This window comes from Eschrichtius robustus, chromosome 20, assembly GCF_028021215.1.
Source record: "Eschrichtius robustus isolate mEscRob2 chromosome 20, mEscRob2.pri, whole genome shotgun sequence".
NCBI lineage: Eukaryota > Metazoa > Chordata > Mammalia > Artiodactyla > Eschrichtiidae > Eschrichtius > Eschrichtius robustus.
The window spans coordinates 57786858-57912145 of NC_090843.1; the positions used below are offsets into that span (position 1 = coordinate 57786858).

Consider the following 125288-nt stretch of genomic DNA (forward strand, 5'->3'; position numbering starts at 1 on the left):
GATAGCCTCTTTTAACACCTCGCCCCCCCCCCCCCCCCACACACACCTCCGGCCAATTTCCAAAGATCCCGGTCCCCTTGCAAAGTTCCGCCCCTTTCCCCACAAGCTCCTCCTTTTCAGCTTTAAACCAGACCCACTCCCAAAAAGAGGCGGCCCCACGGATAGCGAAGCCCCACCCACCACCGTCAAATCCCGCCCACTACCCAAATGGCCCCTCCTCCAGAACCGAAGGCTCCGCCTTCATACGATGCACCGCCCCTTAGAGTTCACCCCCCTCCTTCCCCCCCCCCCCCGGACTAACTGCGAGAACCCGGAGGGTGGGAGATAACGGTGTGTGTGGGGGGGTGTCTCCACTCCGCCCTGCTGGCCTGCTTCGTCCATCCGTCGGTCTGTCCACTCCCGTCCCCTTCCACCTTCTCCAATCCCCCCCCCACACTCTGGAGGGCGGGCGGGCAGGCGGGTGCGAGCGAGGGGTGTGCGCCGCTCTCTCGGCAGGGGGCGGGGGAGGCGGCCGCGCGGTGACGCGCGGGGCTGCTGCGGCTGCTCAGCCGGCGGATCATCACTCTCTGGCTGGGATGGACGCGGGGCGGGCGGGCCCTGGCGCGCGAGGCCAGGAGTCCGGGCCTCCCGGCTGCTGAGCGTTCCCCGAAGTCTACCCCTTACCTCCGCTTTCCCTCCTAGGATCTGTGCCGACCCCCGCCCCGGGGCTCCAGACTCGGCTCCCGCCCTCCTCTGACTCCCCGGACCTCCCCCTCCCTCCCGCCCTCGGGATCGACTAGATCCCTCCCCCTCCCTGAGGATTCCGGCTGGATCCCTGCCCCTGCACCGCGGATCCTGCGCTCCCGGGTTTTGGCCCTCTGGGGATTGCCGTGGACTCCTCCTCCCGTACCCGATCCCTTAGGATCCTCCGCCTGTACCGCCTTCTGGTCCCTCGAAGCCAGCCCACGGAGCCAGTGGATCCCCAATCCAGCCCTGTCCCGTTGCCTCCTCCTCCCTCCGCCGTCCCCACTGCGGGGTTCCCTGTTCTTGGGCTCCTCCTGACCCCATCCCCTACCTCTCCTTTCCCCGGGGATCGACTGGATCCCGGCCCCGCCCCCGGGGGCTGGGGCGATCTCCCTCCCCCGCCGGGTGAGGCGCTGCGGGCGGGGGCTGGGCCTGCGGGGCCGCGGGGGCTCAGAGGCCGCCGCCCCCCTCCCGAAGCCCGTCCGCCCCCTACTCAGAGCCCTGGATGGAAGCACCACGGCCCCAGGGCTGAGCCAGGTAGGAGCTAAGCCGGGCCGGGTGGAGGGGGCTGCGTGGCGGTCCATTGGGGTCTCCCTCTCCCCATCTCTCTCCCTGCGCCTGGTTTCCCCCAGCCTGCTCTGTCTGCGTGTCTCCGCCTAGGGATGCTCTCGCCGTGTCTCTGCGTCTCGGTCTCTTTGTCTCTGCCTCTCTCCAGCCCATGAATGATCCTTTGAATGGGCCCACAGACCCCGTGTGTTCCCATCTCCCCCTCCCCCTCCTTCTCCCCTTCCCGGCCAAGCCATTTTCCCCACTGCAGGAAGAAGGGGGGGGGGGCTATGGCCTAAGCCCCCGTCCCTCAACTCTCCCCGACCGGGGGAGTCAGGCCTGGGCAGGAATGGAGCGAATAAGGCAGAGGGATGGGGGGGGGGGGCAAGATGTGGCAGACAGAGATGAGGAGAGCAGCGGAGAGAAAATGGGGGAGACAGAAATAGGCAAAGAGAGAGAGAAATAGAAAGGGCTTGAGAGAGAAATTTGGGGAAGGGATTTGAAGGAGACAGAAAGATGAGAAACACCAAAGAGGGAGGTGTAGAAGAGAGAGATGAGAAAAGACTGAGGGGCGAGAGACTGAAGGCAAGAGCTGGAGCAAGCTGGAAGAGGCCGTGGAAAGATGCTCTGAGGGAGCGCTATGGAGAGGAGAGAGATGGGGGGGGGCTCCAGTGGGAGGGAAGAAGGGAGAGAAGCTGGCAGGGAGGAGGCCAGGGGCCCAAAGTACCTTAAGGGAGGGGGCTGACAGAGGCAGACCTTGTTCGCGGGAGGCGGAGGGGGCGGGTGGGGGAGGGGCGGCAAGGCCATGGAAGCAGAGTCCAGCCTGGCATAGGCAGAGGAGAACCTGGAGGAGCCAGCCCCAAGCCCCCTCCAGGTGATGGGGGAACAGGAGCTTAAGAGGACCTGAAGAAAGGGAGGGCATGACTGGGTGTGTGTGGTAAGGATTCCTGTGTCCTCATCTCTGGAATAAATTGACACCTGCAGAGAGCCAACCGCGGGCTGGTGCCTGGCTCTGAAAACCCCGCGTCAGCAAACAGCTCTGGCAGCTGTGGGGGGGACGGGGGGGTGCTTGCTGAGATGACCTGGGTGTCTGCCCCTTCAGTCCGATCTGTTCCCTTGTCCTGCTCCTGCTGCCCTGAGCACCCAGGCATCAAGGCAGCAACTGTGGGGGCTGGCAAGGGGAAGGGGAGGTGAATAGCTGGGATGGGATGAGAAGAAGCCAAGGTTTGTCCCCAGGGCATGGGTCAAAATGCCATGCATGGAAGAAGAGGTGTCTGGGGTTCAAGGCTGTTCAAGACTGTGGGAGGGGAGCCATTGGTGGGTGCTTCTGATTCCCCCTAAAGCCACCTCAGCACCCCTTCTCCCTAGCCAGAGGCCTGGTCACTAGGGCTAGGTTCTGACTGGCCAACAAGGGGCAAGAGGCAGCTCTTTTAGGGTTCTCTAGGCCCCTAGTCTCCAGCTCCCCTCAACATATATACTTCTCCCTCTATGCAAAGGCTGGGGGAAACTCTAGCATTCTGACTCATGCCTCTGCTCTCCTCCTCATGCCCTGAATGGACCCCATAACCAACCCAGCCCCTTCCCCTCTTCCTCCAGACCCCACCCCCACCCCCACTCCAGGGTTAAAGCTGCAGCCCGTTGCCGAGGTAGCATTGCGGGGCAGCATCCTGTCGCCCGGCAACCGGCTGCAGAATCAGGCATCTGTCCCTGGATTTGCCCCTCCAGCATCCCCTCCCTGTCTAGCCCCTGCCTCAAGGCACCTTAACTTCTGAGGGGAGAAATGGAGAGGGCCTGGGGTGCAGGGGTCTCCCCCACTACACAAATCCTGCTAGAATGAGATGTTGAAGGGAGGGTAAGGTGCTGGGCTTGTGCAGTCCCAAGAAAGACCCAAGTCTGGCCTGGGGTGGGAGTTCAGTGCCATGAAATTACAGCTCGGGAGTGATTAACACGTATAAACAAACTCACCACTTCCTGCTAATTAATGACTTGGTATTTTTATTTTCTCTTCCTTGTCTATCTCATCCCTTCCAGGGAGGTGGGAACTGGGACTTCTGAGTCCCTGAGGAGAACCTGCCTGGGAGGGATAAACAGCTGGAAGGGGAAGTACTGTACTGGGTCTGGGGAGCTGACCCTCCTTCCCCTCTGGCGGTCCTAGACATTTAACACATCTGGACCTCACCCCGGCCTCAGACTTTTCTATCTGGGTCCCTGCTGAGGGGAGGGGTGGCTGGAGTGGGGGGGGGGGGAGGTGCCAAGGGGCCTGAGGATGGAAGGAGGGGGGCGACTTGGTCTGAATTCCGAGCCACTAACCACCTGTCTCTTCTGTTTCCCCATTCTTGTCTGTCTGCCCCGTCCAACTTCCCTTCCCTTCTTGCACCTCTTCTCTGTATTTTTCTGTCCGTCCGTCTGTCTGTCCCTCCTCCCTGCAGGTCGGGCCTGCCTTCACCTTCTCCCACTTCCTTCCCCTTCCCCACCCCTCGCCCCCTCCATGGAGAGGAACAGACCCCTTCTCTGTCCCGTCTAACCCAGGTCCCTCCCCACCCCCCTCCTCCCTCCCTTTCCCCCACCCCCTCCTCCCTCCTGGGGCGAGGGGGGCCTCCCTCCCTCTCCCCCCCCTTCTCTCTCTCTCCGAGGGGGGGGGGTCCCGGGGAGAGGGAGGGGGGGGGTCCCCGATCAGCATGTGGCTCCTGGCGCTGTGTCTGGTGGGGCTGGCGGGGGCTCAGCGCGGGGGAGGGGGTCCCAGCGGCGGCGCCCCGGGCGGCCCGGGCCTGGGTCTCGGCAGCCTCGGGGAGGAGCGCTTCCCAGTGGTGAACACGGCCTACGGGCGAGTGCGCGGCGTGCGGCGCGAGCTCAACAACGAGATCCTGGGCCCGGTCGTGCAGTTCCTGGGCGTGCCCTACGCCACGCCCCCCCTGGGCGCCCGCCGCTTCCAGCCGCCCGAGGCCCCCGCCTCGTGGCCCGGCGTGCGCAACGCCACCACCCTGCCGCCCGCCTGCCCGCAGAACCTGCACGGGGCGCTGCCCGCCATCATGCTACCCGTGTGGTTCACCGACAACCTGGAGGCGGCCGCCACCTACGTGCAGAACCAGAGCGAGGACTGCCTGTACCTCAACCTCTACGTGCCCACCGAGGACGGTAAGGGCGCGGGCACCGGGCCGGGCCCCCGGTGGACACAGCCCACAGACGTCCATGCATACCCTCAGGCGCCGGCACGCCCCGGGCCGGGAGTTGGGCCTTCGCCGGGGCCGTGAGGGGCAGTGCGTCCCTGCGGGCTCTGCGTGCCCTCCCAGGGTGGTACGGGTCCCTGCCAGGCAGTCCCAGGAACGAATCCCACAGGCAGCCCAGAAGCTCTTTGTGCGCCCAGAGAGCCGATGGCGAGGGCAGCAGGCACTAGGCTGGGCCTACCCACCCCCTGCCCACAGAGGCACACACAGAGGGGACACTGAGGGCGATCAGGTGGTGGAGGCACCCATCATCAGCTGCCTAGACAGCCACTCTGGCTCTGCCGCATCTCCTGCGCCCAGGCCTGGGCTTGTCCCCAGCCACTACCCACTTGAGCTGCACCTCCACCTCAAGGACAGCAAAGACTCCTTCTCCCCAGGCCAGCATGGGCAGACGTCCTTCTGTCACATGCAGGGCCCCTCACCTGCACTGAGTGCCTCTTCCCCAGGATGCTCTGTCCCCTGATCCCTATACACTCCTGAAGGATCAGGGAAGCTCCTTGCCAAGGGCCCCTCCACTCACAGCACAGCCCGCCCATCCCCAGCAGAACGCCTTCCGCGGGGCTCTGAGCTGGCTCTTCTTGACAATGAACTCTCTAGTTCACTACAGCACTGCTCATAGTCGCCAGCAGCAGTTCCCCACCAGCCAGCCTTCAGCACATCGAGAACAACCAGAGTCAGTACCTTCCAGCAGCCCACGGCAGAGGGTAATCAGCAGGCCTGCAGCCACCCCGACAGACCATCCTCACAAAGAGCCCCCACGTTATCCTGCCTACTCCCCGTGTCACCACTCCAAAACACCCGACACACACAGAGACCATCCACTCTGATAACACCCGCCACAGGCCATTTTCCAACAACTTTACATATAGGCTTGGTACCCAGGAACCCCACTGTACACCCTACACACCCAACACCCGCACATCATGAACTCAAGTCCCACTACAAGACCAGGAATTTCAAATACTCAACACTCAGGTCATGTACCCAACCGACCGGCACACTGACCTTGTGCTCTAGAATCCCACGTATCAAAATTCCCAGCACTTTCACACAGCATGGACGCCAACACTTGTCTGGAATTGTGTACCCTGTCACCCATATAGACCTGTGCTCCCCAGTATCTCTGGGTATATAGATCATGGACCCTAGTAACACCCATACACAGACCTTTACCCCAGTAAACCTGCAGCTGGATCATGTGCTCCAACAGGCTACTCACACCACAGTCCCCTACGTTCTCAACACCTCTCAGACATCACTTACCCCAACTCCTGCCTAGAGGTCATCAGTATCATACCTCAGGCTGTGACAGCACAGGTGGCAACCCTACACCCTACTCACACATCAAGTACTCCAACACCTCGCTCCCTGCACCCAGAGGACATGCCAATCACAGAACACCTCATGCACCTCAACACCATCACTACCCTTCCCCGTATAAGCCACGCCCCCTAGCCACCCATACACACAATGCACAGAAGTTTCTACTCCAATCCTGTTCAGATTCCAAGCACTCTGATAGACCACTTACCCCAATACATTCCACACATCCTCCCCAATATCCCAACACCCTCTGCCTCAGAGCCGTCCACTCTACCTTCCCTTGCCCTCTCATGGACCACCTACTCCAGCGCCCTCCTACCAGTGAATCATTCACCCCAGTGCCTCCAATAGGCCACCCATCTCAATGCTCTCCACTCGTGGACTCTCCACCCACATCTTCAGGTAGAAAGCTGTCTCGCCTGCAACGCCCCACTCAGTGGGCTATTGGCTCGTCACCCCTCATGTGAAACATTCACCCAGCACTTCCCACTAATGGACTGTCCACCCCAACACCTCCACACAAATTTCCCACCCTGCCCCCACCCCACCCATGCCCACACCTTCTGTATTTTTAACCATCGCTTATTGCAGACCTGCTTGGGGCTTGACACATTCAGGTGATCTCACTGAATCTTCACACTAGCTCTGGGAGGAAGAGGTTGACTCAGGCACACACACACACACACTCATACACACTCACACACCCGCACACTTAATATTCTCACGCGCACATATGCCCTGCTGACTTCATCCCCATCCCCATCCCTATCCTGTCAGAGAAGAACAGGCCCTGATCCTAATGGGTCCCCTTGGGGCCATCACCACCATCTGGGAGAAGCCTCGCAGAGGCTGGCCTCAGCCTTACTGACCCATCCCTCCGCATGCTGGTCCCCAGGCTACTGAGGAGAAATTGATCAGCCTGGGGGAACCCCTCAGGCCTCTGGGTTCCAGCTCTCCCTTGACTAATCCCCCAATCTGAAAGAAGCCTAGAGCCAAACTCTGAGCCCAGTCTGGGGCCTTTCCTTGACAGGGGGCACACTTTGTGCCTCCCTGCACCTCCTGGCACCTTATGTGCCGGGCTGGCTCAGGGCACTGTGTTTCCTATTCCCTATTTGTGGACTGAACCCCCAACTGGGGAGGGGGGCTTTTGGCATTAGAGCAGGGGTTGGTGGGGGCCTGGCGCCCCTGGTGGGGAGTTTACCATTTGTGGGGGAGGAGAGCAGGCCTGGGTAAGGGATGAGGTTGGGGAGGGGGGTCAGAGGGAAGAGGTGGAGTGGAGGGCAAGACCTGATGACCCCTTTCCCTGCTTCACCCCACACTGGGGAGATGGGGTGAGAAGTCAGGCTTGTGAGTGCGGATGGAAGAGAAATGCTGGCTGGTGAGAGGCTGGGATGTGGGCAGGCATCCCTCGCTGACCACCCCCCCGCTGGCCAGTGGAGAGCTGACGGCTTCCAGGGGCTGTGAGCTGTGGGGACGGGCTGCCCCAGCCCCATCCTACCCTCTGCCCGCCAGATTGGTCCAGAGGGAAGCAGAGTCCTTTCTGCTGGGACCCCTCCTCTCTACAGCCTGGGGGAGCGGGCAGGTGCTTGGCTGGTCCTGAAGAGGGCCTGCGTGAGTGGTGGCGCCCCCTGCCCCGGGTGGGGCACAGCTGGCCTTGGGCTCCCAGGCTCCCTGGTTGGCTTCCCCTCCCCTCCCACCCACCCCACCTCTAACACCGTTTCATTTCCAGCAATTAGCAAACACTTGGACAAGCCAAATCCTTTCCAGCCAAATCAATATGTCTTCAGACAGGCCTCAGCCCACTCAGGCACCCCACCCCCCCAAAACCAGCCTTTTCTTTGGGGCATGACTTTTTCCGGGGAGGGGAACAAAATTTGGGTTGTAGAAACGTTTTTCTCTTTTCTTGGTTTCTTTTTCTTGCAAACAAATTTTGCTTTTTTTGGCTTATTTTTTCTGCCCCTCACCCTCCCCTTTTCTGCTTTCTCTCCTCCCCTCCCCATCCACCACCTCCCCTCGACCCCCATCTTTCCCCACAAAATTGTCCTTTTTTCTCTGTTTTGTGTTCCCGGTCTTAGGTCCGCTCACAAAAAAACGTGACGAGGCGACGCTCAATCCGCCAGACACAGGTAGATTTAAAAATCCCGCTGCTGCATGTGGTTGCTGATAAGAGGAAGTTCTCGGCCCTGCCCCTAACTAAATGCCCTCACAGCCCTCAAGGCCCCTCAGTCGTTTTCCCAACTAAAAACGAAAAAGAAAAGAAAAGAAAAATTTGTAATAATTGGAAAAAAGAATTATGAAAACTTCAAACGAAATTTGAACAATGTTGGACCCACTAGAAAACCGGCAAGAAAAGCTTAAACATGGCGAAAATAAAGTGCAAAAAGAAATTGGAATGTCAGAAAAAAAACAAAAACCAAAAACCACCAAAGAATTGGATAAAATGTTTAGCTTGACAGACATTTGGACTGTTTTGAAACTTGTGAAATATAACATTTGAAAAAACAATTTTAATTTGGAGCAAAATAACATTTGAAAAAAACAAATTTAAGTTGGCAAATTGATGACACAATTGAAACAGCAGAAACCTGCTACAGTTTCCAAAAAAAAGCCTGTCCGATGCAGAAAACGCACATTTGAAGCAAATTAAAGAATTTGGACATTTTTGAAAACAGGGCCCAATATCTTGAAGTTTCACCACAAAATTTTGAAAAAGTGCAAAGAACTTTTTTCTTTTTTTCTTTTTTTCCAAAAACGGATCTTTTTGGTTTCTTGTTTTTTTGGTTTTTTTTTTCTTTTCTTGTTGAATCTGCCCCGAGAGCTTCTTGTTTTTTGGTTGTTGTTTTTTCTTTCTTTCTTCTTTCTTGATCCTGTTTTTTGTTGTTGGTTTTGAATTCTTGTCGCCCCAGCCCCCCTTCCTGCTCCTTCCCTTTCTGACTCCCCCTCCCCCCTCGCTGGGAGTGGAGGTGCTGGGTGGGCAGGAGCGGGGAGGAGTGAGGACATTTAGGACAGGACCTCGGAGGGAAGGAGACCAGCCTGAACTGTTGGAAGACCACTGGAGGTTCAGGAACAAAGGGAAGAATAGGATTTGGGGAGGACACAGAGAGGGCACTGCCCACCTAGGAGCTCCTGGCCAAAGTCAGGTGGAAGGAGGTGTCAGAGAAGGTCCTAAGAGACAGGAGGCAGGAAGCTGTCTGGGGGGGTGGAGGGGAGTGTCTCAGTGACCTGTTGGTTGACCTTCTGCCAGGAGGGAAGTCTCTAGCGGGATGAGGGAGGCGGGCAGAGGCACTGGGGACCATCTGTGGAGGCCCAGGCCTGGATCTTATTTGCCGAGTGCCCAGGCTGGTCAGAGATTGCAGGTGTCAAGAAAGAGGAGGGCCTGGAGGCCAGGGGTGATGCCAGCACGGGCACTGTGGCTGCATCGTGGAGGAGCTGCAGGGGTAGGGACCCTGGCAAGCCCTCTCAGACTCCCACCCTCTTCCGGAATTAGTTACCCCTCAGTCCGGTCTGTAGTGCCTCAAGAGCCTTCTACATATGGGAGTGATCATGGGATCCTTTGGGGACATGGCAAGAGAGGGGTCCAGAACTCAGGACTTAGGCCAGTTTGGGGGGTCCGAGACTAGAGCTGCACCCTGGCTTCATTAAGCAGACTCTTTCCCACCCTGCAGCCTCCTGCCACAGTAATTAGGCTGGGGGTTGCCATGGTAACTGGGGAGGTGACCTAGAAAGGAATTAGGGCGGGGAGGAGACCAAGCCCCCAGGGACCCTAGGGCCTGGCACCCCCTCACCCACAGACCAGGCTACCATGTGGAGCTGAGGCCCAAGGCCTGAGTCGAAGGAAACGCCAGGACCCTCCCAGGATCTCTAGCTCTAGTGGCAGCCTTGGGAGCTCGCTCTTCTTAGGAGCAGGAAGGAGATTTGCTGTGTGTGTGTGGGGAGGGGTTCCCCTGGGTCCAGCAGATGCCCTGAGGAGGGCCAGCCCCCACCCCTGCCTCTGCTAGGCTTCTTGGAAGGTCTGCCAGGCATGTGGAGAAGTGCTGTGGGGCACACCGGCAGGAGGTGGGGAGGGATCTTCTGCCAGGGCTAGCTGGGGAGGGAGGGAGGGGAATCCGGTCTTGCCCCCCAGGGATGGGAGTGACATGTCCCCTGAGCTCCGGGCTGGAACTCGGCAGGCCTGGGAGCTGGGCGGTGCTGCTTCTGGTCTGACTGTGTCCTTGTCCCCCATCTCCCGGCCCACCCACCCGCCCCCTCCCCACGCAGATATCCGGGACTCCGGGAAGAAGCCGGTGATGCTGTTTCTGCATGGCGGCTCCTACATGGAGGGCACCGGGAACATGTTCGATGGCTCTGTCCTGGCCGCCTACGGCAACGTCATTGTAGCCACACTCAACTACCGGCTTGGGGTGCTCGGTGAGGGTGGGCAGCCAACTCTAGGGACTGGAGTCTGGGAGGAGGGCCTGCCGGCAGGGTTCCTCTAAACCCAGCAGAAGCAGAATGGCTTCTGGGCTGGACTGAGCTGCCCAGAAAGAGGGCAAGGGTGCTGTGACACCCCCAGGAAGCCCCCTTTCTTCCTCTACCCCCAGGTTTTCTCAGCACTGGGGACCAGGCTGCAAAAGGCAACTATGGGCTCCTGGACCAGATCCAGGCCCTGCGGTGGCTCAGTGAGAACATTGCCCACTTTGGGGGCGACCCCGAGCGCATCACCATCTTCGGATCTGGGGCAGGGGCCTCCTGTGTCAACCTTCTGATCCTCTCCCACCATTCAGAAGGTACCAGCCACCTCCTCAGCCTGTCCCTCCTGTCCCCTTTCCCACACCCCCGACCCCACCAGGTCCCCCTTCTCCTCCCTCAGGCTGATACAGCCCAGCCTAAAGCCTGCCTGTCCCACCAGGGCTGTTCCAGAAGGCCATCGCCCAGAGTGGCACTGCCATTTCTAGCTGGTCTGTCAACTACCAGCCGCTCAAGTACACGCGGCTGCTGGCGGCCAAGGTGGGCTGTGACCGGGAGGACAGCGCCGAGGCCGTGGAGTGTCTGCGCCGGAAGCCTTCTCGGGAGCTGGTGGACCAGGACGTGCAGCCCGCCCGGTATGGGGGTGGGAGAGGGCCAGGTCCAGGCCTCCATTCTCCTTGCTGGTTCCAAGGAGGTTGAGGGTGAGAGGTGCCCGCAGGCCACAGGCATGCCATTTAGCCAGGAGAGGTGGGCTTCAAGCCCCTCCTGGGGCCCTGCCTTCTCCCAGAAGCCTTCCCTAAGCGGAGGTGCCTAAACAGAGCCAGTGTGCACGAAGCTCCGTGAAGTGCTTGAGGGAGGACTTCCCGTGCGGCCAAGTACCCTGAAGGGCTCAGAAGGTTTTAACTAGGGGAGAGGGGTCTTCCGAGCAGAGGACTCAGCAGGCTGTGAGCTGAGAGCAGGCCGGTGAACAGGTGATGCGACCTTGACCCCTTCTCCCCAGCTACCATATCGCCTTTGGGCCCGTGGTGGACGGTGACGTAGTCCCCGATGACCCTGAGATCCTCATGCAGCAGGGAGAATTCCTCAACTACGACATGCTCATCGGTGTCAACCAGGGAGAGGGCCTCAAGTTCGTGGAGGACTCAGCAGAGAGCGAGGACGGCGTGTCCGCCAGCGCCTTCGACTTCACCGTCTCCAACTTTGTGGACAACCTGTATGGCTACCCAGAGGGCAAGGATGTGCTGCGGGAGACCATCAAGTTTATGTACACGGACTGGGCCGACAGGGACAATGGCGAGATGCGGCGCAAGACCCTGCTGGCGCTCTTTACCGACCACCAGTGGGTGGCACCGGCTGTGGCCACCGCCAAGTTGCACGCTGACTACCAGTCCCCTGTCTACTTTTACACCTTCTACCACCACTGCCAGGCTGAGGGCCGGCCCGAGTGGGCAGATGCAGCGCACGGGGACGAGCTACCCTACGTCTTTGGTGTGCCCATGGTGGGCGCCACCGACCTCTTCCCCTGCAACTTCTCCAAGAATGATGTCATGCTCAGTGCCGTGGTCATGACCTACTGGACCAACTTCGCCAAGACTGGGTGAGGGCCAGAGGGGCTGGGTTGGGCATCCCTGCAGGTCAGGGCACACACCCCCTCCATCCTCAGCCCCTTCTCTCCCTCTCCTTCACACGGCCATCATTCCTCCATCAAGGCACTCTTGCCTTCTCGACTCAGACACCTGCCGGACAGCTCCTCTGTGTGTGTTGGAGATTCAGAAGAGTTGGACAGAGAGGTCCCTGTCTTTTCTGGGGGGCGGGCTCACTTGGTGCCTTTGGCTCCGTGTCTGTCTCTCCTTCCCTCCCTTGCCCACCCAGCTCTCTCCTTCTTCTCCCAGAGCTCGGCCCTCTGTCTGAGTGCTCCCATCTGTGTATCTGAGTGTGTGTGAGGGTTTGTGTCTGTCTGTCTATTGCTGTCTCTGCCTCTCTCTCTTGAAATCCATTGATATCTCTGCTTGCTTTGATCTGGTTACCCTGTACTCGCTAGTTTCCCCCTGGCTGTCTCTCATGTCCTTTTGTGTCTCTGTTTCCATATGTCTCTATCTCATTCAGTCTCAGACTCTGCCTCTGTCACTGGTGGTCTGTCTCTGCCCTCTCTGACCCTCTGTCCTCATCTCAGACTGTCTCTGGCAGTCTGGCTTCATCCCTATTTGTCTGTCTGTCCGTCCGTCTCTGGCAATTTCCCTGTCTCTTTGTATCCGTCTCTGTCTCTCTTCCCGTCTCCCCAGCTCTCTGCATCTCTGTCCAGCTCTCTCCCCATTCCTCCCATTGCATCTCTGTCCGTCTCTCTCCCCATTCCTCCCATAGCACGCCCCCACCCCCGCCTTTCATGGGAGCCTCACCCTTACTCCTCCTTTCCCTGCCCCCCTGTGTCCACAGCGACCCCAACCAGCCGGTGCCACAGGACACCAAGTTCATCCACACCAAGCCCAACCGCTTCGAGGAGGTGGTGTGGAGCAAGTTCAACAGCAAGGAGAAGCAGTACCTGCACATCGGCTTGAAGCCGCGCGTGCGCGACAACTACCGCGCCAACAAGGTGGCCTTCTGGCTGGAGCTCGTGCCGCACCTGCACAACCTGCACACGGAGCTCTTCACCACCACCACGCGCCTCCCTCCCTACGCCACGCGCTGGCCGCCGCGCCCGCCCCCTGGTGCCCCAGGCACTCGCCGCCCGCCGCCTCCGGCCACCCTGCCGCCCGAGCCCGAGCCCGAGCCGGGCCCCCGGGCCTACGACCGCTTCCCCGGGGACTCCCGAGACTACTCCACGGAGCTCAGCGTCACCGTGGCCGTGGGCGCCTCCCTCCTCTTCCTCAACATCCTCGCCTTCGCCGCCCTCTACTACAAGCGGGACCGGCGGCAAGAGCTGCGGTGCAGGCGGCTCAGCCCCCCCGGCGGCTCAGGCTCTGGCGTGCCCGGTGGGGGCCCCCTGCTCCCTGCGGCCGGCCGTGAGCTGCCACCCGAGGAGGAGCTGGTGTCGCTGCAGCTGAAGCGGGGTGGGGGTGTCGGGGCGGACCCTGCGGAGGCCCTGCGCCCCGCCTGCCCGCCTGACTACACCCTGGCCCTGCGCCGGGCGCCGGACGATGTGCCTCTCTTGGCCCCCGGGGCCCTGACCCTGCTGCCCAGCGGCCTGGGGCCACCCCCTCCCCCGCCGCCCCCCTCCCTCCATCCCTTTGGGCCCTTCCCCCCGCCTCCCCCCACCGTTACCAGCCACAACAACACACTCCCCCATCCCCACTCCACCACTCGGGTATAGGGGGCAGCTCGGGGAGGCCCCCCTCCCCGGCCCTCCCGGCCCGCTCAGGAGGCAGGGAGGAGGACTTGGCGACAGGCTTTTGTCGTGTGGAGCTGTCACACGTCGAGGAGCTTTAGGCGGACATGGGTTTCCTCGCCGGGATGTGCGCGCTTCTCCCGCGCGGAGTGGCCCGTTCTCTTCTCCGGACCTGGGCCTTTGAACAACTGGGGGGTTGTTTTTTCCCCTCCGTCGTCTGGACACCCGTCTTCGATGTGTGGAGACGTGGAAGTATTTTCCCACGTGGAGGTGTGCTTTCTCACGAGGGGGTGTGTTTTCCCATGTGCAGGGTGAGGTTTTTTTGCCGCCCTGGACACATGTCGGCTCCCTCAAAGAATTTCTGCGGGGATTTGTGCCCCAGAATCCTGTTCCCTCATGCCTTCTCCCACCTCCTCCCTCCTCCCACCCCCTGGAGACCCTGGAAGTGGTGTGTTCACAAACAGCGACCCTTGGCCACCGGACGACGCAGGGTGGTGCCTGGGAAGTAGCGAGGAAATCACAGCCCCCCTGCCCTGCCCCCAGCCCTCCCGCCCCGGCGAAGCATGTGTACCCCCCGTGGCACAAGTGTGGTGAAACACGGTCTCCCCGGGCAGGCCTCGCCTTCCACAGATGACAGACACACATTCCCTGCCGCGGGGAAGGGAGGAGATCCTGCATCCCTGTGCTGCCTGGGAACTTGTCTTCCCCTGGGTCCAGGATGCATTTCTGAGTGGAAACATGTTCTTGCATGTGGATGTATGTTTTCCCATGCAGACGGCCCCTTTCTCTCCAGCACGTCCCTGCATCTTAGGGCCTCAGGCCCAGCACTTAACTTCTCACACAGCCGGTGTGAAAGGACTTCAAACTGACAGAAGCTGAGGGGGAGGGACAAACCCTGAGGAGATGAGCAGACCCTAAGCTCTGCCCTTCCTTCCCCTCGAGTTCGGGGGGTGGGGGGCTGCGTGGCACCTGCCACCTGCCACCCACAGAGGCCGTGCATGTTTGACCACAGCCCTCACCGCGGTCTGAGGGCAGCCCTTCTTCCCTCCGTCCTCAGACCGTCGCTCATCCGTGCCAAACGGGTGAGGTGGGTTTGAGGGGCGAAGACCCCCCGAAACGTGCCAAGGATTCCTCAGTCCTGGGCCAGGGCAGGTAGGATACAGAAGAGGGGGAGGTGGCAGCTAAAGGGGTCCCACCTGTGTCCCTCTTCTCACCATGTCTCATCCCTCCCTCTCTGCCCCTGTTTTCCCTCCCCCCTTCACTGTCCCCCTCTGAAGCCATCCCTTCCTGGTCTCAAACCAGCTTCTCCCCTCAGCTGCCCACCCCCTCCTTTGACCTGCCCCCTCGTCCCTGGGCCACCAGGGCTGAAGGAAAGGAGCAGTGGAGGGGGGAGGGGAGGAGAGCAGGGGAGAAAGACTTTCCCGGACAGGTTGGGGGAGAGAACGGGGTCAGCTGTACTGAGGAACAGATGGAGGGGGCAGTGGGGGACGGCGCTGGGGCAGACACCAGCAGGAAGAATTTGATTTGAAGGGATGTGTGTAAGGTGACTGCCCAAAGAGAAACGGTTTGGGCCTCTGGGGAAAGGAACAATGTCGGGAAGGGTTTCAAGGGACACCAGACGAGAAGGAGCCAATCCTTGTCTGCTGGCATTTTGTGGGTTCATTAGTGCCAAATTTGAACGGGGGGTGGAGTGCTGTCTTCCACTGACACCCAAATCCAGAATCCCTGGTCTTGGCTCCCCAGAACTTTGCCTCCTGACTGTCCCTTCTGCCCCCACCTCCACCCATGGAAACTTAGTTCTTTTCCCACCCCTTCCCCTGCCTGGTCTAGCTCCTTTCCGAACAGCCCTGCCCTCTAAATGCTAGGGACCTGGGCCCTGAACCCTGTAGACAGATGCCCCCCAAACTGGGGCATGGGAGGGGGGCTGGGGGACCCCATGATTCAGCCACGGACTCCAATGCCCAGCCCCTGTCCCCAGAACAACTCCTTGACAATCCCATGTCCCCACCCCAACCCTTCGCGGCTCTGTACACATTTTTAAACCTGGCAAAAGATGAAGAGAATATTGTAAATATAAAAGTTTAACTGTTGGTTTTGCCTGCTGTTATGTTGGGAGGTAGGGGTGGGGCTCTAAAGAAACAAACCTTGGAGAAGTGGCTCTGCCAGTGAGGGAGGAGGAGGGGGTCCGAGCCCACAGCCCTTTCCAGTGAACAGCTCTGAGGTCAGAGAGAAAGGGGGACTGGGTGCTGGGGTGAGGTGGTCATTGGTAATGGGGTTGTTTGGGGAGTTAAGATCAGGACCAGTGTCTGTGCAGAGGTCAGAGCCTGGCGTAGAGGACCAGGCAGGGGCTGATGGGGACAGACACCGAACAGGCCAGAGGGCCTATGGGCTGGTGCAGGTGGCTGGCTACAGGAGAGACACGCAAGGTGAAGGGTTTGGCCTCTGCTAAGCCCTGGCCCAGGCTGGAGGGTCAAACACAGGCCCAGGACTCTCCCTCTTGGCACATTGTGAGGGAGAGCCCCACATCATTGTGACCCGCTTACCCCCAGGAGCCTCTGGGACAGGAAGGCGGCCGGTGGCACTGTGGGCACAGTGGGCTGGGGGCCTAGGGGCTCCGGTGGCCCTAGGGACTCCCATGGCCATGGCTGAGCGGCCCCAGCCCCGGTGGGCCTCGTGTCACAGCCCCAGCACCAACAACTGCCAGGACCTGGGCAACTCCATCCTGTTGCTACTGGGCCTCATCATCTGCGTTCACATTGGCATCAATACGGTGACACTGGTCAGGGTGGGGCCGGGTGGGAGGGTGCTGGCAGGATGGCTGGGGGGCAGGCCGGGTGGCTGGGGCCTGCCTGGGGTCACTGTGTCCTCCCCCACCTAGGTCTGGCGCAGACTCCGTGGCTTCTTACACCACGTGTTTCGTGTTATTTGTGAGAAAGGTAAGTGGAGGATGGGGAGGTTGGGGAATAGGAAAGGCAGAAACCAGGTGTTCTAGCCCTGACCCTAAGCGGGCCCCTTCCCCTCCCGCTCTCCCCGCTCAGACACCATAACTATGCAGCTTCTCTTCCTGCACCCTGCCTCTCCATCCCTGGAGGAGCCAGGCTCCCCACCAGCCTCTCACCTGTCCCCGATCCACAGAAGCTTCTAAGTTATGCTCACCTGGGAAGCAGACCCAGCCCCCGAAGCAGAGCGCCCCTGCCTTCCGCCTTCGGTGCACCATGGACCCTGTGAAAATGACTGTGTCCCCCCCACCCACTCGCCGCCGTCGCCGTCGAGGCTCTTCAGCATGCCGCGCCCACTGCCCTATAGCCTGGGCCCCTGACACTGACAGCGATGACGAGAAGCCCCCGCGTCAGCAGACAACAATCTGCTCCCACAACTGGGATTGCCCCAGGGACTGGGAAGGCCTTCAGTCCACCCAGGGGTTCTGGACTCCCTGGGCCCAGGATGCTGTGGAGCCGCCTACCCAGACCATCCGCTTCCAGCAAACTGTAGAGGGAAGGCCGCTCAAAAGAGAGATGCAGTCAGAGCTGGGCCTAGAGGCCTACGTGTACCCTGTGAACCCCCCGCCCCACAGCCCTCAGGCCCTGAGCCACAAGAACAGTGGAGGGGGGCCCCAGGCAGAACAGGAGCAGTGCTCGCCAGCCCAGCCACCCATCCTGGGCCCGGCCCACGTCCCAGACATCCCCCGGCGCCACTCCTCAGGGCGTGTAGCCTATAATGCCAGAGACGTGAGGCGGCGGCTGCGGGAGCTGACCAGGGAGTTGGAGGCCCTGTCCCACTGTTACCCCCCGGTCTCTGGATCCAGCACGGCTGAGGGGACGGGAAAGGCCTGGGTATACCGTTCCCTGACAGAGAGGTGACTGGGAGAAGAATAAAAAGAAGAGAGGAGGTGGTTTGTGGTGGTGTGGGGGGTGCCAGGGCCCACACAGCACCCAGAAGCCTGGTTGCTAAGGAAATGATCTCCCTGGCAACAGGGCCTAGAGAGCCCTGAGGACCCTCATCAACCTCTTGGCCTCACCAGGCCCTGTCCTCAGCCCTTTCCCAGGCCCTTCTTGGTTCTAAGGCTCCCACCTGCCTCTACTCTGTTCTTTAGTGCCCAGGGAAGCCCCCCAAATCCCATTCCAGATCCCCAGGCAGTACTGCACTTGAGTGGAGACCCTCATCCCCATGGCCTCAGTCTCTCAGAGGTCCGGCTCCGACCAGAGCCCAGGTTTAGGCTGCAACTACAGGTGAGGTGTGGTCCCTCTGAAGCCCTGGTTTCTTTGGGGAGGGATGGCTGAGAGTGAGGGTACCCAGGCCCTCACAGTTCCCCAGTCAGAACCCGAAGCTCCTGTACACTCAAGAAGGCTTGGAGCGGAGGATAAAATATTGAGGACACTCGCAAGGGCTGCCTCCACACAGCCCTCTGTGACCTCACTCCTCTGATTAGCACTTCCATGTCACAAATGAGGAGACTGAGGCTCAGAGACGCCAAGTGACTTATTCGTGGTCACACGGACACCAAGGATCAACTTCATGGCCTCAGACACTCCGTCCCCCTGCTCCCACAGGTAGATTCCCATTGCTACTGAGTCAGCCTGGCCCATCAGAGTCTCTTCCCACCTTCCTCAGTTTCCCATGTAAACTCATCAGAATATTGCATCCACTGGACAGCAGGGAAACCCAGGCCCTACCTACTTCTAGACGGTTGGGATCACACACACGCACACAACTTGGGAACAAGGAGCCAGGTCGAAGGGACTAGACCTCACCTTCCATACCAGATGGGTTCCTGGAATGTGAACAGATAGGCCTTTTATGAATCACCCTGCTTCTCTGTTCATTTTCATTTGACTAACGTTATTGATCATTTTAAGCTGATTCCATTAAGTGGGTCTATATTGAGCACCTGCTATGTGTTTGGAGTCTTGATGGAGAATGCCCACTGGCTGTTTCTATTTCTTTCTTTCTTTTTTTCTTTTTGGCCATGCAGTGTGGTTTGCAGGATCTTAGTTCGCCAACCAGGGATTGAACCGGGGCCCTCAGCAATGAAAGCACGGAGTCCTAATCACTGGACCTCCCGGGAACTCCCTGTTCCTCTATATCTGTTGAGATGTTCATTGTGCAAACAAAATGACTTGAGGTTCCCCCGGTACCACTTTCACAGACCCCAGCAATGAACCCGGTTTATAATAGTAGATTCCTTTTGTCATATCAACAATTACATCTATTTTGTGCTTTGTGACTTTCATGTGGTTTTCTTAAGACAGCAGCTAACCGTTTTTCAACTCGGAGGGTTGGCTCAGTGGGAGGGCAGTTGGTTAGGAAGGAGAGAAACCATGGTTGGGGTTGGTCTCTGGCAAAGGTGGCCAGTGGGCTCAGTGACCACCAACACCTAAGGCTGCAACCCCTGGCCAGGAAGGGGTGGGTACGGTGGGTGCTAGAGGGGTTATGACTGGGAAATGGGCAGGACAAGGAGGGGATGGTGCAGTGGGGCGACCCCAGAGGGGACTCTTACTGTCACTCATCCATCTAGTCACCCTTGCTGCTGGCCCCAAGCAGGCGTCGGTGGGGAATCCCAACAGGCTACATAAGCTGCCATAATGTCTCGAACAATGAAATGGAGGAAATCCTTTATGCATGATTCAGTCCCTATGAAGACTGTCTCTCATCTGTAACAACCATGTTTGCAAATCAAGTTAAGCATGGCCTGGGGACTAAGCTCCATGTAGTGGGAGCCGAGGGCAGAGATGGCCACATAAAGGGCCAGCTGAGTGGATGAAAGATTGGCCACCTCCGCATTGTGACTCCCTGCTACGTGCCTCATTATGACCATGCTCCCTCACCTGTTGGTGGGTGACCCCAGGTCCTGGCATGAGTGCAGTGTGGGTCAGGGCCGGTGGGGGGGGCGGCCCAGGTGGCCCGAGGAGCCCCCCAACATGGAAAACCAGCTCTGGTATGACAACCTGGGGTGCTGCCATCAATACCAAGAAAGTACCCAGAATGTGGAGGACTTCCTACTCCTGCTGCTGGGCCTTGTCATTCTTGTCAACATTGGGATCAACATGGCAGCTATGGTCAGCGATGGTTGGGGACCACCAGTAGGGGTGAAGAGGGCTGAGGGTGGGAACCAGCTGCAGCCTGCACCTCCGTCTGCAGGAACGGTCTTGGCTGGGACGGGGGTGAGGGTAGAGAGCCTGGCCTTCATTTTCACACACCTCCCCCCAGATATGGCATGGGCTCCAGAATGCCTTAGACAAGACCATCTATTGGATTAATCGGAAAAGTAAGTACGGAAGACAGGTAGGGGGCACCCCGCCCCCGCCATTCCCAGGGCCCTAGAAACCCAGGCCCCCAGGTTCCCAACCCTGAACTCTTCTGACAGTTGCCCTGCCCTCACGGACTCTCGCCTCCCCCAGATGAAATCTCGCAGGCTTGTGAAAGTTCCCCCAAATATCCTCCAGCCAAGGCCCGAGACGTCCACATCCACTGCACCCTGGACCCTGTGGAAGTGAAAATGGCCCGGCCCACTTGCTACTCCTCGTCCTCCTACCATCATCTCCACAACCGTAGCCGCAGCTGCAGCCGCCGCCCCTGCAGCCACCAGCGGAGACCGAAGAACCGCACACAATTCCCCTACAGCCGCTCGGTCTTCCATAGGCTGCATCGCAGCCACAGGATGTCACAGCTGCGGCTGATGCCCTCCTTTGATCGGGAGGACCCGGACTCCTACCTGGAGGAGGAGGATGACCTTTCCTTCCCACAACCCAAGTACCCGCGGGGGTGCTGGGGAGGGCTCTACCAGCGGATGGGCCTGCCCTCCAACGTGGGCCTCTGGGGCCGCCAGGGTGGGATCCTGGCCAGCCTGCCACCACCCTGTCTCTACCTGTCGCCCGAGCCACGCCGCATGCCCAAGCGCGTGGAGGCCAAGTCCGAGATAAGGCTGCAGTCCCTCGGGGCCCCCTGCTCACCATCCCGCATCTGGGGCAACGTGGAGGCTGACCAGTGGCCCTCGTCTCCACCACCTCCCCGACGGCTGCCCCCTAACCCCTCGTGGGTCCCTGGGGGGCACAGCACTTACCCCTCAAGGGGCCAGCTCCCGTATGACTCCTGGAATCAGCGGCGGCGTGGTCTGGAAGGCTCTGAGCCTCCATCCGCCCTGGAGCCTCGGGGCTGCCGGCCCGAAGCCCGGCAGCGCAACTCCCCACAGGCCCACGGACGGAGCCTCCCCAGCTGTGCTCACAGCCAGCCCAACGGCAGCCCGCACCCCTCCACGGAACACTTGAACTATTCCCGGGATCCCCACGAGGTACGGCGCCGGGCGGCCGAATGGGCCGAGATGCCGCCCGTGCGGCGCCCTCTGACCACCTCCGCCTCCCTCACGGTGCTGGCCGAGGCCTACCGGCGGGCCCCGGCTCCCAGCTCAGCCCTGCTCGTCCGCTCCTCCCAGCCCCTGCCCGACGTCCAGGCTACCGAGCACCTTCCGCCCCGGCCCACCTTCATGCCACTCAGCCGGAACCCGGGGGGCAATGCCAGCTACCAGGTGTATGACAGCCTGGAACTGAAGCGGCAAGTGCAGGAGAGCCGAGCGCGGGCCAACTCGCTGCCGCCTTCCACCTCGGCCTCGAGGCCCTCTCTGCACGGGAGCCAGACGGGGAAAATGAACTGACCAGCAGCAAACGGGGGCGGGGGCGGGGGGCGGCAGGGCATGGAGAGAGGAATAAAGAGCGCCAGAGTCCAGGAACCATTGGTGGTCTGTGGCTTGGAAGCGCCACTCCTTCTGCCAGCCTGGGTCCCTGCCCTTGGCTTCCTGCAATAAGAAGCCGGTGTCCCCTTCTTGGCCTGAGGGTCCCCTTGGTTTAGTGGCCACAGTCCTGCCAGCAGGCCCCTCCTGGTCCTATACAATGCACTAAGTAGATCTGCAGCTGCAGACTCCAAACCACTGGTCTCTGGGCACCTCCTCTGTGTCTCAGCTGTCCCTGTCCCCAGAGAGCCTCATACAAGAAGCTGCTTCCAAACTGGGAGGTTCCACATCTGGGCAGGTCCAGCTCCACGCCCAGTGAAGGGCATGAAGAAGGCTGAGGCTCTGGACTCCAGCCAGGCCTTCCCCAGGGCTCTGAGGCCAAGGTCTTCCTAGTCTCAGGAGGGGCCAAGAGATGGAATGTGTCATTTGAACAAGTGAGTCAGCGGGCGGTGAGCGAATGATTCACCGCTCGAGGGGAGGTGGGCCGGCCTCCGGGCCCTGTTTGACTGTCCAGGCTCAGCTTACCTGACCCTGGTTACCAGCGAATGCCACCCTGGGCCCTCCTTTTCCTCCCCCTCCCTCATTGTGACCCCAACCACCTGCCCCATTATGACCCAGTCCTTCTCCCCCTCTGGCTCCCAGTGAGTATGTGGAGGCCAGGGGCCCAAGGCAGTCCTGGGACCCGCGGCCATGGGTGAGCAAACCCACTACCGAGCCCAGCCGTGCTCTGGCACCAACCCCAGGAAATGCCAGGAACTAGGAGACTCGATTCTTCTGATCCTGGGCAGCTTCATCTTGCTCAACGTGGGGATCAACGTGGTGACTCTGGTCAGGGCAGGATCTGGGCAGTGGGGTTGGGGGAGCCCTGGGGTCTTGAAGGGGCTGAGGTGGGAGGGCTGCTGGGGTGTGGCCGGACAAGGGTTGGATTTCAGGGCTCACCCTGCTCCCGGCCTCCCCCCTCCCCTGCTTCCCTCAGCTCTGGAGGCATCTGAAGAGCTCCTTGCGGACACTCTTCCGTCATGTTTTCCCCAAAGGTGAGTGGGCGCCAGCGTGGGCTCAGGGGATGTGGGCCTGTCCCCTTTCTTCTATCCCTGCCTCGATTCTCAGCCCCTCAGGAACACAGGCCCTGTCCCATCTCGCCTTTCCCCGCAGACAAGCAAGCCAGCTGTGTAGGCAGCCATCGCATGTGCATGCGCTGCTCCGTGGATCCCAAGAACCTGTGCTCAAGAGTTTCTTCCCGCTTCCGCCATCGCCCAAGCTTCCTGCTCGGGCACCCAAACCACCTTGACTCCTGGATACCAGTCACAAATGATGAGAAGGCTTCTGGGTGCTGCTGGATGCCGCCTCAGTGTGGACGGGCTGGGGCTCCCATGGAGGCTCCACGGGGACTGTGGAAGGAGGGGGTAGTGGGAGCTGGCGAGGCCCCTCCGGTCACAGCCTTAAAGTCCCGAGCCACCTTTTACTCCAGGCAAGAGACATCTTCCAAGCTCCGCAGGATGAGCAAGGTGGACGTGCTTCCACTCCGCCTGCCCCAAGAGAGCAAGAGGAAGACCCCAGACTATGACCCAGCCCAGGCCCCAGGCCGGGCCCAGACCCGCCCCCCAGTTCAGCCCCCTGCGCATGCTCCTGCCAAGGCCCAGACCTTCTCCTCAGCCCACCCCCCTGAGCACACCTCCCCCCAGGCCGAGAGCTGCTCCCGAGGCCACGCCCATGAGCACACTTCCGCCCAGGCCCAGGCCTTCTCCCCAGTGGACCCCACTGGGCGCACACCTGCCAAGGCCCAGAACTTCTCCTCAACCCACCCCTCTGAGCACGCCCCACCTCAGGCCCAGACTTGCTCCACGTTCCACCCCACTGAGCACACCAGCCCCCAGGCCCAGACCCCCTCCCCAGCCCTCACCCCTGAGCACAGCCCTGCCCAGGTCCATGGCCCTGAGCATACCTCAGCCCATACCCCAGCCCAGGCCCCCTCAAATGCCTCAGCCCAGTCCCTGGGCCACACTTCTCTCTGCACCCTGACCCATGCTCATCTGACCTATACCCATGCCAACACTCTGGTCCCTCCCCCACGTTCGGCCCCAGTCCCTCCCCCAACTTCTGCCCCTGCTACTACTCCTGCCCTAGCCCCTACACCAGCCCCTGTCCCGATCTCTGCCACAACCTCTGTCCCAGTGCCGGTCATGGCCCTGACGACCACTCCGGTCCCTTCCACCACCCCTACCCCCATCCTAGCTTCTATTCCCTCTACCTTGTCTGCCTTCAGCCAAGGCCTCTCCTCCGGCCAGGTGGTCTACGATGCCCGCAGGGTAAAGCAGAACGTGGTCCATGTGTGTCCCCCTCAGAACTCTGGGTACTCCAGAAAGGACTTGGGTACCGTCTCCAGGCCCCAAGAGGGGCATGGTCTGGTGAGCTCTGGTACAGCTGAGCAAACACTGAAGCAATGTAGTGGGGACAGTGCCAAGCCCTCCACAGGATCCATACTGGGTTACCTGGAGTTGGGGAATATGGAATGGAAGATCTCAAATGATGCCAAAGACAAATTTGTGCAGTCCAAGACCTTCCCTTACTGCAGCTTCCATCCTTGCAGTTCTGAGAAGAGAAACACGGACCCCCAGGCTCCAGTCTACCCCAAATTCCTGGTGTACTCCAAGGATGCTGCACCTTCTCAACCTTGCTTCCATTCTCCAACCAGTGCCCAGAGCTCACCATGCGCCATGCCTCCACCATGCACTCTTTCTCTGCCTCTTGTTTCTCCCAGATCCTTTGTCCTTCATCAACACAGCAACCACCAGAAGCCCTCCGCCTTAATACAACCCCCCACCTTTCCCCCAACCTCCAAGTCTCCTCCGTCTGTCCTCTCTTCCCAGGGCCCCATCCGTCCCCAGTTATCCACTACGTCCCAAACCCCAAACCAGCCCCAACCCCCTGAACTTCGTGAGAGTCTAGGCCTCAACCAAGGCTCTGTCCTCCAAAGGACCCCAGGCCTTACCCCAATTCCAGGCCTCCACAAGAACCCTCTAGGAACTGACTCTGTCCAAGCTTTGGGCCCACATCAGACCCGAAAGTTATTTAGATCTGAGGCAGTTCCTCGAAAGGAGGATGCAGGGCAGCACATACCATGGACTTCTGTCCCACCCAGTCAGAACGCCTGCTCTCCCAAGGCTCAGTTGACCTACAATGACCTGCAAACCTTCTCAGAGGTACCTGTGCTGATTGAGCTGCAATCATCCTCCCGGCGAGCAGGCAGCCAAGACTGGGTGTACCACCCCATGGATACAGTTCCTCCAGCCTGCCAGAACAATCGCCAGATGTCTACGCCTCCCAAGACCAGCTGGAAGCCCTACTGTCCTGGGTCAGGCACCCGGCTAGGGCATGTGGTCTTTGACGCCCGCCAGAGACAGTTCACAGCGGGCAGGGACAAATGCGAAGCTCTGTCTCCCAGGCGCCTTCACCGAGAGACATCCAACAACTCACCGGAGACCATCAAGGAGTGGGGATATCAGGGGACAGATATGCGTGAGGAATAAAGAGACAAGAGAAGTGTTCTGTGGTTGTGTGAGGACATCCACCCCAGCCCCATCCCACAGGGCCTGATGAGGACCTAAGCTATCCCTGCTTTCCCTCCATCGCTTTCTAGCTAAATCCGTTATCTCCAGGGCCCTAGAGCTGCATTGTCAATTACAGTAGCCACTAGCCAAATATGCCTATTAGCATATAAATTAGTTAAAATTAAGGAAAAGTAATTCTGTTAAAAATTAAGTTAAAAAGTTAAAAATTCTCTTCCTCAGGGAACAGAATTTCCCTGGCCTCCAATTCTGTTCCCTGGTGGTCCAGTTGTTGGGACTTGGCGCTTTCACTGCTGTGGCCGGGGTTCAATCCCTGGTCGGGGAACTCAGACCCTGCAAGCTTCATGGCTTGGCCAAAAAGGAAAAAAATTCTGTTCCTCAGTGTCATGATCTTCTAAGTGCTCAGTAGTCACTTGGAGCTAGCGGATACTGTATTGGACGGCACAGATTTAGAACGTTTCCATCATCATGGAAAATGCTATTGGAGAGCAGTGCTTCAGAGTTTAGAGCAATTTTCCTTTCCCTGTCACCCACCCCCAGCATCTTAAAGCTCCCCCAGAGCCCAGAGAACTTAGTTCTTTTTAGGGTGGCTCAGAAGCCACCCTGTGGGGGGGAGGTAAGATGTAGGCATGGACACCCAACGCCTGATTTCCCCAGACTGTGAGAAAGAGCCCAGGCTTCAGTTTTCCTGTTCTGGTCTCTTGGGTCACGACCAGAGCTTTGGAAACTTGCCTCCCCCGTTCTGGGCTGTGTTTGGGGCTCTTGGTTACTGAGGGAGAAGACCTCGCTTGGTCAGTGACTAGGAAACTTTGTGTTTTAGGCTCCCCAAATTGAGCCTTGGATTCTGACGGTGCCCTCCTTCAGAGGCCTCTAATTTTCTCGAGGTGTCTCCACTTAATTTTCTTGCCCATGGACTTAGGCCTAGTTCACTGTGGAGACAGACCCCTGGGAAAAAGGAATGTCAGAATTCCTGGTCCAGCATGCATTGGTCTAATCTGTGAGCGTGGCTCTGGTGTCCTATCTTTCTGTCCTATTATTCTGGCTCCTAGTTTCAGCCTGGACTTAAGCTGTGTCCATGATAGCACTGGCCGCTGAAAGCAATTTCCTTCCCCTCATAATTCTTCATTGCCCTGCCCTAGCCCAGCTGGAGTTTCCTCTGGACTTGATTTTCAGTCCTGATAACTCTTCTGTATACACACATAAGCTGCGAGATTGCAAAGTGTTTTCCCTGCCACCACTTGTGTGTCTGAGGTGGGCAACACTAATATGTCCCTTCCCTGAGTCAGATGTCCATCCCTGGGTCGCTACAGGCACACTATCGGTGTGTTCTTGTCTAACATTACCACCACCGATTCCAAGGAGATACGTCCCAGCGGGAGAGCCCATTTCCAACACCTCTCTGGTTCAGCTCTGACCTTGGACAAGTCATGTGCAACCTTTCTAGGCTTGCAGTCTCACCTCTAAGATGAAGTTATAATTGCATGCAAGAACCCTTCTAGATTTAAATGACCAGGGCTCCTCTACTCCCAAGTGAGATGTAGAGTCCCCTATTTCTCCGCATGCCCTAGCGTATGTCCCTCATGATTGTTTGCTATTCAGATCCATCCTATTAGGCCTCTGTTCTAACACCAACGAGTGTTTGTGCGGTTGACCTGGCCTTGTAAAGACACAGAATAGCTTATCTCCATATAAACTACAACTTCCATCAGGCACTACTTCAACGGAACCGGAAAGGATGTGGGGGCGTGGTCCCAATGCCCTGGTAGTTTTGAAGACAAACTACAACTCCCAGGATAGCCGCGAGATCTCTGCAGAGCGAAAGGATGGACTGAACTCTGACTAGAGGACGGGCTGGTCCGGAACCACCCCGACAGCCTCCAGAAAGGGGCGTGGTTATAATTTAGGGGCGTGGCCTTGCAGGCAGCAGGAAGAAGTTACCTGTTGAATCTTCCTATCCATTCTCTTCCCAGCCTTTGTAGCTACCCCTAAGAGGGAAGCCGTAAACCACTAGCCTCTTCTGAAAAAGAGGTAAGGGGACGTAGACAAGGGGCAGCGAAGGAGGCTACTGCATTCCTTAGGAGGGGCCAAACAGCTACTTTCTACCTGCTGAGTCAGGTGAACCGTTCCATGGGGGCGGGGACCAGCATATGAGAAAAGGGCAAGGACGGAGGAGGTGTTTATTTGTTCCCTTTCAAGACTAAATTTAGGGTCCTTCGTCTGCAGACCCATTGGCGGACTGTGCCTTGGGAACCCTCTTGGCCTCTGGAAGAGAAAAGAACGGGGGCCAGTTTTCCGCAGCAAAAGGAACGGCCCGTCTGGGCTTCCTCCCGTCTGTGTATTTCCTAGCCCCAAAACGACAGAGCCATATGGCTTCCGCGGTCTGGGGGAGTGCTCCCTGGTGGGGCCCACCGCCCCCAGCCCCAGCCCGGCCGCTCACGGACATCGACTTCTGCTCTGGGGCGCAGCTGCAAGAACTAACCCAGCTGATCCAGGAGCTGGGTGTGCAGGAGAGCTGGAGTGAAGGTCCCAAGCCAGGACCAGATCTCCTCCAGGCCAAGGACTTTGTTTTCTCTTTGCTTGGTAAGTAACCCTCCCAGCCTTCGGGAACTTGCAGCTCTCAGCTCCGCCTCACCCCGCCCCGGCTCTGGATCACGCCTTTATGATCCCTTCTCTTTCCTTAGGTCTCGTTCACCGCCGGGACCCTCGCTTTCCTCCTCAGGCAGAGCTCTTGCTGCTTCGTGGCGGGATTCGCGAGGGCTCCCTGGATCTGGGGCCTGCGCCTCTAGGTCCCTACGCTCGGGGACCTCACTACGACGCCAGCTTCACCCTCCTGGTGCCCGTGCTTTCGCTAGATGGCACTGGGCAGGAGCTGCAACCGGACGTGGGATCCTGTTACGCATGGCTTTTCCTCCCAGAGCAAGTACGCGGAACCTCGGTCCGGGAGGCATGGCAGGATTGCCTAGGACCCCCAGTCCCAGGAGGACGTGATTCGATCCACCCAGCCCAAAGCAAAGAAACTCCCAAGGATCCGCAAATCTCCGTGGACCAGCTGCACGGTGACGTCACTGAGCCTGAGGCACACGACTCTTTGGAAAAATCACCTAGTAATGTTTCAGTGGCAGAATTGCCTCAACAAGACGTAACCGATGTTGACTTTCCCTCACCACTGAAAAAAACGAATGGTGACGTCACCAAAGCAGCCGACGTTAGCCCAGTGCCACAGCCGTCGGCGGCTCGGGAGGCATGGCCCACATTGTGCCCCGCCCAGGTGGCTGCCTGGTTCTTTGCTTCGCTGGCTGCGGTCGCTGAGTCCCTGTTTCCGGTCCCGGGTGCCCCGCGCTTGGTCCACGCAGCCCGCTACGCGGGGGTCACCACCATCCTCCTGGCTACGCCGGGGCCCCCGCGCCGCCTCCTGCTTTTCGACTTGATCCCCGTGGTGTCCGTGGCCGGCTGGCCCCAGGAGGCTCGGAGCCACTCGTGGGCCGGCCCGCTGGCCTCGGAGTCGTCTTCCTTTTACCTGGTGCCCGGCGGCGGCGGCACAGAGCGGCCGGGCGCCTCCGGATGGCAGCTCTGCTTCGCCCGCCAAGAGCTGGCGCTCAAGACGCGCATACCCGTTCCCCTGCTGCAAGCGCACGCGGCGGCCCAGGCGCTGCTGCGCCCGCTGGTGGCCGGGACTAGGGTCGCGGCGCCCTATCTCCTGCGGACGTTGCTCTACTGGGCGTGCGAGCGGCTGCCCGCGCTCTATCTGGCGCGACCCGAGAATGCGGGCGCCTGCTGCCTCGGGCTGCTGGATGAGCTGGGCCGGGTGCTCGAGGCCGGGACTCTGCCCCACTATTTTCTGAGTGGCCAAAAGCTCGGTGCGGGGGACGGCGCCGCTTCGTTGCTCGGGGCGTTGGCCCTGCTTCGCAGGGACCCTGCCCGCGCCCTGCGCGCCGCTGTGGAAGAGGCCAAGGCTGCACGCAAGGGGGGCGGCTTAGCCGGCGTGGGAGGCGGGGCCCATTAAAGACGCTGTTCCTACTAACCTGGAATGTGCTTCTGTTGGCCAGCGGGATGTGGAGGGGACTGCTCTCCCCTCACCTGGGAGACAGCTGAGCGCCTTGGGCCCGAAGAACCCGTTCTAGAAGGCCTCCTCGCCGGTTCCTCCGCTTCCTCCCACCCTCCTCCTGCCGCATCCCTGGCACAGGTCGTTCCATTCTGGCCTCTCCACTTTCCAAATCTGTGGCCAGCACCCCTCCTGCTCCCGTGTAGCCTCTGGCATCCATCTCCCGCCAGTTCTTATGGTCTTTTCTCTTAGGAGTCAATAGGGATGGGGGTAACATATTTGCTGAAAAAACGTGTAAAGGAGAAAGGTATGGAGACCAGGGACTGACCAATTTGTCTCACACAAAAGCAGAGATATTAAGGAGGCCGGATTTCACCCCAGGCTAGACCTCACCACCACCGCTATCTCTTCAGTTATTCCCCCCACCTTCCTCATCCAGTTCTGTCCTCCATCCCGGGCAGTAGGGTCCCTTTCTCCATTCTCGGGGCATCTGCCATTCCATCTATCTAAGCCCAACCTCTCCCCCCATCCAGAGTTCCATTCAGTGGAGTCGCCTCCTTGTCCCTCCTCCTCTGAACCCCGAGACATGCGAGACATGCGGCCTTGTCTCGGCTCCGCCTGTCTCTAAGACCGTCCCCACTCCCTGCCTCCAAGGAACCCCAGGGTTCCGCCCGCCCAGCTTCACCCCCCCCCACCTCTTTCCCGGAGTCTCCGCCCCCTGCCCCGCCCCCGGGCCGGCTCTCGGAGGAGGGGAGAGCTGCTGTCGCCGCCGCCTCAGCTTCCCACAGCCGCTACCGCTGCCGCCGCTGCCGCCGCTCCGCTTGGTCCAGCCGCCAGGCCCAGTGCTCACTTCGCCAGACCAGGGCGCTCTGCGGAGACACCCTCACTCCTTCCTGGGGTCCGGGACGCCTAGCCGGGCGTGGGGGGAAGCTCCGCTTGCGGGGTACAGGGAGGGAGGAGCCTGGAACCGGAGCCAGCGCCAGCCGTCCCCGGATCGACAAGACAGGACAGGTTGAGGGGCGTCGGGGAAGGAAGAGGGGGTGCTATAGGCAGTCCCGGGGAGGACAAGGAAGCCCTGTCGCAGAAAGCTCTGATGCGCTCTGACTTATAGCGGGTCTGTTCACATTTGGGGACCCGTGACAACGTGGGTGCACTCCTCTCTCGGGGGGCTGGTTGGATTGGAGGGCGTGGGATCTAAACAGCACCAGCTGTCCCCGAGGAAATTAGGGGCTGCCAGAAAAAAACAAAAAAGCCCAAAACCTATGCTCCTTATTCCGAGGTGACAGAGGGCCCTCCAGACAACCACCTGGTGTAACCACTAGGAAGGGCGGATTTGGAGGTGACTTCAAAAGGAGTGGAGGGTAACAAGGTGAGGAAAGGGGCTCAGCAGCTGGAACCCTGTGCCACTAGAAATGGGGGTGACTTGGTAAAAACCGGTATCGTCCAGAGACAGGGTCTGGGAACCTCTTCTTGCTGATTGGCGACAGTCTGGATATTTCAAGGCATAGTTTTTTGGGGATTTCAGTGAAAAAAAGTGGGGGATTCTTCACTTAGAGGGTGGCAAAGGAAAAGACACCAAGGTTGGGTTCTTCCTAGACACTGGCAGCACCCCAGCAGGGGTGGGGTGAGCTAATATCCCCAAAGCTAAGGACCCACACCCTTAAAATTACAAGAGTGGCTTTGGCAGGAGTGCAGGGCCCGGAAATAGGGTGGAAAGGTGCCTGGGGATATTGGAACCACATCCTGGAAAATTTGAGGGTCTTGGCTTTGGGATAGTGTTAGTGGGGGACAGGGACACTGGAGATCAGAGAAGGGGGAGTTTTCTGTGGGGGGCAAAGGTCGAGGGTGGGGTCAACTGAGAGGTACATAGGCTGCTGGGTCTGGCGAAGCTAGCACGAGGCCCAAGGGTGGGAGCTGGTGCCTGGGGTGGGGGTCGTCTAGGGCTTATCCTCAGGTCCCGTGGGTGAGGCGGCGAGTCGGACCGGAGAGGCAAGACCATGTCCTGGTGAGCTAGCGGGCTTCTCTGGGGGGGCCCAGCGCGCTCCGGGAGCCTGCCGGTTTTGGGGTGTCTCCTCCCGGGGCGCCATGGCGGCACCGGCCAGCAGCCTGATCCGGCAGAAGCGGGAGGTCCGCGAGCCCGGGGGCAGCCGGCCCGTGTCAGCGCAGCGGCGCGTGTGTCCCCGCGGCACCAAGTCCCTTTGCCAGAAGCAGCTCCTCATCCTGCTGTCCAAGGTGCGACTGTGCGGGGGGCGGCCCGCGCGGCCGGACCGCTGCCCGGGTGAGTGGCTGGGGCGGGGTCTCCGGGCCGGGGGTCTCTCTGCCTGGGAGGATGAGGCCAGGGACTCGGAAGAGCGGGGCCCGACTGACGGCGGCTCCCCGAAAGTGAAAGGGGGTGCGCCTGGACCACAAACTCTCGGCCAGACGATGCCTCAGTTTCCCTTCTCTCTCGCCCATAACCCCGAGTCTCCTTGCTTTCGAGGGCAAGGGGAAGGCTTGAGGGGCTAAGCCTGGTGCCCCGAAGCCTGGCAGCTCCCGCTCGCCCCTCCTCCCAACACACGAGTCCCCACCCCCACCGTCCTCTGCCTACGTGCGGTCTCTCGCGATTCTTTCAATGCCGAGCGGAGGGGCCTGGGGGTTCCGGACGCCTGGGTCACCCCGAGGGTTTCTGCGGCTCCGGCAGCCCCGCCCCCGCCCCGCTTCTCCCGCTCCTCCGAGCCTTGGCTCCGTTCCTCCTCGCCGAGCTTGCCTGGCTCGGTACCAATCTCCCCAGCTCTCCCCGGGGTGTCCTTGCAGCTACCTCGCCAGTCCGCCCCTCTGTGCGCCCTCCTCCCGTGACCCGCACTTCAAGAAGGGAGCTGGGCACTCCCCCATGACCGCCTACGCGACTCCGAAATCGGGTCCCACGGGCTCAGGGGACCCTCTGCCGCGAGGAACTCAGACACACTACACGGCTGGATACCCGCACGGAGACTGGGGGTCGTACCATCTACGAGGGGGTACCGGGAACTCGGCCGCAAGCGCCGGGGGAGGAGAGTTGTGAGGGTTAGCGTGTGGTCCCCGTCCAGGTGCGACAGGCGGGAAGTCCCTCTGGCCTCGCTCCCGCCCGCTCCCAGCTCCCCTAGGGGGAGACCCCCCCGCCCCCCGCTGGCGTCCTCCTCCCCCCGCCGCCGGCCCTCCGCAGTGGTACGGTCCGCAGCCCACCCTTTGAGTGGGACCCAGCCCCCACGTGAGTCAGCCTGCCTCACCAGCTCCCTGGCCCCCTCCCCCATTTCCTTGGTTTGCTACCGAATATCCCCCATCCCAGGCGGGTTACCTGGCTGAAGGGGAGAGGCTGAGCCTCAGGGAGGGCTGGGCCCCCGCGAGCCAGCAGACTGACAGACAGACAGACAGACAGATGGGTCAGTGTCAGACAGGCCGGCGCTGGGCCAAGGCGAGGCCCGCGAGAAGCGAGCGGCAGCCGCAGCAGCAGGTGCTGAGTCAGCGTCAGGCCCAGTCCCACCCCCACTCCTGAGGGGGCGCCCCTACCCTGGGGTCACCTTACTGCCCCCCACATTCGCAAACACACTGCCGCTTCAGCAGCTCTGCCTGTCTCCCTTTGTCCTCTGCCTTTCCATGTATCTCTCCCCTTCCTCTACCTTCTTCTCCCCTCCCCCCATTCTGGTTGAGCTGTAGAGTAGGAATTAAGCCTTTAAATAAATTTCAATCAATTAAACTGAAAGCTGGTTAGAGGAAGCAGAAGGGACCCACACCCCAGCTTCCTCTGGAGTCAAAGAGAGGTGGGAGAGACCTTGCTTAGAGGGTCAGGGAGCTGGGGCCCTGGGACCCTCTTCCTTCCCTCCATCCTCCTTTCTTTCTCTCCTCTGATCCCGCCAAGTGTAGCAATGCTTCTGGGAACAGAGATGTCATGTTCCAAGATGAATGTCTCTTTCTCCAGAGCCTCAGCTCAAAGGCATCGTCACCAAACTGTTCTGCTGCCAGGGTTTCTACCTCCAGGCGAATCCCGACGGGAGTATCCAGGGCACCCCAGAGGACACCAGCTCTTTCAGTGAGAGGGGAAGCCAGCTGCTGGGTGGGAAGGGGGAGAGCAGGCATAGGAGATGACAATCCTATTGTGGCTTCAGGTTCTGTTGTTTTCAGTCTGGCTCTTTGACCCCGCAAAGGAAGAAGTAGAACTGGGACCAGAATTGAGGGGGGGCTCAGATGGGGATTGGAGGCTTGGGGTACTGATACCTCTTCTCTCCACCCCCAGCCCACTTCAACCTGATCCCTGTGGGGCTCCGTGTAGTCACCATCCAGAGTGCCAAGCTGGGTCACTACATGGCCATGAACGCTGAGGGGCTGCTCTACAGCTCGGTGAGACAAGGGGGCAGAGTGGCCTGGAGTCAGGGGACTCCCCTAGCTACAGCCTTCCCAACTGCAGATATTTTGCAGCTCAGGGCTTCCTCTCCCTGCAGCTCTTGCCGACACCCTGTCCTCACTGCCCGCTCCCAAGCACCTCCTCTAGGGTCCCTCCAATCCCTTCTCCTCCAATAGCCTCCTAAACACCCCCAGGCTCTTTGAAGGTCCAACTCTTTCAACCTTTTAGAACCCCTGTGTCTTCTCCAACCTCCTCTAGACCTCATTATTACTCACTTCCCCAGAGTCATTCAGGATACTGGGGAAGGATTCAGGAACTCCTCCAAGCAGAAATTCCCTCCAGGTCCCCTGGATGGTGAGAGGTTGGGAGTAGAGCAGAGAGAAGTTATCTTCTTATTCCAGGCCCCCAGAAGTCTAGTTCCTGGCCCTCGGGGGCCACCAGACTCTTCCTCATCCTCCCTTTCTCCCAGTTCCTGCGTGGGCTCAGAAGTTGGCTCTCCCAGTCTCAAACGTATGGATTATATCCTGCCTTGTTCTTCCCAGGGCTCCCTTCTGTTCAGTGATGTGTCTTTTTGTCTTTCTGTCTGTGTGTGCCTTTCTGGGTCTTTGTCTCCTCAGCCACATTTCACAGCTGAGTGTCGCTTTAAGGAGTGCGTCTCTGAGAACTACTATGTCCTGTACGCCTCTGCTCTCTATCGCCAGCGTCGTTCTGGCCGGTCCTGGTACCTGGGCCTGGACAAGGAGGGCCGAGTCATGAAGGGAAATCGAGTCAAGAAGACCAAGGCAGCCGCCCACTTTGTGCCCAAGCTCCTGGAGGGTGAGTATGGACCCCCAGGGAAGAGGTGGACCACATGGGACGGTATTGACCTTGACATGGACATTTAGTGACACACAGCTAAGGGGCTATAAGTGTTTTAAGAGGACACATGCTATGACAGGTCAAGCCAGGAAGGCTCTGGCCTTTGGAGGTTTGGGAAGCTCTCCTTCTGTGGGTTCCCAGAGGAGGACTGTAGGGGAAGGGAGCCCTTTCAGAGCTCTCTTGGTGCCTAACTCTCCTTCCTGCTCCTCTCTCTCCCCTTCACAGTGGCTGTGTACCGGGAGCCTTCTCTCCACAGTGTCCCTGAGACCTCCCCTTCCAGGCCCCCGGCCCCCGGCCCCCTGCCCCCTGCCATGCAGTCCCCGGACTGGAGGCTCCCTGCCCTCGCCACCACCACAGCCTGTCTCCCAGCCCTGCTTCTGGCCCTGCTCTCACCCCTGCTGCCACGCTCATGCCCTGAGCAGCCAGGTCCCACCAGGTGCTCTACCCAGAGGGAGCCTAGGGGCCGGCCGTGACTTCCGGGGCTGCTGAGACCCTCAGATCCTTGGGCCCGGGAAAGGGGTCAGAGAGGGGGATGTCTGAAAATGGTCCTGGCTGATCACTTCTTTCCTTCCACACTCACACCCTCCAAAGCCTTTTCCCGAGATGGCGCGGGGAGTTCCAAAACTGACAAAACCAGGGCATAAATCTTCCGCACCCCGGGCTCAGCCAGTTCCTGGAGCCCTTTGCCCTTTTCATGGCCACCAAGCCATAGATTTATAGGTCCACTGGCGCTCAGGATTAGTTTCCTTCTTTCCCTACTCCACCTTTTGCCTTGTTCCAGACAGGTTCTGGAACACCAGGCACCCCAGCCAGGGCCATTTCTGCACTCAGGGTCTGTGCTGGAACACAGGCATGCTGCCAGGCTCTGTTCTGGATCCATCAGGCTTCTGTCCTTCACCCAGATGGACCCCTGGTTTCCAAGTGGAGAGAGGCTGGGTTTGGGCCCTGTCCAGCTGTTGGTCTTGGCCTGAATTGAGCCAGTCTCAGATCACCACAGGTTTAACTTTCTTACCCCAGAGACACCCAATTCTAGAGCGTGATGTTCTACACACGTACGGAGCCATACTTCCTTCTGAATCTCAGCTCTAGGACATAGACCACGACTCTCAGCCCTTCCCTCTAGGATGGAACTAGAGCCTATATAGCCATGTTATTGCTCTAGAGTAAGAGTTCTAGACCCACGCTCCCACCTTCTCTAGTGATACCTGTTAAGCAGGAGCTCTGGAAAGGACACAGCTATGATTCACAAAGAACTAAGTTCTGGATGGATCAAGAACCACTTCTTGTTTTCCCTAGACAATTTTCCAAAAATCTTATTCTTCCTATAGAATGCTAACCTTATTTTTTACATGCAGTTTCTAGCTCCTGCAACTCAGCTGGGGTCCTGCCAGGGAACAGAGGCTGAGGAAGGGCAGAGGAATTTTGGAAGGAATCCCTGGCTCATGGAAGAGCAGCTAGGATGGGGAAGGGGCCAGAACTATGGCATGACTGGACCTGTGCCTGGGTTGGGGGGACATGAACACTTAGCTACCTCAGCAGGAATTCCTTCCAGGTCCCCTTTAAAGCTGAGGTCTTTAGGGTAATGGGTCTAGAATAAAAAAGACAAATGGGACATAGCTTTGACCCCCCCAAATGAGGAAACCCCAATTCAGCAATAAGTCCCACCCTTCTCCCCTACAGGTCAGGCCAAGGAGGGTGAGGGCCTCTTGGTCTCTAGACCTCATACACCCCTCCAGCTTCTAACTGTATAGAACTTGCTTTACCTCAGCTGGATGTTAGGTACCCAAAAAGGCTCTGCTCCCAGGGGACCGGTCTCCACTCCATGCTTTCTCAATTAAAGACGATTTATACAATTGAAGTGTTGTCTGCCATCTGTGGGTAGCAGGCTTTGGCAGTTGCTCGGGCAGGGATCAAGTCCCAGGGGCGGGGCGGGGCGGGGCGGGTGGGCTGGGCTGCCCCCCAATAACAGGTGCACATTCCTGGGCGCCTCGTCACTTCCCCTGCGCTGGCTGTCCTGGCGGCTCACCCAAGCGGACTCACTGAGCGACGCGGGCGGGCTATGACACCAGGGGCGCTGCTGCTGCTGCTGCTGCTGCTGGGGGCGTTGGGGGCGCCGTTCGCCCCGGGTAAGTCTGGGCCTCAAAGGGGCAGTGACAGGGCCAGAGGTCGTGGCCAGGAACCAGGGCTTCACTCAGTTCTCTCCTCCTCCAGGCGCCCGCGGCTCGGAAGCGGAGGGCCGACTCCGTGAGAAACTTTTCTCGGGCTATGATAGCTCGGTGAGGCCGGCGCGGGAGGTGGGAGACCGCGTCGGGGTCAGCGTTGGTCTCAGCCTAGCGCAATTAATCAGCCTGGTGAGGGCGCACGCGGGGAGTTAAGGTCTGGCCCACTAGCCGGCTGGGGGGCGTGGCTTTAGGCAGGGCGGGACCCAGGGACCACTGGGGGCGGGGTCCGGGGCGAGGCCAGGCTGGGAGACTGACGGGCGGCTAGTAGAGATTGGGTCGAAATCGGACCAATGGACAAGCTGTGGGCGTGGCTGCTGGACGGGCCGGGATTGAGCCGGGCAGGATGATGAACGGGCCTGTGGGCGGGCCTCAGAGTGGAGCTGGGGCCGATGGACAGGCCGGAGAGCGGACCTGGAGGCGGGGTCACAGGCTGGGGCGGACCTTGGTGCGGGACAGGGTCAATAAACAACAGCGGGCAGAGAATCACTCCGGCCGGGGCCGGGACTGGGACTGGTAAATGAACTGGCGGGCTGTACGGCCAGCAGGAAGTTTACGAGATAGAGGCGGGGCTTAAACCAACGCAGCTTATAGGAGGTGGGGCTTGAACCCAAGAGGGTGCGACTCAGAAAAAGAGGGGAGTTTCCTGGGAGAGTTTACCCACCGAGCCCCTCATTTCTCTACACTGACATCATATCTACCCTTTAAACTTTTCCCTTCTAGAACGAGAAGGATGAGGAGATGAGCACAAAGGTCTACTTAGACCTGGTACGGACACCCCCGCAGGGTGGGAAAGGGCGGGCGTCCCGCTGCCTTTACAATTTTCTCGAATGTCCCGTCCCGCACAGTAAGATTTTTTTTTCTTTTTTTTGCATCACGACCTCAGAAAACACGTTTATAACTGAAACAGAAGCTTCAGGAAACAATACCTATCTTTACTATGGGAGCTGCATTCCATGCGTTTTTCATTCTAAATTTTTTTTTTTTTAACACTGGTTTGGGGCCACTCATTTGATTCCGGACCTATGAAAAGGGTCGTTAACTGCAGTTTGAAAACCACCGTTTTAGAGGCTAGCGTGCAACCCCCTCGTTTTTACAGAAAGAAGAAATTGGGGCCCAATGAGAGGGAAGGGGAAATTAGTTGATAGGGTCCCAAAGAGTGCAGGTGGAGTCTTAAACAGAGCCCCAGCCTCCAGAACCACAGACCATGCCTGCGCGGCTCTCCTCCCTTGCACTCCCTGCCCGGGCTTCCTTCGCACATCCCAAGACTCCTTCCAGCCTCCAGCCCCAGACGGCCCCTCAGCCTCTGCTTCCCTAGGAGTGGACTGACTACAGGCTGAGCTGGGACCCTGAGGAGCACGAGGGCATCGATTCACTCCGCATCACTGCCGAATCCGTGTGGCTACCAGACGTGGTGCTCCTAAACAAGTGAGGATGTTCCCAAAGTCTGGGAGGTGGGGCAGGGCCTCTGGAGGGGCGCGGCCTCCGGAGGGAGGGGCCTGATCCCAGATGAGAAGATTCTCTCCGTGCAGCAATGACGGAAATTTTGATGTTGCTCTGGACATCAACGTCGTGGTGTCCTCCGACGGCTCCGTGCGCTGGCAGCCCCCGGGCATCTATCGCAGCAGCTGCAGCATCCAGGTGTCCGGGCCCCACCTGGGAAGCTCAAGGCGCTCCTAGAAACCCTCACTCAGACATCCCTCCTCCATTATCCCCATGACCCTCACGTCTCCCTTACCCTTCTGATTTTCCGTTGAGTTTCATCTTCTCTGTCCACTTTCATTGACTTCCAGTCTTCCTCAGTGACCGCCCCCCTCCATTGTCCATGACCTCCCCACATAACCTTCTTATTCCTCTGTGACTCCACTTCTCTGTGATCTTCCCCTGGTGGTCCCCATCTCCCTAGTGCCCCATATCCTCTGACCCCTGTCTGCCCTGTGACCTCCCCAACTCCCCCAGCCCTGACCAGCTCTCTGGCAGCTCTAGTGACTCTCCACTCCATCCAGGTCACCTACTTCCCCTTTGACTGGCAGAACTGCACCATGGTGTTCAGTTCCTATAGCTATGACAGCTCAGAAGTCAGCCTGCAGACTGGCTTGGGTCCCGATGGGCAGGAGCGGCAGGAAGTGCACATTCATGAAGGCACCTTCATTGGTGAGTGGGCATGGCTCCCATGTCCATGGGCTTTATGATTTCCAGTTTCTAACAGGCTGATAAATATACTCCATCAGTGAGTCCCTGTGGGTTCAGCAAGATAGGTATAACTGTCTATATTTTGTGGTTATGGAAATTGAGACTTGCTCATTTATTAGAGATGGGCTGTCCAGCCCAGGGACCATAGCTAGCCCCTTATTACATCAGTCCCCCCTGCTCTAGGATGTGGCAGAGAAAGCCATATCTGGGAATTCCCTGGCGGTCCAGTGGTTAGGACTCCACACTTTCACTGCTGAGGGCCCGGGTTCAGTCCCTCGTTGGGGAACTAAGATCCCACAAGCAGCGCAGTGGCGCGGTGAGGCAAAAAAAAAAAAAAGAAAAGAAAGCCGTATCTGGCACCAACAAAAACAGGTTCCACATCTGTGTCACCTTCTCTTCTCCCCCCCCCCACCCCCCAAGAGAATGGTCAATGGGAGATTATTCACAAGCCTTCTCGGCTAATCCAGCCTCCAGTGGATCCTAGGGGAGAGGGGGAAAGACGGCGTGAGGAAGTCACCTTCTACCTCATCATTCGCCGGAAGCCTCTCTTTTACCTGGTCAACGTCATTGCCCCATGCATCCTCATCACTCTTCTGGCCATCTTCGTCTTCTACCTGCCACCAGATGCAGGTAAGAGGGGAAGGGGCCCGGCACTCCTTCTTACCAATAGCTCAGCTTCTTCCTCTTCCCCCATAATACAGGGAAGGTTTTCCTGCCAACTCAAGCCTTCATGAACTGTGCTTCAGCAATCTCACCCAGGTTTTCCTTTCAGGAAGAGCCTTTGCCTCTGCATCCAGATTTCCCCTCCAACCTCAAGCTCTACCTCCCCTCTGCTGCTCACTTCTCCGCACCCAGTAACTTCTGAACTCTTCCCTTCAGAATCCTAGGGTCTCATCCTTGAAACTGCCACTCCTCTGACCAACAAACTCCCAGGCTTAGCTAACGCTTCCTTTCCCTTTCCCCATTCCTGGCATCCTCCCTCCCCCACTTGTCAAATGCCTACTAGTCCCTTAACCTCCTATCTCCCTTGGAAATAACAGCCAACATTTCTCTGGGAGACAGCACAATATGCTAACAGAGTAACCTTGGGCAAATTCCTTAATCTCTTAGTGTCCTAATCTGGAAATAGGACAGTCGTTGTCCCTCCCACATAGGACTATTTTGAGGATTAACTGAGTTAATAGAACTATGCCTGGTACTCTGTAAGCTTTGTGTTAAGTGTAGGTATAGTCTTTTCTAATTTTGAGCACTTGCTATAAGATAATACAAATAATGTATTACATATATTAACTCAGTTCTAATCTTCACAACTCTGTGAGGTAAGTACTGAATTGTCTTCCCATTTCACAGAGGGTAAGTGAGTTTAAGTCATTCACCTGACATTACACAGAGAGAGGCAGCGTTGCTGTTCCAACCCTGGTTAGTACTAGTCTGATTCAGAGACTGATATCCTAAACTCTCGTATTCAAAACATGCTTTCCTGGGAGTTCCCTGGTGGCCTAGTGGTTAGGATTCCGGGCTTTCACTGCTGTGGCCTGAAAAACAAAACAAAACAAACAAAAGACACGCTTTCCTTCTCTCTGTAATCAAGCCCTCTCTCAGTCTAGCGAAGGAGAGTGATGCAGCTCTAGAACACACTTCCACGTGTAACTTCTCCTTCTTCCTGGAGCAAGGCAAATCTTGGAACCCAACATTACAGGACTAAAGTAGAACAGACCATAAAAGTTATTTATTTCAATACCTTCCGTGAAGTTTGCAGTGCCTGTTGTATGCCACAGTAATAACCAGCCACCTGGCATATTCTTATATACTTGGTTTCATTTTTAGATCCTTCGATTTGCTATATAGCTCCTGCTACAGGGGTTGGTCCATTCATTCATGCAACAATATTTGTTGAACATCTGTAACATGCAAGGCACTGGGAATACATCAGTGAATAAAACAGACAAAAATCCCTGGTCTCATGGAGTTTATATTCTAGTGGGGGAGACAGTCAGTCTAAATAAACCCATTGGATAGTATATTATTATTTTTTAAATTAATTAATTAATTAATTAATTAATTTAGGCTGCGTTGGGTCTTCGTTGCTGCGCGGGGGCTTTCTCTAGTTGTGGTGAACAGGGGCTACTCTTCGTTGCAGTGCACGGGCTTCCCACTGCAGTGGCTCCTCTTGTTGTGGAACACGGGATCTAGGCGCACGGTCTTCAGTAGTTGTGGCACACGGGCTCAGTAGTTGTGGCTCGCGGGCTCTAGAGCGCAGGCTCAGTAGTTGTGGCGCACGGGCTTAGTTGCTCCGCGGTATGTGGGATCTTCCCGGACCAGGGCTCGAACCCGTGTCCCCTGCATTGGCAGGCGGATTCCTAACCACTGTGCCACCAGGGAAGTCCTAGATAGTATATTAGGAGAGGTCAATTCCTAAGAAGGAAAATGAAGTAGGAAAAGGGTTTGGGGAGGATGAGAATGGGGGTAGGGGTTGCAATTTATTTATTTATTTAGACAATTTTATTGAAATATAGTTGATTTACAATGTTGTGTTTCATTTCTGCTGTACAGCAAAGTGACTCAGTTATAGATATATATATTCTTTTTCATATTCTTTTCCGCTATGATTTATCACAGGGGTTGCAATTTAAAAATAGGATGGTCAGTGAATGCCTCACTAAAAAGGGAATGTTTGATCAATATTTGAACAAAGACTTGAAGGAAGTGAGAGAATGACCCTGGTAGATATCTGGGGGAAGAAATTACCAGGAGGAGTTAACAGTGAATGCAAAGGCTCTGAGGTGGCGTGTGCCTTGCATATCCAAGAAATAGCCAATGTAACTGAATGAAGTAAGCAAGAGAGAAAACAGTAGGAGATGTAGTCAGAGAGCTAATGGGAAGGCCTTGTAGACCTCAGTAAGGACTCTTATGCTAAAGGCGATGGGAAGCCACTGGAGTGATATGATCTGATTTACATTTTAACGGGATCAATCTGGCTGCTCTGTTGAGAACAGTCAGCAGGGGGGCAAAGGATGAAGCAAAGAGGAGGCCTTTATAATAACTCAGATCTGAGGTAATGGTGGCTTGTACCAGGATGGTAGTGGCAGATGTGATAAGTCATCAGTTTCAGGATATCTTTTGAAGGTAGAGCCAATAGGGTTTGGTATGGATTGGATATGGGATGAGAGAGAGGAGAGCTGAGAATGACTCAAAGGGATTTGGCCTGAGCCACAGGAAAGATCGAGTTGTCGTTTATGAACTGGGGAAGACTATGTGGGGAGTCGGTGGTGAGGGAATTAAGTTTTGGACATGTGAAGTTCGAGATGTCTATTGGACACCCAAATGGAGAGGTTAAGTAGGCAGGTGGATACAAGTGTGGAATTTAGGGGAATCAGTCCAGGTTGGAGGTATAAATGTAGGAGTTATTTGCATGCAGTTGGCCCTTCCAAAAGCCTGTCCTTGAGTGAGCTGGAAACACGGTCACTGATTATGCCAGGGAGATTGCTTTCTGGCAAAGCCTAATCCTTCCGCCTTCCCCTCTGTCCCCCAAGGAGAGAAGATGGGGCTCTCGATCTTTGCCCTGCTGACCCTTACTGTGTTCCTGCTGCTGCTGGCAGACAAAGTGCCTGAGACCTCCCTGTCTGTCCCCATCATTATCAAATACCTCATGTTTACCATGGTCCTCGTCACCTTCTCAGTCATCCTTAGCGTCGTAGTCCTCAACCTGCACCATCGCTCACCCTACACCCACCAAATGCCCCTTTGGGTCCGTCAGGTAAGAAGATCTCCTCTCCAACCTGTGTTAACTCTCAATCCTAGTATTTGGCTTTTTGTCCCGGTATCGCTCCTCCCTCCCACCAACTTCAACCTTCCCTTTCACAGACCTGAGGGAGAACTACAACTCCTGGTAGAGTGTCAAAGTGCCAAGGTCTTTGGGTGTTGAAATGTTGCCCAATTAATTTTATCCTCCCATCATTAACATTGCGTAGATCCCAGACTCCCTTCATGAATACTGCCCATCGTGGGTCCCAAGGAAGCATTCTCAGGGTTAGGTACTATCAGGGTGGAAGCCCTCAGAACTTTTCTTTCCAGTCAGGATGCCCCCTAACCCACTTAAGAACTCTTGGGCTGTGTAGTTGCATTTCATCTGTGGGATGCATGCACGCATGCGCAAGAATGGGCACGTGCCGTGGGGGTGGTTGGCGGCTTCCCTTCTGGTCTGAAAGCATAAGAGCCCCCTCCAACACGCCTCTTCTTCTACTCTGCAGATCTTTATCCACAAACTCCCTCTGTATCTGGGTCTGAAGAGACCCAAGCCTGAGAGAGACCAGATACCGGAGCCACCTCCTATACCTCTCAGGGATTCTCCAGGAAGTGGCTGGGGTCGGGGAACAGATGAATATTTCATCCGCAAGCCACCAAATGATTTTCTCTTCCCCAAACCCAACAGGTAGTATCTACTCCCCATCGCCCACGTAGAAGGGAGAGGGAGAACTACAGTTCCCAGAAGACTGTGCGCAGGCAGGCGTCCTAAGCTCCCGGAGGATGTCGTGGTTGAGCATCATGGGAGTTGCAGTATCCCTTCTGTTGCCCACTTTGCGGGGAGGTGGGGACTAAAGCGTACGGGAATAGGAGGAATTGCGGAAGGCTAGAGAGGTCGCCGCTGTCAGAGGGAACCTGAAGGGCTCTCTCACGTTTTGAAACCTGGACGGGCGTTGGAGGAGGGAGTTGGGGTGGGGCCTAGAGCACCCGCGCAGGCCGTCTTTGCGCCCCGGTCGTGGCCAAACAGACTCGCCTCTTTCAGGTTCCAGCCTGAACTGTCTGCCCCAGACCTGCGGCGATTTATCGATGGTCCAAACCGGGCTGTGGGCCTGCCTCCCGAGCTACGGGAGGTCGTTTCCTCAATCAGCTACATCGCTCAACAGCTGCAGGAACAGGAGGACCACGACGCGGTAAGTCCGAAGAGGGTGGGCCAAGGCAAGGCCTGGCTGGCCTTGGCTCCACCCGCAAACTTAGGCTCCGCCCCCAGCACTCGATTTTATTTCTGATTGGAAGTTTGCCTCACTTGGTCCCGCCCCCTGGTTTCCGACTTGTTCTTTACTGACATCCGTCGCCCGCAGTTTCGCTCTCTGCTATTCTGCGGGCCCGCCCTTGTCTCAAAGCCGTGGCAGGAGGACCTGGGTGCGGCACAGGGCCTTGGGGCCGCCTTCCCTGGGGGTCTGGAGCTCAGGAACAGTTTCCTCTTCCTACCCTCAGCTGAAGGAGGACTGGCAGTTTGTGGCCATGGTGGTGGACCGCCTCTTCCTGTGGACCTTCATCATCTTCACGAGCGTCGGGACCCTCGTCATCTTTCTGGACGCCACGTACCACTTGCCCCCTCCCGACCCCTTTCCTTGAGGACGAGAGGGCCGAGACCGAGGTCCTCGGCCAGTTGAATTGAGAGTTAGTTTGGTAGTACTCTCAAGCCCTGTCCCTTTCTGCATCTTAACTCCTTCACTAGGAGTCCAATCCTCTCATCATTTCGTTTCTAGGGAGGAAGCCCAAGTGGGACTGGGCAGATGGGGGCCTTGGGCCCACCTGAAATGCACTATCCGCTTATTTACTCTTTGGCTTCTTGAAGAAACTCCATTGGATATTCACACCTAGGTTGGCAATGAATGGAACAAAGAACAAGCGCTAGCTTGCAAGCCTTCTGAGGGCAGGAACTATGTCTGTTCACTGTAATAGCCCCAGCACCTAGCACAGATCCTAACCTATATAGCCGCTACCTCTGGTTGAATGAATAGGGAAATTTTTTTCTGTAAGGAAATACACTAATATCGCTTATATTTGCATGTTGGGGACTAGTGGTCGTTTTTTCTTTGTTTTTACCTTTCTGTAGTTTATTGTATTTTGTAGTATGTATTATCATTAGGATAAAAAAAGTTATTTCTGAAAGGATGCATTTGTAATGAGGATAAAAAAGCACACTGTAAAAACCTCAGGTTCCAGCTTTGGTGCTCAAACTTTGGACAAGCTACTAAACTGCTCTGTGCCTCAGTTTCCCCATCTGTAAAATGAAGCTAATAATAGTATCTGCTCCCTAGTCTGAGGATCATATGAGAAGATGAGAACAAAAGCATTATGCAGTATACATCAGAGGTTACAAACTGGTGTGTTTTGTTTGGCCCATGTTGTTGGCCAGCAGAATTTAAAATTTGAATTGGTTTGCTACTTTTAAAATGTGGGTATTTCACAGAGAAATTTGGATTTCTGGCTTCTCTTGAAACTTTTTAAGAACTACAGTAGCACCAGGTCTGATTCCCCTGTTGGCAGCAACCTGCTAGAGCTGATTAGTGGCTGCCCACTCTGGTCAAGGTATTTGTACCAGAATTCCTCAAAGGACCCACCCACCTGACCACTCATTTTACTTCCCCATCCCTGCATAACACTAGATAAAATACAGAGGAGGGTAGGAGGGACAGGGAGTTGAAGCCCGTGGGAGGCCAGGAGTGGAACAAGAAAGGGTGTTGGTGTCTCTTATGGCTTCACACATTTTGTGCCTCAGTTTCCTTTCAGTTTGGAGAAAAGGCTTCATCTGGGAGATGAAGATCTTGTGCCCAGCATGCTGTGTTAATGTTTCTGCCTGGAGGTCAGAGTAAAGTCAGCTTGAGCCTAGTGGCTGCAGCAATTACAATGAAGTACCTAGGGTCAACAGGCTCTCACACCTACTCAATCGCTGGAAGTTGTTGTCCTAAGAGGGAGAATAGGGCTACAACTTGTAGGGATCCCTGTGGGACAAGGTTAGCATGTCCCTGTCCAGCCAGACCCACCAGCCACGCCAATAATTGCACCTGGCATCCCACCGTGGAGCACAGTTCGTTTGTCTTGTTGGTTTATTGGCCTAGAGAGTTGGACACACACACAAATGCGGAGATAAATATTGGTCAGTTTCTCTAAATCTGGGTCCTCACTACGTATAGAGCTAGAGTCTGTAGAATTCTAAATCTTGCGTGCTGTGGCACAGAACCAGTGGCCTTTCCACTCCACTGTCACCCTTCTTCCCAGGGAACATGGGGAAAGAGGGCACAAACTGACAAGACTTGATAATTTTCAAAAGACAAAATTGCAAAATCCCGAATTTCCAACATGTGAAATTCACAATATTCAAGTTCCCCAACTCAGATACATGTATTTTAATCGCCATTTCACCACAATCTCCTTTGTTGCCCAGAACCACCAAATTCTGGAAACTATTTTCCTAAATCATATTTTCAAAAAAATAAACGTCTACAGTCTCAGTTCTCCCAAAATGTCCATGGTTTTAGAATTTTGACCTGTTCTGAAATTCAAATTCCCTGGTCCATCCTCAACCCCTTCCATCTCTGTGCCTTTTTGCCTCAGAGGAGTGCAGGTTAAGGATATAGGGGGACTGTTAACGCATCTGCCCCCTGCCTCCAAGGCCTTCCTCAGTCTCTCTTATGGTTCCGCTGTGTATATATATATATATATATATTTTTTATATATATAATTTGTGTGTAGATATATATGTATTCTTTATTATGTACTTTTTTTCGCAGTTTTTCTAAAGTGCCAGAAACAAGATTTGTGGGAATATTTTTAGTGATTTTTTTTTTTTTTTTTTTTTGCATTTTTCCCCGTTTTAAACTTTTCTCCCTCTTAAAAATTGGAACTCGGTATGGTACATTCAGTAGGAAACTCTTCACTCGGACTGTGGCCAAGACCAAGAAAAGTGCAAAGAGACAGAGGAGGAGTGAAGGAGCGACACTCCTCCGTGGTTAACATTCAGGGAGCCTGTCGAAAACCTCCCCTTTCCTTATGCTGGGAGGGCGAGAAGAGGCAGGAGGATGCTCCTGTCCCTCCCCCCAAACCCCCTCCCTCCAAAAGCCATGATCTTGCCCTTTCAGCATCAGTTGAGAGGGCAGCCATCTTGGCCCAAAAAAACAGTAGCTGAGAAAAAGGCTGCCATTTTGATGACAACTTTTCCCCTTTTTAAACTGCACTCCTCTAATTCCCATTTTTCAAATTTGCTCCCCCAAACTGGCTCTCCCCTCGTGAGCTGTTCTTTTTTTTGGGGGGGGGGGAGGTGGGTGGATGGAAAATGTTCATCCAATCACAGAGTGGGGAGGCCCAGTTATCAAAGAGAATTAGGAGCAAACATTTCTTCAACTCCCCCACTGGAAGGAAACATAGGGACCCCTGACCAGGGTTAACTAGTGCAAATTAGGGATTAGGGACTTATAAGGTCCCTGTACCCCATCCCTAGGCTGGGATCTTTGGGTGTGGGGAACTGAGTCAAAGATGGGGTGTAAGGTGCTATTTTGCAGGGAAAGTTGGTGGGGATACCCCAAAGCCCACCAAGGGAGTAGGATGGTTCCCCAAAAACCATCTGGAGTGATTGGTGAGGGAAGTGATACTGGGGGAAAAAGGGGGTTAAGGTAGGGATGGGAGGTCATGTGCAAATCTTGGGCTTACCCACCCATCCAACCCCCATCCATTTTTCTGGCTATTTGGTCTAGTCTGGGAGAAACCATCGGGGAAAAAAAAGGGAGAAAGTAGATTCCCTTCCCCATCCCATATAGAGCTCCTCCCTCCTGGCCCCCAAATCTGGTTTAGCCCAGAAGAGGCCATATGTAGAGGCAGGAAGAGGTGCAATCTACCCACCTCTTTTGCCTTGGAAGAGTCTGGGGCTCACTAGATTTGAGGGTCAAAGTAGGGCTGAAATTGGTGCTGCCCTGGGCTGGGAAAGTACTCAGCCGTGGAACAGATAGGTAGCCCTCCCCCCAGCACCTCCTTGACCTGGATGGGAGAGGCCATCTCCAGAGTCTAGGAGTATAAGGAGGAATATGGAAGATCCAAAGGCGTGGAAGCCAAGGAAGGGATGGCATCTTAATGTGAAGGAAACGGGCACAGAAACCCACCCTCGGGAAGAATGGAATCGAAAGCCACACTCCCAGGTGGGTAAGTGTCAGGTATCACAATGGTCTGGTCCAGGCCCTGGGCCACAAAGGATGGAATGTGCTGGGAAGCATCTGGGCAAGGGCTTAGAGAAAGCTTCAGAACGAGGGGGGAACATTAGGTGAGAGAGATGGTTTCCCCCTAGGTTTACGAATCAGGGGGGCAGGTTAGACATTCAGAGCTGGTGGGGGCTATGAGTAGAGATTCATTTAAGTATATTGCTCAGTTGCCCCAAGGGCTGGAGAAGGGATGGGAGCTGGCCCTGCCCCTCACGGAGGCCATTCCCTGGAGGAGAACTGAGAGGGGAACCACCAAAGATCCCTTCCCAGGTGGTGGGAAAACTACAATCTCACACAAAGCAGCCTGACCCCTGAGCTCCAGAGGCCCCCAAGTCCCTGCACAAGAGTGTGGAGGGGCTCCCAAGGGGCAGGGAGGCCAGGGAGCTGGTAGTGGCGGGGGTTCAGGGAGGGTGGCATCTGGTGAAAGGGGGAATCTGGGCCCAGAGCTCACCCCACATCTCCCTTCTGGGTTCTTTCAACCCCTGCCCTTTCCCCTTCTCCCTTAGGGGGGACTGGTGGAGGGAGAGTTGGGGGCGGTGGAGTTGGGGGGGTAGGGGGTGCTGCTTGAGGATTGACTGCGTAGCCAAAGACCCCTGGTAGGAAGGGAAGGGCCCCCCCACCCTTCTCATCAGGTAGGACCATGTTAAGAGCAACTGGGAGAGCGGCCAAGTTGCTGAAGTTGTAAGGGTAGGCGGCAAGAAGCTGGGGCCCATAGACGAGTGGGTAGGGCTCAGGGTAGAAGGTGACTTTGGCAGCCCCCATCCCCTCCATCCGGTCCCCCCGCCCAGCCCCCACTGGCCCCTCACTCCCAGCTTTTCCCCTGCCACTGCCAGATTCCCGGCCGCTCCCGATCAGAGCCAGTGGAAATTCCTGCACAGGTGGGTATGCATAGGTACCCCCTCCTGCCACCACTGAGGGCTCCTCCCCCCCTGAGATGACAGGGTCCTGGAGCGAGGCAGTTTTGGAAGCTTCCTCAGCAGCAGCGCTCCCGCCACCCGCCTCCCCGCTGGATGAGGAGACTTGCATCTCTTGGGGAGCCTCCTCCTTGACGTCCCCGGCTCGGGTGCCAGCGCAGCCCTTGGAGTAGGCAATGACAGGCGTGGGGGTACCCCCGGGCCGCTCGGCAGCATGCCTCTGCCCGTGGCGGCTCAGGGCGGCTGCCGTCTTGCACACCTTGGCGCAGTGAGGGCAGGCGAAGCGGGTGGAAGGCTTCCGTCCAGCCCGGGAGTTGTGGGAGCCCCCGCCGTGGGCCTCCTGGTGCTTGCGCAGCTTCCTCAGGGTGGCAAACGTCTGGGCACAGTCTCCGCAGCGGTGCCTCCGCTCGCCACGGGCACGCCCTGTGGGGCCCTCGGCCGCCGGGGTCTCCTCCCAGCTCCTCCGTTCCAGCTTCTGTCTCCAGCGAGGCGGCCGGCGGCCTCTGGGCATCCCGCCGCCCCCGCTGCTCCCCGGGCCTGCGGCTCCAGCCTTGCGCTTGGGCTTGTACGAGTAGTAGGGCCTCCAGAGCTGGTCCTCCCCGCCAGCCTTCGATTCCTCCTCCTCCTCGTCTTCCTCCTCCTCCTCCTCCTCCTCCTCCTCTTCTTCCTCCTCCTCCTCCTCGCTCTCCTCCATCTCCTCTCCGCTCAGCTCCCCAGGACGCAGGTCAGTTTCTGAGATGCGGCGCTTGACAATAGCCTCCTCGCCGATTCGTACAGTGATCTGACACAGTGGAGGTGGAGCCTGCAGCTGAGAGGGACCCCCGCCCCCGCCAAGCCCACCAGCTGGCTTGGCCGTGTAGGTCAGAGTCCTTGTGGCCCGTGGGTTCCGGCCCTTGGCCTCCTCCGTGGCTGTGGCTGGGCTGCCGGCTGGGGCTGGGCTGGCTGGGGCGGCTGCAGGCACGGGGGGAGGAGGTGGGTACTCACGTTTTTTGGGGGGCCGTGGCGGAGCAGTGTAAGTGATGACTGAGGCGGCTTGGGCCCCCCCTGTGCTGGCCGGCCCACTCCCTGCTCCACCACTGCTGCTACCCCCATGTACAATGACAGAGGGAGCTGGGTGGGCAAAAGTGATGACAGACGGTGGGGGGCCAGGCTCTGGGGCAGGTGGGGGTCCGGGTGGTGGGCTGGCCGGCATTGCCGCAGGGGCCGGAGTGTTGAGGCTCGGAGAAAGGGGGGCCTCGGGGGCTCCCTGGCTGTAGGTCTTGTAGGGCCGCTTGGCCGCCCGCATGGGGAGCAGGCGGTACAGCTTGAGGGTATTGAGCTTGGGCTTATAGCCTCCATTGGGCGTCTTCTCACTGGCTAGGAGGCCCGGGCTAATGCCATGGAAGGCTCGCTGGTGGGTCTTCAGGTTATAGTAGGTGACAAAGGTCTCCCAGCAGAAGATGCACTGGTACCTGGGCCAGGACGGCATGGAACAGGGCAGGGACAGAGCCAGTTGAGTCAGGGGCCCTGAAGCTAGGGCCTCAGCTTCCCACGTCCTCTCCTGCCTCCACTCAGACCTTGAACTGCCCCAGCCATTTGCTCACCCTCCTTTCAGGCTGCTTGTCTCACCCTGCCAGCCTCAGAGAGGACACCAGTCCCAGTACAGTGCCCCCCACTGGCTGTGAGATGCCAGGCCTCAGCTGTTCCGTCTGTGAACTGGGAATAATCACACACCTTGCCTAACTCCCAAAGCCTTCTTCTGAAGCTCACATGACAGAATGGGGAAATGTCTTATGAACAGGGGTACATTACAACCGTTGGTGGACATGCCTGAGCTCCCCATAGTCCTGTCCCATGAGGCAACTTTCTCTTCCTCGGTCTTTTCCACATCACCAAGCCAGGACATGACACCTGGAGGTGCTAATAAACATCAGCGGAAGGAAACGGGGCTGAAGGGAGGCAGAAGGGTGAGTGATGGAGAGCAGGTGAGCAGGGGCTAGTGGGTGAGCAGGCGTCTCAGGATGACTTTCTAGGCCCCACGCTCTGCCCATTCTCTCCCTTGTCCCTGTGATCCCTGAGTGGACAAGGTCCCATGTGACCCCTCCACCCCCACCCCAACCGGTCCCTGGCCATGCAGGCCACTCACCTGCGCTCCCCGGTGTGCCACACCTCGTGCTTGGTACGGTACTCAGCCAGGGCGAACACCTTCTCACAGTAGCGGCAGGGGTACTTCCTCCGCCACGAGTGTACATTGCTGTGCCGCTTCAGGCTGGACAGGGTCACGTAGGAACGCTCACAGGCCGCGCACACGTACAGCACGTGGCCGCCCACCACCTTCACCACGTGCTCGGGACCACCTCGGAAGCCCACTGGTGGGGGCAGGGCTGAGGCGTCCACTCCTGAAGGGCCACTGGGGCCAGAGCCCCCGGCTCCCAGCCCTGCAGACCCCCGAGTGCTGGCCCCCCTACGACACTGTGCCTCATGGGTCTGCAGCCGCTTGGGATGGATGAAGCTTTTCCCACATCGGGGGCAGGGGAGGGGCCGCCGGGGCAGGGGGGGCTGTGAGTCAGGGGCCTGGGCCTCAGCCCTGTCACCCTCCCACTCCCCGGCTGGCCTATGCCCAGGCCCGAAGTTGTCTTCTTCAGGCTGCGAGGTGGCCATGGGGGCTGGGGCAGGAGGTACCCAGGCATCACCTCCCTCCCCCAGGCCCTGCAGGCGGGAGATGCCCAGACGCCGCCCCAGAGCACCGATCTCTGCCACGGCTGCCCCGTCCCCTCCACCACCAGGTAGTGCCAGCCGGGCACTGTAGATGAAATTAAGGACATCAGAGAAGGCAGCTGCTGGGACCCCTGGCAGCTCCAGGACCCGGGGTGGGGATGAAGCGGGAGGTGAGGGTGGAGGGGGAGAGGAGGAGGAAGAGGAGGAGGAGGAAGAGGAGGAGGAGGAGGAGGAGGAGGAAGAGGAGGAGGAGGAAGAAGCTGTGGTGGAGGCAGGGTTGGGGGCAGAGCCCCCAGTAATTGGTGGGAGGGGCAGTGGGGCTGAAGCGAGCAGGGCCTCTCTGAAGAAGGGACTAGAAGCAGCCAGGACGCTGCGGTGAGCAGGGAACTTGGTGTCTCCGGCTATGAGGGTGACGTCACAGAAGAGGCCACGGAGCCGCTGCTCATTGAGCTGGCGCAGGACGGCGGGGGCATGGGACGGGTCTGTCACCTCTGCTGGGGGGGGCATGGCGCCAGCCTAGATGGAGGAGAAGAGGCCAGGGGAGGATCTCAGAGGCTGGGCAGAGGGCAGGGGCCTCTAAAATCAGAGGTGAGCTGGGAGGGGATTGGAGGCTGTTGGCCAGAGACTGGTGGAAGGCTGACTGACTTCTGGTCACAGAAGTGAGGGGTTAACCTTAGCCACCCCACGCCCGGCCAGCATCCAACGCCCGCATGTCAAACATCGGGGGCTGGAAGAGGCCAGGAATACCTCAGGTCTTGATGAAGGTCAGGGGTCAAGATTTCCAAGTCACAGACTAGCGAGGTAAGCAGTGGACACCTCTCCCCCACTGGGAGGGGGAGGAAGGCCCCACAGCCGCTGCTGACCATTTCTCAGGACTCCCCGGCCTGGACAACACGGCTGCTTTGCTGGCCTGCTGCCTCAGGCCCAGTCTCCCTCGGGGCAGACCTCTCGCACCACCTCACCTGAGAGCACAGCCAACATGGAGCAGAGCGGGGGTGGCTCAGCGAGTCCCTTCTGCCGGGCCTCTTCCCTCTGTGGGGAAACAGAAACCGCGTCCTCAGGAAGGGAACCGGGCGGGAGGGGACCGGGGAGGAGGGGGGTGGCGCAGCGTGCAGGGCCAACGAGGCCCGGGCTGCTCTGCAGACCCTGACCCTCCTGGGAGCCCGACAGGTTATTTGCTGAGCTGCCGCCAGTTGGACCTAGGAGCTCACACAAATTATTGCAAAGCCTTGTGCTGCTGGTCCCCAGAAGTACAGGAACAAGATAATTTGCATATTCCCAATTTGCCTCAAAACAATCCAGGAGCATAGTTCAATCCCGTAGGTCCAGGGAAGCCCGCTGGATCACTCTCAAGTCCCTTTGGCCCAATCTTCCGGGGCTCAAAGGAAATCAAAGATTTGCATGTTGTCTTTCACTATAATAGTCTCATTTACATATCAAAATAGATTTGTTTGAGCTTTTTCATTGGACCAAGCTGCTAGATATTCAAATTAGCAGAGAACCTCTTCACATTAAATCTCAGAGGGGGTTTCTGGCCTAGGTGCCAGGTGACCACTGAAGACCACGAACTCTTGCACACGCGCCAGCTTGCTCCAATCTCTGAAGGGCACTAAAAGGCCACCAGACCGGAAGTGAGGAAGCTTGGGTCCCATTCCTTATTCTGAGAGCTGGTGGCTTTGGGACTTTGGCTTAAAAAGGGGGGTGGGGAACGCAACCCCTATCTCACTCTTGCTGGGAGGCTCATCAAAAAGGAATAGCAGGCAGCCCAAATGTGAGCTGTGGTGGTCACTGCCCAGAAAGCACCTCACAGCCTCGGCTTTGGGGGCTAATTTTTCAGTTGAAGATCTCAATTCCAGAGCCATAGAGTAACTTAGCCAAAGACACAGAGCTGGCCATAACAGGTGGGGCCCGTTCACAGACCCAGGCCTCTTGACCTGAGAGCAGAGCTCTCAGCCCCTCTCATCCACCCTCCATGAAGCCTGGGAGCCCTCCCCTTGCACACGCCCTGCCCTGGGTCACACATGACCTCCGAGGTGTCCTGCGTCAGGAGTTCCTCATACAATTCCCATCCCCCGGAAAACGCTCTCTTCCCATTTATTACTCATACTATCTGGACTAAGATGCCTTCCCTCCACAGCCCATTTCATGTTCCCAAAAGACTGCTCTGAGTCCTGTCCTGGAGGAGGAGGAGGGTGGTAAACTGGGGTGATATGCAAAAGTTCTAACAGCCCCGACTGCCAGGCACACACCTAGGTCAAGTGCTTCCCCATCAGTTGCTGGATTGCAGGTGGGTCAGGAATCCAGGGGAAGGGGCCCCGTTCGCGGTCTGGTGTTCAGTTCTGTAAAATGGGGAAAGAGAGCAAGGCCTCTCACTCCCTTCTGTGACAGCCACCAGCTGACAGGGACCCCCAAGAGTCGATGCTTTACTTGTATTACCTCATTTGTTCCTCATCACTACCCTAAAAGGTAGCAGTTAGCTTCTTGACTTTAAAGTGACAGGCTGAGGCTCGGAGATGCTAGGTAGCTGCCCAAGGATATATGACCAGTTAGTAGCAGGGCTGGGATCTGATCCCAGGAAGTTTGGCTCAAAAGCCTGCGTTCTTGATTATATCACATCAGGATGAAGGACACGTTTACAGCTGTGATACTGTGATATAACAAGAAATAAAGTTGACCCTTGAACAACACAGGTTTGAACTGCACAGGTCCACTTACACGTGGATTTTTTTCAATGGTAAATATGACAGTACTACACGATCCGAGGTTGGCTGAATCCGAGGATGCGGAACCTTGGATACGGAGGCCCGATTGTAAGGCTATACTTGGATTTTCCACTGCGTGGAGGGTCTGCGCCCCTAACCCGCACACTGTTCAAGAGTCAACTGTAATATATTTGGTCTTTGTCCCCATTGCTGACACAGAGCTCCTAAAACTCTTGTAATTTCCCAAGTGATAGGGGTGCTAGGGGCATCTTATTCTAACAGTTGGTCTTTGAGCCCAGTTCTTGCCATCAAGCTCCTAAACTCCTTGGAATTTCCTGGGTGATAGGAGTGTCTCTTGTTCTAATGAGGCAACTCTTGGTGGGATCCCGGATGGGGGCTGGTCACCAGAAAGACCAAGCCATGATTAGAAGTTTGGAACTTTCAGCCCCAGTCCCCCACTGCCTCTGCGGAGAGAAGAGGAACTGGAGACTCAGTTCATAATCGATCATGCCTATGTGATGAGGCCTCCATAAAAGTCCCTGAACTATGGGGTTCAGAGAGCTTCTGGTTGCTAAACACATCCTCATGGCAAGAGGGTAGTGCGCCCCAACTTTGTGGAGACAGAAGCTCCTGTACTCAGGACCCTTCCAGACCTCGCCCTCCGTACCTCTTCATTTGGCTAGTATCATATCCTTTGTTATATAATAAACCAATAAATGTAAGTATTTCCCTCAGTTCTATAAGCCATCCTAGCAAATTATCAAGTCTGAGGACGGGGTCGTGAGAAAGCCCGATGTCTTGATGGTCAGTCAGAAGTACAGGCGGTCTGAGGAATTCCCTGGTGGTCCAGTGGTTAGGACTCTGTGCTGCCACTGCAGGGGTCACGGGTTCAAACCCTGGTCAGGGAACTAAGATCCCACAGGCCGCACGGCACGGCCAAAAAAATAAATAAAATAAAATAAAAATAAAAGCTCTTTAAAAAAAAAAAAACTACAGGAGGTCTGGGCTTGCAAACTGGTATCTGAAGTAGGGGCAGTCTTGTGGGACTGAGCCCTTAACCTCTGGGATCTGATGCTATCTCCAGGCAGACAGTATCGGAGTTGAACTGAATTGTAGGACACCCAGCTAGTGTCAGAGAACTGGTCAGTGTGGGGAAAAAAATGCACACATTTCACGTCAGAAGTGTCATGAGTTGAGTGTATAGGAAAACAGTTATGTTTTTCTTCCAACAGCACCCACTAGGGCCGCCACCAGACCATCTAGGATCTTTGCGAAAATTAGAGGAAGGGGAAAAAAATAGAGGAAAGGCCTCTTCCTCCATAAAGTAGCAGCCCTGCACAGCAAAGCTTGATTCCGGCCCCCACTCACCCCCTTGGCCAGGCCTGCCCACCTGCACAGCCATATGGGCTTGGTGCCTACTGAGGCATGGCTGTGTGCTGACTGCCAAGATATTTGGACAAGGCCTGTCAAACCTTTTTAGAACCACAGAGGTCCAAGGCTGGCCTGGTCCTTGGAGATCATCTAGAACCATCATCATCATGGTACTTGCAGCTGCCATTGATGAGAAAAATATTATGTGCCAAATCTAGTGCTAAGCATTTTATCTGCATCATCTCAACACTCAAAAGGACCACAGTGAGGCAGGGGCTAGTGTCAACCCCATTGTACAGATGAGGAAACTGAGGCTTTAAATACTCTAGACACCTCACTTGCAGGTAGAGAGAACGTAGTGATAGGGTGACTTGCCCCTGGTCTCACTGCTAACCAAGCTGGGTTTGGACCCTGCTCTCCTGAGTTCAACTGCCCCACCAGTGGCCACTGCCCTGCAAGGGTTTATGGGAGGTGGAGAAGACACTAGTTATGGGACCCTGGGCAAGTTACTTAACCTCTTTGTATGTCAGTTTCCTTGTCGATGAGGTGGGGATAATGAGAAGCGCCCACTACATAGGGTTGTAAAGAATAAACGAGCTGATGACTGGCAGTACGTAGAAGAGTGCCTGCCATGCAGCAAATGCTCAGGAAGTGCTAGCTTTTATTATCATCTTGGAACTCAGTCCCGGAAAATGGTGGGGGGAAGTGGTGAAGAAAAAGGGGCAGAAATCAGGCTTCAGGGTAGGTTTGATGGCTCTGTGGTTTTTAGTTTGTTTTTACCATTTCTCTACTCTTAACTGGCTGTGTGATCTTAGAGGTGTGACTGAGGTGCAGATCTGAGGGCTGCCACCAGATACACTCCACCTCTTGCTGTTCCCTCTGCCTGGAATGTTCTTTCCTCAGGTAGCCTCATGCCTTGCTGCCCCACCTCCTTTAAGCCTGGACTCAAAAGTCACCTTCCCCCAAGGCCCTCCCTGGCCGCCCCATACCTCCCCAAACTCCCTATCCCTCTCCCCTACTTTATTTTCCTCCTTGGCATTTAGTAAGACATACTGTTCATTCGTCGCCAGACTGCAAGCTCCAGGGGAGGAGAGATTTCTGTCTGCTTTGTTCACTGCTACCTCCAGTGCTTAGAACAGTGCCTGATACATAGTGGGAGATCAAAAACATTTTGGGTAAATGAATGAACCTGCTTTCTTAAAGTCGTCCTGGAGTGTGTCCACCTTCAGGAAGGACGCCATCCTCAGTCCTGGACTGACTTGGCCAGGAGCTGGGGGTGGCGAGCGTAACTTGACCACTTCCAGGGTGCTCACGCTTTGCCTGATTTACCTCCAGGGCTTTACATGCGTTGCCTCATTTAATGGTTTCCTCAGCCACCCAAAGTTGGCATTTATATTATCCCAATTTTACAGATGAGGAAACTGAGGCTCACAGAGGGATTTACCTTGCTCAAGGTCACACAGCTTGTGAGCAGCAGAGTCAAAATTCAAATCCAGGCCTGTGTGAACCCAGATGCAGGGTCCTTCCCTCTGCCACACCGCCGGGGCCAGCGGGCTGCCGAAATCACCATGCAAGGTCTCACGTGCTAAATGGTAACTGGGTCACGTCTGACTCCACCCTTTCCCTCACTCTCCACATCCAGCAGCCACTGAGTCTGGTCAAATCTGCGACCCAGTTTTTTTTGTTTTTTGTTTTCTTTTTTGGCCATGCTGTGCGGCTTAGGGGATTTTACTTTCCCGACCAGGGATCAAACCCGGGCCCTCAGCAGTGAGAGCGCAGAGTCCTAACCACTGGACTGCCAGGGAATTCCCTGCAGCCCAGCTTGGGAATGGCTCTGGAAACCTTCCCTCTAACCTGCCTCTGGCCCCCAAACTAGCTCAGGGCCTTGTTAACACTCTCATGGTCCAAGGCCATGGCCTCCCAGCTAGTCCCCTGCTTCTGGTCTTAGCTTCTACCATCCAGCCTTCCTCTCACTGAGGATCAACGGCCCCGAAGCAGCTCAGGTGGCATCACTCCTGGGCTCAGAAACCTTCTCGGGCCTCCACTCCAGAATAAAGCTCAAATTCCTCAGCCGAGCATTCGAGTCTAATTCCCATCTTCCTCTCTATTCTTGCGTTGCATGAGTCTCCCCTTAAGCACACGCTGTGCTCTCCATCCTCAGCTGTCCCACACCTCCATGCCCTCGCCCATGCTGGTTCTCCTGCTAGAAATACAACCTTCCCCCAGCCTCTTCCCCAAATCCCTCCAAAATGTTAAGATCTACCTCAAATGCCATCTCCCTCTTGGCTCTCCCTGACCCTCAGGACAAGAACAATCTCTCCTTCGCCCGGTTCATCGTTTTGTGCTCCTGTGGCCAGTATCCAGGATGCTAGGTTCTCCCTCCCAGGCTGAGACTCCCTGAGTCACTGTCTAAACACACCAGTCTTCTGAAATGGATTGGTGCAGGTGTTAAGTTCTGCAGAAATTGGGCAGAAGTGTGTGTGTGTTTGGCGGGGGTGGTGCACAGAGAGGCCCACAAAAAGCTTCAAAAGGGCACTAGAGGACACATATAAAGAGCACATGATCTGGAATCAGACTGGCTGGGTTCAAATCCAGCTTTACTTCTTACTAGCTAAGTGGCTTTGGGCAAATTACTTCTCTGGGCCGCGGCTGGCTCATTTGAAAAAGGGAGGTAATTAGATCTCCTACTTCCATGAGGCGTTGGGAGGACTAAATGAGTGACCATACGTAAAAGCACTGAGGACAGTGCCTGGTCACAGTGTTAAATAAGTGTTTACTGTTGTTATTAATCAAGCCCCAGGAAGGGGCTCAGTGCTGGCAGAGGGCTGACAGTGGCTGGCACAGGCATAGTCCCCAGACTGTAGCTACTTTCCAGGTACATTTTCCATGTGCTACCTACCTACAGCCCTGTTGGAAGACGGACAGGGCAGGTGATTAGCCCCATTTTAAAGATGAGGAACTGAGGCTCACTTAGGGAAGGTGCCAGCGAGGAAGTGGTAGGGCCCGAATTCCTCAGTTCTAGTCTAGGCCTCCTTGCCCTCCACCAGGCCGTGGTGCACCTGTTGTGCGGGCCTGACATAGCAGCCAGCGTGCCCCCGTGCAGGGGGGCCTGGCCGTAGTGTCCTCCCTGCCCCAATGCACACGCACCCTCCCCGCCAGGCCAGGCGCAGACCACAGCGGTATGTACACTTGGAACACACACACACACACACACACACACACACATCTACAGAAGGGCCTGGGCCCCAAAGGTGAGGAAAACCTGTTCTGAGGAATCTGCCTAGCGAGCAAATTCCATTCCCAGACCCTTCCACAGTCGCAGGAGGGGCCCAGTGTGCGTCACAGAAGAGACAGAAAAGCAGAGATCCCTGCAAGGGGGGCAGAGAGAGGGTTGAAGCAGGAGGAGGAGACTGAAAACTTCATGTTTCTTTTTTCCATTTCAGTGACAAGAGTCACACCCGGCCTTTACATAAACATGGCCAAGGAGCCGCTCCGTCCAAGTTGAGTTTCCTCGCAGCCGCCAGGCCTCTCCACCCGGTGACCCTGACGCGCTGGGCGGGCCGGCGAGGGGCTAGCACCAGACCCTGCACAGACAAGCTGGGCTGCCCGACAACACCCAGGCCTCCCGCTGGCTGCCCTTGCTCTGCCCCATATTTATCTGCCCGCCTTCTTCATAACATATCCCCACAGCAGCCCCACACGGCCACTCCAACACGCAGAGGCAGGCACGCACACACAGCTCGCGGCTGATCTCTGGAGGCCGAGGCCCACACGGCCCTGGTCACGCCATCGCCCTCCCCACAAGTGTTTTCTGACGAGCTCGCTTCCCAGCCCAACAGCACAGATGGGCTCCCACAAACGACGTCACAAAAGAATCCCGTAGGGAATGTCGCAAACACACAACCTTCCCCTCGCTCGGCTGCCCCCGATCCCATAAACACAACCTGCATGTTCCACCCAGGGCCCCTCACACTGGTGCCAGCCACCCCACGGGTACCTGAGACACACCCTGGGGCTTCTCACTTCCTGCAGGACCCGCGGGACCTGAGTTCTAGACATGCACCACCCTGCGCCCTCCCTCCCCCGTGCCACCTGATCGTCACATGGACCCAAGAACCCATCCAGCGGGCCATCCTCTCCGAGACTGGACCACACCTCAGCAGGGCCGCATGAACGGGACGGGACCCGACACCTTCCCACTCAGACTCAAGGGTACACAACTGCCCCCTCCAGCTGGGCACACAACACCCTGCACTCCGGCGCCCTCCACAGCACTTACCCCTCGCCAGCTACGCAGAAAACAACAGTTCCCAAATAGTTCATATGTGCAGCGCCAGACACATATGTGCAGGAAAACACATGCCGCTGTAAAACATAAAACCCCACACCTAACAAACTCCGCAGGTACTGTGCCCGGCTTCAAATGCGGAACTGTCAACCAAAGCCACAGGGCCGCATCTTGTAATTCTGTCCCACAACACTGGACCCCCTCCATCTGGCTTTCTGTCCCCATGGCCCGGGAGGGCCCTGCAGGACCCCTGGCTGCCACACCAGCCAACAGTGGTGACCAGGAGAGGTTTACCTTGCCCCACAACACAGCAGGAGACACACAAGCTCCAGGACTCACAGCCACAACCCTGCCCCGACGGCGCGGCGGCTCCGGGTCGCCTGCTCGTCCTGCGCACCCCGCACACCCCAACTCTGGGGAGCTCGGCGGCCCACCCCTCCCCCCCCACGCCTGGCTCCTACGCCATCGCCCTCCCAGCGGCTTGCAGCGCCGGCCCGGGCTCACACCCGCCCCGCCCCACCCCAACGTGCCCCACGGGGGGAGGGGGACACTGGGCTGCAGAATTAACCCTTCAAGCCGGGAATGAGCGAGGCCCTTTCCACGGCCCCAGGCGATCGCGCCCCCCCGGCCGCCGCTGGGTCGGACGCCGTACCCGGGCCCCCTTAGTCGCCCCCCCCAGCGCCGTGCGCGCCTGGAGGCGGGGCCAGATTCAGCCCCCGACCCCTGAGCCCCCAGGTCAACCCCAAGGGGGAGCGGTCGCGGCGCGGGGCGCGGCCCGGGCCCCCCGCGGCACCGGGCAGCGGGGAGGGGGCCCGGCTGTTGGCTCCGGTCCGCCCTGGCCCTGCCCGGTTCGCCCTGGGGCCCACCTGACTGCGATGGCGCCGCGTCCGCCAGGCCCGGCTCATCACCGTGGCCGCCCCCGGCCGCTCCGGTTTCGCCCGCCTCCAGCTCCGGCTCCGGCTCCGGCCCCGGCCCCCCCAGCGCCCGGCCCCGGCCCGGCCCCGCCGCCGCCGCCGCCGCCGCCGCCGCCGCCGCCGCCGCCGCCGCCGCTGACATCATCGGCTCCCCCCGCCCCGGTCCTACCCCCACCCCCACCCCCGGAAACAGTACCCCCCCAGCGCCGCCGCCGCCGCCGAGAGGAGACTGGCGCAGCGCAGCCGGCACAGACACCAGGCTCCGGGATCGGGCTCGGGGCGAGCGCGCCCGACGGCCTGCGCCCGGACCGACCCCGGGAAGGGAACGGCGCCACGCAGGGCGGCCGGACGGGTGGGCACCGAGCTAGGCTCGGGCCTGGCTGCAGCAGCAGCGGTGCGGGGCCGCACGACCACCCACTCCCTGGGAAGGGGTTATCCCCCCCCTCCGCCCACTGCACGCCCTTCACTCAGTGGTGCACACCGCCCAGAGCACGCACACCCTCTCCGCAGACACACAACGTGGCAGGCTCACAATCAGGCCCAATGGGACCCGCAGACCCAGGCTCAACACACTCAAAGGGGCAGCCCTGGAGAAACACACACACACACACACACACACACACACACACACACACACACACTCTCCCTCTCCAGAAATGCACAGGGACCCCCCCCCCGCGCCCCCCCCCCCCAGGCCGTGAGCTGGGAACGCCCCAGCCCTTCAGAACAGGTACACGTAAATGGCTACCAGCACAGATGAACACGCAGCTTGCTATTTTGTTCCCACCGGCAGAAATATCCACATCTATATACTCTGCGTAAATGCAGAGGACTTGGTGTGGACCTCCTGGGACAGCACCAACACCACCAGGTGGAAGCACACAGAGGAGAAACACATTCCTGAAACTCCAGAGGGACAGTCCCAGAGACTCCTCCCAGGTGTTCAAAAATTCAAAACTCAGGAGAAAGAGGAGCTGGCCCTCAGAGGTCCTTTCCATAAAACCTTTCTGAAATCGGGCAAGACATAAATAAACAAATTAACTAAAAACCGAAGATGTCTCATCACAGAGGTAGTTGAAAAGAGGAAAAAAAGAATCAGACAGACTTTGGAGTCACAAAAATGTAAAGCAAGCAGAGTTGGAAACAATGAGAAAATAGGCCCACCCCCACCTCAGGGAGGTTCCAAGGAAGAACTCCACCAGCCCTCCAACCAGCTCACAATGGCTGGAGCTCTGAAGGGCCCAGGGCCCCTGAGCCAGGAGGAGAGGAGGAAGTCCAAGGAAAGATGGTGAGTGTGGGGCGCAGGAGAGCACAGCCCCCTTCCCTGTAGCTCCTGGCTGCTCCCTTCCCCCTCCTTCTCTAAAACTTCCCAGCTTTCCTAGACACCCACAAGCGAAATTCATAATGGTGTTCCCAGATGTCCCTGGAACCTGTGACATCACACAGACACACAGCATCTGAGGTCGCCTCCCCTTCCTCAAACCAACAGAGCATCCCTGGGTCCTCTTCTTCTCCTCCCGGGAACAACTTACCCAGAGAAACACGATGCTCCAGGACCGCTCACTCCCTGCTTCCTGCTTTAGAGGCTCCAGGCCCACACTGTACCACCTCATCCATCTTTCAGGCCCTTTCTAGCTCCCAAGAGTTCCTCGGCAAGACAGCCTGCCCTTCTACTGCCCTACAGGGTCCCAGAACCCAGCCTGGCATTCGCCCTACCCCAGGTCCCCAGGACTATGGCTGCCCTAATGCCCGAGCTCCTTTCTCCCTAACAGGCTGGCTGTCACCCCTACTTCAACCTGCCCGACTTCACCCAGCCATCACCGCCCTCCACTCCGTCCAGCCTCCCCTCGCACCAGCGCTGCCGGCCCTCTGATGTCACCAAGGGCCTGCTCGTGGCCCTGCTGGGTGGGGGCCTGCCCGCTGGCTTCGTGGGCCCCTTCTCCCGTATGGCTTACCAGGCTTCCCACTTACCCTCGCTGGAGCTGCTCATCTGTCGATGCCTCTTCCACCTCCCTATTGCCCTGCTGCTTAAACTGCGTGGTGACCCCCTCTTGGGACCTCCCGATGTCCGGGGCCGGGCCTGCCTCCACGCCCTGCTCAACGTCCTCAGCATTGGATGCGCCTACAGCGCGGTTCAGGTGGTGCCCGCTGGCAACGCTGCCACCGTCCGCAAAGGTTCTTCCACCGTCTGCTCTGCTCTCCTCGCTCTCTGCCTCGAGAGCCAGCGTCTCAGCGGCTATGACTGGTGTGGCTTGTTGGGCAGCACCCTGGGACTCATCATCATTGTGGGACCTGGACTAGGGACACTGCAGGAGGGGACCACAGGCCTCTACACTGCCCTGGGCTATGTGCTCGCTTTCCTGGGTGGCCTGGCACTGTCGCTGGGCCTCCTGGTGTACCGTTCCCTGGACTTCCCCTCCTGCCTACTGACAGTGGCCTTCCTGTTTGGCTTGGTGGGGCTGGTGGGCTCCGTGCCAGGCCTCTTTCTGCTGCAGACCCCCGTGTTGCCCAACGATCCTCTGAGTTGGAGCTGTGTGGGGGCAGTGGGGATCCTCGCCCTGGTCTCCTTTGTGTGTGTGAGTTATGCGGTCACCAAGGCCCACCCTGCCCTGGTGTGCGCTGTCCTGCACTCTGAGGTGGTGGTGGCTCTGATGCTGCAGTACTATGTGCTCTATGAGACCGTGGCACCTTCTGACGTCATGGGGGCAGGGGTCGTGTTGGGCAGCATTGCCATCATCACCGCCCAGAACCTCAGCTGTGAGAGGGAAGGGCAGGTGGAGGAGTGAGATCGAACTTGAGAGCCTGGGGGTGGGGGGGCGGGACTGGGTAAATAGAAGGAAAAACTGGAATACAAACATAAGAGAACAAGTGACTGGAAAAGAACTGGTGTGGGAGAGTGACACCCCTTGGAGTCAAGGGTGAATTGGGGACTTGGTGGAGAGGGACTGCCTAGAAGACTGCCTGGAAGACCTGGAACAAGCCTGGAGAGCAGCATATTTGGAGTCTAGGCTGGGGCTCGAAGGGAGGTCTGAGGAGCAGATCAAAGCGGCTGAGGCAGGCAGGCCATGAGCCACTGGGAGGATTTTTCCCTCAGCGGCAGAGAGAAAAGCCTTGGGGCTGGAGTGTCTGGGGCTTTCAGGCAAACAGAGCAAGCAGCTGCGGTGGGGGAAGGGAGTGTGTTTTCTTTCCCTGAGCGATGGTTTCCCTTCCTCGTGGTTATGCCTCCCCACCTTGGGGTGGTGACGTGATATTGACATCAAACAAGGATCACTCTGAATATGGCTGTGCAGTTGGTGTCGTCTCTGCTTTGGAAGGACAGTGTAAGTCCTACCCCCTGCTCTTATTGGAGAATCCCTTGGGATCCCCGCACACACCCCCCGCCCCATTTTTGAAATATTCTAGAAGGGGTAGGATTTCCTAATGTTCAGATGCATTGACCCTGAGTCCCCCAGGACTTTTGTGTCCCACCCAATGGCTAATCTGCTTTTCCTGGATTGTCGCGGTCCCGTGATCTCTCCTGGACAGTGGCCAGCGTCCTTCCGGAGAAGGCCTCTGAGCTGAGGCCTCTTCGAGCGGCTCAGGTCGAGGATCCAGAACGAGAGCTCCGTACAGCGCCCCATTAGAGGCTAGGAGTTGCCTACCCGCCCCAGGAGGCCGCTCGACAGATATCAGCTACTTCCGGACAAGCAATCGGCCTCGCCATGTTAATCTGTTCTTGCATATTCAGCGCGATTACTGCATATTCATGATCAAGGACGGCCCCAGTACTCCCCCTCTTCGGGAACCCACTTGGGAGGATCCGACCGGCCCCGCCTCCTTCATTACCGAATCTCAGAACAGACCATTTACCAGCGTGGGGGGGTGATATTAATGAGAAACTTTGGCTGAAAATGAAACCACACGCCAAACTAGAATAAAAGCGGCCTATATTTACCCTCGAATCTTCAAACCTTAAACCTCAGGGCGGGAGGTAGTAGCGAAGGGAGGCGGCGGGATAAAAAAATTCCCTTCCACTTCGTCATTTCAAAAGGTGACCCAGCCAGGGAGCCGGGGAGGGAGGATCAACGACGCGAGCGCGCGCCCCGTGCACGCCGGCGCAGGCGACCCCGTAGCGCAAGGGAGGGCGGGAAAGGAAGGGGCGGGGGAATGCCAGGGCGAATCTATAAAGGGCGTCATCCGGCCAGTTCTCTCCTCAGAAGCGCCGAGAGCGCGGCCGGGACGGTTGGAGAAGAAGGCGGCTCCCGGAAGGGGGAGAGACAAACTGCCGTAACCTCTGCCGTTCTGGAGCCCGGTTACTTATTTATTCGTTACCCTTTCTCTTCTTCCTCCCCCAGAACCTTTTCCTTTCCCTTCCTCTTTTTATTTTCTTTTTGGGAGACGAAAAATCTCCGGAAAGGCGGAGGAGAGCTCCTTTCACCCCTTTTCGTTTCCCCGCCTCCTTCCCTCCCCCACCTTTTCCTCCTCCGGCTTTTTCCTCCCAACTCGGGGAGGTCCTTCCCGGCGGCCGCCCCGGCAGCGTCTGAGCACCTAGGTGCAGGCGGCGCAGGCTTTTTGTAGTGAGGTTTGCGCCTGCGCAGCGCGCCTGCCTCCGCGATGCATGGGGGTGGCCCCCCCTCCGGGGACAGCGCATGCCCGCTGCGCACCATCAAGAGAGTGCAGTTCGGAGTCCTCAGTCCGGATGAACTGGTAAGCGGCTCTGCCCTCTCACTCCTCCTCCCGCCCGCGTGGCGGGCGGGGCTTGACGGCCGCCGCGGAAACTTGGCGCATTTCCCTGCCCAAGGAAGACAGGCGGGGAGGATGGGTCAGCGGCGCCAAGGCAGTGCAGAGTCCAGCCTCGCGGCCAACGAGAATTAAATTTTCATAGGGGGTCAGCAAGCTTAGCGCTGTGTCCGAGCTAGGGGCCGGGCCGCAGGAGGGGCTGGAGGGTGAGAAGGAGGGCGAGAAGGTTGATTGGCTCCACACCGCAGTTACCGACGTTAAAAGATATCACACCAATCCTTTGGGTGAGAAGCCGAGCTCCAGATTTTTTTCCCTCCCCCTCTACAATTATTAATTGAGCACCTGCTACGTGATAGACGTGACAGACGGTGGGGATGCAGAGCTGAACAAGACAAAGACCCTGCCTTCTAGAGCACTTTCTTTGGGAAGGGGCAGGGGAGACAGACAATAAACACGAATAAATGAATGAACAAGATAATTCAGTTAAGGGCAAGTGCCTTGCATAAAGTGAAACGGTGTAATGCGATGGAGAGTGACCGAGGTGAGGCTGCTTTAGATGGGGTGGTGTCAGGGTATGGGAAGGCCTGTTTGAGGAGGTGACATTACTCGAATGATGAGAAGCAGCCAGTCTCCTAGGCCATAGATTATAGGTCAGTAGCTTTTCAGGCAGAGGAAAGAGCAAGTGCAAAGTGCCTGAAGGAGGGAATAACTTGGTGTGCCTCGGGGGCTGAAAGGTGGCCAGGGTGGCTGGGGTGTAGTGGGTGAGGAGAGTATTAAACCATTCTTGGGGAAGCATGAGGTGGGCAGTCCAGGTGGGATATTATAGATCATGGTAAGGAATCTGGATTTCATTCTATTTTCAGTAGGAAGTCATTGGAGAATTATAAGCAGGAGAGTGATATCAAGTTTACATTTTTAAAAAAATTACTACTTTGATGGTCCTGTGAAGAACTGACTGGGGAGGAGAACTAAGAATGGAAGCAGGAAAGATCAGGGAGGAGGGAGAGCTGTTGGCCCTTTGGACGCCTTTGTGGAGCAAACTGGAGGAAGCCAGTGGGCTGGAGAGAATGGAATTGAATGGCTCTGTTTGTGGATGGAGACAAGTTTGCTAGAGGAGGAGGCTCAGCTGTAGGAAAGTTGTGTCAGGAGTTAGAACCTCCTGAACTCAGACCACACCGAATAAATTCCAGATGGGGTTGAGGTTGAAATCTAAAAAACAAAACTGTAAAACACTTGAAAAATGCAGAAGGCTTTTGGGGGCTGATACCAGGGACAGAAACCCTTAACCTTCTCTAACCCCAAGTCTTGACTTGATTTTGCTTCATAGCTGGTCAGTACCTGAAAGGATTAGTTTTTCTCTTTCTTGTTTCCTCAGTAGAATGTAAATTTCATGAGTGACTTTGTATTCACTTCTTTCTCCAGCATCTCAAATAGTGCCTGGCACATAATAGACATGTAATAAAAGTTACTTGAATAAATGAGTGAACGAAATAATTGTACAGGTACATAAAGATACATGTAGAAGGATTTTTATTTCAACATTGTGTGAAATTATAAATCACCTAATTATTTTTTAGTAAGGATTCTATTGAATAACTCAGGGTTTATTACAATAGAACAAGACCTTCCCAGTAGGTTAAACCCCCTGATCCCCTGTTCCCAAACTGCTGAGACACCGCAGCAAACTCACAGGGGCCCAGTGAGAGATTTTAAATTTTTAAGAGAAGCACGGAAGCACAGCTGCGTTTGCCTGATGCCCTGGGAACTCCTAGGTTGGGCAGTTCCCTTTCAGCGTTAGGTGGCGCCAGATCCCTTCTGATGACGTCATATCTTTGTGAAGCTGGGTTTTTTAGCAGTTGCTAAATACTGGGCAAAAATCAGTGTAGAACAAGAGATAAGAGTGGTGCTGGGGTGTGGATAAGGCCAAGAAGAGTTAGAGAATACTTTATAAAGAGGTGACATTTGAACTGGGTCTTAAAAATGAATAGAAGTTTGTTGGAAAGGCGGGCATGGGAAGAAAAGGAATTTTGAGGAATCTCTTGTGGTTGGAGCATAAATGTTGAGGACGGGGGACCTCGGGTGTCTAACCTGTTATCACGTGGGCAGTGAGAACCAGTGTTTGGATGAAGGATTGGGGGCTAAAGTAGTTTGTGTATAATTCAAAATCTAAGTTATGGTAGAGGGTTAGTCCAGAACATTCCAGGACAGCCCCTGGTCCAGTCTCAATGCCCGGAAGCAGAGGGAGTCCTTAGAAGGTGGCTGGCTTGGTGAGCACGGACTTGGAGCAGCGGGAGGTGAGAAGCTTTGAGTGTTATTTTCCTTAGGCCTCTCTCTAGTGACTCTTCTGGCGGCCAGATTCAGGTCTGCTCCTGCTCTTCTGTGTTTCATTCACGGTGAGCAAACCCCCTCTTTGTGTTTCTCATCAGACACGATGCAGCTGATGGGATTCCAGCTTTGTGAATTTAGTCACCACAGGCCTGTCTCCCTGAGATTTCATCAGGTCATCTTGACGAGCGTGGTGGATGTTCAGAACCTCTTAGCCTTGCACCTGTAGACCATTTTGGTTTCCACCCAGCAGTGACTAGTTAGATCCATTATGAGAGGATTATTGGTTTGACTGTAAGCGAACAACCTTCTGTCTCTTTTCAAGTTCTTTTTTTTCTTTTTTCAAGTGCTTCGAGGGCACTTCCCTGCAATGGAGGGTCCTAAGGCAGTTTAGTTCAGTTTAACAAACAATTATTGAGAGCCATCGGGTCCAGGGTGATAGAGGAATGCTACCTGCCTGAGAGATGCTTATAATCTATGGGGAAGACAAACCGCAGTGGATCATTGCATTGCATTATGAGATTTGCAGTGATGGAGGGATTATGGAAGCACAGAGTGGGGCTCACCAGTCTGGCTAGCGAGGCTGTGGAAAGGCTTCTTGGAAGAAGCAGTGCCTGAGCTGAGTCTTCAAATAGCAGTTTGTCTTGTGGGGAGGGCATCCCAAGCAGAGATACAAAGACCCCATGTACAAAGACCCCAAGTAGTGGAGCACATATGCTGGGTGATAGGGGGGCTGCTGGGGACTCAGCTACTGATGTGGAGGAAGAAAGGAAGGTGGAAACATCATAAAACTCTTTGTAAGCCGTCCTGCTGAATTTGGATATCATTCTGAGAACAAGAGGGCATGAACATTAGATTTCCAAATTAGAAAGAGCACCCTGATCATAGTCTGGATGGGTAGGAGAGAAGGGCTGGTGACCCATGGAACACTTGGATACATACCACAAAGGACAGGCCTGAGCTAGGGCAGTGGGCGTAGGGATGGAGAAGAGGGGCAAGATTCAAGAACTGTTTGTTCAGGAGGTAAAAATAACCTGTACTTGGTGAATGATTGGATAATAACAGCTGTCATATATTGAACACCTATTCCATCCTGGGTTTAAGCAGGTTAATTAAATCCTTAATGGTTATATAGATGATAAGTGACAGAGCTAGAATTGCAAATTAGAGGTCTCTGACTCCAGGCCATGCTTGTTCCACTGCTTTATGACTGTGGGTAAGGAAGGGTAAGTGTTGGTTTCTGACTTGAGTTCCACTACCTTAGATGGGGACTAAAGGAAAAGGAGAGATTTTTGTGGAGAAGGGAGTTTGCTTTTAGACATGTTGGATTTGATTTATCAGGGGGATATCTACAGGGGGTTCAGTAGGTGGTTCAGTATGTTAATCCGAAGTCCAGAAGAAAGGTGAGGCCTGGAGGGTAGAGATTTGTTGTGAGTAAATAGTGAGAATCATGGCATAACACTTGGGTGTGATGAGAAGTGTGGATGAGCTAAAACCTTGGGGAGTGGCAGTGTTTAAGGAGCAGACCAAGGCACCCATTTCCCCTTTGGTAGCCATGAGTTTGTTTTCTATGTCTGTGAGTCTGTTTCTGTTTTGTAAATAAGTTCATTTGTATCATGTTTTGGATTCCACATGTAAGTGATGTTATATGATATTTGTCTTTGACTTCACTTAGCATGATAATCTCTAGGTCCATCCATGTTGCTGCAAATGGCATTATTTCGCTCTATTTTATGGGTGAGTGGTATTCTGTTGTATATATGTACCACGTCTTCTTTATCCATTCATTTGTCGATGGGCATTTAGGTTGCTTCCATGTCTTGGCTATTGTAAATAGTGCTGCTTCAAATCCTAGAGTGTAAGTAATTGTTTCTGCTGCAGTATAGTAGAATGGGATGAGCATATGTTTGGGATCCTAGGGGGGTGGGTTTGACTTCTGCAGGCTCCTTGAGATTGAGGCCTTGGGCAGTCACTTTACACAGCCTCAGGTTTCTCATGTCTAAGAGATAGGAATTCACTCCTAGAAGGTTAGTGGTTAGGGTAAGAGAAACAAGATACATTAGGTATGTTTGGTACATGGCATGAAGTTGACACTAAGATAGAAGCTTTTATTAAATTCTTCTAAGGTCTTCCCTCTGGAAGTTTAGCAGACCAAAGCTTAACTAATTTTAAAGTTCTTGGTTTTCAGTGTGTGAAAAGATGCCAAAGGTTTCCTTGAACAGCCTTTAGCTCAGAGCAGAAATCTCTTCTCCAAGTTGTACCTACTTCTGAGCCCGTCCTTCCCTCCCTTTCCTCCACTGAATTGGTCCCACTGAGTCCTGGCTCCACCTCTCCCAGGATTCTGGCCTTGGCTCTGCCTCCATCTCTTGAGGCTCCAGGGTTCACTTCTGCTCCAGATAATTTTCAACAACCTCTGCTCTAGCGACCCCCTCTCCTGTTCTATCCTAAAATATCTGAACATGGAAGGGTTCAGGTTGACCCAGGCCCTTGAGAAGGAGGAGGTGACAAGGATGGGGGCAAAGAGTGCCTAACTTTAGGAGCATGTCTTGGGCAGAACACCTGGGCTGTCATGATGGGGGTGCCTTACAGGGAGGTTCTGGCCTTGATTTCAGCTTTGGGAAAGAAACAAGGCATTGAATTTTTCCCTCTTGAAACAACTTTTATTTCTTTTGCTGTTAAATTCTGTAGATGACAGTGACCTAGAATTCAACCCAGTAGGATATCCAGGGTTCAAGTCCTAGAGGTAGGTGACTTGTACGGAGCCCAGAGTTGACCACATACTAGTCTGAGCGCCCCCTCCCGCTCAGACAGTGACTGGAACGAGCTTTTGACTTGCGATATTTGACTTTGGCATTTCCACAGTCAAATATCACACACGCTGACCCCCATTTCCCTCGCTTCAGGCTAAACCTGCTTAGTTCTTCTGTAAGTAGTTTGGGGTTCTTTAAGGCCTTAGTACAGAGCTCCCCAGCCACGAAGTCTGGAAACTAGGAATCCTATTTAGTTGTTATTGGCCTTTCTTGTCTGCAGAAACGAATGTCTGTGACAGAGGGCGGCATCAAATACCCAGAGACCACCGAGGGAGGCCGCCCCAAGCTTGGGGGGCTGATGGATCCGAGGCAGGGGGTGATTGAGAGGACTGGCCGCTGCCAGACCTGTGCAGGTGAGCGCTGGGGGGCCAGCACAGGACCCTAGAGGGAGGGAGAGGCTTGTCCTTACAGAAAGCCAGGACTGGGGGTGGACACCTGGAGACCTGGTCTCTGAGGTGAGTGCTGGGAGGAAAGTGTTGTATGCATGTCCCCACAGGAAACATGACAGAGTGTCCTGGCCACTTTGGCCACATTGAGCTGGCCAAACCCGTGTTCCATGTCGGCTTCCTGGTCAAGACGATGAAAGTTTTGCGCTGCGTCTGCTTCTTCTGCTCCAAATTGCTTGTGGACTCTGTGAGTGGGAGATGGGCTCTGGCCGGGGGGCGGGGTTGCGGGGGGGTGGGCAGGGGAGCAGCCCCAACTGACCCCGCTCTGCCTTGTCCCCAGAACAACCCGAAGATCAAGGACATTTTGGCTAAGTCCAAGGGGCAGCCCAAGAAGCGGCTCACACACGTCTATGACCTCTGCAAGGGCAAAAACATCTGCGAGGGCGGGGAGGAGATGGACAACAAGTTCGGCGTGGAGCAGCCTGAGGGCGATGAGGATTTGACCAAAGAAAAGGTAGCCGGGGCTGCCCAGACTCTTGGGAGGGGCTGAGGGCTGGTCCCAGAGGCCCGGAGGGTGGAAGATGGGGAGGCAGTGGAAGCAGCAGGAGCCCGAAGGTCACAGAAGAGCGGGAGGGGCTGGCCCGGCCAGGTGTTGGGGGAGAAGGCCCGACCTCTGGGCTCTGATGGCCCCTCTGTCTCCTTGGAAGGGCCACGGCGGCTGTGGGCGGTACCAGCCCAGGATCCGGCGCTCCGGCCTGGAGCTGTATGCAGAGTGGAAGCACGTCAACGAGGACTCTCAGGAGAAGAAGATCCTGCTGAGTCCTGAGCGGGTGCACGAGATCTTCAAACGCATCTCAGATGAGGAGTGCTTCGTCCTGGGCATGGAGCCTCGCTACGCCCGGCCCGAGTGGATGATTGTCACCGTGCTGCCCGTGCCCCCGCTCTCTGTGCGGCCCGCCGTTGTGATGCAGGGCTCTGCCCGCAACCAGGTCAGCGCCTTCAAGGCCCTGCCGCTCAGCTAGGCCAGGTGTCTGCACGGAGGGAGGCCCGTGGTGGGGGCGAAGGCGTGCGAGGGTGACGGACAGGTCACCTGGGCCTGAAGATACCCTGCCACTTGCTGGCTGTGTGAGCTTTAGTGAGCCCCTTAAGGAGGTTAGAGCTCACAAAGGTGCTTCTGGATCTGTGAACCGAGGGCCCGGAGCTGCCGCCCAGGGTGGTGTGAAGGGAGGGTGAGAGGCACCGCGTGCTGGCACATGCAGGCCGAGCGCTCAGGGTTGGCTGGATTGTGATGGTTCTGACTTCCTGCCTCAGGATGACCTGACACACAAGCTGGCCGACATCGTGAAGATCAACAATCAGCTTCGGCGCAACGAGCAGAACGGCGCAGCCGCGCATGTCATCGCTGAGGACGTGAAGCTCCTCCAGTTTCACGTGGCCACCATGGTGGACAACGAGCTGCCTGGCTTGCCTCGTGTGAGTGGGCGGGCTCCCTGTGCCCTGCGCCTGGAGGAAAGGGGAGGGGGCCCGGGGGGGCCAGTGCTGACTGCTGGGGTGCCCCCCACCCTGCGTTTCCTCACAGGCCATGCAGAAGTCTGGGCGTCCCCTCAAGTCCCTGAAGCAGCGGTTGAAGGGCAAGGAAGGCCGTGTGCGCGGGAACCTGATGGGCAAGCGGGTGGACTTCTCGGCCCGCACTGTCATCACCCCCGACCCCAACCTCTCCATTGACCAGGTTGGCGTGCCTCGCTCCATTGCCGCCAACATGACCTTTGCGGAGATCGTCACCCCCTTCAACATTGACAGGTGTGCTCAGTTCAGAAGCCCTGCCTGGAGGGGTCGGGGAGGGTGGGGGGAATGGGCTCGGAGCAAGAAGAAGAGAGTGTTGAAGTTTATTATTATTGTTATTATTATTATCATTGTTTTTTTAAAATTTCTTTTTGGCTTCGTTGGGTCTTCGTTGCTGCGTGCGGGCTTTCTCTAGTTGCGGCGAGCGGGGACTTCTCTTCGTTGCGGTGCGCGGGCTTCTCATTGCGGTGGCTTCTCTTGTTGCGGGAACACGGGCTCTGGGTGTGCGGGCTTTCTCTAGTTGCAGCATGCGGGCTCAGTAGTTGCAGCACCCGGGCCCTAGAGCACGCGGGCTTCAGTAGTTGTGGTGCACGGGCCTAGTTGCTCCACGGCATGTGGGATCTTCCCAGACCAGGGATCGAACCCGTGTGCCCTGCATTGGCAGGCAGATTCTTAACCACTGCACCACCAGGGAAGTCCCAAGTGTCGAAGTTTAGAAGTTTGGGTTCCCACTTGGGGCTTTGGGGTGAGGGTGGCAACGAGGGCTTTTTTGGGAAGCATTTTGTTCATTGCATCCCTTTCCTTCCTAGACTTCAGGAACTAGTGCGCAGGGGGAACAGCCAGTACCCAGGGGCCAAGTACATCATCCGGGACAACGGTGATCGCATTGACCTGCGTTTCCACCCCAAGCCCAGTGACCTTCACCTGCAGACTGGCTATAAGGCATGTAATAGGCCAGGGCCTCTCTTACCTGGGCAGGAAGCTTTCTGGACTGGGGGCCAGCTGGAGTGGGCCGTCTGAGGCTGTCCTGTTCATTAGAATCCAAGCTTAAAAGACTCCTGCTGTCCTAGGCAAGCTTGTAGCTGCCAGCCCTTGGCATTCAAGGTGGGGGTCACGTAAGCCCACGGGCAGCAAGAGGGACACGGGGCAGAAAGAGGTCCGGGGGGAACAGAGCAGAAGGCTTCATGTTCGGAGTCTCTCGCGGTTTTCTTTCCCAGCTGAGTTTCCTGAGGTCTGGGGACTACGTCTTTGTTTTCTCTGATAGCCTGGAATCTAGCCCAGGGCCTGGCCCAAAGCTGGTGGTTGATAAGCGTTTCAAGTGAAATAACACCACAGTGTCGTCTGTTTCAAAGCATCTTAGGTCCCCTATCACTTCATTCTTAGCATACCTCCTTCACTGAGGTTTTTCCCACACCTCACCTCCTCAGGTGGAACGGCACATGTGCGATGGGGACATTGTTATCTTCAACCGGCAGCCAACTTTGCACAAAATGTCCATGATGGGACATCGGGTTCGCATCTTGCCCTGGTCTACTTTTCGCTTGAATCTTAGGTCAGTCCGCCGGCTGGGGCTGGGCTGGGCTGGGCTGCTCCCTGGGTCTCACTGTGGCATCTTTCCAACTCACTTCCCTCTTTGACTAGTGTGACAACTCCATACAATGCCGATTTTGATGGGGATGAGATGAACTTGCACCTGCCACAGTCCCTGGAGACGCGGGCTGAGATCCAGGAGCTCGCCATGGTGCCACGCATGATTGTCACCCCCCAGAGCAATCGCCCAGTTATGGGCATTGTGCAGGACACGCTGACCGCAGTGCGCAAATTCACCAAGAGGGACGTTTTCCTGGAGCGGGTGTGTGGTCCCTGGCTCGGGGAAACCTGGCCTGGGTGGGCAGGGGCCCAGCACAGCAAGGATGGGGGGAGGAGCAGTGACTTATGCCCTGACTTGCTCTGCGCTAACCTGTATGTGAGATAGCAGAAGGAAAGGGAGTGAGCAAAGATCGAGGCCAAAAATGGTGTATGGCTTTAGCTCCCCATTTAATTTCTTAAAAGGTCATGTAAATTTAGGTATCATCTGGAAAGGAAAGGCGAAGAGAGAAATAAGACTTCGTTGAAATTCTGTTTATTTCTTTTTTACTTTCTCTTTATTTTCTAATTATTAAAAGTAATTTGTACTTATCGTTTAAAGAAAAAATCCCAAAGTCTCACTATCACAGTTAAGTTTTTAGTAAAAGTTTGGAAAACACTTTTCTTGCCATCTCTTTGCCTTCAAAGTCTGGCTTTCCCCTTTGGGCAGCAAGGCCTCCCCTGACATTCCCAAGAGGTGAGACCTCCAGTTCTGACTTCTTGTCTTTCCTGCTCTTTTTCTCCAGGGGGAGGTGATGAACCTCCTGATGTTCCTGTCCACGTGGGACGGCAAGGTCCCACAGCCAGCCATCCTGAAGCCCCGGCCCCTGTGGACAGGGAAGCAGATCTTCTCCCTCATCATACCCGGCCACATCAACTGTATCCGCACCCACAGCACCCATCCCGACGATGAGGATAGTGGCCCTTACAAGCACATCTCTCCTGGGGACACCAAGGTAGGGCCTGGCTTCTGGATGTGTGGGGAAGGGCTTTGGACATGGAAGCCACAGCAGGGGCTGTGAATGGTGCTCTCTGCAGGTGGTGGTGGAGAACGGGGAGCTGATCATGGGCATCCTGTGTAAGAAGTCTTTGGGCACATCAGCTGGCTCTCTGGTCCACATCTCTTACCTAGAGATGGGTCATGACATCACCCGCCTCTTCTACTCCAACATTCAGACTGTCATTAACAACTGGCTCCTCATTGAGGGTAAGCCTAGGAGCCCTACCAAGTCCTCTATAAATCCTGTCCGTCTCACTTCTTACTGCTCTTCTTCCATCCCTTTCTCTTCCCCCCCTTGGATTTGGTGTCCCTCCATCTACTCTCTTGGCTGTGATTCCATCCCATGTTCCTTGGGAGTCCAAAGAAGGTGTTGCTGATGCTTCTTTTTATTTCTAGGTCATACCATTGGCATTGGGGACTCCATTGCTGATTCTAAGACTTACCAAGACATTCAGAACACTATTAAGAAGGCCAAGCAGGATGTAATAGAGGTGAGAGGGAAGGCTGGGCAAAGACTGAGTAAGAGGCTCTCAGTGGCTTTGAACTGAGGAGTGAAGGGGACATTGGGATTAGAGAGACGGGGACCAGAAGAGGTTGACGTCTTCCTGAGAACTCAGCCTCCTCCTGTGCACCCAGGTCATCGAGAAGGCCCATAACAACGAGCTGGAGCCCACCCCGGGCAACACTCTGCGGCAGACCTTTGAGAACCAGGTGAACCGCATTCTCAACGATGCCCGAGACAAGACTGGCTCCTCTGCCCAGAAATCCCTGTCTGAATACAACAACTTTAAGTCAATGGTTGTGTCCGGGGCTAAAGGTTCCAAGATCAACATCTCCCAGGTGGGGAGCCTTGTCTTTCCAGAACTGGGGCCACACTGAAGGTGGGGAGGAGGAGGGAAGGGGTGTGCTGCTGGGGGAGTTGGGGGAAAAGTATGGGGAACTCTCATTCTCAAGGCAGAGGGAGTTGGATGCACCCCACCTTTTCTGTTCCCCAGGTCATTGCTGTCGTCGGGCAGCAGAACGTGGAGGGCAAGCGGATCCCGTTTGGGTTCAAGCACCGGACTCTGCCTCACTTCATCAAAGATGACTATGGGCCTGAGAGCCGTGGCTTTGTGGAGAACTCCTACCTGGCCGGCCTCACGCCCACCGAGTTCTTCTTCCATGCCATGGGGGGTCGTGAGGGGCTCATCGACACAGCTGTCAAGACTGCTGAGACTGGTGAGGACTTCGGATCCAGGGCCCTTCCACGGGCTGGTCCCAGAGAGGACCACAGGCAGAGAAGCCCCTGGGGAGTTTGAGCGGGGTTCTCAGACTAAAGTCTTCTATCCCCAGAGAAGTAATTTTGACCTTTGTGGAAAGAATAGAGACTAAAGGTCAAGAGTTAGGCAAACACTCTTGTTCTGGTTGCCGTGCAGCATTCCATGACGCAGGGCTAGAGCCTCAGGGTCTCTGCTCCTGACCTATCACATGGACGGTGTTTCCTAAGGGTCTCTACTGGGCCCTGGGTCCATCTGGTGGTGGGCATGGCTTTCACTGAGAGGCCTTGGGGATGATAGGCTACTAGCTGGCTCTCCTGAGGACCAGAGTGGCCAGCAGGTCTTGTCCTGAGATAGGGAGGCTCCTCTTCTTGCTCTGGGTCCCTCAGTTGATTCCCTCCCCCCTCAGGGTACATCCAGCGGCGGCTGATCAAATCCATGGAGTCGGTGATGGTGAAGTATGATGCCACCGTGCGGAACTCCATCAATCAGGTGGTACAGCTGCGCTATGGCGAAGACGGCCTGGCGGGCGAGAGCGTTGAGTTCCAGAACCTGGCTACCCTCAAGCCTTCCAACAAGGCTTTCGAGAAGAAGTGAGGAGGCGGCAGGCGGGTGGTTCTTGCCCCTTGCTCAGGGCCAGAGTTGTAGGGGTTCTCCTCCCCCCACACGGTGAGATCACCTGGACCGTGTCTTGCAGTGGACCTTATACCGCCCCTTCCCCACCCATCTGGCAGCAGCTGCAAGATGGGAGAGGACGGATGGCGACCAGAGTTGAGACCCGTCCCCACTTTGTACAGAGGGGTGGGCATAAGCTCAAGTCCCATTGGACATCCTTGGGTCTGGATCTTGTGTTTCCCCGCCCAGGATTCTTCACAGCCCTGTTCCTGTGGGCTGCAGACCTCAGGAGCCTCACACTGTTCCTTGATCAGGGCCCTCCTGCCCCTTGACTCCACCCCTGTCACCTGCAGGTTCCGCTTTGATTATACCAATGAGAGGGCCCTGCGGCGCACCCTGCAGGAGGACGTGGTGAAGGACGTGCTGAGCAACGCACACATTCAGAACGAGCTGGAGCGAGAATTTGAGCGGATGCGTGAGGACCGGGAGGTGCTCAGGGTCATCTTCCCAACTGGTGACAGCAAGGTGCGTGTGGGCGGGAAGGGCTGGGCTGGAGAAGTGCTGGCCCTGCATGGCTGTCCCTGACTTGGGGTCCTGCCTCCTTCCCTCCTGCCTCAGGTTGTCCTCCCCTGTAACCTGCTGCGCATGATCTGGAACGCTCAGAAGATCTTCCACATCAACCCTCGCCTCCCCTCTGACCTGCACCCCATCAAGGTGGTAGAGGGTGAGTACCTGCCTCAGGACCGCCAGGCCAGGCAGGCTCTGCTAGCAGCGTCCTGGTCTACAACCTCTTCATCCCTTGTTTGGCCCTTAGGTGTCAAGGAGCTGAGCAAGAAGCTGGTGATTGTGAATGGGGACGACCCACTGAGCCGGCAGGCCCAGGAGAACGCCACCCTGCTCTTCAACATCCACCTGCGGTCCACGCTGTGCTCCCGCCGCATGGCTGAGGAGTTTCGGCTCAGCGGAGAGGCCTTCGACTGGCTGCTCGGAGAGATCGAGTCCAAGTTCAACCAAGCCATTGTGAGTGTTGTACTCCTCACCCCAGCCTTGGTTCTGTCCTCTGATCCTTTGATTTCTCTGGGCTCTGAGAACAGCCCACCTCTGCCCATAATTGTATAATAATAGATCTCATTCACTGAGACACTGCTGTGAACCAAGTCCTGTGTTGGAGGCTTTATACCTTTATTCCTTAGCAGTCTTAAGAAGACCCTAGTAGGAGAGGGGCTGTTAGTCCCATGTTGCAGAGACAAAAAGTGAACCTTGAAGAGGCCAACACATGAAAAGATGCTCAATATCAGTAGCCGTCAGGGAAATGTAGTTCAAAACCACGATGAGATACCACTTCATGCTCCCTAGGGTGACTAAAAGAAAAAATAAACAAGTGTTGGCGAGGATATAGAGAAATTGGAGCGCTCATACACTGCTGGTGAGGATGTTGCAACTGCTTTGGAAAACAGCCTGGCAGTTTCTCAAAAGTTTAAACATAGAGTTACCATATGACCCAGCAATTTCACTCCTAGGAATATGTCCAAGAGAATAGGAAGCACACGTCCACACAAAAACCCATACACAGATGTTCGGAGCAGTATTATTCATAATAGCCAAGCAGTGGAAACAACCTAAATGTTCATCCGTTGATGAAGGATGAACAAGATAAGGGAATATTATGCTGTGGTAAAAAGTAATGAGCTGTCAAGGCACAAAAAATGACAGTGATCAACTTTAAATAGTATTACTAAGTAAAGAAGCCAGTCTGAAAAGGCTACATACTATATGATTCCAATTAAAAGATTAAATTTTGGGGACTTCCGTGGAGGTCCAGTGGTTAAGACTTTGCACTTCCACTGCAGGGGGTGTGGGTTTGATCCCTGGTCAGGGAGGTAAGATCCTACATGCCTTGTGGCCAAAAATCCAAAATGTAAAATAAAAGCAATATTGTAACAAATTCAATAAAGACTTTAAAAATGGTCCATGTCAAAAAAAACTTTAAAAAGAAAGATTAAATTTTATGGTATGTGATTATATCTCAATTAAAATAATGCATTGGGGAGCTTCCCACTTAGAAGACTATTATCAAATGAATATTTACCCTGTAACTTCAGCACACAGTACTTTTGGAAATGTGGGGTTTAGATGACATAGCCCCTATTCCTGGGTGTGCAGCACGGCGGGGGCTAAATGGCGGGTGTAAATTGAAATGCCGTCTGAGGAAGGGGATGATCAAATAAGACCCTGATTTATTTAAGTCTCTGCCTTTTCCAGACACCTCTGCGCAGCCCTGACAGTGTCTCACTCTCATTCACCAGTGGGGAGGGATTTGCTCTCTGAGGCTAGCTCTTCTTACTTCCCAGGCCCATCCTGGGGAAATGGTGGGAGCTCTGGCTGCACAGTCCCTTGGAGAACCTGCCACCCAGATGACCCTGAACACCTTCCACTATGCTGGTGTGTCCGCCAAGAATGTGACGCTGGGTGTGCCCCGACTTAAGGAGCTCATCAACATTTCCAAGAAGCCAAAGACCCCCTCACTTACTGTCTTCCTGCTGGGCCAGTCTGCTCGAGATGCTGAGAGAGCCAAGGTGCGGCTTAGGGTAACGGGCTACCTGGCAGGAGGAGGAGGGGACTCCTTCCTTAAGTAAAGGGTTTGGCAGTCCCTCTGCAGGTGGGTTTGAAGAGGCCTTTGGAGCCACCCAAATGCCTGTCACGAATCCCTTTTTTTCCCCAGGATATTCTGTGCCGCCTGGAACATACAACGTTGAGGAAGGTGACTGCCAACACGGCCATCTACTATGACCCCAACCCGCAGAGCACGGTGGTGGCAGAGGATCAGGAGTGGGTGAATGTCTACTACGAGATGCCTGACTTTGATGTGGCCCGAATCTCCCCCTGGCTTTTGCGGGTGGAGCTGGACCGGAAGCACATGACTGATCGGAAGCTGACCATGGAGCAGATTGCCGAAAAGATCAACGCTGGTGAGGCTGGGAGGTCCTGCCTGGGCTCCCCGCACTCCCTGTGCTGTCCCCGTGCTCTTGTCCCAGACAGGGCGCCCACACCCACCACCTTCCACTCACTGGCTCTGCTCCTCCAGGGCACCTCTTCTCCAGGTCCCCTCTGCACTGCTTTTTCCTTCTCATCGTTTCCCCTCCCTCTTTCTAGAAGGGTTCTGTGGGAAGGAGGGGAAAGCCGGAAGAGAGCCCATATGGGGAGAGCTGTGGATGAGCCGTGAGCAGAAGCAGTCCTGCAGCTGCAGTTGTTCTCATTTTCCCAGGTTTCGGTGATGACTTGAATTGCATCTTTAACGATGATAATGCAGAGAAGCTGGTGCTTCGTATCCGCATCATGAACAGTGATGAAAACAAGATGCAAGAGGTAAACGGGACCCAAGCAGAAATTTATACGTCAGACATAGAAAACCGTTAAATCTGGTTCCTGACCAAAAACATTAAAATGAAAGCAGCGTTGAGTGCCAGTCACACCACCTAAAGTAGAGATGGGGGGAGGGTGGGTAGCAATGATCTGCAAAACTTTTAGCAGCAAAAGATCTTTGAAATGTGAAGTAGCAGCCATATAGATAAAACAGACGGTGTTGGGGAATTCTCTGGCCGTCCACTGGTTAGGACTCCACGCTTTCACTGCCTAGGGCGCAGGTTCAATCCCTGGTCACGGAACTAAGATCCAGCAAGCTGCGGGGTGCGGCCAAAAAAAAAAAAGCCCCAAAACAGACGGTGTTGATTTGGGGGTGTCCCATAGCCCGGTCACTTGTCTCTCTCCTCCCTGCGGCTCCTGTGTGAGGGCAGGTCGGACAGTAGGAATTGCTGTGTCCTAGGGAAAGTGGTGTGACAGCGGGTGAAACAAGACCCAGGAAAATGTTTGATCAGTGACTTCACTCCTGGGCATGGCTCCTAAAAAATTGTTCGCAGATGTGGATACCTTAATAATAAAAACTCAGAACTTACTATTGAACTGGAGGAGAGTAGATAAGAATGTGTGGATACACGTCCATTAGAGATCACACGTCAAGGCGTTAGTGGGCGGGCGAATGCTCGGTGAGTGCCAGGACTAGAGCAGAGGTGCTGTGCGCTTTGTTACAGCCCTTGGAGCACGCACACAGAGTGGGAATCGTGTTAAGGTGGTGGAGTGTGGCTGCCTTTTCTGAGGTTTTTTTAAATACCATCGTAAAAACACGATAGAAAGTAACCTCACTGGAACTGGAACTGAAGAGGGCAGGTCTGGGCCACACCTGGCTCTCCAGGTCAGGCTGTGGTTTGGGGTGAGGGCGGGGAGAGACCGGAGGATCCTAGGAGGGCTGACTCGCTCTTGTTGCAGGAAGAAGAGGTGGTGGACAAGATGGATGACGACGTCTTCCTGCGCTGCATCGAGTCCAACATGCTGACAGATATGACCCTGCAGGGCATCGAGCAGATCAGCAAGGTCAGCCGTTCCCTCCCTGCAGCCCGTCCACCCCCGCTTCCCTCCCTCCCCACCCCCACCCGCCCAGCCTGAGCTCGCTCTGTCCCCCTGCAGGTGTACATGCACTTGCCGCAGACAGACAACAAGAAGAAGATCATCATCACAGAGGACGGGGAGTTCAAGGCCTTGCAGGAGTGGATCCTGGAGACGGATGGCGTGAGCCTCATGCGGGTGCTGAGCGAGAAGGACGTGGACCCTGTGCGCACCACGTCCAACGACATCGTGGAGATCTTCACAGTGAGCCTCTCAGAGCCTTCTTCCCAGAGCTCAGCCTTCTTACCGGGTCCCTCTGGCTCAAGGCCTCCTCCCTAGGTCTCGGGCAGTGGTTGCGGTCCGTGCTCTCCCCTCAGGAGAGGGGTTGGTCAGGTGGTTTTATGCCTGAATCCACTTTTGCGTCTGGGCTTCACTGACTCCTGACTGTCCCTCTGTGGATCTGGGTGGTGGTGGCAGCGGGAGGAGAGCAGTTACTCGGTCTTGACCCTTCCCCCACCCCCCCCAATCCCCATGCCAGGTGCTGGGCATAGAAGCCGTGCGGAAGGCCCTGGAGCGGGAGCTATACCATGTCATCTCCTTCGATGGTTCCTACGTCAATTATCGGCACTTGGCTCTCCTGTGTGATACCATGACCTGTCGTGGCCACTTGATGGCCATCACCCGACACGGAGTCAACCGCCAGGATACCGGACCTCTCATGAAGTGCTCCTTTGAGGAAACGGTAATGGCAGAAGTTCTGTGCAGGTGGAAGGAGAGAGAGCAGGGAGGAGGGATTGCTGTGGGAAGAGGGCATCCTGCACTGTGTGTGATGGGCCTCGGTGCGGTTCCATTGTTGGGTGGGTGGCTGTAACAATGGTGGGACATGGTGGGGCGGGGTCTGACGGCACGCCCCCTCTTCTGAGGTTTAGGTGGATGTGCTTATGGAAGCAGCTGCACATGGAGAGAGCGACCCCATGAAGGGGGTGTCTGAGAATATCATGCTGGGCCAGCTGGCTCCAGCCGGCACTGGCTGTTTTGACCTCCTGCTCGATGCAGAGAAGTGCAAGTATGGCATGGAGATCCCCACCAACATCCCTGGCTTGGGGGCTGCCGGACGTGAGTACAAGGGGCTACGAGGAGGAGGTGGGGCGGTGGGGAGGATGCGTGTGGGCGCGGCGGCCAGTCGCGGTGCTGTTCTTTGTGGGTCACTGTGTGCCTCTCTGCAGCCACCGGCATGTTCTTCGGCTCGGCCCCCAGTCCCATGGGAGGAATTTCTCCAGCCATGACACCCTGGAACCAGGGCGCAACCCCAGCCTACGGCGCCTGGTCCCCCAGTGTTGGTGAGTGGCCAGCCGGGAAGACAGCCCTCTGGGTGATTCAGAGGGCGGTGGGCTGGCCTCATGAGGCGTCCCCATGTGGAGACGCTGGGGGCTCTGGGAGTGTGTTGGGCTCCAGCTCTGGTTTTAACTAACGTTTCTCTCACTTCGCAGGGAGCGGGATGACCCCGGGGGCAGCAGGCTTCTCTCCCAGTGCTGCTTCAGATGCCAGTGGCTTCAGCCCTGGTTACTCCCCGGCCTGGTCTCCCACGCCGGGTTCCCCGGGCTCCCCTGGCCCCTCAAGCCCGTATATCCCCTCACCAGGTGAGTTGTCCTTGTCTGTCAAGGCCAAGTTCATTTTCTCCTTGATCTTCCTTCTGGGTGAGTCTCTCCATCACTTAATGCCTTTCTGCTTCTCTCCCACAGGGGGTGCCATGTCTCCCAGCTACTCCCCAACGTCGCCTGCCTACGAGCCCCGCTCCCCTGGGGGCTACACGCCCCAGAGTCCCTCTTACTCCCCCACTTCACCCTCCTACTCCCCTACGTCTCCATCCTATTCTCCAACCAGCCCCAACTACAGCCCCACGTCACCCAGCTACTCCCCGACCTCGCCCAGCTACTCCCCGACCTCGCCCAGCTACTCCCCGACCTCGCCCAGCTACTCCCCGACCTCGCCCAGCTACTCCCCGACCTCGCCCAGCTACTCGCCCACTTCCCCAAGCTACTCGCCCACATCACCTAGCTACTCGCCCACCTCTCCCAGCTACTCGCCCACCTCACCCAGTTACTCGCCAACCTCACCCAGCTACTCGCCCACCTCACCCAGCTACTCGCCGACATCTCCAAGCTATTCACCGACGTCACCAAGCTACTCACCAACTTCCCCAAGTTACTCACCCACCAGCCCTAACTATTCTCCAACCAGTCCCAATTACACCCCGACGTCACCCAGCTATAGCCCAACATCCCCCAGCTACTCACCGACTAGTCCCAACTACACACCAACGAGCCCCAACTACAGCCCAACCTCTCCAAGCTACTCTCCGACTTCACCCAGCTACTCCCCGACCTCACCAAGCTACTCCCCTTCGAGCCCACGATACACACCACAGTCTCCCACCTATACCCCGAGCTCACCCAGCTACAGCCCCAGCTCGCCCAGCTACAGCCCAACTTCGCCAAAGTACACCCCAACCAGTCCTTCCTACAGCCCCAGCTCACCGGAGTACACCCCGACCTCTCCCAAGTACTCACCTACCAGCCCGAAATATTCGCCCACTTCCCCCAAGTACTCTCCTACCAGCCCCACCTACTCGCCCACCACTCCAAAATACTCACCGACATCTCCTACTTACTCACCAACCTCTCCGGTCTACACCCCAACCTCCCCCAAGTATTCACCCACTAGCCCCACCTACTCACCCACCTCCCCCAAGTACTCGCCCACCAGCCCCACCTACTCGCCCACTTCCCCCAAAGGCTCGACCTACTCGCCCACCTCCCCTGGCTACTCACCCACCAGCCCCACCTATAGCCTCACCAGCCCAGCCATCAGTCCCGATGACAGTGATGAGGAGAACTGAGGGTGAGCAGTGCGCAGTGGCACCCGGCTAGGTGAAGGGCGGCTTCAGCGTGTTCCGCAGTCCTCCCCTCCCCTGTGGGGTGCAGGCCCCGGTCCAGCTCCCTTGTACATAGCTCCTTGTGACAAAGTTCCCTGTTGAGGTTCTGGTCCCATTTCTGCCGGGGCTTTTGTCTTGTTCTCCACTTGTGCCGTCTCAGAACCCACTCGCCTGCAGTGGTGTTCTTCTTCTTGCCCTACCTACCTGAGGCCTGTCCCCAGATCCAGGATCCTCCTTGCCTATGGCTTGATTCGGGGGGTAAAGGGTATTTTAACTTTTTTGGGGTAATTCCTGCTCTGGGTCGTTACATCTGATCCTCTGGAAGAACAAGGCGAAAGCTGCCTTTTGTTTGTTACTTTTTGAAGTTGAAATAAAGTTTACTAATTTTGACCAGAAGTGTGGCTGTTGAGTGCTTTATTAGGAGGCAAGAATATCCAGGCCCCTACTCCCTGCCTGGGCTGCTCTTCCATTTATCATGTTTTAGCTGATCCTTGCTAATAGGGCAGGGGCAGGAAAATGAGCACAGACAGTACATTCACGGAACAAACACCTACTTTGTGCCAGGCTTTGCTCTGTCCCGGCTTTGTGGTTGAACAGATAGAGGCCTTGTCCTGCATTAAAGCAATATTGACATAACATCTTTTTAACCGATTTTACTGATTATCATAATATGTAATTTAGAAAAGTACAGAAAGGTGCAGTACAGAAGCAGAAAAATTATTGCCCTTAACACCACCACCAGGAGGCATGTTTTCTTTGGGTATTTTTCCTACCTGTTTCTCAAGTCACTTCTAATCAGTCTTTGTTTTGGCCTCAAACCAACAATGAGAAGATGATGGTTACTAGGATATGTATTAAAGCTGAAGTTAAAGAACTTGGTGATAATTTGCTATTTTCAGTTGGCCATTTCATATTTTGTTTCATTAGTTCCTTTTTTTTTATTTTGGCCATGTGGCTTGCAGGATCTCAGTTCCCTGACCAAGGATTGAACCCAGGCCCATGGCAGTGAAAGCCCAGAATCCTAACCACTAGGCCACCAGGGAACTCCCTGAAATATTTCAAAGGATAGTTTAGAAAGTAACATGGGGACTTCCCTGGTCATCCAGTGGGTAGGACTCTGTTGCTCCCAATGCAGCGGGCCCAGGTTCAATCCCTGGTCAGGGAATTAGATCCTACATGCATGCTGTGCAACTAAGAGTTCGCATGCTGCAACTAAGAAGCCTGCATGCCACAACTAAGAAGTCCGCATGCTGCAACTAGAAGATCCCACATGGGGCTTCCCTGGTGGCGCAGTGGTTGAGAATCTGCCTGCCAATGCAGGGGACACGGGTTCGAGCCCTGGTCTGGGAAGATCCCACATGCCGCGGAGCAACTAGGCCCGTGAGCCACAATTACTGAGCCTGCGCGTCGAGCCTGTGCTCCGCAACAAGAGAGGCCGCGATAGTGAGAGGCCCGCGCACCACGATGAAGAGTGGCCCCCACTTGCTGCAACTAGAGAAAGCCCTCGCACAGAAACGAAGACCCAACACAGCCATAAATAAATTAAAAAAAAAAAAAAAAGATCCCGCATGCCATGTGCTGCAACTAAGACCCAGCACGGCCAAAATAAATAAATAAAAATAAATATTGAGAAAAAGAAGAAACATGGCCAAGATCTATTAACTTATCACTAAGATTATAGGCGGTAGATACCATTTTGCAGTATTTAATCCAGATCTTAAATTGTTTTGAAAGAGATGACTTGTTTTTATAAAAGGGTATTATAAAAGATCCAAGCACGGTAGAAAAAAGAATAACATCTTCCCAATCCCCTGAATTACTGTTGGCAATTGGTGAACATAATTCCAGACAGCTCTTTCACCGTATAGAATGATAGAAAGTTAGATAGAAAGAAATGGCTTTTTTCCTTGTGATGAGAACTCAGGATTTACTTTTTTTTTTTTAAGGTTTTTTTTTTAAGATTTCTTTTTTTTTTAGTATTTATTTATTAGGTTGCATTGGGTCTTAGTTGCAGCAGGCGGGCTCCTTAGTTGTGGTATGTGAACTCTTAGTTGCGGCATGCACGTGGGATCTAGTTCCCCGACCAGAGATCGAACTCGGGCCCCCTGCATAGGGAGTGCTGAGTCTTAACCACTGCGCCACCAGGGAAGTCCCAGGATTTACTTTTTCAACAACTTTCCAATATACCGTACAGCAGTGTTAACTATAGTCATCATGTTGTACATGACATCCCCAGTACTTATTTATCTAACAACTGAAAGTTTGTACCTTTTGACCACCTTCATCTAATTCCTCCACCCCATGCCCCACCCCCATAACCACAAATCTGATTTCCTTTTGTGTGAGTTTAGTTTGTGTTCTATTTGTTTGTTTTAGATTCCACATGTGAGATTATATAGTGTTTTTTGGGGTTTTTTTTTGTCTGCACCATGCAGCATGAGGGATCCTAGTTCCCTGACCAGGGGGTCGAACCTGAGCCCCCCACAGTAGAAGTCCCAACGATTGGACGCCCAGGGAAGTCCCTGTATAATGTTTCTTTTTTCTCTGTTTGACTTATATCATTTAGCATAATGGCCTCAAGGTCCATCCATCTTGTCACAAATGGCAGTTAGGGAAGTGAAATCTGCCAGGGTGAGGCAAGCACAGTGCTCGCCACAAGTGCAAAATTTAAGGGGCAACAAAAAAAACACATAATCAAGATAAATAATATTTTAATGCAATATTTAAAACATCAAAATTAATGTAAAAGTCCATGATGAATGAAATAGAAACAGTTTAAATTTTAAAAGGATCCAGATGAATGATTTCCCCCCGTTTGCCTCTGGCCCCCATGTGACTTGGCATGGCCCTGGTCTTTGCAGGTGTAGTTCTGTGGTCTCACTTCTCTTTCGAGGACTCACAAAGCCTTGTTTGCTTGTGCGTTTTACAGCTTTAGATTGTGAGCTGCTCTTTTTCCTTGGAACTTTATCTGTGGGAGAACTTTGAGTCCTTGATCGAAGTGGCATACCTATAGAGAGAACGTGTATTTGCTTTCTCCTGGCGCGCGGCTGCACTAGCAACCTGGGAACCCTTTGCATTTTCTAAAAATTAATTAATTAATTTGGCTGCGTTGGGCCTTTGTTGCTGCGTGCGGGCTTTCTCTAGTTGCGGCGAGCGGGGGCTACTCTTTGTCGCAGTGCGCAGGCTTCTCATCACGGTGGCTTCTCTTGTTGCAGAGCACGGGCTCTAGGCACGCGGGCTTCAGTAGTTGCAGCACACAGGCTTTAGAGTGCAGGCTCAGTAGTTGTGGCGCACGGGCTTAGTTGCTCCGCAGCATATGGGATCTTCCTCGACCAGGGCTCGAACCCGTGTCCCCTGAATTGGCAGGCGGATTCTTAACCACTGGGCCACCAGGGAAGTCCCCAGTTATGTACTCTTATCAATGTATTTAAATGGCTCATCTGTCGTCTTCTTACCACTGCTTCTCCGCTGTCATCTTTTTTATTCATCTGTCAGGAATGTTTTTCAGAAAAGGCTCATAATTGCCTCATTATAGTCCCTTAATCTTTTACTCTGAGACTATCTTCCTGTAGCCTTCAAAATTGAAGCACATCTTGGCTGGATATTTCTTTCCCTCACAATTTTGTGGACATTGCTTGATTTTTGTATTGGTTTGTTTCTCCAGAGAAACAGAACCAGTAGAATGAATAAATATATATAAATAAATAAATATATATATATAAATTCATAAATAGGTAAATTCATATATATATATATATATATATATATATATATATATATATACTATGAGGAATTGACTCAAGGCTCAAGAATTATGGAAGCTGAGAATTCCCATGATCTGCCATCTACAAGCTGGAGACCCAAGAAAACCAGTGGTGTAATTCAGCCCAAGTTTGAAGGCCTGAAAAGTTTAGATGAGATGTCACAGCTCAACCAAGTGAGGCTGGAAAGAAAAGGGGTGAATTTCTCCTTCCTCCATCTTTTCTTCTATTCAGACCTTTGATGGATTGGATGATGCCATCTGCTTTACTGAGTCTACCAATTCAAATGCTAATCTCATCAAGGACACCTTTACAGACACACTCAGAAATAATATTTAATCTGGGCACCCTGTGACCCATCAAGTTGACACATAAATGTAACCATGACCAGTCCACCCCTTTTCAATTTGTACCCATATGCACCTCTTTAAACCGTACTTAATCTCCAAATAAAGACAATAACAAGATCATAATTCCATGATACAACTGTCATGTGTACAACTGAAAATACACTAACCCCTTCCCCAGAAGAAGAGGTGAAGTCCTTGAGCAGTGTTTACTCTTCTTGATAGGCCATAACTTAAATACTATGATGTAAAATTAACAATACTTAAATACTATGATATAAAGTCAATACATCTTATGTTACATGATAAGGGAATAAGAGAGGAAAGAAAACAAAGAGAGATACACATACACAAACATATTCATAAAACAATGAGGAAATATTCATAACAGGTATAGTCCTCATTTCTGTAACTAGCCATGGTATTTACAACTACCTTCTACTACCCATTCTGTATTCCCTTTGCCTTCAGCAAGCAACTCAGCTGGTCATGGTTCTTTACTTGGTGGGGTGACCCAAACCTTCATTCTTGAAGGGGCTAAACCATTACTAATTCTTCCTCAATTGGATTGTTGTCATTTTCCATTGACTTTAATTACAAGATATGTTAATACTAAGAGATGCCCACACATATTCTTCCTTACCTCCATTGTGGATAGTAGTCCAATTTCCGCTTGGCAGTCTGGATCAATCACCCCAGCTAGCCAACGCCATAACTCCCTTCTTTGCCCGTTGAGTGAGAGGCATGAGATGCCCAAAGTGGCTGGGTGGCTGTCTTAACTTCCAGTTCAATGAAATCATTGTTGAGTCTCCTGGTGGAAGCATCCTTCCCTCTGGAACTAAGACCTCTAGGTCAGCAGAGCATAAAGTCATAGGAACAGGAAGCAAAAATTTTGCTGGTGAGTCATTAGGGGTAATAGTGAGTGGTGCCACTCCCTTGATTCCTGGACCCATGAATCCTGGCTATCAGAGAATCAGCACCATATATCAAAGGCTGATCCAGAGCACAGACAGCCTCCTAAAGAACCTTGCCCCAGCCCTGCAAGGTATTGCCACCTAGCTAGCACTGTAACTGAGCCTTCAGAAGGCCATTACATAGTTCTTTCAAGCCAGTTGCTTCAGGGTGGTGTGGAATATGGCAAGACCAGTGAATTCCATGAGCATGGTCCTGTAGCCACACTTCTTTTGCTGTGAAGTGAGTTCTTTGATCAGAAGCAATGTGGTATGGGGCTTCCCTGGTGGCGCAGTGGTTGAGAATCTGCCTGCCAATGCAGGGGACACGGGTTCAAGCCCTGGTCTGGGAAGATTCCACATGCCGCGGAGCAACTGGGCCCGTGAGCCACAACTGCTGAGCCTGCGCGTCTGGAGCCTGTGCCCCACAACGGGAGGGGCCTCGATAGTGAGAGGCCCATGCACCGCGATGAAGAGTGGCCCCCGCTTGCCGCAACTAGAGAAAGCCCTCGCACGAAACGAAGACCCAACACAGCTAAAAATAAATAAATAAATAAATAAATAAATAGAGTAGCTATAAAAAAAATTTTAAAAAAAAGAAGCAATGTGGTATGGACTACCATGACATGTGGATAAGTCCAGGGATGGTAGTTTTGGCAGAAGCATTGCATGCAACATTGCATTTTGCCAAACATATCCAGAGGGTCTATTCCAGTAAGAGTAAAACACTGCCCCGCCCATGGTGGAAGCCGTCCAGTGTCATCAACCTGACAGCATCTCTCTGTCACGGACACTTCAGGCACCATTGGATCTGCTGGATCCTGTGACCCGAAGGGCAGAGCAGCCTACACTGCAGCCTGGACCTATCACACAGCCTTCTCTTGTCCTGGACCCCACTGAAAACTGCTTTTTGGGTCACTCAGTAAATGGGCCAAAGTAACATACCCAAATGAGGACTATATTGCCTCTAGAAGCCAAAGAAGCCCTCTAGGCATTGTGCCTCTTTCTTTGGATGTGGGAGGGACCAGATACAACGACTTATCCTTCACCTTACAAGAGATATCTCAACATACTCCACACCCCCTGGACCCCCAGAAGGCCCCTGAATTTTAGTTGGATTTATTCCCCACCCTACAACACACAAATGTCTTACCAATAAGTCTAGAGGAGCTGCTACTTCTCACTCACTAGGTCCATAATGTCACTAGGTCATAATGTCATCACTGGTATAGACCAGGGTGATAGCTTGTGGAAGGGAAAGGTGATCAAGATTCCTGCAAACTAAATTATGACATTGGGCTGGAGAGTTGATGTATCCCGGAGGTAGGATAGTGAAGGTGTATTGCTGAGCTGAAAGCAAACTGCCTCTGGTGAGTCTTACGGACAGAGATCGAGAGAAAGGCGTTTGCTAGGTCAATAGCTTCATACCAGGTACCAGTGGATGTGTTAACTTACTTAAGCAATGAAATCGCATCTGGTCCAGCAGCTGCAATAGGCATCATCACCTGATGGTGGAATAGAATAGAGAGCCCAGATACTGACCCATGCATATGTGGAATTATGATGTATTACAGCAATGGAATGGCAGATCAGTGGGGAGAGGAGGAACTATTCAATTAATGAGGGAAAAAAAGATAAAAGTGGATTCCTATCTCATTCTCAGAAACCAATCCCTGATGAATTAAGTGTTGAAAGAAAAAATTTAAACAGGTAGTAAAAATAGATTAACATTTTTTCTGAGGTTGGACTAACGAAATTTTTGTTAAATAAGGAACCCCCCCAAAAAAGTACTAATGCTAAAAAAATTGATACATTTGAAAAAATTAAAATTACAAACAGCTATTCATCAAAAGACATCATGAATTGGATGAAGGCAGTCAAAAGGTACAAACTTCCAGTTATAAGATAAACAAGGGGAATTCCCTGGCTGTCCAGTGGTTGGGACTCGGGGCTTTCACTTCCGTGGCCCAGGTTCAATCCCTGGTCGGGGAGCTAGCATCCTGAAAGCCTCACGATGAGGCAAAAAACACACAAACAAACAAAACATGTTCATAGAAGCAGTGCTTATAATAGCAAAAACATGGAAACAACTCAAGTGTCTGAATTCTCATCACGAGGAAAAATAAGTTTTTTTCTGTTTCTTTAATTTTGTATCTGTATGAGGTGATGTTCACCAGACTTTTTTTGATCATCATTTCACGATGCATGTACATCAGATCATTTTGTTGTACACCTTAAACTTGCACAGTGCTGGATGTCAATTATATCTCAATAAAACTGGACGAAAAAAAGACACATCATGAATAAAGTAAAAAGAAGTAAGTTGCAAAACTGGGAAAAGAGGTTTGTAACACATACGACTGACAGATATTTTAAAAAATCTTCTAAAGATGAATAAGGAAAGAATAAACCACCAAGAGAAAAATGGGCAAAATACATGAACAGGGATTTGGGAGTCAAACAACAAACAACGAAGAGATGTTCAACTTTCTTTGTAACTAGGGAAATTCAAATCAAAATGATAGTTAACTACTACTTTACACTCAATTGACGGGCAGAAATTTAAAAGTCTGATAATACCAAGTGTTGAGAGGATATGGATCCATAGTATTCACATTGCCAAGGGAGGGATTATACATCTGTGCAAATTGTTTGGAAAACAGTTCGATGTTATTTTGCAAAGTTGGACATAACGTTCCCCAGGACCTGCATTCCAATCCTAGCTCTGTGCTCAGAGAAACTTTCCCTCGGGCCCCAGGAGGCACGTAGAATCATGTTCATAGAAGCAGTGTTTCTAATAGCAAAAACATGGAAACAACTCAAATGTCTAGAGGCAGGAGAATGAATATATCAATTGTGACATTCACAAAAGAGAAGTAGTTTGAATGCTAACATCATAGATAAATCTTAGCAATCTAACGTTAAATGAAGAATGTAATCTCAAAAGGTTACATGATATTTTTTTTATTGGCTTTTTTAAAAAATTTATTTTTGGCTGCATTGGGTCTTCGTTGCTGTGCGCAGGCTTTCTCTAGTTGCAGCAAGTGGGGGCTACTCTTCGTTGCGGGGCGCAGGCTTCTTATTGCAGTGGCTTCTCTTGTTGCGGAGCACAGGCTCTAGGCGCGCGGGCTTCAGTAGTTGTGGCACACAGGCTCAGTAGTTGTGGCTTGTGGGCTCTAGAACGCAGGTTCAGTAGTTGTGGCACACGGGTTTACTTGCTCCGCGGCATGTGAGATCTTCCCTGACCAGGGCTTGAACCTGTGTCCCCTGCATTGGCAGGCAGATTCTCAACCACTGCGCCACCAGGGAAGCCCCAGAACATCAATTTTGAAAACCACACATGGATGAAGATTATCTTTGTGGACGTCCAGGAATCCAGTGGAGAATTTCTAGCACACCGTTGGAGCAAAACATCCAAGAATAGATGCATTTAAGAGGATAAGAAGGACAGTTTCACCTTACCTCCGTCACCCCTTCCCCAAGGCAGCACAGCTCAATGCCAAGAGACACTGCCCCTCATTGGCCTGTGATTTCTCACAGAGGGGAAGGGGAGAGCATGGCTTTCTCAGCCTTGTGGGACACTGACAAAAAGCCAACTACTTTCTCACCCCTCCCAGAATACCGAGGTGATCTGTGTGACTGAGAAGTTGGGAGACACTGGGAGTATTGCACCCAGGGCTCAGAACTCATCATAGGGCCAGGATCTACTAAACACTTTGAGGATTCCATCAGGAAGCCTGCCCAGAGCTGCTTGGGACAGGTGTATGAAAAGATGCTCAATATTTCTGATCATCAGGGAAATCAAATCAAAACCACAACGAGACATCACTTCACACCAGTTAGGATGGCTATTATCAAAAAGATAAAAGGTAAAAAGAGTTGGTGGGACTTCCCTGGTAGCACAGTGGTTAAGAATCCGCCTGCCAATGCAGGGGACACGGGTTCGAGCCCTGGTCCGGGAAGATCCCACATGCCGCGGAGCAACTAAGCCCGTGCGCCACAACTACTGAGCCTGCGTGCTACAACTACTGAAGCCCACGCACCTAGAGTCCGTGCTCTGCAACAAGAGAAGCCACTGCAGTAAGAAGACCACACGCCACAACGAAAAGTAGCACCCGCCAGCCGCAACTAGAGAAAGCCCGCGCGCAGCAATGAAGACCCAACGCAGCCAAAAATTAATTAATTAATTTTTTCAAAAAATTCAAGGATGTGGAGAAAGGGAAACACTTGTGCACTGTTGGTAGGGATTTAAATTGGTGCAGCCACTATGGAAAACAGTCTGGAAGTTCCTCAACAAATTAAAAATAGAACTACCTGGGACTTCCACTGTGGTCCAGTGGTTAAGATTCCACACTTCCACTGGAGGGGGCAGGGGTTCGATCCCTGGTTGGGGAACTAAGATCCGGCATGCTGTGTGGTGTGGCAAAAAAAAAAAAAAAAAAAATCTAAAAATGGAACTACTGTATGACCCAGCAATCTCACTTCTGGGTAAATATCCAAAGGAAGTAAATCACTACCTGGAAGAGATCTGCACTCCTGTGTTCATTGCAGCATTATTTTCGATAGCCAAGATAGGGAAACAACCTAAGTGTCCATCAATGGATGAAGGGATAAAGAAAAGGTGATATATATATATATATATATATATATATATATATATATATATCATATATATGATAAATGATATATATGACATATAATAGGTCATATATATATGACTTATATAATATATATAAAATTCAGCCTTAAAAGAAGAAGACAATCCTGCCATTTGCAACAACATGGATGAACCTGGAGGACATTATGCTAAGTGAAATAAGCCAGACAGAGAAAGACATAAACTGCATGATCTCACTTACATGTGGAGTCTAAAAAAGTTGAACTCATAGGAACAGAGAGTAGAATGGTGGTTACCAGGAGCTGAGAGGTGGGGGAAATGGGGAGATATTGATCAAAGGGTACAAACTTTCAGTTATAAGATGAATAAGTTATGCAGATCTAATGTACAGCATGGTGACTAAAGTTAGTCGGAATTATTATATACTGAAATTTGCTAAGTGATCTCAAGTGTTCTCACCACACACATACAAAAATGGTAACTGTGAGGTGATGAATGTGTCAATTGGCTTGACTATGATGATGATTTCACAATGTATACATATAACGAATTATCACATTGTACACCTTAAATATATGCAATCGTGCTTCAGTAAAGCTGGGGTGGGGTCAGGGGAAGGAAGCAAGATTCAAGATGGTGGTCACCGGGCTTCCCTGGTGGCGCAGTGGTTGAGAATCTGCCTGCCAATGCAGGGGACACGGGTTCGAGCCCTGGTCTGGGAAGATCCCACATGCCGCGGAGCAACTAGGCCCGTGAGCCACAACTACTGAGCCTGCGCGTCTGGAGCCTGTGCTCCGCAACAAGAGAGGCCGCGACAGTGAAAGGCCCGCACACCGTGATGAAGAGTGGCCCCCGCTCTCCACAACTAGAGAAAGCCCTCGCACAGAAACGAAGACCCAACACAGCCAAAAATAAATAAATAAATAAATAAATTTATAAAAAAAAAAAAAAGATAGTGGTCACCGTGTGTTTGGGCTACCAGTTGGGTGAGAAGTACATAGGCAGACATAAGTTCTCTTGAATGTTTTAGTTCTTCGTTTGGGTAGTGGGTTGATGCATTTTTTTTTAACATTTTGTAATTTTTTTTGAAGTTTCTTATTTTTATTTTTATTTATTTATTTATTTATTTTTGGCCATGCAGCATGCAGGATCTTAGTTCCCCAACCAAGGATCGAACCTGTGCTGCAGTGGAAACACAGAGTTTTAACCACTGGACCGCCAGGGAAGCCCCAATGCATGTTTTCAAAATAAAAATTTTAAACAAAACAGGGTCATGTGTGGAACAACATCGACAATGTGCCATGAACCAGTTTTTATTTATTTATTTATTTTAATTTTTTTGGCTGTGCTGTGCAGCTTGTGGGATCTCTCTTCCCCGACCAGGGATTGAACCCAGGCCATGGCAGTGAAAGCCCAGAATCCTAACCACTAGGCCACCAGGAAACTCCCCTTTCATGATTTAAAAAAAAAAAAAAACAACCCACAAAAGTCTTATCAACCAGAATAAAAGGATACTTCCTTAACCTGATAAAGTGAATCTACCAAAAATATATAGGAAACATCATCCTTAATGGTGAAGCATTAAGAATGGAGAAACATTCTTTTTTTTTTTTTTTTTTTTTAGTATTTATTTACTTTTGGCTGTGTTGGGTCTTCGTTTCTGTGGGAGGGCTTCCTCTAGTTGCGGCAAGCGGGGTCCACTCTTCATCGCGGTGCGCGGGCCTCTCACCATCGCGGCCTCTCTCGTTGCGGAGCACAGGCTCCAGACGCGCAGGCTCAGTAATTGTGGCTCACGGGCCTAGTTGCTCCGCGGCATGTGGGATCTTCCCAGACCAGGGCTCGAACCCGTGTCCCCTGCATTGGCAGGCAGACTCCCAACCACTGCACCACCAGGGAAGCCCAGAAACATTCTTTTTAAGATCTGGAATGAGAGAAGTGTGACCTCTATCACCACTTTCATTCATCTTCATCCAAGAAAGGAAGTCTGATCATATTCCTTAACGACCCTTACTTTGGACTGAATAACAGAGAGAACATACAAGATTCACATAAACTTTAAATGCCTCAGCTGCTTCAAAATTCTAAAAAATGTTTTATTGGTGAACCACATGAAACACCATTGGAACTTGAGAAGCAGAGGGATAACTACTGGGAAAGCCACGCCCCTGCCAGCATGGCCCCTGACGGGTTGCCACACCTGCCACATCACACTGACAATTTCCACATCACTCACGGACTCTCCAAGGTTTGTCAATTCTGAATTACTATTATAAACTGACCAGGCTCTATTACCACACAGGATAATCATAAACCCAGTGAAATACCCTACATTTCCTATGTTTACAATTACATTCGAGAACATGCTGTGAAGCCACCAAAAATTTAATTTTGTTTATTTTGTCTCAAAATTTCCAAAATTGCAACACCATACATGAATCCTAGTTGTAAGCAGAAAAAGAGTGTCTTTCAGGGTTCCAAGTGCCAGCTACGGTTTTATTTATTTATTTATTTTTAATAAATTTATTTATTTTATTTTTGGCTGTGTTGGGTCTTCGTTGCTGTATGCGGGCTTTTCTCTAGTTGCGGCGCGCAGGCTTCTCATTGCAGTGGCCTCTCCTGTTGCGGAGCATGGGCTCTAGGCGCGAGGGCTTCAGTAGTTGTGGCACGTGGGCTCAGTAGTTGTGGCTCACGGGCCCTAGAGCGCAGGCTCAGCAGTTGTGGCGCACGGGCCTAGTTGCTCTGCGGCATGTGGGATCCTCCCAAACCAGGGCTTGAACCCGTGTCCCCTGCACTGGCAGGCGGACTCTCAACCACTGCGCCACCAGGGAAGCCCCCAGCTACAGTTTTAAATTTTCATCTCTGCCCTATCTGAGTCTGGTTTCGATGCTTGATTTGTCTCTTCAAACTGTTTTGACTTTTAGTATGCCTTGTAACTTGTTGTTGAAAGCCAGAGAAGATGCATTGGGTAAAAGGAACTGTTATAAGTAGGCCTTCAGTGATGTGGCCTTGAGGTTTGCGGGAAGGGAAGCATTCTACAGCCCTATGAGGAGGTCTCAGTATTTTAGTGAGCTTGTGCCCCTGGGCTGTAAACTTCACAGGTGTTTCTCAGTTTTTTCTTCCCTTGAAGTGGGAGGAGATTGTTAGAGGGGGCTGGGGTTGGGTATTTCCCTCCTCCCAGGTGGGTTAGGCTGTGGTAAAATGTTTCTCTTGAGGGCAGGCCTTGTTAAGAGGAACAGAATGCACTGGGTGAATTTCAAAATGGCTACTTTTCCCCTCCTCCTGCCAGAAGCGGAAGAAGATTTTTTCTCTGATCTTCACTGTAAGAACCTGGTGGAACTCCTGGAGGTAAAACTCACAAAGAACAGACTACTCCCCCTAAGACTGAGCCCCCTGGAGTTTTTAACTCTCAGGTTTGTCCACACTGAGCCTCCAGCAATTCAAATGCTCTTTTGATTTTCCTATCCTGAGAGGGTTCTAGTGGAGGATTCTATTCATGTGTTTCTGCTCTAGTAAGTTGTAATTCTTTGTATGTGCCTGTCTGTCTCTCCAATTTTGGGGGGAGGGGGGAAGCAGCGGTTTACCCTGTGGCCCCAGTTCTCTAATGGATCTAAGAAAAGTTGTTGATTCAGTTTGTTCAGCTTTCTACACCTTAGGATGGAGTGACAACTTCCAAGCTCCTTACATGCCAGACAGGAAACTGGAAGTGTCTCTCTCTTTTTAAATAACAGTTTTATTGAGATATAATTAGTATACCACAAAATTCACTCTTTTAGAGTGTAAAATTCAGTGGTTTATAGGATATTCACAATGTTGTGCAATGGTCACCACTAATTTCAGAACATTTTCATCACTCCAAAAAGAAACCCCATTAGCAATTGCTCCCCATTCCTTCCTCCGCCCACCCCTAGACAACCACTACTTTCTGTCTCTATAGATTTGCCTATTCTTGGTATTTCATATAAATTGAATCATATAATATGTGGTGATTGGCTTCTTCTCTGTAGCATAATGTTTTCAAGTTTCATCCATATTGTAACACATATTAGTATTTCATTCCTTTTTATGGTAGAATAATACTCCATTGTATGGCTATACCACATTTTATGTATCAATTCATCAGTCAATGGACATTTTAGTTGTTTTCACTTTGGGGCTATTATGAATAATGCCAGATTTTTGTGTACAGGTTTTTGTATGAACATGTTTTTGATTTTCTGGGATATATACCTGGGAGTGGAATTGTGGGATCACGTGGAATTCTGTCTTTAACATTTTGATGAACTATGCTTATTGGTCAAATTTTTTTTTTAATTAATTAATTATTTATTTATTTATGGCTGTGTTGGGTCTTCGTTTCCGTGCGAGGGCTTTCTCTAGTTGCGGCGAGCGGGGGCCACTCTTCATCGCGGTGCGCGGGCCTCTCACTGTCGCGGCCTCTCTTGTTGCGGAGCACAGGCTCCAGACGCGCAGGCTCAGTAGTTGTGGCTCACGGGCCCAGTTGCTCCGCGGCATGTGGGATCTTCCCAGACCAGGGCTCGAACCCGCGTCCCCTGCACTGGCAGGCAGATTCCAACCACTGCGCTAGCAGGGAAGCCCTTATTGGTCATTTTTATATCTTCTTTAGAGAAATGTCTATTCAAATCCTTTGCCCATTTTTAAACTGGGTTGTCTTTTTATGGCTGGGTTGTAAGAATTCTTTATATATTCTGGATACAGTCTCATCAAATACATGATTTGCAAATCATGGGTTGTCTTTTCACTTTCTTGCTGGTATCCTTTGAAGCAAAAAAAATGTTTAATTTTGATAAAGTCCAATTTATCTAGTTTGACTTTTGTACTTTTGGTGTCATATCTCAGAAATCATTGCCTAATCCAAGGTCACAAAGATGTAGGCCTATGCTTTCTTTTTTATTTATTTATTTTTTATTGTTAAGTTTTTTTGGCTGCGTTGGGTCTTCGTTGCTGTGCACGGGCTTTTTCTAGTTGCGGCGAGCGTGGGCTACTCTTAGTTGTGGTGCATGGGCTTCTCATTGCGGTGGCTTCTCTTTTTGCGGAGTACGGACTCTAGGTGCACGGTCTTCAGTAGTTGTGGCACGCGGGCTTCAGTAGTTGTGGCTCATGGGCTCCAGAGCGCAGGCTCAGTAGTTGTGGAGCACGGGCTTAGTTGCTCCACGGCATGTGGGATCTTCCCCGACCAGGGCTTGAACCCATGTCCCCTGCGTTGGCAGGCGGATTCTTAACCACTGAGCCACCAGAGAAGTCTTGTTTCTTCTACAAGGTTTATAGTTTCAGCTCATACATTTAGATATATGATCTATTTGCGGCTAACTTTTGTTACATGTGGCACTTCATTTGTCTTAGCACTGTTTATTGAAAACAAATTTTTTTTTTATAAATTTATTTATTTATTTATTTATGGATGTGTTGGGTCTTCGTTTCTGTACGAGGGCTTTCTCTAGTTGTGGCAAGCGGGGGCCACTCTTCATCGCGGTGCGCGGGCCTCTCACTGTCGTGGCCTCTCTTGTTGCGGAGCACAGGCTCCAGACGCGCAGGCTCAGTAGTTGTGGCTCACGGGCCTAGTTGCTCCGCGGCATGTGGGATCTTCCCAGACCAGGGCACGAACCCGTGTCCCCTGCATTGGCAGGCAGATTCTCAACCACTGCGCCACCAGGGAAGCCCTGAAAACAAATTTAATTGACTTGGCAACCTTATTAAAAATTGGTTGGCCATAAATGTAAGGTTTTACACCTTGCTAATTCTCACTCATTCTTAACATGTCAAATCACACTTACCTTCCTCAGTGGTGCCTTCCCTGACCATCTCCCCACTCTCTGTACCCAATTAGATAGGGCTTTTGTAATGTGATCCCCAAACCCCCATTCACAGCCCTCTGTATCTAATTATTTACCTACTTACTTGCTCCATGTCTGTCTCTGCAGATCCAAAATCCCTGAAGCTGCTGTAGCATTTGAGCACCCTGTGCCTGGTCCCTACAGGACTCCCTGCAGCCCCCCTTTTTTTTCTTTTCTCTTTTTTTTTTTTTTTGCAGGATCTTAGTTCCCCAACCAGGGATCGAACCCACGCCCTTGGCAGTGAAAGCTTGGAGTCCTAACCACTGGACCGCCAGGGAATTCCCCGCTGCAGCTCTTTTCAAGGAAGGTTTTCTCTGTGGTGTTGGTTTTGCCTGAAGAAACCCCTTTCTAGGGTGACCAGGTCATCTCTATTTGTCTGTCACTGAAATTCTGGGGTCCTATGAAACACCTCAATCCCAGACAATCTGGATGGTTTGTCACCCGACTGTTAGTGCTCCAGGGCAGGCTTGGGGTAGGGGTCGGGGCTCTTCTTCCCAGGCCTGAGTCCTTGTCATGCCCCTCAACTCTCCCCAGAGTCTGTGAACCCGACTCCTCCTTCATGTCTGTAGGAAGCAGAGTCTGTGCTCCACCAACCACGGGGGTTTCCTGGTGCCCCTATTGCCACTTCACTGCCACTTTTCAGGCTCCAAGCTCTGCAAGAGAAACGGGGTCAGGGAGGTAGAACTCCTTGCTCGGCTCCTCTGACAACTCTTGCTTTCTTGAGACAGCCTGGGCCAAGCCCAGAAGCAGAGGGTCGGCCAGGGGTCAGAGCTTATCACCGACCTCCGGGCTGATTCTACCAGAGCGTGCTGCCGGGTGATGCCGCAGCCCACATGCAAGGAGGGTCTTTTCGAGAACTGCCCATGACTCTTGTTCTCAAACCTTTGTGAGAGACCTCCTTTGTGAGGAGGTCAATTCTTTTTTTTATTTCTATTTTTTAATTAAAAAAATTTTTTGTTGTTGAAGTATAGTTGATTTACCATGTTGTATTAATTACTGCTGTACAGCAAAGTGATTCAGTTATATATGTATATATACATATATATGTGTGTGTATATTCATTTTTTTATATTATCTTTCATTATGGTTTATCATAGGATATTGAATATAGTTCTCTGTGCTACACAGTAGGACCTTGTTGTTTATCTGTTCTATGTTTAATACTTTGCATCTGCTAATCCCAACCTCCCACTTCATCCCTCCCCCAACCCCCTCCTCTTTGGCATCCACCAGTCTGCTCTCTATGTCCATGATTCTGTTTCTGTTTCACAGATGGGTTCATTTGTGTCATGTTTTAATTAATTTATTTCTTATTTATTTATTTTTGGCTGCATTGGGTCTTCGTTGCTGTGCGCGGGCTTTCTCTAGTTGTGGCGAGTGGGGACTACTCTTCATTGTGGTGTGTGGGCTTCTCATTGCGGTGGCTTCTCTTGTTGCAGAGCATGGGCTCTATGGCGCGTGGGATGCAGTAGTTGCAGCACGAGGGCTCAGTAGTTGTGGCTCGCGGGCTCTAGAGCGCAGGCTCAGTAGTTGTGACACACGGGCTTAGTTGCTCTGCGGCATGTGGGATCTTCCTGGACCAGGGCTCGAACCTGTGTCCCCTGCATTGGCAAGCAGATTCTTAACCACTGTGCCACCAGGGAAGCCCCTGTGTCATGTTTTGGATTCCACGTATGTGATACCATATGGTATTTGTCTTTCTCTTTCTGACTTACTTCACTTAGTATGATAATCTCTAGTTGCATCCATGTTGCTGCAAATGGCATTATTTCACTCTTTTTTTATGGCTGAGTAATATTCCATTGTATATATGTACCACATCTTCTTTATCCATTCATCTGTCGATGGACATTTAGGTTGTTTCCATGTCTTGGCTATTGTAACTAGTGCTGCTGTGAACATAAGGGTGCGTGTATATTTTTGAATTATAGTTTTGTCTGGATATATGCCCAGGAGTGGGACTGTTGGATCATACGGTAATTCTATTTTTAGTTTTCTGAGGAAAATCCATACTGTTTTCCACAGCAGCTGCACCAACTTACATTCCCACCAACAGTGTAAGAGGGTCTCTTTTCTCCACACCCTCTCCAGCAGGGGTCCTCGCCCCCCCCACCCCCACCCCGTTAGGAACCGGGCTGCAGAGCAGGAGGTGAGCGGCAGGCGAGTGAGCAAGTGAAGCTCCATCTCTGCTTCCGATCGCTCTCATTACCGCCTGGCCCCCCCCACCGCCCCCTCCCCCCCCCCACCGCCTCCACCAACCACCATCCATGGAGAATTGTCTTCCACGAAACCAGTCCCTGGTGCCAAAAATGTTGGCGACAGCTGGTCTCCAGCATTTGTCATTTGCAGACTTTTTAATGATGGCCATTCTGAGGTATGGCCATCATTAAAAAGGCATCCTGGTGTGAGGTGATACCTCATTGTAGTTTTGATTTGCATTTCTCTAATGATTAGGGATGTTGAGCATCTTTTCATGTGCCTGTTGGCCTTCTGTATGTCTTCTTGGAGAAATGTCTATTTAGGTCTTCTACCCATTTTTGGATAGGGTTGTTTCTTTTTGTTGTTGTTGAGTTGTATGCGCTGTCTGTATATTTTGGAAATTAAGCCCTTGTGGGTCACATCATTTGCAAATATTTTCTCCCAGTTGGTAGGTCATTTTTTCATTTTGTTTATGGTTTCCTTTGCTATGCAAAAGCTTGTAAGTTTGATTAGGTCCTATTTGTTTATTTTTGTTTTTATTTCTATTGCTTTGGGAGACTGACCAGGAGGCCAATTCTTTACCCACCCTGCTAGGAGGATCTCAGGAGAAATTCCTCCAGGACTGATATTAATACCAAGAGCAGGAGGAGTTTTCCTGAGCAACTGGTTGGTTGTTAATCTCAGAGACTCCTAGAATCATGTTATTGACTGAGTCACCCTTCCTACATCAGCTGCTGGGATATTTAAAGCAGATTTGTGGTCCCCTCCCCCAACACAAAGCAACTGGGGCATTGTGGTACCCGTTTTATACTTGTTCCTGGCGTGTGACGGCCCCACCTTGCTTCTTCGTTCCTCTCTCGCCTTCTTTGCTTCATTGAGGTAAAATTACATCCAGTGAGATGCACACATCTTATGCAGACAACTGGATGAGTTTTGACAACTCAAATGTTGACACCCATGTACCAACACCCAAAGCAAGAGAAAGAGCATTTCTATCACCCAGAAAGTCCCCTCATATTCCTTTACTGTCACCTCCTCACCCTGAAACTGTCCTTTCCCTGCTTTTAGTGTAGTCTCTTATTGTTTTTCATGTAGTCTTTTAAATATCTTAAATTCTCTCTTGGAATGGGAAAGGAGATGAATAATGAGGATATAAAAGTGATGGAGAGGTCCCGGCCCTGGCTCATTCCCTTACAAAGCTTACCTCCCACCTGGGAGAACGACACCCACAGAGGAAGCTCAGATCCCACCATCTGAGGCCTTCTGACCACGTGCCGGGTTCCTGGCCAGCCCCTCCTTCCCTCTGCATAACTGGAAGCCCCATCTGTATCTCGCTACCCAGCCTGGGGGTGCTTCCCAGGACACTTCCTCATGGGTGACTCTTGCCTTTGTTCATTGTCCCTTTCCATCTCTGATCATCACAGATCCTCCCCTTCCTTCAACCCAGCCCCAAACTTAGTCATCACAGTTCATCCTACAAACCATTTTTGCTACGTGCCCGTCACTGCACCGGGTGAGGGGGACACAAAGACAGAGCCTAGATGGTTCTGGGCCTCTGGTAAGTAAGGGGCTTGCTTACCCACATGTGGAAAAGTCACCTTACAATACAAGGCAGTATGTGACCTCAGAAGAGGAGAATCACCGTGAATTTACACGCATCAACCTCAGCGAGGCCCTCCACAGCAATCTAAGGTCCTCGAGTTTATTAAGCCATTCAAAAATATTTATTTTATGTTTGCTATGTGCCAGGCACAGTTCTAGACACTTGGGGCACATCGGTAATTAAAACTGTTGAGGCCCCCTGCCCTTGGGGAGCTTGCACTGGAATGGGAGAAAACACATAATAAATGTAAGAAATAAGTAAATCAAGTAGGATGTGAGAAAGTAACCATTGCTATGGCAAAAAGGAAAAGGGCAAGATGAGGGACCAGGAATTTGGGACCAGGGCCAGATGCAGGATTAAATGAGGTGGTCAGGGTGGGCCTCATTGAGCAGAAGAGATTTGAGCAAAGACATGAAAAGGGGAGGGAGGAGATCTAGTGGCTATCTAGGGAAACCTCTTCTAGGCCAGTGGTTCTCAGGCCAGTGGTGTTTCCTCCCTCTTACCCAGGGGACTTTAGCCAACATGTGGAGACATTTTTGTCGTCACAACTGTGTGTATGTGGAGGTGCTACTGGCATCTAGAAGGGAGAAGCTGTAAACATCCTACAATGCACAGGACAGCTCCCACGACAAAAACTTAGCCAGACAAAGAGTCAATAGTGCCAAGGCCAAGAAGCTGGTCCAGTAGTGGGAACAGCTGGTGCAAAGGACCTGTGGCAGAAGCATGCCTGGTGCTCATGGAACTCTGGGAACCTGTGTGGCTGGAGGGAGGACACAGGAGCCAAGGTCGGAGGGGAAGGGCCAGCTGATGCAGGGCAGGGAGGCGAGTGATGACGATGTGAGCAGTCACTGCAGGGTTTGAAATGGAGGAGCGATGTCATCTCGCTGAACGTTTTAGAGGCTCCGTCAGGCTGCTCTGCTGAGAACAGGCTGTGGGACCGAGAGCCAGAGACCAACGCAGTGACCCTGAGAGCCAAGTTGGACTTTCTCCTCTTTCCTCCCCGTCCCCCATCCCTCCCCCTTTCACTCCCAGCTGAGGACCTCAGCCCTCAGAGAAAAAGCAGCAGCTGTGGATGAGACTCCCGCCCCTGCACCCCCTGCTCACCCTCCTTTCCCGGCACAGGGTACAGGCCAAGCCCCAGGCACGGGCCCAGGATTCCCCTCCGGTCCATCCCTTCAATGCGCAGGCGCACTCCGGTATCTCCCATGTGAGAAACCAACCAACCAGCCCCAGAGGCAGAACTGTCCTTCAAGGCAGGAGACTCTGGAAGGGGGTCACCATCCAGCGCCAGCCTTCTGAACCGTTGAATCCCTTTGTTATGAAAGATCCTAGGGGTTCCCACCACCTCACAGTGTGAATTCTTCTTGCCCCGAGCAGGCATTCCTTTTCCAGATAAAACAGAAGGGGAGAATTTAAAACAGTTAACAGAAATGATCAAATCTACTATAAACTCCCCCTCCCACTGGCCCTGGAGCCCTCTTTCAGCTACCATCCCCCACCCCATCCCTCTGCGGCCAAACCACATCTTCACCCACTGCAGTCTGGTTTCCGCCTCCCCAGCTCCACCAAAACTGTTTTAACCTCCATGTTGTTAAATCAACACAGCCGACCCCTCCCTGCTCCCTGACACTCCATCCTCCCCTCCTGCCCCATTGGGGCTCCTCATGCAGTCTTCTGGAGTTCCTCAGGGTTCAGCCAGCCTCTACTTCTCCTCTCCCCCTCCCCTTTCTCCCTGGGTGATCCCCTCCCACAGATTTAAATAGCATTTATTTAAAATATCATTTATACCCTGAGCCTGGCTCCAACCTGAAATACCCAAGCACTAGGCAGACTTCTCTGCTTGGACATTTCATGGGTACTTCAAACCTAACACGATCAGAATGGAATTCTTTGTCTCAGACCTGTTCCTCTCTGGAAGTCCCCATCTTGATGTATGGCACCCACATGCAGCCAGGTGCTTGAGCCATCCAAGCTGCCCTTGGACCCTCCTCTCCTTCGGGACCATTTCCAAGTCGCGTTGCTGTTCTGTTTTGTGAATACGTCTCAAGGCCATGCGCGTCTCTCCCTTTCCACGCCTCCTCCTCAGCCTTAACTGCCATCGTCTTTCTCCTGGAGTCCCCAGCCAGCTCCCTGCCTCTTCTGTCCCTCCCTCCAATCTTTTCCACGTGATCTTTCTAAAGCAAAATCTCCTCCCTCCACGGCCTGAACCTGAACCGGTTTAATGGCTTCCCTCTGCCCTTCGGATCAACTCCCAAATGTCGAGTCCAGCCTCCCAGCCGGCCGCTGCCCCTCCCACACCATGTTCCGCCAGGTCTTCCCCACCCCTGGGCCTTCGTCTGCCTTCTAGGGATGCTCTTCCCCTCCCAGGAAATATATTATTTATGTTAAAATATATTTTATGGGTTTTTAAAATTTTTTTTAGGTGTTGTAAAATACACGTAACATATAATTCACTGTCTTAACCATTTTTAAGCGCACAGTTCAGTAGTGTCAAGGACACTCACATTGTTGTACAACCATCACTGCCATCCATCTCCAGAACTCTATCCATCTTGCAAAACTGAAATTCTGTACTCCTTAAACAATAACTCCCCACTCCCCCTTCCTCCCAGCCCTCGGCAACCACCATGCTACTTTCTGTCTCTATGATTTTCACCATGCTAGGTATCTCATATAAGTAGAATGATATAGTATTTGTCTTTTTGTGACTGGTTTATTTCATTTAGTGTAATGTCTTCAAGGTGCATCCGTGTTGTAGCATGTGTTAGAATGTCTTTCCTTTTAAAGGCCAAGTAATATTGTATGGATATACCACATTTTGTTTATATATCCTTCTATCCATGGACGCTTGGGTTGCTTCCACCTTTTGGCTATTATGATTAATGCTGCTATGAACATCAGGGTCCAAATATCACTTCGAGATTCTGCTTTCAATTCTTTTGGGTATATACCCAGCAGTGGAATTGCCAGATCATATGATAATTTTATTTTTATTATTTGAGGAATGGCTATGCTATTTTTGATAGTGACTGTACCATTGTACATTCCCACCAACAGCAGCACACAAGAGTTGCAATTTCTCCACACCCTTCCCAACACCTGTTATTTTGTGGGCTTTTTTTTTTTTAATATTAGCCATCCTAACTGTTGTGAGGTGATATTTCATTGTGGTTTTGATTTGCATTTCCCTAATGACTAGAGGTGCTGAACATCTTTTTATGTGCTTATTGGCCATTTTTTAAATCTTCTTTGGAGAAACGTCTATTCAAGTCCTTTGTCCATTTTTTTTTTTTTTAAAGAATTTCACTTTTATTTATTTATTTTTGGCTGTGTTGGGTCTTTGTTTCTGTGCGAGGGCTTTCTCTAGTTGAGGCAAGTGGGGGCCGCTCTTCATCGCGGTGCGCGGGCCTCTTACTGTTGTGGCCTCTCTTGTTGCGGAGCACAGGCTCCAGACACGCAGGCTCAGTAGTTGTGGCTCACGGGCTTAGTTGCTCCGCGGCATGTGGGATCTTCCCAGACCAGGGCTCAAACCCGTGTCCCCTGCATTGGCAGGCAGACTCCCAACCACTGCGCCACCAGGGAAGCCCCTTTGTCCATTTTTTAATCAAGTTTTTCTTTTGGAGGAGGTTGAAGGAGTTCTTTATAATGTGTAACCCCTTATCAAATACGTGATTTGCAAATATTTCCTCCCATTCTGTGGGGTTGCCTCTTCACTCTATTGATGTATCTTTTGATGCACAGAAGTTTGAATTTTTGCTATAGTCCAGTTTACTTATTTTTAGTCTTGTTGCCTGTGCTTTTGGTATCATGTCCAAGAAATCATTGCCAAATCCAAAGTCATGAAGCGTTTCCCCTACGTTTTCTTGTTTTAGAGTTGTAGCTGGAAATACTCATAAACTTCTCTCTCCCTGGTTAACTCCAACTCAAATTTGCCTGCGTAAATGACCCTTCCACAAGAGGCCTTATCTAATCCCAGCTGCATTCCTGCTGCCCTGTGACATCCTCTCATGGCCCACACAGTACAACTTCCCCTTCGTGGCCCTTTTCCCAGGGTAGCGAGATTTTTACTTGGTGGACATTTGTCATCTTGAAGGCAGGAGCCTCTTGTTCTCACTCCAGGACTAACACCCACCACAGCACTTGGTACCTAGTGGGCCTCCGTACATTTTTGTTGAATGAATGAATGGCCAAGTGTTAAGTGAATGGGACAGAGGGTGAGCACGCAGGGAAGTTAAAGCTGGATGGCCAGAAAGAGGAGAGGTCTGATCCAGGAAGGCCAGGAACAGATTGGAGAGGAGAGAAGTTCGGGAAGGGCTTCTAGCTGGAGGGGACAGCATATACTCAGAGGTGAGACTGAGCAAGGCCGCCAGACATGACCAGGTGGCCAGAATGCCTGGCGCAGGGGCCGTGTAGGGAGCAGTGGCCGAGAGGGCTGGGTGAGCCCGGCCTACACTGGGTACGTGAGTCTGACCAGGAGAATGAGGGGGACCAGTGAGGAGATGGAACCACCCTGTGACCTAATAAAATACTGTCTCTAGAAGATTCTTTGGCAACAGGGTGCACGATGGGTGTGAGGGGAGGAGATGCTGGAGATACAAAAGCCAGTATGGAAACTTCTGTTGGTTGAGAACCACACTGTCTGAGACCCAAGCTCATTGCTTAAGTGCTATGGCCTTTCCATCTTTTGCTAAACTCTTTGCGAAGAACATCCTGGGCAGAGCTAACTCGTTGCTGCTCAGCCTCCCGGTGTGGTCCTGTTTCCTGCCCCAGTCGTGCACGTGAGTTTGGCCCTGTACACACCTCATCTTTGTCCTTGTCATCTGCCATGCCTGCACTGCACAGCCGGACACACAGCAGCCCCTGAGCTGACAGGTTAGGCGAATGAATGCTTCAATCAGGCATTCTCTTTGCTCCCTGAAAAATGGGGCCTGCCCCTCCATTGCAGTTTAGGGGAGAAGACCAATATGTTTTCTCAAAATAATGCCTGGTCAGACAGACTACAGAGTATGTTCCTTGTATCCAACTACAATGTCCTCTTTGTATAATGAAAATTGCTTTGCACTCCTTGCATACAAGTGAGGGCTCAATAACTATTTGTTAGCGGTGAACAGAGAGCGGTACCTCGATAATTGTTAACTGATGAGCCCAAACATGACTTAAATACATGCAAACAAACAAGCCTTAACCTCCACCAAAAGCCTAAGGACAAAGCTGCCACCAGCGTGGGCATTTGGTGTCATTTGGCGGCCCGGGATCTGATCCTCCTGTCTGGGCAATTTCCTACCATATGCACATTGCTAGGAGGTGGAGCCATCCACCCTCGTTAGAGACCCTAAAGCCAGAGGTTCACTTTCCCAGCATCCCTTGCAGCTGATGGGGGGCACATGACCCAGGCTGAGCCAGGTGGACCACTGCCCCTTCAGACTCTGGTTTGAGGGCTAGAGAAACAAAGCAACAAGAAGCACATCCATCCCAGGGCCAGCAGCGGCCTCCAGCGTCCAGGGCCAGTGGTGCTGGAGGTCCTGGCTGTGCGTGTGTCCCGCAGGGCCTGTGGCGGGCATACCCTCACCAGGCCAGATCTGCAGGGAGCTTTGGTCTGTGTCCATGCTGCGGCTCCCTTGACCTGGCTATCCAGGTTTGCTGGTGATTCTGGGAGCCTATGGCCTTCTGATAAACTGCTTTTCTGCTTATAAACAACAGGGATGGTTTTTATTGCTAAAAACGCTAACGGCTCAGCCACAGACAGGAGCTTGGGGCAGAGGTGGAGGCCTTATGTCCTGCTCATCTGAGGGCCACGCATCAGCTCCAGGCCCAGGCTCTGCCCTGGGGACCCCTCCAGCAGAGCCTGAGCAGGACTCTGAAGCAGTGGGGTCAGAGGCTGTCCTAGCTCGAGGTGCCAGACCAGCAGCAGAAGCATAACCTTAAATGCAAATCCTCCTTCCCAGACCTACAGAATCAGAAATGCTGCTGGAGGATCTCCCTGGTGGTGCAGTGGTTAAGAATCCACCTGCCAATGCAGCGGACACCGGTTAGAACCCTAATCCGGGAAGATCGATCCCACATGCCGCAGAGCAACTAAGCCCGTGCGCCACAACTACTGAGCCTGTGCTCTAGAGCCCATGAGCCACAACTACTGAGCCCACGTGCTGCAACTACTGAAGCCCGTGTGCCTAGAGCTGGTGCTCCGCAACAAGAGAAGTCACTGCAGTGAGAAGCCCATGCACCGAAACGAAAAGTAGCCCCCGCTCACCACAACTAGAGAAAGCCCACACGCAGCAACGAAGACCCAACGCAGCCAAAAATAAATATATTAATTAATTTAAAAAAAAAAAAAAGAAATGCTGCTGGAGGGGCCCAGCAATTGATGCTTTAACAAACCCTCTAGGTGGAGACGCAGATGCACCCTAAAGTTTGCCGTAGAGCTTAAGGGAGGAGCCATGTGCGGCAGAAAAAGCAACAGACAGAAAGCAGAGACCAGGTTCTGGCCCTTGACTAGTTGGCTTTGTACTCATTTGCCTTCCTTACTTTTCTGAGTCTAGTTTTCTTTCATCCATAAAATGGGGAACATGATATCACCATAGAGGTTTTTTGTGAGGATTAAATTAAGTAACACTGTACACATACAGTGCCAAGCATGGTGACGGTCCCACAGGAAATGGCAGCCATCACTGTTCAGACTGGTTGCAATTAGTCCTCTTAGCGGACAGCTGTGCAAATCTGGGCTGCGCCTCTAGTGTCTCAGCCTCATTTTTTCTTCTGTAACATGCAGATAACAACCCTCACCTCCCAGGCTTGTTTGGAGAATCAAGGAAGATAAACTATGAAAGCAATGTTTTGTCCAAACTAAAACATGAGACTATGAAAACACAAAGTAAAACACAAACGTTCAAAAATATTCCACCTAGATACCAACACAAGGTGAGGCAGGGCTCACCTGTGGGCTTCTCATCAGGCCTGGGCTCCGACTGTGGGCGGGGGCTGCATTAGGCAGAGGGGACCCAGCAGTGAGCTGGCAGATATGGTCTCTGCCCTTGAAACTGCTCGTAATTGAACTTCCCACTCATTCAGACCAGAGTAGACTGCTGCTCATATTTCTACATTGAAACATTTATGTCGGTCGAGTTGTGTGTGTATATATATATATATATATATATATATATATATATACACACACACACACACACAGATGTATATTTATACATATTCATACATGTATATAACTACAAAATTATCTCTCTCCTTATATATATATATATCATATAAGACTTTGTCTCTCTATCTGTGTGTGTGTTAAATATGTGTGTGTATATGTAATCATATAGATATGCATTAGATTTAAACTGAGGTAAGTTTTGAAAATGTGCATTTTAAAAATATGTTGATAATTCCCGCCTCATTGTATTCATTTATTTAGACCAGATGAGACATGCAAATGGGAATAAGAGTATATAGTACAAATTCTCTCTCACTGCAGACTCCCACATACCCAGTTCCCCTTCTGCAGGGGAAACCCTGGTACCAGTTTTGTGTGTCTCCTTCCAGAAACATAGGCTGTGCATATGCAAGTTATATGTGCATCTGTCTGTGTGTGTATGTCTGTGTACATGTGTGTTTTACATCTTTGCTCTTTTAACTTAACAATATATAATAGAGCTTGTTCCTTAAATGGCTGCCTGTGTGCGTTAGGTTTTGTCCACGATTTTTTGGCCACAAGCAATCATACAATGACAAAATACACTGCTTTAAAGATGCCATGATATGGCCCCAGCTCTCCACTCTAGCGGCATTCCCCACACCCAGGCCTGATTTCTTTTCAGCCCATTCTCCCACTTGAGACTCAAAGAGTTGGGTGGTTCATCCAAGGCCTTACCAAAGGCCCTAAGCCAGTGGGGTCCAGAATCCAGGTTTCCCATTTCCCAACCCATCTCCAGCCAAGGGGTTAATGGCTGTTGGCAGACATGACGAGTATATTTTTTTGATTGATGTGTGCATTTACATTTGCCTTCCCAAAAAGGTCTGAGGCGGCTGCCATCGAGGTATTGGACTTGTGTTTGTTGTTACCATTCTCGCCTGCTTGGAGAGAGGCCAGATGGTCTGAACCATCACAGCCAAGCTAGAACTGAGTCAAGCTGCAGCACAGGGCCAAGGCTGAGGCAGGTGCCAAGGGCCAGGGGCCAAACTAGATTGATCACATTACCTGTCAGGTCAAGCACCAAGCACCATGCTGCCAACACAACCAAGTCTGAGCTTCAGGCCACAGAGCCAGGCCAGGTAGGGGGGTCCAGTGCACACACCATCTGGGAGCCTGGCCCCCTCCTGACATTCAGTGCCGTCTGGGCGGAGTCTTACTTTGAGGCAGATATGAAACGGATGGAGAGCTGAGGATAAAAGTAAAAGCCTTGTAACCAGGAAACTCTGAAATAGAGAAGGTACAAAGTCAAAACAGTAGATGACAGGCTAATGACTGCCCACCTAACCTTGGAAAGCTGATTCCTCTTCTCTACTCACCAAATCCTACCTGGTCTTCAAGGCCAGGTCCTCTTTCCTCTCCTCTGGGGAGTGATGGAACACGTGGGGAAAGAGGAGGTCACTTTGGAGACCCAAGTTTGAATTCTGGTACCTCCACTTCTTGGCAAAATCACTTATTCTTTCATTCAACAAATATTTATGGAGCGCCTACTATGTGTGAGGCATTAGCCGGGTTTGGGGAACAAAGATAAACAAATCACAGCCCGTGCACCCATGAAGCTGACAATAGAGAGTCAGATGAGCCAACAGATGATATCATGGTGGGATAGTGATGTGATCAGGTGAGCACAGGCAGTTGGAACACAGAGCGAGGCCCTAACCAGGCAGAGGATGTGCAGGGACCTGAAAGGGGCAGGCAGAATCCTTCAGGGAATTCCCTGGGACCAACCAAGGAAAAGTAGCCATTTATTCAACAAATATATAAAGTGTCTACTGTGTGCCTGGCACCAAGCAAGGCACTGGAGATACAATGAACCACAGCACGGACTCATGGAACTTCACACTGCAGTGAGGGGATGGACAATAAATATAAATTGTGCTCAGTGCAATGACGGCAACACACAGCGTTGTGATCGAGAATAACACTGGGGTTGGGGAGGGGATACAAATGTGGGAGGGAGGATGAGAAAGAACCTTGCGGTGTTGGACCACACTTAAAGGTGTCATATGAATTTACTATACAATATTTATATATCCTATCTGTGTCTGATAAAGGTTCTAGAAGCAGTGATACTTCCAGAAGTACTGAGTTTACCCTGTGTTTAGATCTTGGTTTCTAATAGACCTCTCTGTGACGGGAAACAGAATTCCTTGAAGAACTCCCAGGGCTGGTACAGAGGAAATACAAAGAGTGCCTGGAAGAGAGAGGTGGGGAGGAGAAGAAGAAAGAGAAAGAGGAGGAGAAGGGGAAGAGGAAAAGGAGGAGGAAAACAAGAAGGAAGAGCTCAAAAACTGAAGAGGACACAGGAATCAAATGGAAAAATCCCCCACTGGATGAATATGGAACAATATACATATTAAAATGGATAATGACTTAATAGATTATAATACATTAAATAATACATGAGCAATGAACACGTGGCTATCCTAAAAATAAAAACAAATAATAAGTGGAGAAGAAGGGAAATTACAGTAGACTGTAATTAATAAATACAGAGGAAGAATTAGGAAATTCATGTCTTGAACCCAACATAGTAATAATTGATTCAGGCAAGAAACATTAAAGGATGTTAAAATCTTTAGGTAAACTTTTGTTAGAGAACAGGATATTTACAGGGTCTCAAACGTCTTTCCACAGACTTTTTTTTTTTTTTTTTGGCCACATGGCCTGCAGGATCTTAGTTCCCTGACCAGAGATCAAACCCGTGGTCCCTGCAGTGGAAATGTGGAGTCCTAATCACTGGACTGCCAGGGAATTCCCTCCACAGACTATTTATTCATCACAAAGATGATAAAGGTAACTTTAGAGTGGAGAAGCCTGGCACACGTGACCTTAACCAAGGGATCAAAGTTAACATCACCAGTAATGGGATGAATTATGTCCTGTGCCTCCTGATATGAGGCACCAAGAAGGACACACAGTATTTCTAGGCTTTCCTGCCAAAAATTTGCAACCTGATTTATTCATAAAACAACAGCAACAACAAATAACCTAGGGGACATTATGTGATATTGTGATTTACAATAAGAAATATATATTTCATCTTTGTCCCCATTTCTGGCACAGAGCTCCTAAAACCCTTGGAATTTCCCAATTGATAAGAGCAATGGGAGTATCTTTTCTTTTAGTATTTGGTCTTTTGTCCTTGGTTTCTGAAATAATGCCAGGGCCATAAAAGTGAAAGGAATGTCTTGTGTCATAACAAGTGTCATAACAAATCCCCTTCAATCACACCTGAGTTTATGTTAATGGGGTGACTTTTGGAAAGCCCCTAAGGATGGGAGCTGGTTGCCAGGGGAACCAACCATGCGATTAGAGGGTTGGAACTTTCAATCCCAAACTTCCAGGGAGGGGAGAAGGGCTAGAGATTGAGTTCAATCACCAATGGCCAATGATTTAATCAATCGTGTCTATGTAACAAAGTCTCCACAAAACCCCAAAAGGACCACGTTTACAGAGTTTCTGGGTTGACGAACATGTGGAGGTGCTGGGAGGGTGGCACGCCCCTTCCCACATACCTTGCCCTGTGCATCTCTTCCATCTGGCTGTTCCTGAGTTGTATCCTTTTGTAATAAACTGGTAATCTAGTAAGTAAACTGTTTTCTTTCTTTCTTTTTTTTTTGGCTGCAGTGTGTGGCATGTGGGATCTTAGTTCCCTGACCATGGATCGAATCTGCGTCCCCTGCATTGGAAGCACAGAGTCTTAACCACTGGACCACCAGGGAAGTCCAGTAAACTGTTTTCTTGAGTTCTGTGAGCCTCTCTAGCAAATTAATCAAACCTAGGGAAGAAGTGATGGGAACGACTGATTCATAGCTGGTTGGTTAGAAGCACAGGTATCAACCTGGACTTTCCCTTGGTGTCTTGTATGTGGGGAAGGGACAGTCTTATAGGACTGAGCCCTTAACCTGCAGGATCTGACACTATTTCCAGGTAGATGGCCCAGAATTGAGTTAAATTGTAGGACACTCAGCTGGTGTCTCAGAAACGCTTGATGTGTGGAAAAACCACATATCTGGCATCAGAAGTGATATGGTATTGTAGAAGTATTGAGAATAGAGGAGACACACAACAGGAAGTGAGTTTTTCCTTTACACCTTCTCTAAAACAACTGGCCCAGACACAAAAATATCAATGTCTTGAAAGACAAAGAAAGGCCGAGAAACTGTTTGCAATTATGGTAAGTCCCCTACATATGAACAAGTTCCATTCCGAGAGTGCATTCGTAAGTCCAATTTGTTGGTAAGTCCAACAAAGTTAGCCTAGGTATGCAACTAACACAATCGGCTATATAGGACTGTACTGTAATAGGTTTATAATACTTTTCACACAAATAATACATAAAAAACAAACACAAAAAAATAAAGAAAACATTTTTAATCTTACAGTACAGTACCTTGAAAAGTACAGTGGTACAGTACAACAGCTAACATACAGGGGCTGGCATCAAGTGAACAGGCAAGAAGAGTTACTGACTGGAGGAGGGAGAGGAGGTGGGAGATGGTAGAGCTGAAGGATTGTCAGCAGTAAGAGATGGAGGGCAAGCTGCAATTTCACTCACGCCTGAAGTTGATGGCACAGGTTCTGGTTCCTTGCTGGAACCAGATGCATGTTCACACCTTTGAAAGTTCACAACTTGAAGGTTCGTATGTAGGGGACTTACTGTAAAGGAGCCTACAAAGGCATAACAGTGTGACCCGTGATCCTGGATTGGAAGACACAATTGCTATAATGGACATTATTGGGATAATTGGGGAAATTTAAATATAGATTGTATACTAGATAATGGTGTTGTATAGATATTAAGTAACCAGATTTGATATTTATATTATAGTTAGGTAAGAGAAAAATCCTTGTTCTTAGGAGATCCATGCTGAAGTATGTAGGGTAAAAGTTCATGATGTCTGCCACTTACTCTCACATATTTCAATAGTAATAAGAAGAAGAAAAAGAAGAAGAAAGTATATTTGTGTATATATATATATATATATATATATATATATATATATAAAATATATGTGAAAAGAAAGACAAAGCAAATGTGGAAAAAAGTTGACTATTGGTGAATACAGGGGGAAGGTCTAAGGGTGTTCATTGTACTATACTTGCAACTTTTCTGCAGGTTTAAAATTGATCAAAATAAATTTTAAAATAAAAAGCTAAAAACATTCCCAGTTGAAAATACTTTGGGACTTCCCTGGTGGCGCAGTGGTTAAGAATCAGTCTGCCGATGCAGGGGACATGGGTTCGATCCCAGGTCCGGGAAGATTCCATGTGCCTTGGAGCAACTAAGCCCGTGTGCCACAACTACTGAGTCCACGTGCCACAACTACTGAAGCCCATGCGCTTAGAGCCCGTGATCCTCAACAAGAGAAGCCACTGCAATGAGAAGCCTGTACACCACAACGAAGGGTAGCCCCCGCTCGCCACAACTAGAGAAAACCTGCGTGCAGCAATGAAGACCTTACGCAGCCAAAAATAAATTAAAAATAAATAAATTTAAACAAATAATAAAGAATAAAAAGCTAAAAACATTCCCAATTTAAAATACTTTGGACTGAATTCAGTGATCAAGTATGAAATTTCTGTATCAACTCCATTTGTGATACCAAGTTTGGTAAAAGAATGAATGAATCAATTTAAAGATAGTGCATTTATCTTCCTTAAAATGACTAATGAAGGAAATGAGAAGCCAGAGGGGTAGAGCCAAGGAAAAAGGGTTTCAAAATGAGAGTGAAAAACAATCAAAGATGTTGCAAAGAAGGAAGATGTGGGCTAAGGTGTATCTGCTGGGTTGAGTAAAGGGAGAGGACTTCGGTGGAGCATCTGGTCAGCCGGGGAGTAGGAGGGAGGGCCAGGGAGTCATCAGTGAAGGGATGGTTGTGGAAGCCTGGGGAAGGATGGGGATGTGGAGTACGAGTAGAGGATTTCGGTTGTTTTATTAATCGATTGAGGGAATTCCCTGGCAGTCCAGTGGTTAGGACTCCACACTTCCCCTGCAGGGGCCATAGGTTCAGTCCTTGGACGGGGAACTAAGATCCTGCAAGCCTCGAGGCGTTGACAAAAACAGACAAAAAAAAGTTGAAGTTTTGAGCTTCCGAATTTTGACAGAAAGTGTGTGTGGTGGTGACTTGGGAGGGTGGTGATAAACAGCTAGCCCTCTTCTAGGCTTGCTACTGACTCCAGCTGCCTGGGATTGTCCCGGGTTTAGCACTGAACGTCCCTCGTCCTGGGAACCTTCTCAGCCGGGGAGGTTACTATCCACTCCCAGGTCGCTCCCACCGATATTTACTGGTCACTGCCAGCCTGCGAGGTTATGTTATATTTATTCGTTCAACAAGCTTTTGCTGACGGTGGAAATATGATGGCCAGCAAATCAGACACAGCCCCGATCCTTACAGACCACGGGAAATTCCTTCTTTGCCTTGAAGTGGTATTAATCAAACTGGGCCTCTTTTAAAAGAATCTTATTTTCCCTCATTATAATGGTAGAAAAATTGAGAAGAAAAGTGTACAAAGGCAGAGAAAAAAAAAAATCGCACTGGCAGATTTCCTTTCAGTATTTTTCCTACACATTTCCCCAGTCACTTCCTATCAGTGTCCAAAAAAATGCAAGTTAATTTTAATTTTGGCCGCAAACCAAGAACAAAAAGGTTAAGTGCATTGAATTAATTTTTCAAGCCAAAGTTAAAGGCTCTGAGGATGATCTGCTGTCTCCAAGGGTCCAATCCCTGTTTTTTTCCACTAGCAGGTGTGATCACAGGCCTGGCAGAGGCGGGTAATGGCTTTCCCCCCTCAGCAAGGTTTCCTGCTTTGCAATTTTTTTTTCTTTTTACAAATTGAAATGCTGCATTCATTTGATAACGAATCAAGCAGAACAGAGGAGATTATGGTGAAAAACAACAGTGCCTCGCCCCTTCCCATCCTGTTCCACCCAACACCCTCCTGTGACCTAGAGGCAACCCCATTTTTTTTTTTAATGACATAAATGAAACAGCCAATTTTATTCAAATTCTCCAAAATTTATGCTCAATATGTTAATTGTTTCTAAAATGTTTCACCTTTGTATAATGGTTTTATTATTTCATCTTTCTTTTATAGTTTTTTCATTTTTTCTGTATAGTTCTTCAGTAGAAGCCAGAGTCCTGAGTTGCCAGTTAGGAGCCTCTGACCTATTATTCTGATTAAGTTTCTTCTCAATATTCATGGCCAACATCTGGCTTCTAAATGAAAGGCTTTTAGTCTTTTCAATCACTTGCTGATAGGGTGAGACTGCACTGTTACCCATAACCACATGACCTAATTTAGAATCAATCTTGGCATCCAGTCTTGCATTTCTAATCAAGTTTACAATTCACCTTTCAGCTTCTTCTGGAGTCATGTTCAGTTTATCTGCCAACATGTTTATGCTGCTACATTGATGGATGCGACAAAATGTCTCAAATACGAAGAGACGGGCATTTTCAATGAAATCCTCAAGACAAGCCACCAAGAAGAAATCATTCACTAGCATTGATTCACATTCCCTTAGCTTTTTCTGAGTCCCATCAAAGTCAAAGTTAACATATAAGCATTCAACAGACTCTGTAAGTGGGTTTTTATATGTGTAAGACTCCTGTTGAATAACTTTGACCAGATCTTTTAGCACCTGCCGGCGTTTTCAGACAGCTTTGTTTGTTATGACTGCTGTGGTCAAATAGCGGAGAATATGTGGACACATTGTCTGAATTGCGTTAAGATACTGTGGCTGGTAAAGGAAGAGATCAGTAATGTTATCGCACCCTTTAGGGTGATTGCAGAAAACAAACAGAGACCAATGAGTGAGCCACATTTGCTGCTGAAGAGGTTGAAGTGGAGAACTCGCAGAATTATTATCTGTGGTCTCTTTTAGCGGTGTATGGTCTTCCATGGCTGCATCCCAATTCTGCATTAAGATTTCAGAGGCCAGTTTTCCCCAGAGTGAACTCAAAGCATTTCTATCCGTTGCTGGAACCAACACTCTAAAGAAGTCAAGATAGTCTGCTGCTCCAGAGTAATTTCCACATTCATATTGGAATTTTGCATGTCTGTAGAGTGTATCTAAATATTCCTGCCTAAAACCATGCTTGTCTGCCAGGTAGTCAAACAGCATCTGACCATCCGTGGTTGACTGCATTTGAGGCAACCCCTTTTAATGGTTTCTGTTTTTATTTCTTTTGGAAGTTGTTTCCAAAAATCCTAGCTCAAATGCCCATACTTTATTTCTTTATATATCAACTTTAGTGAATGTTGAGTTTCCAATATAAAACATGAGGCATTTAACTCATTTACCCTCCCTCTCCCTCTTTTCTTCCCAATAATGACTATTTATATTATTATTTTTGTTTTTATATTAATTATTTTGGTTCCATCTACTTTCCTCAGTGTCTCTAGCAAGAGAGGCCAGCTTGTAACTCCTCTTTCTCTCCTCACTTCCACATGCAAACTTTTCTCAGCTTCACATTTATTGTACAAAGTCAAGATTTTGGGTATTTACAATTGTTCCTGAGACCACAAACAAGTCTTCTTGATTTTTCTATGTTGACTCCAAAGGTTGAGATCCAATGAACAGTATTGACATTATGAGGGCCTTGTGAATACTGGTCACACTCAAACAGTGGGCTGGAACCCCGTGCCCCCTGCAGTAGAAGCGTGGGGTCTTAACCATTGGACCACCAGGGAAGTCCCAGGATTACACTTTCTATTCAATGCACTCAATCCCACAACCCAGGAGAATGTTTCAAGCATTAAGGTCATTGATTAATACTATGTCAATTAAATACCATCATGTCATATTATAACTTGCCTATCATTTAAACTATTATTTATTTATTTATTTTGGCTGCTCCGGGTCTTAGTTGCAGCACGCAAGATCTTCCTTGCGGCATGTGGGATCTTTTATTTTAGTTGCGCCACGCGGACTTCTTAGTTGGCCCACGGACTTCTTAGCTGGGGCATACGGACTCTTCGTTGCAGCATGCATGCGGGATCTAGTTCCCCAACCAGGGATCGAACCTGGGCCCCCTGCATTGGGAGTGTGAAGTTTTACCCACTGGACCACAAGGGAAGTCCCTTGCCTATTATTTAAATCAAGAATTTCTTCTTCAGTTTTTGAATTTTCCTAGAGATTCTGATGGCTTTTCTTTCTTCTTGTACTCCTTACCTATAGCATGTCTTTTTTTCCCCCGAGTTATTGTTCATACTATTTATACAATTCAAGCCACATTTTTGCTTCCTCCTCCAGTTAGAACCCATTACTCCCTAAGTCATCATCCTTCGTTCCCTGATCTTTGGGCTTAGATCCACTGTTTCCTGTACATTATTTTGTCTTCTTTCTGGTTTGCTACCACATTTTCTGGAATACATCCTCAATTTTCTAGAAAAGTGTGTGTGGAAGCCAACTTTGTGTGTCAGAACAAGTCTTTATCTGCTTGACCAGATATAGAATTCTAGGTAGAAATTCTTTTCTCTCAAAATTGTGCAGGCATGTCTCCATTCAGTCTTCTAGGATTCAGCGGTATTGATGCAAAGCCTGTAGCCATTTTGATTCTTGTTCCTTTGGAGAGGAATAGTTTTTCTCTTTAGAAACTTTTAACATCTTCCCTTTATTCCTGACATTCTGAAATTTCATGAGGAAGTATTTAGATATGGATAATTTTTCATTCATCATCTTGAGCATACAATAAACCCTTTCAGAATGAAGACATGACTTTTTCTGGAAATTATCTCTTATTTTTTTCTAAGAGAGTTTCCTTCCCTCCAATTTATTCATTATTATTTTCTGGGGTTCCTAATAACTGTATGATCCTTCTGGATTGGTCCTCTGTGTTTGCTATCTTTTCTCCCTGATTTCCATTTTTCTTCTTTTTTTTTTATAAATTTATTTATTTATATTTTTGGCTGCGTTGGGTCTTTGTTGCTGTGCGTGGGCTTTCTCTAGTTGCGGCAAGTGGGGGCTACTCTTCGTTGCAGTGCGTGGGCTTCTCATTGCAATGGGTTCTCTTCATTGCAGAGCACAGGCTCTAGGTGCTCAGGCTTCAGTAGTTGTGGCACACGGCCTCAGTAGTTGTGGCTCACGGGCTCAGTAGTTGTGGTACACGGGCTTAGGTGCTCCACGGCATGCAGGATCTTCCCAGACCAGGGCTCGAACCTATGTCTTGTGCATTGGCCGGTGGATTCTTAACCACTGCGCCACCAGGGAAGTCCCCCATTTTTCCTCTTTTTATTCTATATTTTTAGAGATTTTTTTTCTTAACTCTATGTTGTAATCCTTCTATTGAACATTTATTTTTGCAACCACATTTTTAGTCTCTGCAAAATAATTTTTGTTCTCTGATTGTTCCTCTCTCACACAACATACTGTTCTTGCTTTATGGATATTTTGTCTTCTTGAATCTCCAAGTATATTAGATAGTTCTCTTTGTACTATGAATTATCTCTGTTTTCTCCAGTGTCAGTTTTTTTGTTTGCTTATTTTGGTCTTTCTTTGCATGCTACTGGTTCTCCCATATGCATGGTGATCATTGGTAATATTTAATAAAGAACTACCTAGGTATCCTGGATTTCTTCTGCTGGTATATAAATTATACTATTTCTCTTCTAGGTTTTTCCCTGGTGGAAATTTGGCCTAGAAATTCTTTGTGCATCAAGATAGGACATATCAACTGAAAGGCTTCAACTGGGGTGGGGAAGGTTGATGGTCAACTGTCAGGCAGTGGGCCACCCCAAATGCTAGAATGAGAAACACTTATTCTGAACCTCCAACATTCATGCCAGAAGCATTAACTTCCCTCGGACAATTGATTCCATTTCTTTGGAGACAAGATGTCTGACATTTTGTCTGAGGGAAAATGCCTTCTGGTGAGGAAGGGAAGTAGAGTCATAACTGATGCTGGTGGCCTGTCTTCCAGGCCTTCAATCAATTCTGGGTTTTCAGTCCCCCTTCTCCCACTTTCCTTTGCCTGTTGGCCAAGAACGTGGCCTCTCCTTGGCAGCCTAAGCAGCCAGGCTTGGCTGGACACCCCCTCCATCTTGGCTCTCTTTCCTTTTGATACTGTCTACTTTGATTTCAATGGGATCTGAGGGGAGATTGGTGATGAGGAGTATGCCTGACCTGGGATCAGAAATCCTGTTTTATTTCCTAATTTTTCCCACGTTCAATACCCAGACTGACAGAGGCCCATGGTAATGGCTCACTCATCAAGCTCAGTGAAAATCAAAGAACTATTTAATGAATATCAGGGTCATCTCTAAACACAAGGCTCACATGTTCATCTCAGGGCTCTGGCCTCAGAGCTGAGGAGAGAGTAGGTAAACAGAGGAAGGAAACCGAATTACTTCAAGAAAACACAAGCATTGCCTTTATGTGGGTCAGGCTTTTCCAGATGGAGGTCTCTCTGGTCACCTGAAGGAAGGGGGCTTGTGCAGGAACAGATCCCCGTGGCTGACAAAACCAAGACCTTCCTCAGCTCAAGGCCTGGTGGGAAGAGCCAGCCACCCTCAGGAGTGCACACAAACTCCTCAGATTTTCTTCAGTTCCTCACCTGGCTCAGACAATGGTGTCTGGTACCAATTTGCATCTTGCTATTCTTTCCTTGACTTTTTCCAACTCTTGCCCAGTAACCTCAGATAATCCCTTTCCACTCTGTCATCCCTTTCTTCGACTCATTTGTATGCACCCAGAAAACCCTAATCACACACCTATTAAGCACAGAATAATAACAGAGAAAACCTTGCTTCAAGGGAAAAAGGAAAGTCACAAGTTTGAAGTAAAATTAAATTTAAGTCAGTGTCATTAAGTGATATAAGTCCTGAAAATGACCAGAATTCCTTCTGGGCTTTCCACCAAAGTCTCTTGGGCTTCTTCCTTCTCCCTGTATTAAATGTGAACCACTAGAATCCCAAATAAAGATCTGTCCATTCATTCATTAAATATTTATTGACTGCTCCCTGTTTGCCTGATACTTCGCTAGTCACCAAGTATAAACAGAGGAGAAGACATATGTCGTCCCTGTCCCCTTGGGGCTTTCAGTTCAATCAACCAACAAATGTTTATTAAGCATCTATTATGTAGGTTGAGAACTGAAACCAGGGATACTCATTCAGCTTAACATTGATTTTTTTTTTTTTTAATTTATTTTTGGCTGCGTTGGGTCTTTGTTGCTGCACGCAGGCTTTCTCTAGTTGTGGCGAGTGGGGGCTACCCTTCGTTGCGGTACGTGGGCTTCTCATTGCGGTGGCTTCTCTTTGTTGCAGAGCATGGGCTCCAGGCACGCCACGCGGGCTTCAGTAGTTGTGGCACACGGGCTCAGTAGTTGTGGCGCACGGGCTTAGTTGCTCCGTGGCATGTGGGATCTTCCCAGACTAGGGCTCGAACCCGTGTCCCCTGCATTGGCAGGCAGATTCTTAACCACTGCACCACCAGGGAAGTCCCAACACTGATTTCTTTTTTTTTTTTTGGCTGCGTTGGGTCTTCGTTGCTGTGCACAGGCTTTCTCTTGTTGCAGCGAGCGGGGGCTATTCTTCGTTGTGGTGCTTGGGCTTCTCATTGCAATCGCTTCTCTTGTTGCAGAGCACGGGCTCTAGGCGTGCAGGCTTCGGTAGTTGTGGCACACGGGCTCTAGAGCACAGGCTTAGTAGTTGTGGTGCACGGGCTTAGTTGCTCTGCGGCATGTGGGATCTTCCCGGACCAGGGCTCGAACCCATGTCCCCTGCGTTGGCAGGCGGATTCTTAACCACTGCGCCACCAGGGAAGTCCCTTAACATTGATATTAACATGACTATTCCACTGCCTTCATTGGCATAACATTTTTCCAAGAGACTTCTGCCCAGAAAGATGAATGTTGCAAATTAACTTTATTGCTTATTTATTGCTGACAGTTGGCACCCTAAGACTGTCTGAACCCCTCACCTCAAAATCCTCATTATTCTGTGTTCATTCTAAACTATTACGCCATGACCCTTCCCCAACCCTAATCAACCCCCGCTCCTACCCCATCATGGAAAGACTCTTCCCCTTTAAATGAGACTTCAGAGTCTCAATAAATGTCATGGCCTTACTCATCTCCCTGTGAAGTGTTGTCAGACTGTCAAGGGGTAAGCAATAAACCTGGCTTTATCTAGTCAACAGGTTGCTCTTGTGATATCTGGGGAGCCAGCATTTGACAAGGTGCTGGGAGCACAGTAGTAACTGATGTCCTCATAGAGTTTACATTCTAGAGATAGCCGATAAGCAGATAAACCAGGAAATATGTAATTTGTATTTTACAATGTAGTTGGGGCGATAGTAGCCAAACAGATCATTACAAATTACAAACAGATCATTACAAAATAACTAAGAAAGAAATAAAGAATAGAGAACGGGGGAAGTTGGGAACCTAATTTTAAAAAATGATCTAGAAAACTCTCTTTGAAATGACTTGAGCTGAGGGTGAGGGTGGTCTGAGTGTTCCAAGTAAGGGGAGTAACTGGTGTTGAGACCCTGAAGCAGGAATGTGGTTCAGAAAGGTTCCATAACGGAAAAGAAACCAAGACAGGAGGGCAGCGGGGGAGCGGGCAGGACTGAGCAGAGGGGGAAGGCAGAAGGTTCTCCACATCCTTACCTTGTTCAGAACCACTGCTTTACCTTGCTGTTTAACTATGACTTTTGCAACAGAGTTTTTTTCTAATACAGTACTTTTCTTTGCAAATATGCAGAGGTGAACATTGCATAGTTTAAATGAATTTTGGAGGGTCTTACTGTTTACAGAAGTGTTTTCATGGCAAAAAGGGTCCAGCTTTTATGAAATTCAACTCAGTAAATTTGAAGATCTAATTGGCTTTATTCAACATTCACGAATCGGGCAGCATTCCATTTAACAAGCAGAAAGGCCTCTGAGGACTTGAACCAAACGGATCTCTTATAGGGACAAGGCATTTATTAGCAAAAGAATAGAAAGGATTGTTTCAGGCAAGGTCCCCTTCCCTTTGGGGCCAGGAAGGGCAGAAGTCTTTTGGAGACTACCTCACTAGTGTGGATCAGGAAATTCCAGACTGATTGGTTGAAAATTCAACTCCTGGGAGAGGCTGTAACTGCAATTAGGTTAGGTATTACGTTTTGGTTTTGCTAACGTGGCTTAGCGCCACGTTAAATTTAAAGAGTTCTTGTAGCTCCACTTGAGCTCAGGTTAGCCCTATTATTTGCTTAAGTGGCTTCTGTGTTTCCAGAGAAGGGCGTTTGGGCAACACACTTGGCGGGGTTGGGGGGGGCTACGTTTCTGGCATACAGGTCTAGAAGCTTGCTCTCTCCAGCTGCATGACCCCGGGGTTTAAATCAACTACCAACTGATTTGCTAAAAAAAGTGAAAACCCAACCCGCGCTAATGGTTGCCCTCAGGCTCTTTCCGTCACTTGCAGGAAAGAATTGTCTTTCGGTGCCGCTGCTAAAATCCAAATGCGCCTTGGCCTCTGACCGTGTTGACGGAAGGATTGCCTAGTTACCTTGGTCTGGAGGCCTAAATTAGCAGTCTCGCTTGGGCAGGACTACTCCTGCAGGAGCTGCAGTGCTGTCGCCCCGGCCACCCGTACACAGCCCGAGTGGAGTTTCTGCTTCTTTCAGCCCTCGCTCCCTCTCTCCCGCCGGCCGGCCGCGTGGAGGGCGCTCCAGCGGCA

General features: G+C 52.5%; 10 protein-coding genes, 1 non-coding gene and 1 pseudogene across 20 annotated transcripts; 10 read left to right on the forward strand and 2 right to left on the reverse strand.

Moving 5' to 3' along the window:
* The first annotated feature begins 315 nt into the window (after positions 1 to 315).
* NLGN2 (neuroligin 2) lies at positions 316 to 15004 on the forward strand. 3 transcript variants are annotated; one of them, XM_068530868.1, is made up of 9 exons: positions 316 to 387; positions 682 to 1260; positions 3699 to 4404; positions 7892 to 7942; positions 10074 to 10223; positions 10397 to 10582; positions 10705 to 10897; positions 11263 to 11859; positions 12696 to 15004. In XM_068530868.1, exons 3-9 carry the CDS (start codon positions 3948 to 3950, stop codon positions 13567 to 13569), a joined length of 2508 nt encoding a protein of 835 aa, XP_068386969.1. In that variant the 5' UTR covers positions 316 to 387; positions 682 to 1260; positions 3699 to 3947; the 3' UTR covers positions 13570 to 15004. The 3 variants fall into 3 exon arrangements, with proteins under 3 accessions (XP_068386969.1, XP_068386968.1, XP_068386970.1); XM_068530867.1 differs by lacking the exon at positions 316 to 387 and having other exon boundaries at positions 560 to 1260; XM_068530869.1 differs by lacking the exons at positions 316 to 387; positions 7892 to 7942 and having other exon boundaries at positions 560 to 1260.
* Positions 15005 to 16219: 1215 nt separating this feature from the next.
* On the forward strand, positions 16220 to 17444 carry SPEM1 (spermatid maturation 1). The gene is made up of 3 exons (XM_068531818.1): positions 16220 to 16363; positions 16463 to 16520; positions 16720 to 17444. Exons 1-3 carry the CDS (start codon positions 16220 to 16222, stop codon positions 17442 to 17444), a joined length of 927 nt encoding a protein of 308 aa, XP_068387919.1.
* A 2058-nt stretch (positions 17445 to 19502) lies between these two features.
* On the forward strand, positions 19503 to 21232 carry SPEM2 (SPEM family member 2). The gene is made up of 3 exons (XM_068529667.1): positions 19503 to 19640; positions 19792 to 19849; positions 19983 to 21232. The coding sequence occupies exons 1-3, from the start codon at positions 19503 to 19505 to the stop codon at positions 21230 to 21232; spliced, it is 1446 nt and encodes a 481-aa protein (XP_068385768.1).
* A 765-nt stretch (positions 21233 to 21997) lies between these two features.
* On the forward strand, positions 21998 to 24901 carry SPEM3 (SPEM family member 3). Its single transcript, XM_068531783.1, is given in 4 exon segments — positions 21998 to 22135; positions 22284 to 22341; positions 22460 to 24780; positions 24782 to 24901. Coding segments are annotated over 4 exon segments (2637 nt in total).
* Positions 24902 to 26731: 1830 nt separating this feature from the next.
* On the forward strand, positions 26732 to 28877 carry TMEM102 (transmembrane protein 102). The gene is made up of 3 exons (XM_068530561.1): positions 26732 to 26901; positions 27097 to 27453; positions 27555 to 28877. Exons 2-3 carry the CDS (start codon positions 27240 to 27242, stop codon positions 28874 to 28876), a joined length of 1536 nt encoding a protein of 511 aa, XP_068386662.1. The 5' UTR covers positions 26732 to 26901; positions 27097 to 27239; the 3' UTR covers position 28877.
* An 808-nt stretch (positions 28878 to 29685) lies between these two features.
* FGF11 (fibroblast growth factor 11) lies at positions 29686 to 35983 on the forward strand. 3 transcript variants are annotated; one of them, XM_068530563.1, is made up of 5 exons: positions 29686 to 31193; positions 32850 to 32960; positions 33165 to 33268; positions 33890 to 34088; positions 34356 to 35983. In XM_068530563.1, exons 1-5 carry the CDS (start codon positions 31001 to 31003, stop codon positions 34601 to 34603), a joined length of 855 nt encoding a protein of 284 aa, XP_068386664.1. In that variant the 5' UTR covers positions 29686 to 31000; the 3' UTR covers positions 34604 to 35983. The 3 variants fall into 3 exon arrangements, with proteins under 3 accessions (XP_068386664.1, XP_068386665.1, XP_068386666.1); XM_068530565.1 differs by having other exon boundaries at positions 31151 to 31193; positions 32795 to 32960; XM_068530564.1 differs by lacking the exon at positions 32850 to 32960.
* Positions 35984 to 36143: 160 nt separating this feature from the next.
* On the forward strand, positions 36144 to 45816 carry CHRNB1 (cholinergic receptor nicotinic beta 1 subunit). The gene is made up of 11 exons (XM_068530562.1): positions 36144 to 36256; positions 36342 to 36481; positions 37073 to 37117; positions 37668 to 37777; positions 37882 to 37990; positions 38356 to 38503; positions 38963 to 39172; positions 42076 to 42299; positions 42793 to 42974; positions 43329 to 43476; positions 43781 to 45816. The coding sequence occupies exons 1-11, from the start codon at positions 36190 to 36192 to the stop codon at positions 43919 to 43921; spliced, it is 1524 nt and encodes a 507-aa protein (XP_068386663.1). The 5' UTR covers positions 36144 to 36189; the 3' UTR covers positions 43922 to 45816.
* Positions 45382 to 60500, reverse strand: ZBTB4 (zinc finger and BTB domain containing 4). 5 transcript variants are annotated; one of them, XM_068530558.1, is made up of 5 exons: positions 60380 to 60500; positions 53402 to 53491; positions 52115 to 52184; positions 50581 to 51668; positions 45382 to 49906 (listed from the first exon to the last, which is right to left on the reverse strand). In XM_068530558.1, the coding sequence occupies exons 4-5, from the start codon at positions 51657 to 51659 to the stop codon at positions 47989 to 47991; spliced, it is 2997 nt and encodes a 998-aa protein (XP_068386659.1). In that variant the 5' UTR covers positions 51660 to 51668; positions 52115 to 52184; positions 53402 to 53491; positions 60380 to 60500; the 3' UTR covers positions 45382 to 47988. The 5 variants fall into 5 exon arrangements, with proteins under 5 accessions (XP_068386659.1, XP_068386660.1, XP_068386658.1 ...); XM_068530559.1 differs by lacking the exon at positions 60380 to 60500 and adding an exon at positions 56279 to 58374; XM_068530557.1 differs by lacking the exon at positions 53402 to 53491.
* On the forward strand, positions 54690 to 54762 carry TRNAG-GCC (transfer RNA glycine (anticodon GCC)). Its single transcript has one exon. It is a non-coding gene; the product is annotated as a tRNA-Gly (tRNA).
* On the forward strand, positions 60389 to 63213 carry SLC35G6 (solute carrier family 35 member G6). The gene is made up of 3 exons (XM_068531784.1): positions 60389 to 60779; positions 61642 to 61715; positions 62200 to 63213. The coding sequence occupies exons 1-3, from the start codon at positions 60389 to 60391 to the stop codon at positions 63211 to 63213; spliced, it is 1479 nt and encodes a 492-aa protein (XP_068387885.1).
* Positions 63214 to 64936: 1723 nt separating this feature from the next.
* Positions 64937 to 84498, forward strand: POLR2A (RNA polymerase II subunit A). 2 transcript variants are annotated; one of them, XM_068530074.1, is made up of 30 exons: positions 65091 to 65113; positions 70160 to 70214; positions 70502 to 70634; positions 70778 to 70914; positions 71008 to 71181; positions 71375 to 71656; positions 71979 to 72140; positions 72247 to 72467; positions 73040 to 73172; positions 73658 to 73782; positions 73872 to 74082; positions 74603 to 74812; positions 74895 to 75063; positions 75253 to 75347; positions 75493 to 75696; positions 75852 to 76074; positions 76522 to 76705; positions 77081 to 77252; positions 77346 to 77451; positions 77542 to 77747; positions 79079 to 79303; positions 79450 to 79696; positions 79993 to 80093; positions 81051 to 81155; positions 81249 to 81431; positions 81706 to 81909; positions 82097 to 82283; positions 82394 to 82507; positions 82658 to 82807; positions 82910 to 84498. In XM_068530074.1, exons 3-30 carry the CDS (start codon positions 70508 to 70510, stop codon positions 84064 to 84066), a joined length of 5814 nt encoding a protein of 1937 aa, XP_068386175.1. In that variant the 5' UTR covers positions 65091 to 65113; positions 70160 to 70214; positions 70502 to 70507; the 3' UTR covers positions 84067 to 84498. The 2 variants fall into 2 exon arrangements, with proteins under 2 accessions (XP_068386174.1, XP_068386175.1); XM_068530073.1 differs by lacking the exon at positions 70160 to 70214 and having other exon boundaries at positions 64937 to 65113.
* Positions 84499 to 117748: 33250 nt separating this feature from the next.
* Positions 117749 to 118776, reverse strand: LOC137754840 (eukaryotic translation initiation factor 3 subunit E pseudogene; annotated as a pseudogene).
* Between the last annotated feature and the right edge of the window lie 6512 nt (positions 118777 to 125288).

What these genes read in the sequence shown, in the direction of transcription:
- NLGN2 (XM_068530868.1), top strand. Translation starts at nt 3,948, where the DNA reads ATGTGGCTCCTGGCGCTGTGTCTGGTGGGGCTGGCGGGGGCTCAGCGC. An exon ending in CTACGTGCCCACCGAGGACG is followed by an intron (nt 4,405 to 7,891) that starts GTAAGGGCGCGG and finishes TCCCGGTCTTAG; the next exon opens with GTCCGCTCACAAAAAAACGT. An exon ending in ACCAACTTCGCCAAGACTGG is followed by an intron (nt 11,860 to 12,695) that starts GTGAGGGCCAGA and finishes CTGTGTCCACAG; the next exon opens with CGACCCCAACCAGCCGGTGC.
- SPEM1 (XM_068531818.1), top strand. Translation starts at nt 16,220, where the DNA reads ATGGCCATGGCTGAGCGGCCCCAGCCCCGGTGGGCCTCGTGTCACAGC. An exon ending in GCATCAATACGGTGACACTG is followed by an intron (nt 16,364 to 16,462) that starts GTCAGGGTGGGG and finishes TCCCCCACCTAG; the next exon opens with GTCTGGCGCAGACTCCGTGG. An exon ending in TCGTGTTATTTGTGAGAAAG is followed by an intron (nt 16,521 to 16,719) that starts GTAAGTGGAGGA and finishes CCCGATCCACAG; the next exon opens with AAGCTTCTAAGTTATGCTCA.
- SPEM2 (XM_068529667.1), top strand. Translation starts at nt 19,503, where the DNA reads ATGGAAAACCAGCTCTGGTATGACAACCTGGGGTGCTGCCATCAATAC. An exon ending in GGATCAACATGGCAGCTATG is followed by an intron (nt 19,641 to 19,791) that starts GTCAGCGATGGT and finishes ACCTCCCCCCAG; the next exon opens with ATATGGCATGGGCTCCAGAA. An exon ending in CTATTGGATTAATCGGAAAA is followed by an intron (nt 19,850 to 19,982) that starts GTAAGTACGGAA and finishes CGCCTCCCCCAG; the next exon opens with ATGAAATCTCGCAGGCTTGT.
- TMEM102 (XM_068530561.1), top strand. Translation starts at nt 27,240, where the DNA reads ATGGCTTCCGCGGTCTGGGGGAGTGCTCCCTGGTGGGGCCCACCGCCC. An exon ending in CTTTGTTTTCTCTTTGCTTG is followed by an intron (nt 27,454 to 27,554) that starts GTAAGTAACCCT and finishes CTCTTTCCTTAG; the next exon opens with GTCTCGTTCACCGCCGGGAC.
- FGF11 (XM_068530563.1), top strand. Translation starts at nt 31,001, where the DNA reads ATGGCGGCACCGGCCAGCAGCCTGATCCGGCAGAAGCGGGAGGTCCGC. An exon ending in GCGGCCGGACCGCTGCCCGG is followed by an intron (nt 31,194 to 32,849) that starts GTGAGTGGCTGG and finishes CTCTTTCTCCAG; the next exon opens with AGCCTCAGCTCAAAGGCATC. An exon ending in TGTGCCCAAGCTCCTGGAGG is followed by an intron (nt 34,089 to 34,355) that starts GTGAGTATGGAC and finishes TCCCCTTCACAG; the next exon opens with TGGCTGTGTACCGGGAGCCT.
- CHRNB1 (XM_068530562.1), top strand. Translation starts at nt 36,190, where the DNA reads ATGACACCAGGGGCGCTGCTGCTGCTGCTGCTGCTGCTGGGGGCGTTG. An exon ending in GGGGGCGCCGTTCGCCCCGG is followed by an intron (nt 36,257 to 36,341) that starts GTAAGTCTGGGC and finishes CTCCTCCTCCAG; the next exon opens with GCGCCCGCGGCTCGGAAGCG. An exon ending in GCAGCAGCTGCAGCATCCAG is followed by an intron (nt 37,991 to 38,355) that starts GTGTCCGGGCCC and finishes CACTCCATCCAG; the next exon opens with GTCACCTACTTCCCCTTTGA.
- ZBTB4 (XM_068530556.1), bottom strand. Translation starts at nt 59,548, where the DNA reads ATGAACTATTTGGGAACTGTTGTTTTCTGCGTAGCTGGCGAGGG. An exon ending in TTCTGCGTAGCTGGCGAGGG is followed by an intron (nt 52,185 to 59,504) that starts GTAAGTGCTGTG and finishes GTTTCCCCACAG; the next exon opens with AGGGAAGAGGCCCGGCAGAA. An exon ending in CATGTTGGCTGTGCTCTCAG is followed by an intron (nt 51,669 to 52,114) that starts GTGAGGTGGTGC and finishes TCCTCCATCTAG; the next exon opens with GCTGGCGCCATGCCCCCCCC.
- SLC35G6 (XM_068531784.1), top strand. Translation starts at nt 60,389, where the DNA reads ATGGCGCCGCGTCCGCCAGGCCCGGCTCATCACCGTGGCCGCCCCCGG. An exon ending in CACGCAGGGCGGCCGGACGG is followed by an intron (nt 60,780 to 61,641) that starts GTGGGCACCGAG and finishes CCCTCCAACCAG; the next exon opens with CTCACAATGGCTGGAGCTCT. An exon ending in AGGAAGTCCAAGGAAAGATG is followed by an intron (nt 61,716 to 62,199) that starts GTGAGTGTGGGG and finishes TCTCCCTAACAG; the next exon opens with GCTGGCTGTCACCCCTACTT.
- POLR2A (XM_068530073.1), top strand. Translation starts at nt 65,021, where the DNA reads ATGCATGGGGGTGGCCCCCCCTCCGGGGACAGCGCATGCCCGCTGCGC. An exon ending in TCTCTCCTGGGGACACCAAG is followed by an intron (nt 74,813 to 74,894) that starts GTAGGGCCTGGC and finishes TGCTCTCTGCAG; the next exon opens with GTGGTGGTGGAGAACGGGGA. An exon ending in ATGAAAACAAGATGCAAGAG is followed by an intron (nt 80,094 to 81,050) that starts GTAAACGGGACC and finishes CTCTTGTTGCAG; the next exon opens with GAAGAAGAGGTGGTGGACAA.